This window comes from Chrysemys picta, chromosome 2, assembly GCF_011386835.1.
Source record: "Chrysemys picta bellii isolate R12L10 chromosome 2, ASM1138683v2, whole genome shotgun sequence".
In the NCBI taxonomy this organism is placed as follows: Eukaryota; Metazoa; Chordata; order Testudines; family Emydidae; genus Chrysemys; species Chrysemys picta.
In genome coordinates this window covers 234,020,413-234,164,591 of record NC_088792.1, presented here as the reverse complement: position 1 = coordinate 234,164,591, position 144,179 = coordinate 234,020,413, and the positions used below count along the sequence as shown (strand labels likewise).

Here is a 144,179-nt window from a genome sequence, read left to right as displayed (position 1 = left end):
TGCATTATCAGAATTTTTTTGCTTTTAAATGTTTGCAAACCGTGTGCTGAGACACAGGTACAAGCTCCTGTGTTTACTTTGGGTTATTAAAATAATACATCACAGGCTGGAGCTGTGGCTTTCTCTACGTTTTAAAAACAGATAAGACTAATTAAGCTATCCAGTGATCCATACACTATAGTCTGCCTTAGCAATGCTCCAGGTGTCACCCCTTCAGGTTGCTTGTTTTTTTACACAGACTTCTTTCCTAACTTTTTAAACGCTGTTAAAGTTTTAACAAACGGTGAGATTGCATTGAAAGACACTTCGTGAAAGTTATAACAAGTATTTTATTCCATTTACTGATTGTAAAAGACAAAAACCATCGCTTTGTGAGTGCATGAAGCTCACGGATAGCCTATCTGAAGAACACCCCACCACTTGACTTTCCCCCATACTTTTAACACTTGCTAAAAGTGCAGTGTTTCATTATATAAAGTTTTTTTTTAACATTTAACATGAAAATACAGCATTGACTGAGATGCAACATAACATGACCTTTAATAAGGATATTCTGTATGCAGTGAGGCCTATTTGAAGCATTATGAGTTTTGTTTGTTTGTTTGTTTTTTAAAGTTTAACATGAAAAAGCAATATTGACTGAGCTGAAACAAAACAAGGCCACTCTTAGGGATCTTTTGTAGAAGTTTAGTGAACTAAAAAGGCTTAAGATACTAGCCTGTCCTTTTAAAAATAGGGTTTTTAAAGTACCAAAACAGCAACTGGGTAAAAATATGAAAACTGGCAATTGAGAGGAATTTACATATGTGTTTTAATAAAAAAACAAAATTAACAAAAAATTACACAGGATTGCTTTTTAAAGTTTGGATTTATACAAAAAACACAAGAAAAAATTAGCGTATGTAAAAAAAGTTAGCTGTTTTTTACCAGAGATACAGAGTCTGCCCCCTCCCCCCCAACTTCCTATTCATTCCCTACCCTCCGCCCCACTTTATTCTTTTCTAATGTTTTTTAAAATCTAAACTGAGGACAAACAAATTTAAAAAAAATCCACAGCTGTAGAGATCAGGCCATGGGGGTAAGAAAGTTGTCCTGAGTTTTAGGGGGAATGTTGATAACTCTTTCAGTGAATCAGTTTTGTAGGTAGCCATTCTACGTTAGTTGTTATGCTTTAGCACGGTCAAGTGTTGGTCAGTTGGAAACACTTTCCCACTTTATGAGGTATTATCTCCCCCATCCTATGACCTATCAGAAATATTAACAAAAACAGACTTAAAGATACTTTGTAGCAGTGCCTGGAAATCAACAATTACAATTTTGTTTATCAGTATCTTATCTAAGCCCCTAGGAAATATTTTTTTGTTTTGTTTTTATAAAACACTTTTCTGCAAACTGTAGCCCTAGATGCAGTACAGCATTTAATAATATGAACCAGTAGATGAGAGACCTGAGACATTGTTGAAATCAGAGGGGTTATGATTAAGCCCTAATGCAGAGGGCCCGGGATGGGGGCGGGGGGGAATAAAAAGGACTAGCCAAAGCGGAAGACAGTATGATTTAAGAGGGGTTCTGGGACTGCTTTGCAATGGTCCAGATGCCCCAACCGCCTCTATCCCTCATGCACAGGCGCCAGGGCTGGATAGAGTGGGTGGGTCTTTGTTAGAGGAACAAGCCACTTATATACCTCTTGTTGTTGACAAACTGTAACCTAACTGCATGTATACTACGGGGGCAATCTACTTCCCTTTTGACATATCCCACACCCCTTGAACTCCATAAAAACATGCTTCACACTGTTATTTTCAACTGACATTTTATTTTACAACATGCCCTGTTTTGTTCCCTAAATATCCTCTAACTTTTAGTGTTTTTTCTTAGTAAGATTTTGTAATTTGCTGAACGAAGTAGACGTTCAACATTTCGCATTAATCATTTATCTGTCGGTTTGATGATTACATCTAAAACGCTGTTTGAGTCCTCGGCCTCTGTCACTTTGTCCACCAATTCTGCCCCTAGAGCTAAAAGTTCCTGGGTTAAACAGAGGCACTGCAGTGCATATCCCAATGTGATGATGATATTTAACACACTCTCCATACACAAACTAATTTCTTTAATTTTACTGTTCACATCATCTAAAGACCAGTACACGCAGTTGTGATGCCTCTGACCAGGGGCATCTATGACACACTCAGGGCAATCCTCATTTTGTTTCTCTCTCAGGGAGTGCTTGATGATTCTGTGCACAGCTGCTTGCACAATTGCACACATCATGATTTTACAGGTATGAACTTGCACAGGCTTAATACCGAATTTCTCCCTCAACTTTAGACAGTACAGGCCTATGGAATAAACATCCCCCTCTGTTTTAGCATTCTGTTGAGCATCTGGTTTTGGGTCTGGGCAAAAGCAGATCGGGCCTAATCCGCTCGGCCCTTTGGAGCTGTCGGTGTCCAGAACCTCCAAGTCCTCTGAAGAACCATCGCTCAGCTGCTGAAAAATTTACAGTAAGAAATACATGTCAGGCATCTTTGTATTTTTTCATAACAGGATTTTAAAACCTTTTACACTGTGTGTCAAGAGACCCGTTCTGCGTGCAGCTTTTAAAAACAGCAAACAACAACAAATGCAATATGTCTCTGTGCAGGCTCGATCCAAAAGGCTCTAGCCAACCGAGCACCGGTGAATGGGTCCCTGCCAAACCATCCCTTGAACATTCTTACATACAACGTACCTGTGCCTATGACATTTAGGAATAATATTTTTTTCATAATATATTAAGACATCTAGTATGATGCGATGTTATGGTAAGGCCAGATTGTGACACTGCCAGAACCGTGCACTGGAGACCTTGTAGAGGGTGACCTGTCTCAGCAATAGTTCTATGAAGCATCATACCAGACTCAGGCACAATGCCTGTTAGAGTCCAGGGAGCCCAACCATTGGGTCACTCCTGGAAAAGGTGATGTATCTGCCCTTCTCTGTGCTCAGTCAGTTCTGCAGACTGATACCGGGGTGGAAAAGGGGCTGCACTAACAGTGTCACTAGCTCTGTGGAGTCCTTGTAGTCCCTGAGAACATGGACAGCTGCTGTGTCTGGCCCCTATATGCAGGGTTCAAGGGAAGGATGGTCCTTGCACTGTCAAGTGCACCAGAGCATGCGGAAACAACATTATTCCCTTAACATTTTGAAATCTAGGATCTTGTATTATGTATTTGTGAAAAAAATCTCAGCAGTAGTGGCAATGGTATGGGAAAAACTCTGGATGGGACATAATATAGTTAATTCCTACTTCTGTTCTGCCTTCTTGCCTTGAACTCAAGCAGAGAGTGATGGCCAAGGTAAGAGATAGAAATTTAAAAATACGCCAGACATATTTGGAAGAATACCAGGCCAAGTAAAAGAGATGCATTGTTTACATGTTGCCACTTGTTTCCTTTACATTGGTAAAGGGCAATATTCTGAACAAAGGGGTACCTTTTTCTATTCTAACTGGACAAGTACATCAGCGTGCACAGATCACGGAGCTTCACTGTGGAGTCTGGAATAGCATAGAAACTGTAAATTCAGGGACAAGACAAGAAGAACATTTCACACTAATTGTTCATGATAATATATCTTGTAGAAGTATTGCATGCTTGCTTGTGGTATTCTTTATTTTGGAAGTAGTTGAAAGAACAAATATCATAGTATTAACCAAAGATCACCCAAGAGCTAGAGAACATAACCACAATGCGTAAATGAAAAAATACGGATTGGTAGTTAACAAATTCCTACATCAATCACATCAGTATTTACTGATGATAAACTGTTCTATCATCTGCTAAGTATTTAGTTGGCAGAGGATGAAAAAGGAGTCTGCTGCTGATTTTGGCACAGATATTTAATGTTACACAGCAAAATCGCTATGAGCATTGTAGAAGCCGCATATGGAAAAATCTGCAAACAGCTCTTTGGGTGTGTAAGTGATTAAAATTCCATGTACTGCATTGTCTAATGTCATCTGTAAACAGAGTTAATACACTCATTATACTTGAGTCTGTGTTCATATATCTCAGTGGCTTAGTTCTTGCTTCTTCTCTTAATGTTTCATCTGCAATAGATTACGCCTCAAAACGAAGAACTTTAAAACATTACTGTGGTTACTCTTTGGTTATGGTTGAATACAGATTCCAACATCTTCATGCTCTGCTGGCTTATAGAGATGATAACAGTACAACCTTAAACATGAAACAGAATGAATTATTAGCTGTCAAAAAGTTATGCCAAGAATGGCAAATCAATATCTCCATCAGGTCGGTATCCTTATGTGGTATGTATCTCCCTGGACATATTTTTAAAAACATAATCTGCCACACAGTGATTAGTCTCTATATGTGAAAGGGTTAAATTCCAGTTGCTTTACCTGTTTGAAGAGTAATTAGGTAAATTGCGACAGATAAGATATGTACCTTGGGTGAAATCCTGGACCCATTGAAGTCAACGGGAAAACTCTCATTGACATTGGTTGGACTAGGATTTCACCCTTTATTTATTTCTAAGGTGTCCATCAGCTTTGAGCCAAATTCTTTGCTAGTGTAAATGGGTGCAGCTTCACTGAGTTCAATGGAGTTTTACCCACTTATGCTAACAGAGAGTTTTGTCCCCTGGTTTCTAAGCATTGGTAGCTGTTTGCAGTCTACAGTATTGTTTTCATCAAGGCATTCCTGAGTGGACTGAATTATTGCTGTACTTATACACACGCTGATCAAAAATTGTGCATAAGTGAGAGAAATTTGTGTTTATTCTCCCCATGTATACTAGGTAGGAGAGCTGTGTCCAACACTGAACCCTGCCCCCTCGCCCCAGAAAAACCCAGACTTCAGTAAGTATAAGACAATACCATGTCTGTCTTTTGGTTCAGAATGAATACATGTCTTTACAAACAAAGACTTGCTCTGAGAGGTGTAAAAGCCTATCCCTGCTCCCCACTGGAGACCCAATGACTTCACTAGGGCTCCATACAGGCACAGGTGTCCACTCTCACACATCTCATGGCAGGTCAGTCCCTAAAGGCTCAGTCCTACTCCTACTGACTTCAGTAGAGCTACAGATCCTCAATAGCTCTGAAAATCAGGAACAATGTGTGGCAAGTTAGGCACCTAAAGATTGAGGCCCACTAAATTAGTGGCCACTTCTGAAAATGTTGCTGGGGCATGAATGAAGGATATATTCCTAATGTGCATGTTAAGCTGTGATTATATCTTTTAGTGATAGTATGATCTGAGCTAATATTTTATTTATAGTATGCATATTTTGAATGGGCACTTGGGTTGAAATGAGAAAGGGGAAAAGTGGAAAGAAGATGGGATTGTGGGAGTTAATTATTATTATGTGTATTCCAGTAGCTGCTGCGCTAGGCACTGTACACATATAGAATAGAAGAGAGTCCCTGCCCCAAAGAGTTTACAATCTAAGTAGACAAGAGACAAACAAAGATATATAAACAATAAAAAGCCACTTGCTAAACATACAGAACAATAAGAATGGCGAGAGTGAAGTAGGTAAGTGTGGGGGTGAAGACAGGGGGGCAGGAGCAAAGTAACTGGTTAAAAGATAGGAAACAAAGGGTAGGGCTAAATGGTCAGTTTTCAGGATGAAGAGAGGTAAATAGTGGTGTCCCCCAGCGGTCTATGCTGGGGCCAGTCCTATTTAGCATATTCATAAATGATCTGGAAAAAGAGGGAAATGGTGAGGTGGCAAAATTTGCAGATGATACAAAACTACTCAAGATAGTAAAGTCCCAGGCCAACTACAAAGAGCTACAAAAGGATCTCTCACAACTGGGTGACTGGGCAACAAAATGCACATTGGAAAACATAATCTCAATGATACGTATAAAATTATGGGATCTAAATTAGCTGTTACCGCTCAAGAAAGATCTTTGAGTCATTGTGGATAGTTCTCTGAAAAGATCCACTCAATGTGCAGCGGCTATCAAAAAAGCGAACAGAATGTTGGAAATCATTAAGAAAAATAGATAATAAGACAGAAAATCTCCTATTGCCTCTATATAATTCCATAGTATGCCCACATCTTGAATACTGCATGCAGATGTGGTCGCCCCATCTCAAAAAAGATATATTGGACTTGGAAAAGGTTCAGAAAAGGGCAACAAAATGATTAGGGGTATGGAATGCTGCCGTATGAGGAGAGATCAATAAGACTGGGACTTTTCAGCTTGGAAAAGAGACAACTAAGGGGGGATATGATAGAGGTCTATAAAATTATGACTGGTGTGGAGAAAGTAAATAAGGAATTGTTATTTACTCCTTCTCATAACACAAGAACTAGGGGTCACCAAATGAAATTAATAGGCAGCAGGTTTAAAACAAACAAAAGGAAGTATTTCTTCACACAATGTACAGTCAACCTGTGGACCTCTTTGCCAGAGGGTGTTGTGAAGGTCAAGACTATAACAGAGTTCAAAAAAGAACTAGATAAGTTCATGGAGGATAGGTCCATCAATGGCTATTAGCCAGGATGGGCAGGGATGGTGCTCCTAGCCTCTGTTTGCCAGAAGCTGGGAATGGGCACCATGGGATGGATCACTTGATGATTACCTGTTCCGTTCATTCCCTATGTGGCACCTTGCATTGGTCACTGTCGGAAGACAGGATATTGGGCTAGATGGACCCTTGGTCTGACCCAGTGTGGCCATTTTTATGTTCTTAAAACAGAGAGAGGGGTGGAATTGGACAAATGAGGGATTTCATTGGTAGAAAAAAGGAAGTGATGAAGCTGGATCAACAACTGATAGCATTAGAACAATTTTTAAAAAATGCCTATACTCTAAGGGCACACCGAAAATAAAAGACCTGCAGCATGGCCCTAGTTGGCTAACCTGGGCTTGTGGGGCTTGGTCTGTGGAGCTATAAAATAACAGTATAGACTTTTAGATTCAGACTGGAACCCAGGTTTTGAGATCTTGCGAGGGGGGTGGGTCTCCAAGCCTGGGCTCCAGGCCAAGCCCAAATGTCCACACTGCTATTTTTAGCCCTGCAGCCAGAGCCCAAGTCAGCTGTCCTGGGCTGTGAGACTGGTGCTGTGGGTTTTTCTTTCTGTAGACATACCCAAGGCTTCAGAGCTGAGTATCACATCATGTAGCAATATAATAAACTAACCACTACAGGCCCAGTTTTGTGATTGTACCACACTCAAAACTCCTGTTACAGTCAGTGAAAGTTTTGAATGTGCAGCAAGTATATTGTCAGGCCTTATAGAATACCCTCTAGAGGTGCTCCTCCTTCCTTCCACAGGTGTCCTGGCTGTAGCTGAATAAAGGAAGCAGAGCTAGAAACTCAGCTCTCCACAGACTACTGAGAAGTACTCAGAGAATCATGGTTTTGGCATTGTTTGGTGCAACATGTCTCCACTAACAAGGACAGGAGGGGGGCAGACAAAAGCTGTCACTCAAGGAAAGTATTTCTACTGAAGCTTCAACCGCCTTCAATCTTTTTTGCCTCCTTGTTCTGGAAGTATAGAACCTATGTCTCAGTGCTCTTTTTCTTTTTCCTTGCCCTTTTCTATTTGCATGGCTTAGATGCCTCTGCGGCAATTTGATTTTTAACTGCCTTAAGCCATGTGAGCAGTCACAACTTCTATCCTATCATTGCTTATTTGATACACTTACTATAAATGCTATATCAAACCTGGGGATTCATTTCTTTTTGATTATAAAACTAATAGTAGTGTGTTTATAGGCAAAAGAACAGAAATTTCATTTTGATTGAATGTATGAGTCAGTTCCCTGTCCTTTTTAAAATAAAACAAGTTTTATTCCCCAATGTGAGGAAGGATGGGCTGGTGGTTAGGGTGCCAGTCCTTGCCTAGGAGATGAGGGTTCAATTCCATGGGATCCCACAGACATTCTGTGAGGCCTAGTATTGTCATTTAGTGTGTCTGTGCCTCAATTCCCTGTGTCTGTAATGAGAATAATAGCACTGCCCTACCTCAGAGGGGTATTGTGAGGATGAATAAATGGAAGATCATGAGGTACTCAGATGCTATGGTAAGAGGGGCATACAGGTACCCAAGATAGATACATAGATAATAGATGGAAGCAGAGAGCAGCAGTCACTTTGATACATAGACCGGCCAACTTTCCACTACCATAGGATTAATGTTAATTTTAGCCGAGTTTGTTTAATTTAAATAAATAAATACATTTATTAGCATTCTTGTTTAAATTGTAGTTGCTGTTGTTTAAATAATGTTTGTAGTTGTAATTGTCATTTTATGTTGGCTAAAATGATTCCATAGCATTTGGAATCCACAATTTTTGTTTTCTGGAGACGGAGAGGGTGAGTGAATTTAGTTACATGTATGCAGTATATGTGGAAGAGGATTGGACACTGGTTTGCTTTTTAAAAGTTAGTCAATTCACTGATGAGGGAATTAAGTTTGTTTTGAGGAGTCAGTTGGGAACGGCAATTCTCAGGAAAGTATGACTTGCCATATTTAATCAGAAAAATCGTTTATCCAGTACAACATCCTGTCCCTGACAATGGCCTGTACTAATTGCTTCAGAGGAAAAACCCTGCAGTAGGCAGTTATGGAATAACCTGTCTCCAGGGAAAATTTCCTCAAAAATAATTAGATGTTGGCTTATATGTTGAAGCTGGAGGATTTATAGTCTGATTTTTTAATATTTAGTATTATAACAGTGTTATACTAATTTTTTCTAGTACTATTATACACTATGCTATTGTAGTGCTGTTTTAATTAACATTTATGAGTTAGTTGATAGTGCTTCCACTATGACAATACATGACATCATATGCAGCCGTATTTAATTTAATTTCCCATTGAGTTCAATGGATGTTAGGAGCCTACATACATTGGAGGATCTGGGAGTAGGCTTCCCTTCCTCACATCACCCCACCCCACCCCATATATTCTTCCATTGCCCCTGTCCAATGCATGCCCCACCCAAGCCAATACTGACCATTCAGAACCCACCACGTCCAATCCTTTTATGGGGATAGGTGTCTAACCCCTGCTACACATGTCCTCGCCACAGGTGACAAAGGATCTCTCGTCTAATCTGGACTCCTCACCCCCATCAGGAACCCCTCCAGCTGGGCAGAGGAGCGGTACAACTGTGCCCATGCCACCACCTGGTAGGTGATAAAGAGATCCTTCAGCATCTCCCATACCTCCTGTGGGACACTATAGTACAATCCCAGACGGATCTTCCTGGCATGCTGCATTTTGTATAACATTGCTAAGTAGTGGGGGATTCCTGTTCTGAGGGGCCACACTCACAGAGAAGAAGGAGCTGGAGGAGGAGGAGTAACCTCTTGCGGCTGCCAAGGTTGGGCAACACCAGCATCCATGATGGGTCATGTGCATGAAGCCCACTGTCCGTGGTTGACAGAGGAAGGAGAATATGGGAGCAAGAGCTGTTCTTAGCAATCTTAGGGGAAAAAAAGGGATGGTCCAGGAAGAGGGAAAGAGAAAGTCAAGGTTAGGGGTGGAATAGCTTCTTCTGTGGGGGAACAGGGTGGGGAGAAAGAGGAGGGAGGCCCCCAGACAGGGAGAGACAGGGAATGGTGTGGGTCAGGAAGCAGGTGAGGAGCTGGGGAGGAGAGGCAGGAGAGAAAGATCAGGAGGAGAGGACCACATTGGGAGCTGGAGGGGGAACAGCTGAACATAAAAGTAAAAAATCCACCAGTGGGTAGCACTGCACTCTGAGGAACAAGCCATTTGTCAAGAGCTGACCAAAGTGGGTAACAGAGAAAAGAGATGGGGTGCTTGACAAATGAAACTGAGAGACAAGCAGAGATTGATGAGGGGCCTGGACAGGATGAGAGTGCTCAATGGAGGAACATGGATGGGGCTCCAGGATTCAGAGGAGAATATGAAGAGGGGAGGGAAGTGAGAAGGAATAGAAAGAAGATACTAGAGAGCAGAGAGAAAAGGTCAGAGGTGGACAGGGATTAGGGGAGCAAGAAGGAATAGGAGGTGAGTGAGGAGGGAGTAGATATGAGACAACAGGAGGAGAATGGACAGAAGAGATAGGACAGAGAGCAGGAGGAGAGAGAAGAGGAGGGCCAGAAGAGAAGGGATGGGGAGAAGGACAGTAGAGCAAGGAGAAAGAAAGTAGAGAGAGAAGGTTGGGGGGAAGGAGGAGGGTAAGAGGGCAATCTGCAGCATGGCCATGCCCCATGTGATGACAGTGAACATCTGGGGGTGCTGGGGTGGGGCTGGTCTCCAGCAGTGTCAATGCTGAGACCCTGCTAGTGTGGGTTGAACGTGAACCTCCTGGTTATGGGTGACCATAAGCATAAATGTATCAGCTATGCTAGGGTTACCATATTTTGAGTGTCCAAAAAGAGGACACTCCACAGGGCCCCGCCCCGCCCCCGCCCCAACTCCACCCCTTCCCCAAAGTCCCTGCCCCAACTCCACCCCCTCCCCTGCTTCCCGCGAACATTTGATTCGCGGGAAGCCTGAAGCAGGAAGCAGGGGAGTGGGGGGGGAGGAGGCACGGCCCAGTCTACCCCCCCCGCAACCGAGCGGCTCCCTCCGGTGGCCGGCCCCGGCCCCAGCCCCAGCGTCTCCAGCCTGGCTCGGCTCGGGCCCTGGGGTGCCGGCCCAGCACCGCCGGCCCAGCACCCCGGCCCCCGGCCCAGCACCGCCGGCCCCCGGCCCGGCCCCCCGGCCCAGCACCGCCAGTCCCCGGCCCAGCACCGCTGGGCCCCGGCCCCCGGCCCAGCATGCCCAGCCCCGCATGTCCCTATTTTCCCGGACATGTTCGGCTTTTTGGGATTTCCCCCCGGACGGGGATTTGAGGCCCAAAAAGCCGGACATGTCCGGGAAAATCCGGACGTATGGTAACCCTAAGCTATGCCATTAACCACTGCAATCTGGATGTCCAGCTCCTGATTCTGCAATGAAATGGCCTTGTAAACCCAGCCTTGGTGGACATTGTTCACATGTGCCTCTTTGAGCTGTCCATCCCAGCATTTGATCGAGGCCTTTAGCATGCCCAGCCTCATTCTGGTTGATAGGGAGGCAGGAACAATCTTGTGCCAGTGGGGCAGGGCTTCCTTCATCACCAGAACTGGGACCATGTGTGGGACTTAGTGGATTCCCAGATCCTGGTGGTGTCTTTTCTGAGTGTGTCCTTGCAATCCATGTAAGATATGTACTTCACAGATCATTTGTGTGTCCCTGTGCTGTCCAATGTGGGGAACTTATTAGAGCAGAGTTTCACTGGAGCCATTGTCCTGCATGACCATCTGAGTGTGGGGTCAGGCTTGTGCCTGTCTGAGTCACGGCTGCTGTCTGGAGGCCTGGCTGGACTATGTGGCTACCCACTTAGCATGCTAGCTCGGTGGAGTGTTGTTCCTGTTTTCTTGGTGGATCTGAGCAGGGGGTCCCCACATCCCAGGTGGCTATCCTAACCACTGGGCTATAGAGAGTCTCTCTCTCTCTCTGTCTCTTTTTGGCCCAATGACTTTTTCATTATTTATCTACAGAGGACCAGTCATTGGGTGAGAGAAAGAGAGAGTGGGGATGACTGTGTAGTGCCATGGTTAGGGCATGCACCCAGGAGGTGGGAGATCCTGTATCCGGTCCCTCTATTCCAGTTACTCATTCATTATTTATCCACAGGGGAACAGTTTCAACAGGAGAGACTGAGGAAGACTGACATCAGACTATCTCATGGCTCAGTGATCAGACTGTTCTCCTGAGAGATGGGAGACTCCTGTTTAACTCCTTTCTCCCCATCAGATAGAGGAGGGAACTGAACCCAGGTGAGTGCTGTAACCACTGAGCTAAAAGTTTTCTAAGGCTGGGGTGCAGTTTTGTGTGATGCAAGGCAGGCACCTAATTCATTCCTGCAGGAAATATCTTATATTCTGAAGCTGCCTGACTCCAATTGGTGGGTTCGCATTCGTGCATCTCAAGCACAGATAGGTGCCTCTCTGCAGCCTAGACTTAGGCAACTATCTCTGATAGAGGGGTGGGGCTTAGTACACACCCTTCTCATTGGAGTCTCCCATTGGCTGGTGTAGGTGGCTTCCTGCTAATTTACTGGCTTGGTGGATTGCATTCCTAGGCACCTATCTCTTCCCATTAACTCTCTGGAGGTCTTGGGGGCCTAACTTAGCTTGGTGGATCACAGTGTTGTTCCTATGATTTTTCTAGGGGCCTAAACATTAGGCACTGTGATGCTGAGTGTTGCAAGGCCTAAGTCCCTTTGTGCATCTCAGGGTTGGTCTTCCAGGTTGCGCAATAAGAACATCCCTGTTCTGAACTGCTCCTTTGACACTGCTCCTTCTTTGCTTCTCTTCAAGAGGCTCCTTGTGCCCTTTCTTGTTCCTATGCACCTGGGCTAGTCAAAGCACCACTTGCTCCTTAATGTTTATTTCCCAAAGTGACACTTTTGTAATTACATAAGCTGAAATGGAGGACAATAAGCATTACAGGATAAGTCGGAGGAGCTATTAATAACCTAAGAACTGCTGTCTTCATTAAGTAAGGTACTGCAGGGAATACAAAGGATCACATGTGAATAAATGCAGATCATGGGAAAATTGGCACAAAAACAGCAATTTTTTTATAGGTAGTACCATCTCATAATATAATGGGCAACAAACAAACAAGCACTTCTCAGTAACATACCCTTATTGCTCGACTACATTGGGGAAATGCTGCCATCAGCTGGTTGATTGAAAAATGTTAGATCTAGATTGCTTTTTTTAGTTACTATTGTTATATTTGAGAAAGTAACAGACCGCAATCCCACACAAATGGGCATCTTCATGAATTGCTGTTGTGAATACACATTGCCTCTTGAAACTAGTTGTTTAGCATTCTTAGTTGATAAAGGTACAAAGCTAGGCTCTGAATCTAAACTTTTTCTAAAGTGTGTTTGAATTTGAAGTCCCACTGTAACAGGGCGCAGGGCCTCTTTATCTTCAGCCACTTCTGCGCCCACAAACCAGCCAGAGATCTCTGTGTTAGCACAATCACCCGTGCTCTTTATTTATAGTACATGTTCCCATCACCTTGTAGCTACAGACAGCATGAGGCTTACAGCCTCAGGAACTGCTAGGTTCTTCACCCACCAAGGGAGAGCAGCCTCTAACTCCCTGGCTCCTCCCTTTCCTCTCCCCCTGGCTTCCTTCTTGCAAGCCTTTATGTAGCCCCTGGCTAACAGGGCCAGCAGCTGTTCCCCATATGCCACTTAGGCCTGGGCTTACTCAGCCAGCTCCAATTCCCCTTTCCTGATTGGAGCTGGCATGACAGAGGTCTGGCTCAGGGCTTCCTAGCCAGCACCCTGTCACATACCTCCCCCCTTATGAACCACCAGGTTCGTCCTTCCTCGGCCTCTCCTCCCCCTTCCGGTGGGGTTTGTCTGGGGAAGTCTCTCCCACTCTTTCGGGCGATCACCTGCATAATCTCCTAGAATCATAGAACATCAGGGTTGGAAGGGACCTCAGGAGGTCATCTAGTCCAACCCCCTGCTCAAAGCAGGACCAATCCCCAACTAAATCATCCCAGCCAGGAATCCTGTGGGTTCCTTCATCCCCCACCCGCAAAAAGTACACTGGTTGGGGGGTAGACGTCTCCATAGCTCTGCTGCCACCCACAGGTCCTCACACCAATCGCACCCTTGAGGGCGTCCCTTCTCCTTTATCCCCTTTTCTTATGGTAGGGAGTCAGGGCCAATCCTGATCTCCTGCTGGACACATCAGACCTCAGGTTCTCCCAAGCCATCAAGCGGGGTCCCCGTTTCTTTTCCTGGGAGCTGCACTGTGGGGAGCTCCAGTTGCCCCTTTTCTCCCTTTAAGGGGCTTGGGCTGGCCATCTTCCCTGCATCTCCTTCTCCTCTGTCTACCCTATCCGGGCTCTGTTGTCTAGGGTTTTCATGGTTGCTACCCTGAGGACCTTGCACCTCTTCCTTCCCAGGGCTTCTCAGTGTAGGGGTCCCCACCCCTTCTTCAGGGAACCTTTCCTTCTCCCTCCTGGGGAGGGCCCCAGTCCGTACCTAACACAACGGGGTATGGTAACCCCTCTACTACCCCGACCCACTTCCATTTAAAGCTGCCCCGCAATTCTAGGGGCACCTGGGCCACCAGGCAGTATGTCCTGTTCCCGTGGATACACTCTAGGGCCATCCATGCACCTCGAATTATCCGGTGTGGTTTTACCAGCCCCCTCTGGACAAGCAAGCAGATTGAAGCTGTATCCACCAGGCCCCTATGGGGTTTCCTCCCCACCCTCACTGGGATGGTGGACAGCATCTGCCCCTTTGTCTGCCTTCCAGCATTAGTCCAGCCACAAAATTCAGCCCACCCACATTCCATATCTGGGCAGTCCCCCTTTTTATGTCCCGGCCACCTGCACTGCCAGCAAACAATCACACCGGCTCTACTGGGAGCTCCTCGGGGTTCCTCCTTCCTCTCGGGGCCTTTCCCAGGAAAGAGTTCCCTCAGCTTCTTCCCCAACTCTCTGTCTTTATAGGGTCGGCCCTCTGTTTGGGGAACATCTGCCTCCGTGTACTCCTCAGTTAGCTTGACTGCCACATCGACTGTACTTGGCTGATTGGCTGATGTTGCCTGACCCAGACTCAGATATTCTCAGGGAGGCCCTGTAGCAATTGTTCTAGGACAAGGGCATCCATTATCTCCATTTGCGTCTTGGGCCTCAGCCAACAGGTGGACCAGTCCATCAGTCTCTGAGTGAATGCCCAGGGCCACATAGCCCCCGTCCATCTGGCCGACTGAAACGTTTGGTGGTATTTCTCCACCGACAGGCCCACCTGGTCTAGGATGGCTGCCCTCACTGTCTCATAATTCCAGGTCTGTTCCTTGCTCAAAGCCATGTAGGCCGCTTGAGCTTCTCCCGTCAGGTAGGGAGCCAGCCGGAGGACCCAGGTTGCCCTATCCCATCCAGTGCCCATGGCTACCCTCTCGAACGTACTGAGGAAGGCATCCAGATAATCTGCTGGGCACATTTTACAGAGTCCCTAGCCCGGCGGCTGGGTGCCATCCCCTACTCAGCTTTCATTGCAGGAGTTGCTGCTGCATGCTGGCCTGCTCTCTTATAAAGTCCTGTAGGCTTTTCTGCTCTTCTACCTGCCAGGTTAGCAAGGCCTGTCTCTTGGCCTGGTGGGACTGCTGGAAGCCCTGCAGGGCCTTCTGCATCTGCTCCTGCTGTTTGACCAGCCATTGTAGGGACTCCTCCATCTCCCAGCCACCAACCCCGTCCGTTGGCTCAGAGTCCTTCTCTCAGGGACTTCGCACTTCTGCAGCCACCATGGGAGAGCCACCTCTATCTCCCTGGCTCCTCCCTTAGCATGCAGCAAAAATGGCAAATATTAACATTTTGTGATATATGAAAATGAAAGCTTTTCACATTGCATATTTTTAATTGTCAACGTATCTCACAAGTGATTATAATACTTTTCCATATTTTCAATTGAAATTTGCTGACCAGATCAGCCTCAAACTGAGGGCTATGCACCAGTGTAAGTAGATTGTGTGCCTACAGTTTGTACTGCAGAGTGGGTAGCTATAAATGTACCTGAATTCCTAAAGCACTGCTTCTCTATTTGTAAGCTTTTGTACATACAACGTAGCATCTAGTCTGCCTGGTAGAAGATTGCCTATGCATGCAGCACTAGCCTTTGAAACATTCTAGAAACTAGTTTTTAAATTCAGTGACATTTATGCACAAGTCAATGTTAGCCATAGACATGACATTACACAGCTTTGTATTGTGCTTTAATCAAAGTGCTCACTCGACAAAAATGGCAATTCTGATAATAACATATGGATCTAATTTATATCTAATTTAGCACTGATCTATACATTTGTACAAAATGAAAAATGGCGGTCGTAATGCTAACAATATACTTTGGGAATTTTACCTCTACAGGGAAGTTATAGTCTATGAAGACATGGAGGATACAAGCCCCTCTAAGCTTGCATAAAAGAGAAAAAGATTCGCCACAAACTTTGAAAAATGTGTTATTTGTCAAGAAAATCAAAAGAATGCAAAATTGTCAAAAGCCACCAGTGCTGGGTGGAATTCTGTGGTGCTGGCACCAGAAGCCAGGAGAGATTAATTGTATTGGTGGCTAGTGGATGAGTTTGCTGATTTAGATGATGTGCCACCAATACTTTCATAGGCATTGCTTTCAGAAATACTCAAGTAAGTCAAATTTGGCACATCTCAGAGTTGGATTGAACTCGGGGGGGGGGGGGGGGGGGGAAGCAGACTCTTACTCTTATCAGAGAACATCATATTCACCTGCTTCTACAGTCACCAGAACAAGCATACCCTCCAGCCGTTGGTCCTCTCACATTATTTGCTTGAGAAATACTCACAAGAAAGACAAGAAACTTCATAAAAATAAACATTTGAAATATCAACCTATCTAAGCAGCACTTCAACGAGAAGATGATGACATGTTGCTCGTAAGATCTGTGGAAGATTTGATTGCTAAGAATGCTGTTTATCACTCAATGTGCCTTTCTTCCTATTTAAGTAAAAAGACTCTTAAAGCAAAACCATCTAGTTACACTGCAACAATACAGTCACCTTACAACTTTGCCTTGTATCAGCTGATTGGAGAGATAGCCAACAATCTTATGAACAGCAAGAAGGCTCTTCTCCTGCCCAAGCTGCAACAAAGACATAAAGCCCTACTTCCCTCAGATGCAGAAACCGCAAGCTATTTCAGTATCAAATTACAGGCAACATAAGGAAAACACTATGGTTCATTGGCACCTTAAAGACTAACAGATTTATTTGGGCATAAGCTTTTGTGGGTAAAACCCCTCACTTCTTCAGATGCAACATGTTGCATCTGAAGAAGTGGGGTTGAAGAAGTGGGTTTGTTTACCCACGAAAGCTTATGCCCAAATTAATCTGTTAGTCTTTAAGGTGCCACCGGACTCCTCGTTGTTTTTGTGGATGCAGACTAACACGGCTACCACTCTGATATTTGGCACTATGGTTCAGCAATTTCATACCATGCACAACATGGACAAGGCAAATCTACCATTGTTCTATGCAGCGCAATAACATTAGCTAATGTTATCCAAGTTGTTAGCAATCCAGAGCAGAAACTTCAATTTTCCAAAGGGATGTTCTTCCGGTAAGTGAGCCCGATGAACAGCTTTCAAATGAAGAAGTGGTTTTGTAAAATGTCACTTCAATCCTTTGGTCTGAAATAGCCAAAATGAAAACCTCAGAATATTATCCAAAGCCAGAGGATTGTGGCTTACAGAGGTCAACCAATTTTGAGCCCTAATTGGTGCAGGAGTTTTACCTTTGGTTGATAGATAAAGTGGAAAATAATTCAGATAGCAATGAGTATCATCCTTCAGAAGACATTCAGAGAAGATATCTCTCAATTACAGAGTACACAGAAATTCCAAAATTATCTCACCACTGCACATAAGCCTTGCTGCACAGCTACATCGTGACGTTCGGTCTCCCAATTTAATTGATATGCTACACCTTCATGGATTGTGCATGAATTATGATAAGCTGATGCAGTTCATCACTAATGCTGCAAAAATTGAAGTAGAAAGACTTCATGGAGCTGTGTTCATTCCAAATAGAGTTGTACCACTTCTTGCTGGTGGAAATCTCGTCCATCAAAGAGATGATGGGCATAGACATCAGCATAAAATTATACCAATCTTTAACCCCTGTGTAGACAGCACTATGTCGGCGGGAGAGCTTCTCCCGCTGACATAGCTACCGCCTCTCAGGGGAGCTCTCTCCCATCAACTTAGAGCATCTTCACCAGCAGCGCTACAGTGGCACAGCTGCATCAGTGCAAGTTTGTAGTGTAAACCTACCCTTAGAGTGTGACAGCTAAATACAAGGTGGAACAGATTGTTTAGCAAAAGTAGTTAACTTTTAACATATTTCAAGGGAAATTTCAATGTGAAGAGACTCGTTAACACCCCTCCAGTCACGGGGGGAGAGGGGGAGAGGAAGGAGAGGATGTTAGTGGGTTATAGATTGCTAAATCTATTCACTGTCTCTATTCAATCCATGATTTTTAGTGTGTAGCAAAGTTATGAATTTAAGCTTCCAGGCTTGTTTTTTGAAGGTATTGCACAGGTTTCCTTTCAGGATAAGGACTAAGAGGTCAGATTTAGATGTGAAGTGTTCACCCACAGGTGATGTGGTGTTTTTGTCTTTCATCATTTTCCTGTGTGAGTTCATTTGAGAGTGTGGTGATTGTCTGGTTTCCCCCACATAGTTGTTGTTGTGCTATTTAGTGCATTGGATGAGGTCCGCCACGTGTTGTGACAGGAATGTGCAGGATCCATAGATCTGGTTCTGTTGATCACTGTAGCAGTGTATAGGGTTCAATAGATATACAGCACCCTGTGATTTATCCTGTAATTTGTTCCCTGTGTATTTCTAATAGGAAACTGACATTTGAAATTGTTTTAGTTTATAAAACCCTTAAATTGGATCTGAAAGGCAATTTATTTAAATACCTCACAGTAAGGACGCCCCAAATGGAATTCTTGAGCACCAAAATATGCTTGTCCCTGCAGGATTTTCCTTGCTCGTGAAGTCAGATAACTATTTCTGGAAGCTGTCTAAACTAATAGTCAGTATTAACAGGGACTACCCAGAGATAGGACAATTGCTTTTGTACAGCTAAGAAAACTCGTGCTGCCTAGGTAAAATGGAAAGTTATACTTATAGGGTATGTTCCCAGTAGAAGCAGGTCACTGCACTGGCAAAAAATAATAAAGGTATAAAAAAGCCCTATTATTTTAATTGTTGGCTATGCATAATATTAAACTATTTTTTAGATTTAGTTTTTATGAGGCATCATAAGTACATTTCAGTTTTCTCTCTCTCTGTGGTTGTGCTAAGTGTAGTTGGAAGGGGATGAATAATGGTGGATATTCTACTGCAACAGGAACTATATGTCTGTGGAGGTCCAGGCCGTTCAAATGATGAGATGCTGCTTTTCACCTTCCCTGTTTTGTTATTGCTTCTGGCGCTTTGGTAAGCCTTGCCATGTATACACCAAGTCAGAGTGATGCTTTTTTGTCCCAACGGAAGATTATTCATCGAGGATTATCTTCATCTTATTGCAACAGGATATCTCATGTAAATTGTGGTTGAAATTCTTGAGTGATTAGGAGCTCCAGGAATCTAAATGCAGAACTGAGAAGAATGTTTAGATTAGCCTTATTTGACTTTGTTGCAGTGACTTGCATTAATAGTGGAATTTATTCTTTTACCCTAGTTATAGATAGTATTTTTTTTTCCATTTTCAGTAGTGCTTCATTTCTGTTAGAGGCAAAGTTTAAAGTAGTTTCAAGAAGTACTAGATCTGCCATTGCGCTGGGATGGAATTGCTTTTGTTCATAAGGAAATCACAGGACTCAAAAAGCTTGTTTAAATATGTTTATAAGGCAGTCCTTGCCAGAAACTGAATAATCCCTATTGCTTCACAGGGTTGATTTTTGGGGCCTGTGAAGTCTGAAGACACAGTGGGGCTTTATGTGGGGGTAGGGGAGCCAAAATACAAGCTTGATGACTGTCCCCTAAATCCAAAGGTTGATTTGTCCTAAAGGAAATGGGGAGGAGGGGAAGTGGATACAAAAGGGAGTGGGACAGGGGTTGCCAGGGGAAGGTAGGCACCATTTAGAGGGAAAGGAGAAAAGGCTGGTGTTATAACGGAAACCACCAGGGGATGAGGGAAAGGGGCACCTAGACCCCAAGCCATCAAAGCACTTAAGCATGTGTTTAACTTTAAGAATGTACTTAAATCCCACTGAGCAATAATTAGTTCTTTGAAGACAGAGTTAGAGGGATTCCACCAAGAATGTTACCCCTCTGATACTTGACACCAAGGATGTGATACTCCCAGATTTTCCTATAACAAGGCAAGAGCTGTGCATTCAGGTTTTACAGGAACCTGAATACAGAAGAAAATTGGCACTCATGATCCCTGGCTGTGTAGAAGAATCCTTTTGAGGTTCTCACAGGGAACAGACACTCAAAATGCTTGCTCAAAACAGAGGGAAAACTGCTGTACCTGCTTTATATCTCAAATGGAGCAAAGAGCCTCTAATCTCTTAATTTCTCCCTATAACTGCCACTTACTCAGTAAAGCCCTGATTCAGCAAAGCATGTAAGCATGTGCTTAACTTTCAGCATGTGCTTAAGTCCCTTTGTCTTCCATGATCCTTGAAAGATAAAAATTTCAGTGGGAACTGGGCACCTGACTCCGTTAGCCTCCTTTGAAAATTCCAGCAATAATTTTGCACCTCAGATTGGGATGACTTTGCTGGGACCATCTGTTTTTTTCTATTTTTTCCATCAAAACTATTCCAATATCTGGCATCCTTCCTAAATGTTTTAGTCAATGTTGACATTTGAGAAGGATTGGCTGATTCATAATAAGCAAATAGATCCACATGATATTGATACTTAACCTTTGCATCTGCACCTATTGCAGAAAAATAAACATTTGGAATGATGAGCCAATCAGCATATGGTTTTCAAGGTCAATTTTACTCTAAGACTTGAAAATTATCAGGTAAAAATCTACCTGAATATAGTGAGAACATATATATTTTTAGTGAGGAACCTTATCAAAGGCTTGTTGCAAAGCTGAATGTATTATAGTGTCACTTCTTTATCCACTAGTTTATTGACTTCCTCAAAGAATTCTAGCAAGCTGGTGAAATAGGATTTTATTTTACAGAGCTGTGCTGGTTTGCCATGCCTGTCAATCTCTTGTATCATTTTAGTTCTTTCAGCTAATTTACTCGGTAGTGGAGTGAAGTAAGGGTTATTGTTTTTTTAGCTCCCAGGATTGTCCCATGCTCTTTTGTTGAAGACAGGTTCAAATTGACTATGGGCTAGGCAGAGACAAACACAATCACCTGATCTTGGCTAAGATTTGGTTATTTCAAACTAAACATGCCACTTCAAACAAAAGGTATCTGAAAGCTGAATAAATTACAAGTTTTGGTATATGGACTTGGGCTATAGTCTCAAAACAAGCCATGATCATACACACAGTATGTGATTATTTACAGGTTCTGGCTTTTATTTTATACATGAGAGAATTAACAAATCTATAACAGTTACCAAATGCCATAGAATATTAAAATGGAAAGAAAATTAAAGAAATACTATTTACTTTTCACTGTATATGCCATGTATTTACTTTTTGCTATTCTCTCAGTTTTGAGAGTGAACACACAGATCTCCAACTGTCCAAGGAATTGTTGTTGGAGATTCACAACTAAGAAGAATCAAAAGAAGATTATACAAGCAACAGGCAGACACCATAAGGGTGTATTGTTTTCCCAGAGCCAAGAACCAAGACATCACTCTGAGATTGGGTAGACTTCAGAAGTCAACTGGCAAGGATCCATTGGTCATATCACCACTAATGACACTGTGTCATGAGATATCTCACAGATGATAGATGACTTCAGGGAACTTGGAAGCATGCTGAAGAAGAAGAATGTCCAAGATTCTGCCTGTCCCATGAGAGAAGGAAGACAGAAGGCAGAATTTCTGTAAGTGAACCACTGGCTAGATACGTGGTGAAGAGGGCAAGGGAGATTGGTTTGGTGGAACATTGGTCCATCCTCTATGGGGAGAGAGGGCTGTATAGTTTGGATGGCCTCCACCCCAGCAGAAGGGGAACCAATCTCTTCTAGGACTGACTGCTAGAGTAGTAAGGAGAGCTTTAAACAAACCAGAGAAGGTGAGGGTAAAAAGGGGGAAGATATGAGACAAAAGGCCAATGGCTGGAAGTTGAAGCTAGACAAATTCAGACTGGATATAATTACAGTGAGGCTAATTAACCACTGGAACAATTTACCTAGATCGTGGTGGATTTTCCATCACTGGCCATTTTAAAATCAAGATTGAACTTTCTTTTAAAGGATCTGCCCCCAAAAGGAATTATTTTGGGGGCAGTTCTATGGCCTGTACTATACAGGAGGTCAGACTAGATGATCACAGTGGTTCCTTCTGACCTTGCACTCTATGAATCTGTGAAACTTAATGGTGTCAGTTTCATTTTCAAATTCTTAATTCTGCAATGCTTGAATTACACATATTGAAGGTGTGTGTTTTGTTTTAAAAGAGCTAAGCAGTAAAAAAAAGCTATACCTTTCCTCATCATGTACATTTCCATGCCTCTTTTCTGCTTTAGGTCCCATCCTAGGTCTCATTTTTTGACATGAGCATTTTTTCTAAATGGCCAATAGAGCTAAAAGGTTTTTTAAATATTTTATATGCAATTAGTATATTTCTAAATAAAGTCATTAAAACAATTGTACAAAGTCTCAATGATAGAGGAATAAAGGAGAAGTATTCATATAGAGAGAAGAGTGCATTTTCAGAAAAAAATAATCGTATGCAGGTAGTACATTTCTAAATAAAGCTGATGAAACAATTGCACAAAGGTCACAAAATATTAATGATAAAGAGCAAAATTATAACCAGAGGATTAGTTGCATACTACAAGGGACAGGCACCTTTCAGAGATGACCAAGAAAGTTTCAGAACATCCAGAAAGGGTAAAAGTCAGAGAGAAGAGAAAAGCATCTCAACCCACAGATTATTACTGGTCAAATGGCAGAAACCCCTGTCCTGAGAGCTTGTGACAAACCATGCCCTTCGAACCCTCTGATGCTATGCCTGCTTGGCTGAGTCAATCAAAAGGTAGTCTTTAACCACGGGGCCTCTTTTAAAATGCATCAAATTTTTCTGTGTTATTCTGAACACAGCACGTTATGGTTTATCCACTGATATTTAATTACTGCATATTTTTTCAGTCACTGTGAACACACTGCTTTATTTATTGCATCATATTAAAATGTAAATTGGAGCTAAAATACCAAACAAAAGGAATGTGCATGTTGATTTCTTTATCAGCCTTTTAACAAAATCTATGCAAATGTTGCAGACAGCCTTATTTGTTTTTAATCCTGTACCAGGAACCAAACTTCTTCTTTCTACATAATGGCTTTAGCATTTGTCTATAACAGGGGTGGCCAACCTGTGGCTCTGGTGTCACATGCGGCTCTTCAGAAGTTAATATGCGGCTCCTTGTATAGGCACCAACTCTGGGGCTGGAGCTACAGGCTCCAACTTTCCAGTGTGCCTGGGGGTGCTCACTGCTCACCCCTGGCTCTGCCACAGACTCTGCCACCACTCCACCCCTTCCCATGCCCTCCCCTGAGTCTGCCGTGCCCTCATTCCTCCCCATCTCCCCCAGAGCCTCCTGCATGCCACAAAACAGCTGATTGGGAAGTGCGGGGAGGGAGGAGGAGGCACTGGTGGGTGGGCTGCTGGTGGGTGGGAGAAGCTGGGAGTGGGGGAGCTGCTGGGGGGCTGTTGACATATTACTGCAGCTCTTTGGCAATGTACATTGGTAAATTCTGGCTCCTTCTCAGGCTCAGGTTGGCCACACCAGTCTATAAAAAATGATAGACAGACCCTAATGAAAAACGTGCCTAATCTTTATACCAATTTCCCTTATTCTGTTTACTTAAAGTAATATATTTCTTCATAGCCTTTTATATTTATTGGAAATAGGTGCCTTTTGACTTCAGCTGTGTGCAGGCCTCTGAATTTAAATTCTGTAGCACCAGTTTACAGGACACCATTTGTAAATTGTAAAGATTTTTTGAGATCCGCATAACATCTCCACAATTTACAAAGGAGTTTTACAATTAAAAAAAAAAGTTAAAAAAGACAAGCTATATTTTTGTAACTGTGTGAAGGAGATAGATAAAGACTACCCCCTCTGATGCTCTTTCCTGAGGCCTGGTCTACAGGACACTACAGAGTTGGATCAATGTAAGGCAGCTTACGTCAACCTAGCTCTGTAAGCAGCTGCACTAAAATGTAGCTCCCACCAATGTAACTCACTCACTACACTGACTTAATAACTCTACCTCTGCAAGAGGCGAAGCGCTTAAGTCAATGTAGTGAGGTCGATGCGGTGTCAGTGTAGATACTGCGTTACTTACATCGACTATTGCGGCCTTTTAGAAACCATCCCACAATGCCCAACTTTGGCAGTTAAATAGGTGCAAGTGCTCCTGGTGAGGACGTGCACCACCAACAAAAGGAGGGTAGTACGGACCCATAAAATTGATTCAATTAATGCGGTGGCTGTACTTCAATGTAACTTAGTTCGACTTAATTTTGTAGTGTAGACTTGCCCTGAGAAACATGTCCCCCACAACCCCTCATCCTTTTTCCTAAGAAAACCATCTTTTGCAGTGTATTCAGCAAAATATTTTTTTAATCATAGGATTAAAATTAAATAAAATGAGACTTGAAATAAAATGTTTAAAAGCTATACTAGTCCATCCTTTTAAACATAACATGCGTCTGTTTTTAGATAGGATCTATACATTACATCCTAGAAAGGCCAAGAACAGGAAATTGCTAAGTTTACATAATTTCCATAATTAAATAATTATCATTCTGCACCAGAGAGTCAGGTCCCTGTTACATCTCAAGTTTAGCAAAGCTTTGCCTAAACAAAGTGTGTAATATGCAAAATCTCCTGTAAAAATAGTTTATACAGATATAGTTTGTAATTTGGGAAGAAACAGGTGTCTTGGCAATAGCAGTATCCCCATTTACAAATGTGTGTTTGTAAGTTTAAAATTGTCTAAAGTACAGACATAAATACAAGGGAATGTCAATATTTATTATACCTACTTTTACATCTGTGTTTCCATAAAAAAATAAAATTCAAGTCTTGGATTTCTAAATTCTTGAGCTAAAACCAAGGGATTTTATGTGGGGTTTATGGGGTCATGTAGGCCATTCTTTCAATATCCCTTTGCTAAAGAAATTGTTTTTAATAAAGGACTAAATAAAATGGGAATGAAAATTAATTTTTAAAATGTAATCTATACCACCTTTAAAAAATGAAAAACCCATGTTAGTGTGTTTTACAATGCTATTATGTATTAGTTAGTAAAAAAAAGACGTCAATACCAGGATATTTCTAAATTTAAAAATGTGTTATTTGGGGCTGGATGTGGGTTCTTTGTATGGATTAATTCTAAATACCCTTTCTTTGAGCCATTACAAGGGTTGTTCCCTTTTGAGATGTGTTTTTCTATACAGCGAACTGGACACTGGGTGAAAAACTTTAAGCTTGATATTAACCTGTTAGTTAATTTTAGTCTCTAGAAAGTGTGTTATGATTTTGTTTTATACATACATGTTTTGTTTCCAATATCCTTACTCACTATCACTTGAATCTTGAATCTTTTTTTAGTAAACTTATTCTATTTTCACTATAAATATATCTAAGAGCTGTGATATTGAGCAACCTTCTGGACCAGAGCTGAATCTTACAAGCTGGTATATATACTGGTCCTTTGGGGATAGCAGACCTAGTATTTCTGTGAGTAGCCATGACAAGGCCTGGATATCATAGGGGAATGCCTCAAAGGGACTTGGGGACTGGGGTGCACCTATTATTAACCCACAAGTCAAAGTAAGGGCTGGCATAGCCCACAGGAGAGTGCTTGAGTGGCTAGAAGGCTGTTGGTGTTTGGAAGCTGACACCCAGCTAAGTACAGGGAAGACTGCCTCATGTTAGAGGCAGGAGGATAACAAGGTGACTCTCAGTCCTAGGTACGTATCAAAAACAAAACAACAAAGAAAAGAGAGCCTGTTTTAGACTCTTAATTGTGATAGGTTTTCAGAGACAGAGGGATAGTAAAAAAAGTCAGCGGCATTACTGTAATGACATTGTCATCTATCGCTGGATCGTCAAATACTGACTTGCTCTTGCTGTCCTCCAATGGCCCCCCCAGCTACTGTGCTCATATATATGGGCTATTCCTCCTACCTCTATCAAGAAATACATGAATACATTTAGCTTCTTATAATTTTACAGCAACTTCTTATAAAATTCTGTAGAATGCCTTACCTCATACCTTGACTCTGTCTGCTCTGAAGCAGGCAAGAGGGCTCCTGGCACCCTCTCCTCAAGCATGTATGGTACAGTTATGTCTTTTCCCCCACTTACAGGCATGGATATCTCCTTGGGATCTCCCTGCCTCTTTGGATCAATTTCTAGATGGAAAACAGCATTCAGTATCAGTGCTGCCAGTTCAGTGAAATAAATGTACGTAGGTCATCTTTCCTGATCACGAGCAGATGCACCCAAAGGCAGTTCAAGCTTCTTGGAGCCTGTAGGTGTCTTCCAAAATGCCATAATCCAACCTTTCGGCTCCCTGTCAAAGATCTCTTGCAAAAAAGCCTGGTTTTATTCACAAAGGTCAAACAGGTTTTGGTTAGTGTTTTTCTAGTGCCCCAATCAGTAGGAGACCATTTATGACAGGCTCTGCAAAAAAGATGCATTTTTCAAACCATCCAACAGCCAGTAGCCACACCCCAACCATGCTGCAGATATATTCTGGTTGGTTCAGGGAAAGGGGGAGGTATGTTTGCGCTAATGGTCATGTGGTTAAAGATTGTCTTCTAGTTGGCTCAGCAGGTGAGGTGGGGTTGCTTGCAAGCCCCCAGAACTGAAGTTCTGCCATTTGGCTGCTAGTAGCTAACGGGGTATCCTGCTTTTGTTTTCTCTTTTTTTCCATTATGGATTTTTAAAAACTTTCTTGGACAGCTCTGAATGAAGACTGTAAAACAACAAGGTAAATACCACTAAAGTTAGGTTTTCACTCTCTATCACTAATATTTTGTGGCCTTTCTGGAATTGTTTAATCAGCTTTATTTAAAAAGTGTACTATGTAAATGCATAAAAACATTTTTCTTTGAAAATGTGTGATTCTGTGTATGTTTTAATACTACTTTAGTCCTCTGACCTTAAGACTTTATTTAGAAATAAACTAACTTCGTAAAAAAAATCCTCTTAAAATGGGGATGAGGCATAAAATCTCTATTTACTCTGTTATTTATAATGCTTCAAATAATGATAAATTAAATAATATGTAAAAAAAATTTTTCATAATGTCCTCTGGGTCCAAAAAGAAACCTAAAGACTCCGGGAAAGGGATGAAAGGGTAGGAGGAACTTCCAGAATTATGCAGCCTGCTCAATGGACCAAAAAAAAAAAAAAGAGGGTGGGAAAAAAAGGGGCCATGCAGTGTAAAGATGTGCATTTATTGGCACAGTATCATGGAAGAGTGTCAAAATGTATATAATGAGTAAAGGTACAGCTTTTTAAAAAAAATACTGAACTGTTTTCATTAGATTTTTTTTTTAAATGCCATGAGCACATCTCTCTTGGTTCTACAATTTGTAAATCCTTCCTTTTGGAAAGTCAGAATTGTGGGTTAAATGTGAGCTGACAGTATCCTTGTAGGACCTGATTTATGACAGACTATGACCCAGTAATTTTTGTGTCCTCAAATAACGGTGCCTGCATTTTTGCATCTAAAATTCATTGCAGAAACAAACATTACTAGTTAGAACCTAATGACCTGACTTATAGGGTACAAAGAACTAGTTAAGAACCAACTTCTCTTTTCTGATGCAGTTCCAATGAAGTCAATAGAACTGTGCTAGCTTGCACCAGCAGACAACTCGACGCTACATGTCTAACTGCTATTATTTGTGCCGATGATTCACTAGGAGAAACATTTTTAAAATAAAGTAATAATTGAATATGCAAACACACAGGCCATCTCTGACAATCCATTTTTAGTGTTATTTTGACATTTGTTTTTAATGAACATTATTTTAAAGAAGATCAATAAAGGGATAAAGTGCATTTCACATCTAGAGTGAATTTGGCTTCAAATCCAGACCAGATAAGTAGTGAAAAAAAGTCATAATTTTATGGTTGTTCAGTATCAGGTGAAATGATTTGTTGGACCCCTTTCCATATCTGCTGGACAGGTATCCTCATTGTAAAAACCATCAACAAAACAGGCACTAGCTGGCAGCTTAGTTAAGTTTTTTTGAAAGCCCAAATACTCACTGGACATGGAGACATATTGTCCTTCCAGATCGGTGTGAAGGCATATTGTCAGTCCAGAGGATGGATCCTACATTGCTGCTGACTTCATTTTAACTGTTGGGCAGCTAAATATTGGCATTCACTCTCCAAGACAAGTTTTACCAACATTAACAATATTTTGAAAGCTTATTGGTTAATTTATAAATATTATCTTAAAAAAATACGCTATTCGGATAATACTTGGCCATCAATGTCAACAAAGACAGAGGGCAAGAAAAGCTATATTCCAGCTTATTAGAGAGAGCCTTATTACAAGGAAGAAAAGGGATTTAAATGTGTACTTAATGATTTTGCTCATTCTGCTTCTCTAAGAGTTTATTAGCAATACATATTTTCTGCTGATTACATGAGTTATGAGGAATTCCCTAGTCTGGGAAATAACAAAACATAAAGTGAAAAAATAAACCTAAGGAGGAAGCAAATGTATTGTGAAAAAATCAGACAAGTTAATTAAACCAATCCAGAATCATAGAATATCAGGGTTGAAAGGGACCTCAGAAGGTCATCTAGTCCAACCCCCTGCTCAAAACAGGACCAATCCCCAGACAGATTTTTGCCCCAGATCCCTAAATGGACCCCTCAAGGATTAAACTCACAACCCTGGGTTTAGCAGGCCAGTGCCTAAACCACTGAGCTATGCAAAAAATAGAGCCCAAAAATACAGCACCAACATTAAGAGCAAATCATGAATATATTACTCAGCGTGGAAATGGGTTGAAATGGTTTAAAGACATTAGACTACTTCCAAACATCAGAATGATACAGTCATTATGAAGGTACTTTGCTTACAGTGCACCAATACATGAAACTGCAGAGTCGCACAGTGAAATCTACAATTCACTCTTAAAATTCCCAATAAATTGAGTGACATTATCACTTCAAACTTACTCTGTACTACCCCTCTCCTCATTGTTCTCTTATATGGCCTATTTGATATTTTTTAAAAAAAACTGAATAGTATATTATTACCCCCTTTTAATCCCAGCAGTTAGCTAAAATTCAGGGTCCTGAGGATTGTTTCTGTCATGAGGAAAAAATTGATGACGGAGTCAGGTTTTTTTTTTATACAATCCTATTTATTTACAAAGAATGTACGAAGTCCTTTTCTCCTGAACACATAGGTATTAAACAGCAGGGGACAGTTTCTTTGCTCATGGTTCACAGCCCCTTTCCAGCCTGCACTTTGCACTAAAGCTCTCTCTCTCTAGGCTTTTCTCAGGGCCACATTCCTAATATTCTGGCCATGTCCTTGGATTTCTGCTGCTTCTCTCTCTGATTCTTCAGTATTTCTTCTGCTTTTCTCTCTCTTGCACACACACACACACACACACACACACACACTCTCTCAATATCCAGTGTATCAATATCAATATCCAATATCCAAAAAAAAACCTGCTCCATGCCCCAGTTCAGATTCCTGAGCAGCCTCCATTTCTGCCTGTGTTTTGTGTGGAGCTGCCCGTTCGGTGAAGTGTAAACCAACCTATAACAAAATATTGCCGCATACATCCAGTATTTTGTTATGGGTTGGTTTAAACTTCACTGAGCAGGCAGCTCCACAAAAGAGAGAAAACATACAACCTATATGGACTATGAACCTCAGGTTAAAGGTAATCTGTATCTATGTTTATTGAGAAAGATTTTCAAAGACACAAAGAACAGTTAAGCACCAAAGTCACAAGGAATGTCAATTGGAGTTGGGAACTCAAGTCCGATTCATAACTTTGAAAATGACCCCTATTTGTCTAATATTTAAATATATATGGAGTAAGTGTGTTTCAACAGTGAACTAAAGCATGGACACTATCTATGTAGTTCATATTTTTACTGTTCTGGCATATTTACTTGCAAGTTTAGAAACCACTTCTCTCTATACAGAAAAAAACATTTTGCTGCTCTTATTTGCCCTCAGATTTAAAGTCATTTTTTGCCATGTGAATGTGGTCTGTTGCTTGTGGTAAGAATTACATTTTGAAGTGGTCAGTAATGCTTTTTCTTTGCTAAACTTCGAGTCTACTATTCTCAATCATTTTCAAGATGTTTCATTTTAAAATGTTTTTTTTTAAGTGAAGCAAAGTTCTATAGCTAGTAGTCTGCATTATAAGCAGTCTGCTGGCAATAAAAGCTTTAAAGTGACATTTTGATCTCACAAACTAAAGGGAAACTTATCTCAATATTACTGTCTTCAGAGGACTGAGGTTTTGTTTAATGGTATTGTTCAAGGGTTTCAGCCACAATTAGAAGTGGCTTCCTGACTTCCATGACAATTAAAAACTACTTTAGGAAATAATTTGCTTTATTGAATGGGTTGGGGAAAGGGGTTAGAAACACATTCTACCCTCTGGGTCGATACTCAGTACCAGCAGAATGTTGTCTATTAGCAAAGCGAAAAGAGCCAATACACAGGAAAGGAGGTGAAGAAAGGTGCTATATAAACCAAAAGTTTAATCTTAATTATCAGTTAGACCTCGTCGAATTTTTTCAGATTACAAAATTGTGATGACATTTTTGGTCACCATTTTAAATTTCAATGAGAAAACAAGAAACATTTCCCCCAAATGTTCTCAATTTTCCCTCTTCCCCTCTATATTTTATTTGTTAAATATTTGTAGGCATCTAAATAAGTTGCCTATTCGGGTCTAATGGGAATGTAATGGGAATTGTTGGTGTTCAGATCCACTTGAAATTAGGCTCTTCTTGAGGGGGAGGGTCCAGCGCCAAGGCTCCAGCCCACACCCGAACGTCTACACTGTCATTTTACAGTCCTGGTGCCTGAGCCCGAGTCACCTGACACGGGTCAGCTGTGAGTGTTAAATTGCAGTGTAGACATACTCTGAGTCTACTGCTGCTAGCTAATGGAGATACTTCTTTACTTCAAGTGGTTAGAGGCTCATGCTTTTAATGCTAAATATCAAACCCTGTAGACAGTCCAACTGAGGTCAATTATGCCTGGTTTTAGCCATTGTGGGGTTTGCTTGGCAGTGGACCATCCAAAATAACATATCAGAAAGGCAATCATATGTCAGGAATAGAGAGGAAGATTTGTGAATCTTCCATGCAGGTACGATCACTGAATCTCTAAGAATGGCCAGGGTTACCCCAGGATAAGGTGTAGAGACAGAGGAATAGGGTGTAAGTGCCCTAAAGTCAGTGAAAAGACTCCCATTGATTTCAGAGAACTTTGGATCAAGCATTACGTTCCAACTGAAGAATTTTTATTACTGATGATGAAGTGCAAGACAAAAGCAGCCCAGCTTGATTTGCTGAAGCCATCTTGAGTTTGAATGGGTAGCAATTAAAAAAAAAAGCTCCTTTTAACTTGTAAACAGAACGAATTAGAGTGGATTTCACTGTTACAATAATCATGGAACTCCAGGCTGCTATTTCTGCAAACTCCCTTCTCTGAATAGAACACTTTAACAGGGTTGTGAAATAATCCTGCAAGCCCTCTGGGAGAAACTGACTCCTTAGCATAGGTTCTATGTACCAGGTAAGTCCACTTAAGCTTTGAGAACTTAAGTGGGACATAAGTGGTGCCTAGAGCTAGTGTTGGTGCACCGCCCAGAGGTCAGTTTCACTAACTGACTGCAGAGCTCACATTAACTTCAGTGGGAGTTCTGCATGGAGGGGGTTTATAGGATCAGGCACTATGGGCCTGATTCTCTTCTCACTTTCTCTGTTGTAAATCAAGAATAACACTAGTGAGGTGAACAAAGCTATCAGGATGTAAAACTAGTGTCAGTGAATGGAGAATTAGGCCCCGTGTCATTAAAAAACATAAAATACTTACGGCCAGTCTTTCAAAAGAGCTCAGTATGTTCAAGCCATAAGTGTTGCAATGGGAGCTGCTAAAGGCTGAGCACTTTGGAAAATCTGGCCTTTGGAGGCTAAGACAGCTTCAGTGGAGTCTGAGTCACTCTCTCAAACTGAAACCAATCATTTACAAATGAATAGAGACCAATGTTTGAAGCACTGGTTTGGGCCAAAACAAAAATAAATTAAAAGGCGGAAGGAAGGAATAATCTTTCCCGTTCCCTTCGGAAGCACACAAGCTACTCTACAAGATAATATATCTGCACTTAAGCACGTCAGCTCATCTATTGGTTTTCAGTTATGGAATCTGCTAACCTTTCTCTGGTACATTGTAAACCATTCTGTAATCACAGTCCAATGGAGGTAATCCATCAGAACAAAGCTATAGATAATCTGTCTAACTCAGCATGTTAAAAATAAGGAGTGTTTGAAGTGGCACATTTCATGAGTACATATTAGTATTGTATTATCCACTCCCCCTCTTCCCCCCCAAAAAGTATAAGAACTAGAGAAGTTGAAAACATGGGGAATGCTGACCATTGGGGATGAAAACACTGGGAATCACTGAATCACTTAGGACTGAGGTCATCTAAAATGTTATCTAGAGGCACCTGTAAACTGAAATCTTTGTGTTTAACACATATTTGATGCTGACACCATGCATTCATCATCAACGGGGCTGAAGATAACTTTGAAAAGACCTTTCTCCTGACCTGTAGTCTCAAGTCCTGGGAGAAGGCAGGTCTATCCAAAGTAATTGGGTGGCATCAAAGAAGAGTGTAGATTGACACATGGGGAATTTGTAAGAATGAAATATAAAACAAGACTAAAAGTGTTGAATCAGCCATTTTGTGGTATAGGCAGATTTTTCCATTTGCCTGTTACATCATTCACCCAGCTAATACTTTCAACTCAAATATTTAAAATAGGCCTGAAATGAGATGAACAATATCAAAACTCTGTGTGGTAAAATGAAGTCAAGAACATTTCGTCTCTTTCTTTTTCTACCGCAGTCCATTAGTGCTCTACACCTGGCGCTTGGGTAAATATCTTAGTCTGGTGGTAAATTGAAATTTTAAATATTCTATTATATGATTGAAAAGAGAGAATGTGTATACCAGATGAGTAGATGAGAGTAGGATCCATGAGTTATTTTCACATGCCGGGGATGGCTCCCAAGTGGTGGAATGAAGCAAGTCCAGTCATTTTAGTTTTCATAGTTACTTTTTCTAAAAAAGTGAATGTGGTGGGGTGGCTGCCCCACCCCCATGCGAGAGGGGGCTAGAGTAGGCCAGAGTGGCTGTGCAGGCTGGCAGCCAATCAGGGAAGGGCCTACTGAGAGCCAATCAGGGGGAGAGAAGGAGGGCAGGAAGGCTGCCACCAAAGGGTCCCTGGGTCGGGACCCAGTGTGGAGGGCGGGCCTGGGTCCCCCCCTTCCCCCTTGCACATACACTCAGCCATTGGATGTGGCAGTAGCGGACTGCACCAGACCCCTGACACAAGGGGTTAGACTTTGGGATGTGGTTAACCACTATGGCGGGGGCACAGAGAAAGACTGATGTTTAACCCCCCTATTCTCCCCCTGGAAGGGCATGAGGATGGACTAGGGGGTATTGCCGGAGGGCAGTGGCCTGAAATGGACATCGCCGAGCAGGGAGCAACACTGGTCCGGACACCAGCAGAGAACAGACGATGGACGGGACACCATCAGCAGAGGGCGCTCCCCATGGACTGAGCTAATTCCTGGAGCGACCAGCAGGAGGTGCCACGGTGGTGAATCCCAACCCAGTCACAAGTGGTGGAGAATGTGGGCACTGCGGTCCACCCCGACACAAGGGGCAAGTGCGAGGACTAGCCAGATTGTGCCACATTGAGAGACTGAGACAAAATGGTGGAGAAAAGAGACTTGTATTGGAGGGCCTGGGTGGCTCGGCTTGCCGAGGGAGTTGTTCTGGCTGCTGCGAGGGTGGGCACCCAGACCAAGCAAGAGATCCGGCACCAAAGGCGAGATGCCGGGGTTGGGATCTCTGAACTGTTTCGCCTATGGGCGAAGGGGCCACTACAAGAGGGAGTGCCCCTACTGGGAGGGGGCGGAGGGGCCCCACCCGGAAAAGGTGCCCCTGTGAGAGTAACAGGAGGGCCCCCAGCTTGTTGGATCTGTGGGCAGTAGCGTAGCTAGTGGGGTGCAGGGGAAGCAGCCGCTTCCCCCGCCTTTCCAAAAGCGGCTGGAGGAGCGAGGGGGGGCAGAGGCTGGTGGCCCGCAGCGCGGCCAGCAGCCATGTGGGGGTGGCGGGCACGGCCGGAGGAGCGGGGGGGCGCGCGGCCGGAGGAGCGGGGAGCACAGCATGCGGGCCGAAGGAACGGGGGAGGGCGCAGGCTGATGGCCCGCAGCGCAGCCGGCAGCCATGGGGAGGTGGCGGGCACGGCTGGAGAAGTGAGGGGGGGTGGCACGGGGGTGGCATGGCAGGGCCGGAGGAGCCATGGGTGGGGAGGGGTGGTGTGGTCAGAGGAAGAGCCAAGGGGGGCGTGGCCAAAGGAGGAGATAAGGCGGTGCGCCTTTTTTATGTTTGCTCCCCCTCCTCTTAGAAGCTGGCTACGCCACTGTCTGTGGGGAACCAGGACGCCTGAAGAGAGAGTGCCCCTACAGGGCTCCCAAGGCCCGGGTGAGCCCAGAAGGAAGAGCTAGGGCCCAAACAAGCAGGAGTACAGCTGTGGCAGGGGGAAGACCCAAAAAGTGCTTCCACTGCCACGAAAGGGGTCATTTAAAGAGGCACTGCCCCCAGAGGTGGAAAGGGGGAGTGTCCGAGACCAGGGCTCCGTCAGAGACCAGCCCCAGGGAAGGAATGGTGAAGACCGAGGCCCCTAGGAAGAAAGGTGCTGTGGGAGAGAGGCCCCACATAAAAGAGGGAACCCATATAGGGGCTGCGAGGGCTGATGTGGGAACCCAAACAGAAGTGGGAACCCACGTAGGACCAGGGAGTCTACGGTGGGGACTCAAACCCTAGAAATAGGAAGCAGGCTGCTCCAGATGGTGGAGGGCCTGCGAGAGGAAAGGGATGCCTTGCGAGCACAGCTGCAAGGAAGCTGGGGCGATAGGATGCCTTTCCTTCCCCCCCGTGAGGATTTTTAAGGGGGAGGGTGTGTGGTGGGGCAGCTGCCCCACCCCCATGCGGGAGGGGGCTAGAGTAGGTCAGAGCAGTTGCGCAGTCTGGCAGCCAATCAGGGAAGGGCCTACTGAGAGCCAACCAGGGCCGAGATTAGAGCCAGCCAATCAGGGCTAGGCTAGGCCCTATATAAAGGCTGCCTAGGAGCGGAGCAGGCAGTCTCTCCCAGGCCTTTAAAGGGTGAAGGTCTGTCTCCTGCGTGAGGAGACTAGCACCTGGGACAGTGCAGTGCAGTGCAGTGCAGTGCAGTGCAGTGCTGGGCAGGCTTGGGGGAGCTGAAGGGAACTCCAGCCTGATACCTGCCAGGCTGCGGGCCCTGAGGGAAGGGCCTAACTGGTGCAAAGGGGCTGAAGGGGAAGCAGCCCAGGGAGAATGATGCACAAGGGGATAAAAGGTTGGGACGCAGTGTGGAGGGCGGGCCTGGGTCCCTCCCTTCCCCCTTGCATGTACACCCAGCCATTGGACGTGGCAGTAGTGGACTGCACCAGACCTCTGACACAAGGGGTTAGACTTTGGGATGTGGTTGACCACTGTGGCTGTGGTGCAGAGAAAGACTGCTGTTAACCCTTCTTCCCCCCCTCCCTGCCAGAAGGGGATGAGGATGGACTAGGGAGCACTGCCGGAGGGCAGTGGCCTGAAATGGACGTTGCCGAGCGGGGAGTAATGCAGGTCTGGACACCAGCAGAGAACAGATGATGGATGGGACACCACCAGCAGAGGGCGCTTCCCATGGACTGAGCTAATTCCTGGAGCAGCCAGTGGGAGGCGCCACGGTGGTGAGTGCCAACCCTGTCACAGTGTAATTAACCTCACAGAAGGAATGGTCTAAGCTGAGAGCCATATGCTCCAGAGTGTAAGGATCTGTGGACTAGAGGGCTGGTCTCAGGGCCGGCTCTGGTCTCTGACCCTGGCCTGATTCTGACCCCAGCTCTAGCAATTCCTCTGACTCCTGCTCACTGACTACTGTCTCTGACTTGTGGACTCCAGCCCATCTGTGACTGCTAGGCCAAACTTCCCACATCCTTACACTGAGTTGTAAAATTTGTTGTGAAACAGATTCCCCCTGTGGCCTTGGGAAAGTCACTTAACCTCAGTGTCTCAGATAAGCAGTCTGTAAAATAGGCCTTTGGACAGGGATGGCAATTTCTTGAAATAACATGGACAAACCATATGGAATTGTGTTAAACTTTACTGAATTAAGTCTCTTAGGAGCTCATTGTATTAAAAATGCAAATGTGTATGTGTTATTGTAGGATTGCATGTAACTTGTCTAGGAGATGTGAATAATGTAAACCTTAGGAAGTGTTATGCAATTCAAAGGACTCTCTTTTAAACAATCGGGTAAGATCAGAATGAAACTCTTAGTTGAGTAGTGTGGTGTTGCTAGATCCAGTATGGCATACTGGGAATTGTAGTCTTTGAGTTAGTAAAAACTAGCAAGAAAAGTGTGTGTGTGCGTGTGAGAGAGAGAGGGCTGTGTTCAGGGACTACTGATGCAACTGCTTCTGGATCTGCATGTGGTTCTAAATAAATCTTAGCTGGATTTCACCCTTTCTGTCTTGACTCCCACCACGCAACACACTGGCAATGAGGAGGGCTTTCCTGACCCTGAATGATATAGAATTCTGCCAGTATGCAGTATGTATTAGAAGTCAGTTATAGATAAGCAACCAATGACAGGAATGGGGCTCATCAAGTAGCACACTAAGTCTAAGCTTCGTTCACTAAGTGGCCCATGGCCAAACTATTGCAAGTAAATAGATTCAGGCTGTATAGAAACTGCTGAACTGATGTCCAACATTAATTCTACTGCCCTAAGGCTTCCCTCCTCCTTCCAGTCACACTCAAAACAATAACATCAGGCACAGATTTGTTTGCTGCACTGAACATGCAGTTAGTCAATGGGCACATTGCCTCTACCCCATCTGGCACCGCTATAACACATACTCCAGGCTCCACCTTTAACAAGGATGGTACAGAGGAGGCCCTTGGCCGTGCATTTGGATTTATTCACAAAATTAAACTTTCACCTAATGTGACCCTTGTATGACAGAAGTTGCACCATCTACCACTCTGTTAGGGATGCTGTATTGCAAGAACTTAAAAAAAAATTTAGTACAGAATAGTGGTATTGAAGAGATTGCATTATCTGAATGGGTCCCACTGATAGTAGTGAAGGAGTGGTGACCCTAACAGCATCCTAATGCAAAAGGGCAAGGGGTTAATTGACATGCGGTAGTGCTTTAAGTGAATTTAAGGACCGTATAGCCAACAAGGGGAGGAGATAACCACTCCGCATCACAGCAGGGGGAGGAGACTGGAGGAAATGGAACAATTTGCATTTTAGCAAACACCAGCAGGGGAAGAAACCAGCATAGCACTTTCTTCACCACCAAACTCCATGTCACCTTCCTCACAGCTTGAATAAACTTTACTTTGAGGGGTAATCTTCAGAAAAATCTATCACAAAGGTGCACTGGATTATAACTTGGGGGGGTTTTGCCCTTATTTTATCTTTTACCTAAGAAGGTAAAGGAACCAAGCACTTTGGACTTCGTGGGCAATCTTGACCAGGGGGTGGTCAGCCATCTTGCTGGAAACTACCTTGAACAAAATCTATAGCTTGTTTTGTTAATTCTTAGGTTCTATAAAGCACTTTTCACTTTTATTTGCTTGTAACCATTTCTAACTCTATTCTTTGTACTTTAATTCACTTACAATCCTTTCCATTTTTGTTAATACATTTGTTTTACTTTTAATCAGAACTAACCCAGTGCTGTGTTTGACTTAAAGTGAATGTTAACTCCAGTTAATGTGGCAAGCTGCTGGGTATTGCATCTTTTTTTAAAGAAACAAATCTTAATACTCTCTGAATGGCCCAGGAGAGGGCTGGACATTGCTGACTGTATGGTTTTGGGAAAATTTGGGACTGGGAAATATTGGGGTTATCTTGCCAAGTGTAATCAAGACTGGTAGAAGCCAGAATGTGGCAGTGGTGTAACAAGCAGGCTGCTGGAATCAGAATTTCTAAGCCAGAGCTGGTTAACACAGACATGTTTGTATGCCGTTCATGCTTGTCTGATGGCTGGGAGCATCCAGGCAAAAGAGCTACAGCAGCAGATCATTTTGAGGCAATCAGGATTACAGGGCAGGCAGCGAAACCCTTCACTGGTCTGGATTGCACCCCAAAATGTGACAGGGACTTACTTCCATACTACATACAGATCACAACCCTTTTATGACATTGTTAGCATCTAAAGGACTCGAATGAGTGGGAAGCCAAATTGTTAGATGGCCAGCAGGACTACTGTCTTTCACGTATGCAAAAGTATAGGCAGGGAATTAAAAACGTGACAGCTGACTGCTTGTCCCACCTGTCCTTGCCTTCACCTCACATACAGATAGATGACAATAAAGAAGTAGTAACACTTATAAAGTAACATTTATATTACATGTAATGCAGGCATTACACAAGAACAATTCAAAACTGTTTGCTTTAGCATACCAGATTCAACAAAGATTGTGGGAACTGCTGATGGTAAAATGGCCACAGAACCCCAAATGCTTTAATTTGGTACCTTACTTTATAGGTACACTATGAATTTTTTCTACAAGATGGATGCGTGATATGAGGTACTTGTCAGTTAATTGTGCCAGATGAACAGCAGCCAAAATTCTTACATCTTGTGTGAGACACACATCAAGGAATTGTCAGAATGAAACAGTGTTTACAGGGTGTGAATAGGTGGTCCGGAATGGATGTTTAAGCTATAAAAACATGAGTTACTTGCCAATTACATGATAAGATGGTGGTGATGCATGTGCCACCCTTACAACCTATTCTTCCTGAAGATGCGGCATGGGAAAAGGTTGACATTGATACTGTAGGTCCAGTTGACAATGCACCCAGTGATTGTCGCTACACTATCACCCTACTTCAGTAAATGGAAGGAAGTGGTGTTTGTTACAGGTTGCCTCTGCTACAATGATCAAGTTTTTTTTCAGCCTTTAGCAGGAAAGGGAGCCCCAAAGGATTAGCATCTGACAGTGCAATATACCTCATTGGAATTTGAAACTTTCTGGCACAGAGGAATATTAGACATAGATGATCATCCAAGTATTACCCTTATGCTAATGGAGAAATTGAACAATTCAAAAGAAGTTTGGAAGATAGTCTGCAGACAGCTATGTTGGAAAGAAAAGTGTGGACAACCTTCACTACTGATTTCTTACAGATTGACAGGGCTATGTGCCATGCCACCACACAAGTCACTTGCTGCATTGTTGCATGGTAGAGACTAAATTAAATATTGCTGGATTACACGGGCCTACATCTGATATATCCATGCAGCCAGATAAGACCGATGGTTAAACAGAAACACCAAAAATATAAGATGTCTACAGCTAAACACCAAGGCACTGAAATTCAAATGTGGTTTGTTTATATGAGTACAAAAACTTGGCATCTTACAAAAAGGAACACCCAGGTTCACATCTCTATTGAAAATTGTTATAAAAAAGGACCATACACTTAAAAACTGTCAGATGGTTGTGTATGAAATGCTATTCATCTTGCACTTGCTTACCATGAACAAAGCAGATATGTTTCAGATAAACTAACTGGTTTAGATGATTTTATTTTGCCACTGACAGTATAGGATAACCGACAGGACATTGACAGCATGTCTGTCAGGCCCAGAGTCAGACAGCCACCTGTATGGACTAGAGACTGTTATGTAATTAACCAAAAAATATTAGTTTTTGTTATAATTAGTGGTTTAATTATAGTTACATAACCATTTCTTCTTAATTATTTGCTAATTACTTCATGGGTGTTTATTAATTTGTAAGATTGGGTTTGTTCCTAAGATAAGGGGAAATATGGTGTTGCTAGATCTGGTGTTGCATGCTGGAAGTTATGGTCTTTGTGTTACACTCACTCCCTGCTTCCTGTTAGTTTTTGTATGTGTGTCACAACTGTGGTCAGGTATGACTGCTGCAACTACTTCTGAAGATGCATGGTAGTTGTCTAAATAAAACTTTGTTGGATTTAATCCTTTTGGTCTCTACTTCCACTACGCAACAAGTAGGGTTGCAAGGAGGAGAATGCAAATGCCCATTTCCAGATCTGATCTCTTGAAGCTTCGCCCTGGGAGGAGACCTTTGTCTACAGATTTATTCCCTGGATGAAAAGGCCCAAATGCCATAAAAGAGGAACTCACAGATTCATGGGTGTTCTTGTTCTGAGCAAGGCAAAAGGAGTTGTGAACTTGTAAACACAGGAAAACCCCTCTTTAGGGTTTGAAGGACCGTTTACCTGCTGGAGTTGGGGGTGATCTCAGTTTATTAAAATTCATTTAGGTTCTTTATTGTTTTTTAATGTTTTCTCTGTAATGCTTTTACATTAAGAATAAATCATAGAATCACAGAATATCAGGGTTGGAAGGGACCTCAGGAGATCATCTAGTCCAACCCCCTGCTCAAAGCAGGACCAATCCCCAACTAAATCATCCCAGCCAGGGCTTTGTCAAGCCTGACCTTAAACCTCTAAGGAAGGAGATTCCACCACCTCCCTAGGTAACCCATTCCAGTGCTCTACCACCCTCCTAGTGAAAAAGTTTTTCCTAATATCCAACCTAATCCTCCCCCACTGCACTAAGAATGTATGGTGACAACTGTGGGTAATTAGGCGGTTGTGACATACTGTACCTTAAAATAGCACCCTGTAACCCCCATATTCATCATTTGTATCTGGTTGTGATATTTCATACAAAGCATGCCTTGCAAGGTATCTGCTAAAACTTATTGTTCTGTCAAAATGTGTACCATCATAGTGTATGGAATTATGATATGTGTGATATAGTAGTTCCTGAAATATTGGGTGCCCTGGAGACTGTCATTGCTAGCTCTCTAGTGGCAACAATGGAAGTGACCCACACCCAAATGGGACTATCATGAGCCATTGACTACCAGGGGAATTGTAAACAAGAGATTTACAATTCTGTAAGAGACAGTTGCGCAAGCACCACATGTTGGGGATTGCACAACTCTGTAACTCAGCAAGGCCCACCAGGACATGTCTGGGTATCTTCCTGGGACATGAATTGAGAATATAAAATAAGGGAAAGTGTCATAATGAGACCACCTCTCTCCTGCTCCCACCTACTGTGAAGGCAACAAGAACTCTGGGAAGACAAAGACTTAGAACTGAGGAGATTGGTCCCAGGCTGAGAAGGAAATTCTGCCTGTGTATTAAGAAGTGTAATCTGCCTGTAACATCCACTGGGGTTAAAGGTATTTGATTCAAATCCTGCTTAGTCTGAAAGTTTAGGATTTAGAATGTGTTGACTTTTTTTTTTCTTAAGTAACTATCTCTGACTTTTATGTCTACCACTTGTAATCATTTAAAATCTATCTTTCTGTAGTTAATAAATTTATTTTAACGTTTTATCCTTAAAACGTTATCCAGTGAATTTGTCAAAATTGCTTGGGGAACCTGCTCAGATTACAAAGGCTGGTGCATGTCCACTATCCTTTGACAAAGTGGCAAACTAATGAGCTTGCATTGTTCAAGAGACGGTCTTGAGCAATGTAAGATGGTACATTTCTGGGGGTACAAGGCTGGGGGCTGGAAGGATTTGCTGGTGTCTCCCTCTCTATAGTTAATAAATGGCTTGGAGAGCGTTCATGCCACTTAGCTGGGTGAGTCTCTGCATACCGGTGGCTGAGTGATAACAGTGCCTGGAGGGGTTTACTGCTTTTCAGTGGCAAAAAATTGTGAGAGATAGCCCAGGCACAGTGGTCCCACAGTTCCAGGTTCTATCCTGGTGATCCTGTCACAGCAGTTCATAGCTTCTGAGGAGAAGGCAAATCAGGCCTACTGAGGCAGTTTGTGTTGGTGGGGAATTCAAAGTGTAAACAGAGAACTCTGCAGCCTGGGAATATCTGACTCAGGAGGGGAAGAGACATTGGTCTCTGCCCAAGAAATATGACTGCTTGTTGGATATGTGCAGTGGAAAGGCTAACAATTGTTATCTATCTCATAACTGTATGGGAATTACTCAGTGTTTGTAAGGTGCTTCAAAGTTCAAATAAGTTAAGTATTGTAACTCTCTGCACAATATACAGTGTAAATGTGTTGGTAGAAGTTAAATTACTTGCACCCATGCAATTTATTTCTTTTCACTATTTATTGCCCACTTTAATACTACCCGCTTTTCATTACGCCTGTGAATTTTGTATCCAGTTTGCACTCATACCTCTCAACTGATTTTTCCCACCTCATCCTTTGGAGTGGCTGTTTTCTAGTCTCTTCAGTTTTCAGATATTTGCTGTCCCAATCCTACATAGTTCTCATGTAAAATGGCATGCTGGATAGAGCTGAGCAAGTAATCGTTTTGCCATTTCACAAGATCTTGAAGGTTTTTTAAATCATAAATTGGGACGAAAGATTGAAATCTGAAATTTCCATGAACTGATAATCTGAACTTCAAATCGGGTCAATCAAAACATTTTGCTTTGATAATTTTGAAATGCTTCATTTCAACTTTGACTTTTTAAGAACTTTTCTTTCTTATAAGTTCAGTAAAATTTTGAAATGAAGTCATTCTGAACCAGAAAATTAACATTTTTTTTGTTTAATTTTAGGATTGGAAGATTTATCAAAACTGACCCAACAATTCGACCAGCTCTAATGAGGGATTACATTCCTGCCTTATAGAGTTCAGGAGCCTAAAGAATGGACTAGCTTGCAAAATTGTGTTATGATGATATTTCACTCTTTCTGGCTTTTCTACCAGTTTTTTCCACAGAAATATAGCATATTTTGAACACTGGTTAAATTTATCCGTTTTTAAAAACTCTGTAAAATTTAAATTTCTGCATGGTGTGTATGTGGGGGAGAGGGGGAGAATGGCAATGTTTAATGCTTATAACTTGCTTCCGAACTTCACAGGAAGTTCCAAGAGGCTGAACCCAATTAAATTTAGTAGACCCAGGCCAAATAGAAGGACAACCTTCCCGTGTGTCTCACGTTACCAGATAGTTCTTGTCTTGTCCTCCTGGAAGTCCTCCTCAGAACTGTAGGGTTACACGGTATACTATTGGATATGGTCTGCTTAAGAGTCAATAGAATTAGAACTCTTCTTAGCCATTTCAACCTCAGACAAAAATTTTAGGGCAAATGATATGAAGAAACAGCTGAGAAAGACAGAGGTCAAGACTATATAGTTGGGGAAGAACCCTTTCAGAGAGTCAAGAGAATTAAGAACCAAACGTAAGGATACTATTTATTTATAAAACTGAGGGATTTTATTTTTGTTGCACCTTTAAGACTAACAGATGTATTGGAGCATAAGCTTTCGTGGGTGAATACCACTTCGTCAGATACATGTAATGGCATGTCTGATGAAGTGGGCATTCACCCACAAAAGCTTATGCTCCAATTCGTCTGTTAGTCTTAAAGGTGCCACAGGACTCTCTGTTGCTTTTTACAGATCCAGACTAACACGGCTACCCCTCTGATACTTATTTTTGTTGTCACTCTAGAAGTTGTGGTTATAATGTGAAATGACTGGTAAAAATAGAGGTCCAGACAATCAACTTGTGTAAATTGGCTCCACTGGCTTCAATGGTGCTATGCTGAGGAGCTGGCCACCTGTGTAGTTGCCACTTGTGACTTGCTAAAATAAAATTTATATAATAGAACAGAACATATGTAAAATGTCATCACTGACCAGGAGTTACTACAGAGGATCAGCTGGCCACACCAGTTATCGCCTTATACTTTGGCTAGAGATCTATCTCAAACCACTGTGTGGTTGCGTTGGTGAATGCTGACTTTTTAATATGAGTGTGTTAACCAATGACATAACTCTTTCCCCAGACAATCTATTATCCCATTTTATGCTCAGCATGGGAGTGCAGATGTCATGGAGCCAGTTACAGCTCCCTAATTCTCTGGACCACTCTGCCCCAGCCCACGCCACTGTACACCACATGTGGATTGTCAGAGTGCACTATAATCCAATCATACCTACGCCTTCCCTGGTCTTACACCAAATCTGCATTTTGAGGTGGTGCTAGTCCAAGCGTGCTGGCTCTGCACAATCTGAGAGCTTCCCTGTGCTAAGGGAATTCTCAGCTGGCCTGGTCAGCTGCTTTCTAGCCTTTCTGCAGAGGAGTCAGAATGTAGGGGAGAGTCTGGGCCCTTATTGAGTCCTAAAGTGATCACGAGGGAATTGATGACATTTATAATGCAGTTTCCTTTCTCATATAATAATCAGGGAAGATGGCTTACATTTTTAGAAAAGACATACTTGTCAAAAGAGACAAAGTATTATTATAATTGGACAAAGCCAACCAATGTGCAGTGCATGAAATTCTAAAAGACCTTGAGAAGCATAACAAGGAAAAGGAGATGGACTGTAGTTCCTTTTGAATATAACTACATTTTGAATAAAACACAGTCATGCTACCAGTAGAATAAATAGGTATTTTGCCATTAATTTGAATGGATTTAAGGCCCTTATGCAATGAGATATTTAAGCATATCCCTTGTTTTGAAATCAGTGGCATTACTGATGTGCTTAAAATTAAGCACATACTTAAGTGCTTTCCTGAAACTGGGCCAGAAATCAAACCATTAGTGGATAGAGTCATCTATTTTTCACTGGAAACCTTAAATTACTCCCTTGAGACAGGTTTAAACACTTAGAAGTTGGGAAAAGAGCCATCCCTGTGTACAAATTCCCACTTAATTTCTTTTATAAATTGGTTAAAATATTTACCCAGATTGCAAGATTATTTATCCAGCCTAATAAACCCAGATTTAGGTGAGATCTGAAAATGGTCTTTCCCTGCACAACATTATAGTACTTTGCTAAATAGGGGTGGACTTAAACACATGTTTAAAATTTAGCAGATATTTGAATACTTTTTCTAAATTAGGACTTTAGTGAGTGTCAGATGGAGGTGTGACTCCTCCTGGCTGATTTGTGTAATTATAGACTTTGGAGTCTTTTCTAACAGTCTAGATTGCAGCTTCCACTCTATTTTTTTCTTTTGGTTTATTCAACACAGGAGGATTGTCTGCAAATATTTACTTGGCTCCTAAGGGAGCATTTGATTAGTAATGAGCTGATGTGCTGTGTCTCAGTGAAGGTTGGTTGTCACTTAATGCTGTTTTTATGTACTGTGTAATGAAATTTACACTGGAGGGTTATAACAGTTTTTGCTGCTAGAAGCATTACCATTGGATGGAGTTTGGTTTTTACTGTTTAATAAAAATAACTAAGGTATATCTAGTTTGGTATTTTTATCTCTTTTTAGGCTCAGATTGTGAGCAGCCCCTAGCCCACACAAGAGCAAGCATGAAGTTTCCTTCCATCCCCTACCCATTCTATGTCTGTTCAGGTGCCGCCCACATTAGCAGTCCCCGTGCTTCAGACTGTATGGTGTTGATAACCTGTGTGAGTCTGTTATGATGTTCTATGAATTTCCAGGGGAGGGCTGGGTAAAGGCATGGGAAACATGACAGTTTTGGGAGTCTTTTGGGGGGACGTATTGTTAGTTGGAGATCATGTTGAAGAGTTTGCTGTGTTCACAGCAACAATGCTTTGCTGAACCACCACATCAGTCCCACTAACTAATCAGTCATACCACTATTATGCAAACACACCACCAGCTTGAACAAGCAACTTCCCTAATCAATCACCTCCCCCACTGCAGGTATGTGTGCGCTTGTGTGCTTTTTTGTGTCTCAACTGCTTCTATCTTCTATGTGAAAGGTGTCAGATTTGGTAGTTGTAGAAAGTGACATTATCTTATACAGGTACGAGAGGTGATAACTATGGTGTCCTGGTTAATGTCCCCTTTCAATAAAATAAAATAAAATAAAATAGGTTTTAATTGCCAAAGCTTTCCTTTGCTCTTTCTGAAAGCATAGTGGCTGCCCCATTTCTCCACATAAATTCTACAGTACCAGCTTCTAAATGATTGAAGTTGCTTTAGAATATCTTGAGTGGAAGCCGTTTTACCGTAAACCTATTTTCTCTTCTTGTCTAGCCTTTGAAAAAGGCAACTACTTTGAAATGCAGAGATTATTCATCCGAAAGTAAGGGTGATAAGAATGTGTTTTGAATCCACTCATTTTGAGGGTTTGAGTTCTCTGACAATATAAAAACATCAATAAAAAGTTAATAACTAAAGTTCTGTGGCTTCCACTTCTGTTTCCTTAATGGTGCATGTAAGAGACTACAACCACCAGGCTCTCACTGTCTTCATATAGTCAGTTGATTAAAACCTAGGAGATATTTTGAAAGTCTGAAATGTAAAGAGTTTTCATTCATGTCTCTTCTACCATGCATATAATATGTGCAGGTGCACACAGTGCTTCAAATGCCTTCTAGTGGTAGTTTTAAATTACAGTACAGGAAAATTCTGTTTGCTTTTGCTGTCCAGAAAACTGGAAATAGATGTGTCTGTCTTTGGTGTGTGAATTTTTGGAGTGAGTCTTTTTGAATTAGCAGCAAAACTTAAGATATTTTCCCTTTAAAAAAAAGTGTATTCGGGTAAACAAACATACAGTATAATAAAGGAAAAGTTACATATTATAAAAAAATTGAATGATTTGTTACTATGTTCAGACCCCCAAGATTCAAGAAGGGACTTAGTAGTTTGCTAATAACTGTAAAGAAAAACAAAGAAATGTTTGCAGCTTGAAGATATCCTGAGCTTTGGCGCTTGAGTACAACTTGTGGTTGAAGGGATAGGGTGGATACTTCTTATACAGTATAACATGCAAGAAATTAAAACTTTTAAAAATACCTCATTTATTCCACTTCCATTCTGTGTATATACACAAAAGGAAATAACATCACATTTCACTTTTCCAGTTTACAGCTGATCTAAACTGTTTATAGACATACTTGGTGTGGTGTACTCATGGACCGAGGTAAAAAAAGGGGAAAAGAAAGACACGAAATGTCCCTGATCTTATTTCATCACATAGTATTTTTAAACTCATCTCCTTTAACTGATAATATGACTTTGGTAAAGATTTGAATGAAAAGCATTAATTAAAGTGCAATAAAATTGCTTGCTTCTGTTTCATGACTTTCATTTTTCTTAGCAATTCATACTTGCTGCTGCCACACATGCAACAAACATTACGTGATAGCTTCATATATTCTTAGACCTGTAATTTAAAAAAAAAAATCTCTAAAGCACAGTGTGACAAATATGGGAGTGCTCTTTTGTAACCATCAAGACTGTATCTGGATCTGTCACTTGCATGATATTTCTGTACAAATATTTGTTTAAAAGCTTCCCAACAAGGGACTTTCTGGGACAATCCAGGCAGGGCGGAGAAGATGTTTTGAGATGGTCATCTAACAGCTTCCATTTAAGAGTGATTAATGGATAAAACCAGAACTTATGACTTTACCTCATTCCCTCAGACTACCAATGCAACTGGTTTGACCAAGAGAAGTCCAAAGCCACCAATACTTGAAGCCTCCTGGAGAATGAAGAACCCTAGCCTTCAAAAGGTAGGCGAGAACCAGACAGACTCAGACACTAAAACCCATGAGGGTGTTTGAAGAATTATGCCAGGGTAGTCATAATGGGATAGCAGTATTTTAGGTAAGATAAGACAAACTGTGCACACCAGCTGTTTGTTTTAAAATCTGTTTTTTTCCCTAATGCTTTGTTCTGACTGCTAAATTCAAATACTTTGTTTTAAAAAGGCTGTTGCTCAATTCACTGGTCACAGGTTCCAAAGTTGCCCCAAAACCAGTTGACCCATACAGTGATAAGCACTTGGTGTACATGGGGTAGTGTATTCAGGTCCTAAACAGGGTCTGGGACTCCAGGCCAAGGTAGGACTAGTTGAGATCAGGAGCAGGAAGCACCAGCTACTCTTGGCCTGCGTCAGAATCCTCTGAGCCCAAGCCACAACCTTGCCTGGGATCTAATGTGAAATTGGGGTCTGCTTGGGGTGCTGCTAATGACATAGTTGACCTCATGGTAGAATGGGTATGTTCTCAGGGAATTACCAGGGTGGGAGTTTGGTCTTTTGCCTTCTGACAGAGCATCTTAATCTCCTTGTTTTTTTCCCCCCAGCATGGAGGTCCTGTCGGTGGATTCTGTGCTCTGCCAGCTTTTCGGAAATGTTATGTTGCTTGGCATTCTAGTTCTTGTTCCTGTAATCATGGGCTCTGCTTGCCTCCACCAGAGACAATTCAGTACCTCAGTGTTAGCTTCTGGCCAGCTGGCAGCATGCTGAGATGGTGTCTCTTGGCTACCACTCTCAAACACTAGAGCTCTGCACTGAAGGTGGATGACTACAGTTGCTGGTACTGGTCTCTGCCTGCAAATGTAAAATTTTAATGCTATACGGGCCTAATACAAGTGGTACATAATTTCTGGTCTCAAAACATGAAAGAGTAGTTTCAAATTCATATGGCATTCTACTGTGTATAGGATTACTTCTGTGTGCTATTAAACAACTACCATGTTTCAATGCAGAGATGCATGAAGTGATTAGTGTATACATACTGTATTTGTTGTAAAACATATTGGAATCCTTAGAAGAAAAGCCAATCTATAAATGTAAAAGGTAATTATTAATCAGAAAAATACATCAAACAGAGATTAAATCTCCAGAACACAGAACTACACACATTGTCTTGCCATTATGTCAAAGGGAAAACAGGTGCTGCAATAAGAGTCAACATAGTGCCTCTGAATGGATTCTAACTCCTAGCCTGGTGTCTACTAGTCGCAAATGAGGCAGAGGTATGACACTAAAATGATTATTCAGAGAAATCGTTATTTCATTAAGATAAATTCAATATGCCTAAACATTATCTTTGGCTTCCTTCAAATTAGACTCTCTTTGGCAAGGAAAGTAGTCAGGGAAGCATTCAATGTACTCATGTTAAATTCATTAGAATGTAAACGTATCCTTTTCCCCCATTGCAACAGAAAGTGCTGGAGTTACAAATATATAATAATTTTAATGTGGAAAAATGAAGATCTATATAAAACCAAATATAAATAGGGAAAGGATTTGAGAATGGAATATACACATGAAATATGATCAGAATTATGAACACTAAAAAAAATAAGCTACAAATGCTAAATTGCTGGCCTTTAATATACTGTCTTTCATGCTTGAACAGCTATAAAGGAATTAAATCAATACAAAATAATGTTAAAATCTATATTGGGGAATCTCTGTCATTTGCTTTGTGAGTGTAGAGAAAACCCATATTTCTGGAATAACATCTTCAACATGGACATTTCAAAAGTCTGTTTGGTAAATGATTGATCTGAAGTGGGACTTATCACGTCAGGCCATACTCATGAATGTAGCAATAATTGTAGCAAAAAAGTATATAACTTCAAACTGGCACAAGAATAGAGTTCACCTCTCAAAGGAAATAACTTTGGAACATTAGGTTTTGTATCCCTGTAGAAAATATTAGTTATAGGTGGAGGATCCCAGGGAAAACTTATCTGGAGGTAACACAGCCATCCTCCTTTCTTCCAGGTTCAAGCACAGGAAAGATTCAGTTAACACAATATTTTTCATACATTCATCTAACTTTGGAGATCAACAGCTGATCAGATTTGGGCAGCCTGCTATCTATAGGCCTCCAGACAAAAATGAAGAGCCAGCTGATGCATTATCTGACAAAGTATTGAGATTCTTATGACTCATTATCCTGCAGACAATATCTTGGACACAGCAGCACAAAAATCTCTCATTCAGCCTCTGCATCTTTGGTTTCATACAGGTAATCTCTTGAAGAAACACCTTGAAGTGGATTCTAGAGTTCGATGTAGATGTATGGAGCATAAGAACTACCCTTTTCACTAGGACAGGCCACTTCCTCCTACACAGCATAACCTCTCCTATCACAAAATGAGAAGAAGCTATCACCAAGGTTTACCCGCAAATACTTCTGCACTCTGCCAAAGTCTGACATTTCACTAGGGGATATTTCTCTCAATCAAGAGATTATGGAATAGTAGAATTAACAAAGACATTCAATTGCACAATTGGCAAGTGCAATAAGTACTTTGGCACCAAAGCATTTCATCCCAACCCACTGCCTGCACAGATCCTCACGTTTGCCTGCCAACTTGGGGGAAAAAAGGGAAGGAAGCAAAACATTGGAGAAAAACATGGTCTGGCACAGACAGATTTGGACACAAAGAATTCTTCTTAACTTATGTCATTGCTGCAGTGCAGACTAGTATGGCTTACTTGTTGTTGGCTACAAAGGCAGCAAAGTCTCAGCACTTGGCTCTTTTGGAGAACAAATACTTTGTAACAATGCCTTCATGCAACATCAGAACCTGTCAGTGACTGTGTCTGAGCGGTATGGCCTAATGGTTGGAGCAAGAGTCTGGCCTACCAATTAGAGCAAGGCTAGAGGCAGGGACAAGACCAAGCACAGCTGTGGGCTAGGAATGTGTTAAGCAGCAGCTAGTCAGCTTAAGTATCAGCCTGCTGATTCCTGCAACCAGTTTGGTGGTGCAGTCAATCAGACACCTATCAGGACCAGCTGCATTCATTAGGCCACCAGGCTCTGCTGCAGGCTGGTCCCTGGCAGAACCTAGCATCTCTCATTGTGTGGAATTATCCTTATTACTTTTTCTTTTAATCAGAAAAGCTCATTCACATCTAAGACCACCACAAGAGTCTCTGGAAACAGGAAATGAAACCTCAGGTTGGGGCCATAAACTTTCCCTTTCCAAGAATTCAGCCCATTCTGAAAAGAATAAATGATAAAACCACTGACAGCACTTGGGATTGCCACTAGAGACTCTTGACTTTGCCCTTCCTGGTTGAGGAAATACAGTTGAGCACATCCAGGATGGCATCAGCACCTCCTCTGAAGGAGGAATTCTACCTCCGACCCTTAAACATGCCATAACATGTACAATGCTAATTCCACTCTTTCAATTCCTGTAACCTTGCAAACTATCACCCACTTTCCAACCTCCCTTTAAGCAAGCCAATCAATAAGCTATCTAAAAATAGTCTTCAGGATAACCTCTCTTCTACCAAGGCAGCACCGGTTACACTAATGGATAACCTCTTTTGGTCCATTGCCAGGGGAAGTACATCCATATTTCTCCTACTGGGCCTCTGCAGTAGAGCAGAGCAAAAATCAGAATTCCCATCCCCTGGGACATTCTGAAATGTTGATATTTGTTTTCATCACAGTTGCGACAGAAAGCTGAAATATAGAAATTTTTCATGGATTGGAAAGTTCTAAAAAAATTCAGTTAAAAATGGCTAACAGTTTTGTTCTGCACTTTCAGTCCAAACTAAACATTTTGATATTCCCAAATCCAAATGCCATTTCTCATTCTGCATTCTCATGTGACTCCATCAGCGGGGAGACCACAATGCATCGTGGGAGATGTGGCCTGGCTGGAGAGACCACCACATGGGGAAAGACTGGTGCATGAGGTACATGAACTGCACCTACCATGAAGCAATGCAGAAGCATAGGGAGATGCAGTCTAATATTTAACTGACTCAAAATGAAGTGTTTTGTGTCAGTGCAACAAACTGAAATATTTCATGGTTTATTATTTTCTCCTGATATTTCTAGACTAGACTGTATTCCATCCTCCCTTCCAAGATCCCATGGATACTCCATAAAAGGTAGGGAACCTGGTGTAGAAAGTAATTAATATCTCTGAAATGTCTGAGAGGTTAGGAGGCAAGACAGAAAAAAGAAATAATTAGCAGTGAAAGAAGCAAAAGTAGACGGTTAATACAACACCTTGAGCCAGATCCCCAGTTGGTATAAACCAATCTACCTCCATTGACTTCAACTGAGCAATGCCAGTTTACACTAGCTAAGGATCTGTCCTTTATATTTATTACATCATCTTTCCCCGCGGAAAGGGACGATCAAAGGTAGGATCCTTGGCCCCAAAATATAAAAGTGGTGAAATGCTATGGCCTGTGCTATGCAGATGGTCAGTCTAGATGATCATTATGGTCTCTGCTGGCCTTAAATTTTATGACTGTATCAGGCAAAGGCAGAGTAGCAGTCAGGGCTATAGGATGCAGCTAATAGCTGAAGTGCGGCCACCTGCCAAGTGGGACAGAACTGGAGGATGAGTTTTTCTGGGGAGGAGTGAGACTTAAGGTAGGAGGAAAAATTTGTAAGGTGATCCCAAAGTTTTGGTGGATTCAGGTCTTGTTTATTCTTATTCCAACCCTGCCAGGAACATTCCAAACTTATTTGCAAACTATATACAGTTTTTAGGGATTACTCATCAACTATTGAAATCCTCTACGTCAAGGGTAAACACCGCATCTGTTCTATGCCAGTGTGGTGACGACGCAGGAAAGGAAACAGAACACCAGGTCTGTGGTAGCCGAAAAGCCCCTCTACCTCCAGGAACTTTTCCTGGGGCTTTTATTCTTTACACTTCCCTGCTTACAACGCTTCTCATTGGTACAAATCTTGCGCATAGAAAAGCCAGGCAGTATACATGCACATAAGATAACGAACCCATCTTTTGAGCGCGTGAACACCAGCTGCGAGGGTACAATCAAATCAGCCAAATAAGTTTCCCAAACACAAACGCTGGATTGAAGGTCACTCCTGCCTCATAGCCATGGGAGCAGTTTGCTGCGCCTGTGGGCTGACGATTCGGGAGCTATGCATCCCTACATCCCGCCCTGTTTTATTTTATAGATGCGGTGTTTAAACAAAGCACCTTCGCAGGGTAACATACACAATGCCACTAGATTGGGTATACACTAAGCAAAACAGCAAAGCAAAATGTCAATCCCATAAGGCTTGACCAATTGCCAAACACCTCCACAGGGTTTGTAAATAAAACAATTAACTACTTTGGCACAAGTATTATTAGCATAATTTGCTACAAAGGGGGTATAAAGCTATACCTAATCAATACTCTATTATTGCAAATTGAGTGGTTTGCAAACAGGAACAAGGCAGGTACTTAACAGACCTTGCATTTATACTTTTCATTACAGAAATAATGAGGGACAGCTGCATTTTGTTATACATAGGCCATCTTGATATCTTAATTCCTTACTTGTTTTGACTCTTGCCAACATACAATATTTTCTAGACCTTATCTACACAAGGTCGCAACAACTTCTCACACAGTTCTTTCCCACTCGCCTCACACAATCCTCGCTTCTACAAATCTCGCGTTATCAGGGTTACAGTTAGCCTGACTCTTGCTAACAAACTGTCATGCATAGCAGTTCTTTTCTGACAGTTCTTTCTCTGCTTCCACGACCCCTCCCCCCTTTTTTATTTTATTTTTTTTACTTCTAGTACAACAAACATTCTTAAATCTCTATTTGCATTAAGCCCTGGACTTCAAATTCTACATCAGATGCTTCAATCTTAGGGGTTCTGATTGGATGTAATGACAATGCATAATTAGCATAAGCATGAAAAGTATTACTATTATTACGTCTTTTACAACAATAATAACATAATCCTAAGCTAACTAATAGCAACACAAGCAATAACATTCCCATAACAATAATATAATGGGGCTGTTGTACAATCTTAATCATAAAGCACAATACATCCTACTTAGTACATAAAATGGATACTCTATAAGCTGTCTGGAAAGCATACTTTTCAACTTAATATATATTATAAAGCATGTGAATTTGCCCTTGTACTTCAGAGATTTTCGGAATCTCTGGTAACAGTGAAAACAAATTCTGAAATCAGATACTAAACTAGTCCAATTAAAGGGTATCTGGAACCTAAGGGCTACTTGAAAAACTCTATCTGCAGGCCAGTAAATGATATGATTGCCTGCAGTGGTAGTGAGATTAAAATGTATGTCTTGCAATGTGGAGGCTTTAACATACACACAGCTATCATTAGCTTAAAAGAGTAAGTGTCCTGTCAGGGTAGTTCCTTGTCCCCTACCCTCGCAGCAAACGTAGTCATAAACAGTGACAACTTCTCCTGGCTTCAGTTTACATATACACTGAAGCTGTGGGGGTTCTAACGACCAAAATGTCCATTGACTCCCTAACCCCATCCAAATGTCAGATGTAATCTCCGGAGCACTTACTAAAATCAATTGGGCATACCAGGTAGTCTAATTTCCCAGATGTCTTGGTGAATTACCCAATCCCGCATGCATCCTCCCTATGGACCCGGCAGGATTCGGTATGTGGGAGCCCACACCCCCTCAACCGGTCCATATGCTTGGAAGGAGCATTGAGAACGTTTGCACTTTTACCCAGAAAGTCTCTAAGTATGTCTCCATGGCCGCAGATCAGATGGTACTCCTGATGTGTCTGTAAGGGCAGTGGGCCAAGCCTGATGCTCTAGATCATTCCGAATGGCCATTAGCTAGTCATTCAGGAAATCCTGAATTTCTGAACATGCTAGATCCCACTGCAATGCCTTCCCAGCCTCAGTGATATTCAATACCATCTCTGTCAGCAACTTCTGGGTCATTGTCTGTATTTGGATGTGTTACAGGGGTAATAGTGTAATGGAGGAGATGGCAGGGGCAATGGCAACAAGGTGCCTTTGGTACTTATCATTTAAAATCCAACTAGGGAGGGCAATACATGCTGAAGGACTTATCCAAAACACAGGGCGCAGCCTGTAAAATAAACCTTAAAATCTAATCAATACCACGTTCCCAAGCATGGGTCCCACAAGTTTCTTTCTGCTAGGGTATAATTCTTTGTTTCTTCACCAGGGCCAGTTCTTAATGTCTTTTGTAGTCAGGAATTCCTGGACTTTATGGTTTCAATTAAGCAAGTGTTCCTTCTTCTCTTTTCCTGAAACAGTGTGGTTTAGCATCATGTAGGGGAGAGGTTACTAGCACATCACCCTGTAATGGTTTTGCTTCTTCTAGAAAAATTCAAAGCAACAGTAGGTCTGTCAGTGGACAAGGGAGAGGTTACTAGCACTTCACCTTGTTCTCTTTCCCTGCTGTCCAGGAGGCACAGCAGAGCTAGCAGGAGAAATAGGCTGATTAGCAGCTGGAGAATCCTCTCCAGGTGGAGGGGTCTTTTTGCAGTGAGAAGCATGGGTCCAGGTGGGCAGTCCTTGGCACTTCACAGCAGTGTTGGTGGTTAACAGGACTTGGAAAGGGCCTTTCCAGTGTGGAGCCAAAGCAGTCTTTCATTGATGGACTTTACATAGACTCCGTTTCCTTGTTTCAATAAACGGCAGGGCTGCTAGGGTCTTTGGGTAGCACTTCTTATATCTGTGAGAAAAAAACCTAACACATTTCATTAGTGCCTGGCATTGTTTTACAAATCTCAGTTGTTTGGGCACATTCAGGCCCCCCCTTTTTGTGGCTGTCAGCCAGGTCTTATCTTTGGACTGAGCTTGCTAGCTATTTTTTCCTCAGTTAACTCATTCCGTGCTTTTTCCTCTTCTCCCTTTCTCGGCTTCTTTTAACCTACAAAGGAAACTTTCACTCTTCACTTATACACTTTTTTCCAACAATGAACGCATACACATTGCCATTATACAGTACATTAGTCTTATTATTCAATGTATGCCATGTACACTCTTCCAGTAAAATAACTTTATTACAGAGCTTTGGAGCAACAAACCGGGACAAGCACACCCACTTTTGAGGGGTTCACTCGGTACAACCTCAGGTGTCTAATCGCTTTCCTCCCTCCCCAGCCCTCTGGCTAGAAATCTGAGGTAGCCAGAAGGATCCCATGGGCAATATGGGGAGTGGGTTAACCTTCCATGTCCTTGTTTCCAAAGACTGTTGGTATGCAAATTTTAACAACAATTTTGCAATTAAAAATCTGGCCAATGAAGTTTCTTTTTCTTACTTAAGCAAATATATCAGACTTTAGTATATCACATTTTCCTGATTTATCCAAACACTTTGTATTCCAAGATGAATAAAACAAGTATCTGCTTTTTGATTTAACCCTTCTATTTAAATTTGAGCTAGACTGTCCTATGAAAATATTAAATCCAACAATTCTGGCCACAAGACAAACATCACAAGACAGGACAAAGAACACAAAAATAATTCCTATTGTACCAGTAAATGCATGGTACATCGAATGCTATTCAGCTGGCATCCGTTTTCTCTGATGATCTGAAAGACAAAAGAACCGAGGTCTACCCCTTCTGGGCAGTCAGTCATTACTTAAAATATTTCCTTTATATACACATACTTTTGTTGATTTTAGGCAAAACAGAGAAATCACCACATATTTCCTTGTATTTGTTTCATATGCAGCCCAGGTTTCAGTGGCTACTACCTTATTAGTTAGAAAATTGCATTAATACAGATGCTTTCTGGCTTGCTTCCAGATCCAAAGCTATCCATGGCTGAAAGATTCTTACTTAAAAAGGGACACAATTAACTTTCCCGGACTTTTGATTGCCTTTTACTTCTTTACAGTGATCTAAACAAGACAACACAACTTATATTGGTAGGTTTGCATTTCTTATACCTCTACTACAATATATACTGCACGTGTTTTCCACAATTCAATTTCCACAACACTAGCCACATCAATTTCTACACAAGGTGTAACTATTTCTTTTTAAACACCGGGTAAAGGCCATTTACTTAACATATAATTCAAAGAGCTATCCTTAGAGGGTTTTACCAGAGAGTGTCTCCTTATCCTATTAGGACTCACCTTATCGGAGCACGAACCCCAGGGGCTGCGGTGAAGCAGAGAAAAGGGGTGAAACACCCCGTTGGCGCCGTTCCCAGTTCGCCGCAGCCGTCCGGAGTCCAATGTCCGAGCCAGGAGAGTCCCGGCGGAGTCACCAGAAACTGTTACCGAAATATCGGGTCCACCTGGCTGAGAGCCAATGACAGCCAGATAGGGATAAGGAGGAGTTGCTTTATTCTGCAGAATAAAGGAGAGCTTTGCACCTTGGTACAAAAACTCTGTCTCATACACATTTTACCATTCCAGTTATCATCCTGGGGATTTAAAATCCCCATGCCTATAATTACTTACTCCTTTCCTTCCTCTATGCCCTCAAAGTTTCCAACCTGTTTTCCAGTCAAGAAGCCATACCGACCTGCAGTCCGGATACCAGGGGCACTGGCGGTCTATTTCCCTTAGGGGGTCCTCAATATGAGCGACCGGGACAACGATGCATGATCGCTGCCGTGTAATCTTGAACTCTCTTGTGTGCTCCTTCTGGGCACTGGAAAGTTCGACCCCCATACTCACGAATAAGGGGCGGCAAACAGCCGCGGGCGCGCTCGGCATATCCAGCCGGTGAGTATGGGGTCGTCACGTCGGGGTCACCAGCTGTGGTGACGACGCAGGAAAGGAAACAGAACACCAGGTCTGTGGTAGCCGAAAAGCCCCTCTACCTCCAGGAACTTTTCCTGGGGCTTTTATTCTTTACACTTCCCTGCTTACAACGCTTCTCATTGGTACAAATCTTGCGCATAGAAAAGCCAGGCAGTATACATGCACATAAGATAACGAACCCATCTTTTGAGCGCGTGAACACCAGCTGCGAGGGTACAATCAAATCAGCCAAATAAGTTTCCCAAACACAAACGCTGGATTGAAGGTCACTCCTGCCTCATAGCCATGGGAGCAGTTTGCTGCGCCTGTGGGCTGACGATTCGGGAGCTATGCATCCCTACATGCCAGCAGTATTACCCAATTGTTTTTAGCTGTTGGAGGAACTTAAACTAAACCTGTAAGAATCCTGCTGGGATACAAGATTGCTGATCTTTATTAGTGTTTAAAATGTACCCACCTTTTTAACAGATTTAGCACCATCAATTGGTATTCGCAGGTAGCCTCTGGAGGTATAGGTTCTTATTACCCTTACCCTTATCCTCTCTGTCACTGGTTGCATCTTGTCTTGAATGAGATTGTAAGCTCAAAGGCAGAGATCATGTCTTTCTGTGTGTCTGTATTATGCTTGACCCAACAGGGCACCAAACAGGGCCATGACTGGAACTTTATATTTGTACAAAAAAAATAATGATTAGGTCTGGTTACATTACAGAACAATGGATCTGCATGTTGTGCGTGCCTCAATACTAGTTTTTCCTAGTGCCAGTATAGGAACATTATAATAATAGGGTAAGGCTGGCTCCCACAAAGTCTTTTTGTTTTCTCACTTGGACTCTGCATTGATTCTATATTTATAGGCAGGCATTTCTATGGCATTCATCATCAGAGTCTGAGCACCTACAGTAACCTCATTCTTTCAGGCATATTTTAAAATCTATGTTCCAGAAAGTCCTCTAATTTAAGTGGAATAATCTCTTTGGGCAATCTAAAAAGGGGGACATGCTTGCACCTAGACCTATTTTCTAGGACATGTGCTTGTTTGAGCCTCTTAGAATGTTTTTAAAGTTCAGATCTCTCCTCCTCCTATACCTCCCCACCACCCCATCCCAGCCAATTCCTTTTTATATATAACTACCACCATCTTTTTCTTTCACCATTTCTAAGCCAATCCCTCGCTGTTCTCTTCTTCCCAAGTTCATGAGTTTCTACTGCTTCTCTTTTGGTGAGAGCTTTGTTTTGTTTTATCCATTCCTTTCACTTGCTGGGATGTTTCTTCTTCTGCATTTTTGGAGACTTTTACACTTAGCAGTTTGGGTTGGGTTTTTTTGATATGATTGTGTCACTCAGTCATCTAGAACTGCTTCATATTGTGTCTGCTGAGCTGTATAGCAAACTGGATACCTTTTCCCTCTGTTGGTTTTAAAAGCAAAATGTTTCCCACTAGTGTGTAAACATAACTGTTTACTCATGAGACTAGAAGGACCCTGAGCTACTGCATTTTCTTGGGTAAATACATAGGACACCAGATTTTAAACAAAGTACTTAATAACATACTATATCTTAATATACTGAAATGGCTCCTTTGGATTAGACTCTATCAAACAAAGGTTTGTTCTCATCTGTGTTGCATAATGAGTAACACCAACAGAAAAATTATATTCACAGGTTGTATAAACAAAGACAGAATTTATAATGAATTTATAATGGGAGTGCAGACAGCACTTTACCCATGCTAGGGGAAATGGTGCTGTTATAATATTTATTGAGTTCACTTCACGGTTAGGGTTCATTTTTTAGGGAAGCACATTTTTTTTCAAGGTAGTAAGTGTATTGAGGTGGCTTTCATTCCAGGTTGGCTCTTTATAATGGCTCTTGAACATAATAGATGGTCCATTAATAACACCAAACTGTAATTATGAGATTATTTTGTAGGAAGTCTCCAACTCCCTCCTATTTCTTTTCTATAAAGAAGTGTCCCTGTCCAACTTCCTTTCCTTCTTCAGATTGTTAGTCAAGCCTATAAATGTCCAGGCAACATCTACTATGAAAGTGTTTGCTTTTGGTATCTAATGAAAAATTTGACTGAATTCAGCATCTTCTCTTTGGAAAACCTATTTTATTCCCCTAAAGATGACTGTTTGCATGGACCATTTCAATGCAAGTGGCATGCACAGTACAGATTGATAATTTTGCCATGTGCAATAAGATGATATCATTTTATTTTTTGTTAATTACCAAAAGAACACTGAAACAAAGTGCAACTGTATTTCTGATTGTGTAATTGACTGGGGTCTGGTTCACATTGCCTTTTTTCCTGCTATATTTTTAATCTGAACTGAATAGGAAAAGAAAGTTCCATCTCATGATGTTTGCAAGAACATCCTTTATTATATGGATTATGTTAGGATTATAAATATTAAGTTGTTTGCATGGTCTATACTACAAAAGACACTTAGTGCAAATAATTTACCACACTGATATCTCATCTATCTACTGTATGTTCTATTTAGGGTATGTCTGAAATGTAAGCCCAGAGTTAGTAGGACTTGAGTCAGCTGACCTGTGTTAGGGAACCTTGGACTTGAGTATCTACATTGTATTTTAATCCTAGATTCACGCATGTGCTTACATTGCAATGTAGACATACCCTAAGACTACTAATTCTACCCAGAACTCTTCTCCAGCTTTCTGAGTGGTATGTCCAGGAGTCTGATAGACTTACAAGAAACATTTTATAAATGGTCCTGTGGCACCTTTGAGACTAACAGAAGTATTGGGAGCATAAGCTTTCGTGGGTAAGAACCTCACTTCTTCAGATGCAAGTAATGGAAATCTCCAGAGGCAGGTATAAATCAGTATGGAGATAACGAGGTCAGTTCAATCAGGGAGGGTGAGGTGCTCTGCTAGCAGTTGAGGTGTGAACACCAAGGGAGGAGAAACTGCTTCTGTAGTTGGATAGCCATTCACAGTCTTTGTTAATCCTGATCTGATGGTGTCAAATTTGCAAATGAACTGGAGCTCAGCAGTTTCTCTTTGGAGTCTGGTCCTGAAGTTTTTTTGCTGTAAGATGGCTACTTTTACATCTGCTATTGTGTGGCCAGGGAGGTTGAAGTGTTCTCCTACAGGTTTTTGTATATTGCCATTCCTGATATCTGACTTGTGTCCATTTATCCTCTTGCGTAGTGACTGTCCAGTTTGGCCAATGTACATAGCAGAGGGGCATTGCTGGCATATGATGGCATATATAACATTGGTGGACATGCAGGTGAATGAGCCGGTGATGTTGTAGCTGATCTGGTTAGGTCCTGTGATGGTGTTGTTGGTGTAGATATGTGGGCAGAGTTGGCATCGAGGTTTGTTGCATGGGTTGGTTCCTGATCTACAACCCATCCTGGACAATGATCCCTCACTTTCACAGACCTTGGGAGGCAGGCCAGTCCTTGCCCACAGACAACCTGCCAACCTTAAGCATATTCTCACCAGCAACCATGCACCGCACCATAACAACTCTAACTCAGGAACCAACCCATGCTCAATGCTATAATTTATATGTAAAACCTCCAACTCTATTGTCGCTCTGGAAGCATCAGTGGTGCACCTTTTTAATATGAGCCCACCTTCTCTGCAGCTGCTCTACTGGCACAACAATGATACAAAACATTCCTCCTTTGATTGTCTCGTTCATCTGAGGCCTCCTGGCAAAAGCCACCTTCACAGTATTCCCTTCCCTGCCAACTCCCACACACATATTCCAGGCTGCTGCAAAGGCCTGTGCCCTGATGTAACATTCTCCATTGTTTTCTCAAAGGTTGGGGAAAACACACTAGTCATTTTGCAGTCATTTAAGATCATTAGTCATAGAAATGTGGGGCTAGAATGGACCTCGAGAGATCATTTAGTCCCTCCCCTTGCATTAAGACAGGACCAAGTATACCTAACGCTGCACATCAGTAGACATCTCCATTTCCCCTTTAGTCTGTCAGAAGCATATTTCACCAGCATCCTTCTCCTGATAAGAGGAAGGATGATCCAGTGTTCAGGGCTTGGGCGACCTGGGTATGATTCCCTGCTCCACAACAGATTTCCTGTGTGTCCTTGGGCAAATCTCTAAGCTCAGTTCTACTGTTAAAACATAGGTTAACCTAGTTAGGTCACTCAGGCGTGTGAAAAATTCACACTCCTGAGAGATGTAGTTAAGCTTTTAATGTAATAAATGGAGATATCCTATCTCCTAGAACTGGAAGGGACCTGGAAAGGTCATTGAGTCTAGCCCCCTGCCTTCACTAGCAGGACCAAGTACTGATTTTGCCCCAGACCCCTAGGTGGCCCCCTCAAGGATTGAGCTCACAATGCTGGGTTTAGCAGGCCAATGCTCAAACCACTGAGCTATCCCTCCCCATAAGCTGACATAAGCCCTGTTATAGACACTGCTAGGTCAACAGAAGAATTCTTCCATCAACCTAGTTACCACCTCTCGAGGGGTGGATTTACTACTGTGTCACTATTGTAAGGGCTGGTCTATACTGGTGACTTACACTGGCATAACTATGTCTCTTAGGGGTGTGACAAATTCACACCACAGAGACAGGGGCGGCTCTATGTTTTTTGCCATCCCAAGCACGGCAGTCAGGCGGCTTTCAGCGGCGTGCCTGTGGGCCGCCGCTGGTCATGCAGATTCGGCGGCATGCCTGCGGGAGGTCCACCGGTGCCCCACCTTCGGCGTCCCCACCGCTGAATTGCCGCCGAAACCGCGGCACCGTCGGACCTCCCGCAGGCATGCTACCGAAGGCCGCCTGACTGCCGCCCTCCCAGCGACTGGCAGGCCGCCCCCGGTGGCTTGCCGCCCCAGGCACACGCTTGCTGCGCTGGTGCCTGGAGCTGCCCCAGCACAGAGAGACATAGTTATTCTGTCCTCACTCCCCGTTTAGACAGCTTCCGTTAACCTAGCTACCACCTCTTGGGGAGGTGGATTACCTACCTAGTGGGAGAACCCCTTCTGTTGGAAGAGGTATTGTCTACACTGAAGTGTTACAGCACTGCAACTGTGCTGCTGTAGCAGTTTAAGTGTGGAAGTACCTAAGGTCTTCTCTACACTACAAAGTTTTATCGACGTAAGTTATGCCGACATACAGCCACCACTGTAATTAAACTGCTGTTGCATGTCCACAGTATGCTCCTTGTGTTGGCAGAGCACATCCACAACATCAGCTCTTGCATCAACACAGAGCAGTGCACCGTGAGCTGCTATCCCATGCTTAGGGGGGGCATGCAGGGTCAAGTGCCCCCCCAGATTGGCTTGCCAGGGGTGGGAGGGAGAGGGTCTCTGTCCTTCTCTCCCTGCACCTTTTTCTTCTAACACATTTGGTAGCTCTCCCTGGCAGTTGGGCAGGGAGTGGAACGGAGATGCTTCTGCTTGAGAAAGCCAGGCTGGGAGGCAGTGTGGCCTGCTCCCTGCCTGGGCTTGGCTGCAGGGGACAAGGGCTGAATGTGCCAGGAATGAGGGGGGGACTCCTGGAGACCAGTTATGGCAACATAATGAATGCAGTGTCTACAGTAATGCTTTGTCAATCTAACCTTGCCGCAAAAAGCTCTATGCCTCTCAACGAGGTGGTTTTATTTTGCTGGCAAAGCAGGAGAGTTTTGTTGGTGGAAGGAGCATTGTAGTGAGTACGCCTCCATTGTTTTGTCTACAAAAGCTGCCTAAGTGTTTACAGTACAGCAGCATAGATATTGCACTGCAGCCGTGCCATTGTAGTGCTTGTAGTGTAGACATACCCTTTTTTAGTCTCTCAATGCCTCAGTTCCCCAACTGTAAATTGGGGATAATACTTCCCTACCACACAGGGGTGTTTTGAGGATAAATACAATGAAGATTGTGAGGTACTCAGGTAATGGGGAACATGTGCCTTAGATAAATGAGGTGACAGATGAAGATCACTTGTCCATATTGGAGTAGTTGTGGTTTGACTTTAATACCAGAGCAACATCAGGTAGGCTGGATTCCCCAATTTTTTCTGTCTTATGAGAAATTCTGAAATTTTGTCTTTTCATTCAAGTTTGAAATAAAATCAAATTTTGAAATGTCAGAATTCCTATGGAATGGAAATTCCATTTTCTAAGCAGCTCTAATTGACATCAGCTGCCCACACAAATACCAACATTTTCAAGAATTTCAGTGTGTTATGATGGAGGTGAATGGGATTCTTGTACCACATTACATCAGAACATTTACTAATTTCTGACATTTCAAAATTTGATTTTGTTCCAAATTGGAATGAAAAGACAAAATTTCAGAATTTCTTCCAGAACAGAAATTCTGAAAATTTTTGATTTGGAAACACTGAAAGGAGATTCCATTAATAACCTTACTACAACTGTGAGCCCCACTCCCTCTCAAATCCCTTAATTTGTAATGTTAACCACTTTTGGTGTAAGATATTTGTGTATCACTTAGGCAGCAGTTCTCAAACTGTGGGTGTGGACCCCAAAGTGGGTCATGACCCCGTTTTAATGGGGTTGCCAGGGCTGGCATTAGACTTGTGGGGCCTGCAGCTGACGTCAAAGTCTGAGCCCCACTGCCCAGGGCTGCGGGGGGTCAGGCTTCGGCTTCAGCCCTGGGCAAACTCGAACAGCTTAATGGGACTAAATCAGGGAGCCCAGATAATCTTCATCCAAGAATATTAAAGGAATAATTAATATTAATGGAATTGCAAGCCCATTAGCAAGAATTTGTAATGAATCTGTAAACTCAGGGGTTGTACCGTATGACTGGAGAATTGCTAATGTAGTTCCTATTTTTAAGAAAGGAAAAAAAAGTGATCCGGGTAACTACAGGCCTGTTAGTTTGACATCTGTAGTATGTAAGGCCTTGGAAAAAAATTTGAAGGCAAAAGTAGTTAAGGAGATTGAGGTCAATGGTAATTGGGACAAAATACAACATGGTTTTACAAAAGGTAGATCATGCCAAACCAACGTGATCGCCTTCTTTGAGAAGGTAACAGATTTTTTAGACAAAGGAAACAGTGGATCTAATTTACCTCGATTTCAGCAAGGCATTTGATACGGTTCCACGTGGGGAATTATTAGTTAAATTGGAAAAGATGGAGATCAATATGAAAATTGAAAGGCGGATAAGGAACTGGTTAAAGGGGAGACTACAATGGGTCATACTGAAAGGTGAACTGTCAGTCTGGAGGGAGGTTACTAGTGGAGTTCCTCAGGGATCGGTTTTGGGACCAATCTTATTTAATCTTTTTATTACTGACCTTGGCACAAAAAGGGGGAGTGTGCTAATAAAGTTTGCAGATGACACAAAGCTGGGAGGTATTGCCAATACAGAGAAGGACCAGGATATCATACAGGAAGACCTTGTAAACTGGAGTAATAGTAATAGGATGAAATTTAATAGTGAAAAGTCCAAGATCATGCATTTAGGAATTAATAACAAGAATTTTTGTTATAAGCTGGGGACACATCAGTTGGAAGTAACAGAGGTGGAGAAGGACCTTGGAGTATTGGTTGATCACAGGATGACTATGAGCTGCCAATGTGATATGGCTGTGAAAAAAGCTAATGCTGTCTTGGGATGCATCAGGCGGGATATTTCCTGTAGAGATAAGGAGGTGTTAGTACCATTATACAAGGCACTGGTGAGACCTCATCTGAAATACTGTGTGCAGTTCTGGTATCCCATGTTTAAGAAGGATGAATTCAAACTGGAACAGGTACAGAGAAGGGCTACTAGGATGATCCGAGGAATGGAAAACCTGTCTTATGAAAGGATACTCAAAGAGCTTGGCTTGTTTAGCTTACTCAAAAGAAGGCTGAGGGGAGATGTGATTGCTCTCTATAAATATATCTGAGGTATAAATACCAGGGAGGGAGAGGAATTATTTAAGCTCAGTACCAATGTGGACACAAGAACAAATGGATATAAACTGGCCATCAGGAAGTTTAGACTTGAAATTAGATGAAGGTTTCTAACCATCAGAGGAATGAAGTTCTGGAACAGCCTTCCAAGGAGAGCAGTGGGGGCAAAAGACATCTGGCTTCAAGACTAAGCTTGATAAGTTTAGGGGGGGGGATGGTATGATGGGATAGCCTAATTTTGGCAATTAATTGATCTTTGACTATTAGCGGTAAATATGCCCAATGGCCTGTGATGGGATGTTAGATGGTGTGGGATCTGAGTTACTACAGAGAATTCTTTCCTGGGTGTCTGGCTGGTGAGTCTTGCCCACATGCTCAGGGTTTAGCTGATCGCCATATTTGGGGTCAGGAAGGAATTTTCCTCCAGGACAGATTGGCAGAGGCCCTGGGGGTTTTTCGCCTTCTTCTGCAGCGTGAGGGGGGTGTCACTTGCTGGAGGATTCTCTGCACCTTGAAGTCTTTAAACCATGATTTGAGGACTTCAATAGCTCAGACATAGGTTAGGGGTTTGATACAGGAGTGGGTGGGTGAGATTCTGTGGCCTGCATTGTGCAGGAGGTCAGACTAGACAATCATAATGGTCCCTTCTGACATTAAAGTCTATGAGCTAGGCTCAGGTTACAGCCCTGACTTGGGACTGAAAGCCTCAAGCTTCGGCCCCCACCACAGGGCGGTGGGGCTCGGGCTTCAGCTTTGGCCCCCCCGCCTGGGACAGTAAGGCTCAGGCTTTTAGTCCCCCTTCATGGGATCATGTATTGATTTTTGTTGTCAGAAAGGGATTGCAGTGCAATGAAGTTTGAGAAACCTTGACTTAGTATATTCCATAATTATATCAATTCTCATCTCCACAGCGATGGATATTTGCCTATGGATAGAATAGTGCTATAATGTTAGGGCAAGATCCAGACACAGAAATTTTATAGTTGTTTTGATCATTTCAAAGGGGGCCAGCTATTCATTCTCAGTTCGCTTTAGTCACAACCTTATCCCACTAGTGAGTAGAGCTGGACTTGATCAACAGATCAAACACCATTTGGCACAAATCAACAGGCTCAAGAGATGAACTTTTGCATCAGAAGTTGCTTTCTTTTTAGATATTATTTTAGATTACTATGTTTTCAGATTAGATTACTGTGTTTTATACATTTCTGTTTTGTCCTCTTTCTATACAATCAAGTGTGAAAACAGCAAAGCTAGAGAATGCACTACTCTGAACCACCAAACACCCTGGTTTGAAAATGCCCTCTGGAACTGATGGACTCTGAAACCAGAAGATGAGTTAGGAGAAGGAATATTTTGAAAAACTCTCATAATCATTTGATCATTGCACCCAGTAAATTAGGCAGTATAATATACTGTTGCTAGCCAAATTTCTCCAGACTACACAAATACAAATACAGTTGTGCTGTTTGGTATGTGTGACTAGACAACTTGGTTGAAATATGATTGTGCTAGGAAATATTGTTATGTATAGATGCGCTAAACCACTCAAACTGTTCCCATATCAAAAAAGCATATCAGACAGAGGTTATGTGTAGCATGATTCTTTCTGTAGAGCAGATGAGGCCTAAGATGCATTAGAGAATTAGCTCAAATAAACCAAGCAATTTTGTGCAGTTTCAAAGTAAAATAGAGAAAATAAAGTGCAATTTATATTTCAGAAAGGAAGTACATGCAATTCTTTCTACTATTCCATATTGCATTAGGTATTGATCACATTCTGCTACTTTTTATACACTAATTCTGTTTTTTTGAAACATTTATTAGTACATGGATCTCAATAAGTAGCCTACATTCTTGTCCACTGATGTTTGGATTATCCATTAAAAGCAATTAGTTCATTGCAAATAGGTAAACAAATACCCTCTAGTGACCACCTAACAAATCTAAAACTGTTCTGTGATATTGCATTAGAAAAAAATTCTGAAATGACAGGTACATTTATAGGTACATTTGCAGCCCATAATGAAAATGGATGGGTTTAGTCAGATGTTAAAAAAATGTCTTTAAGAGTCACTTCATGAATATTGATACTCCTCCCACTTTGTCCATTACAGGGACACTTTTAGTAAATAAAAGAATTCTCGCAAACAGTGCAAACCACCGTGACATAACTGCAGGATGCATGCTCCACTGGAACTACTGTATAAAAGTATCAGCAAATCAAGATTCAGAGAGTCTTATTTTTGATATCTTTATGTAGGTGTTACCGTCATCAGCTTCTGCAAATCTCTCTGAAGGGTAAGTATAATATTGTTTTTCGGTAGATCAAATAAAATTGCAGCCTAGGCATGTTGCTCTTTTTGTTTGTTTGTTTTAAAATATGCTTCTTTATACTGTAAAATACAAGATGAATTATCTTGCAATTTATTTTAGATATAAATTTAGCCTAATTTTGAACTAATGAAGAATCTGTACCCTAAGGGCCATAATGAACTTTAATAAAATCCACTTTCTCCTAATGGAAAAATGAGATTAATATGAAATGTCAGTTCTTTAATACATCTTTTCATCATGTAAACTTGTTCACTGAGTAGCTTTTTATTTTTACCATAAGAAATATATTGTTTCTTTCCTTAAATAGATCCTAGTAAGCATTGCTGCCATAGGAAAAAAAGTATATCTAAACAAGGCACTTCAGTTACTAGTAGATGTTACATTAATTATATTTATACTAAGTATTGTTTGAAACATAGAATTAATTATATTTGCTTCTGGAGAGATTATGCAGTTATTAGATAAGAATAATGTAGCTGTGGTAATGATCAGTTCATTTCTACTAAACACACTATGCAGTATATATATTTCAAATAGGTCCCCAATTCAGTGTTGTTGTACTCTACTAAGCATGCAGGACTTTCCCCTGTAAGGTTTTAAGTGCTTAGGCCCTGAACTGGTGAAGCACTTATTGAACTTCAAGCAAATGAGTAGTCCCATTGACTTCAATGAGACTCCTCATCTGCTTAGGTTGGGGGGAAAGTGCTTCAGTGCCTTGCTGCACTGAGCCCACAGGACATATTTTACAAACTGCCCCACTACCAGAGTGCTGGATTAAATCCATTTTATGCAGATGAAGGATTTGTTTGTTTTTTAAAATGTGTTTAATTACTGATTACCTTCTTGGTTCAACTGACATGTCAGAACGAAAGCTGACACATCACTTGGAGTTTCCTGAATTCTGCTCGTTTAAACAGCATAACTAATTTTAAAAGGAAATATATATAATTTCCATTTTATATTTCCAGATTAAATCCATAGTAGAATTTCAACCATATATAATTAGGCAAGTCTAAAGCAAAACTATAACCCAATTTTAAATTTATTTTTCTTTGTATTTTTTTTTAAGAAAGCAGAGATTTCATTTGATAGATTTGCAATATTTTGCAAGAATCCTTTTGACTACATATTCTACATTTTTAGCAAGTTTCTCCCATCCCACCCAGAAGAATCACTTAATGGACCAAGTTCAGCTCAGTGGGGTATCAGTGGAGTTGCATGAACATAACTGAAAGCAGAATTATTATTATTATTATTTGTTATTTATATTACAATAGCACCTACGAGCCCTAGTCATGGCTTAGGACCCCATTGTGCTAAGATCAATATATACATTTTTACTGCCATCTTGAATGTCAAATGATCAGATATTCTTGGGAAGTAGGTGCCGGCAGCGTACCCTGCCATTGCCAGTGTGCCCCATAATTGTACTCTGAAAAATGTATGTCCTATTTGAGCTATTCCCACCTGTGGTTTACAGACTTCTGGTGACTTACGGGTGACCTGCAGAGAGCTAGCTTCTGCTAGGATGCGGGTTCTGTTCTTTGCTTTCAGCTGCTTCTACAAGTGCCCAGGTTAATTACTGTAAAAGGACACAGAGACCTATAAAAGCTGTTAGAAACAAAGAGGAGCAGCCATTCCACCTGATGGCCATTGATACACTGGAAAGTTGGAGCAATTGGTATCTGAGGGTGGGAGTGGGTATTGTGGGGCAGAATGGGAATGGGATTAAAAAAATAGTCCCACGCAGGGCTCTTTCTAACTCATTATACTGCTAGATAGAGTAAGATCTACTTAACCAAGGTATCTCTGTAGATGGCCTTTTCTCCTGAGCAAACAGAATTCCTGGTTAATGAAAAATATTATTGCAGTAGTGATATTGTTGTCTGGGAAGCTAGTGAGGTTGTCACACATACGGCGTGGCCGTTGCTTCTCACAGCTCCCATTGGCTGGAAATGGTGAACTGCGGTCACTGGAAGCTGCAGGCGGTCATGCAAATGTAAACAAACAGTCTGGCGCCCTGCCAGCAGCTTACCCTGACGGGCCACTGGTCTAGCATATGTAGTTGATGTGGAAGGGTCAAGCTAAGAACAGGCAGTAGCATTCAAAAAATCTGAACAGAATTGTCAGAGGAGTAAACATACAGACCCAGCAGGAGATAAAACATAGCCAGAATTAAGCATCAATTTGTCACAAGAACACATATCCATTAAGCAGAATCTGTCTCCTTTAAGCAACAACCACTGCAATTGGCTTAATTATTTGTCAGGCTTCAATTGACTCCCTGTGAGAGATCCTGATTAGGGATATATTTATTAGGTGGAGGGGCCTATATTCAATGTGAATACCTATTAACTTGAGGCACTCATGTTTCATATTTCCATCTCATCAGCTTTGGACAGTGCACACAAAATCTCAGTCTATTCCTATTTTTTTTCATTTCTCCACATTCATGTTACAATATTCTAGGGCAATACTACAGTTCAAGATCTTGTTTTGTATTCCTACTCTACATTTTAAAAAGATTTTCAGCATTTCAGGATGTAGTGGTAATATCCATTCTTGTTTTCCAGTCCCCATTTTGATTTTATGAGGCACATTACACATTTGTTACAGCAAGTTAAGCCACTTTCTTGAAAGCAATCAGTGTAGTCCTTAGTAAAATCCCATTAAGAGATAATGCAGTAAAATGATTCATGAGATTTGTGTAAAGTTTTAAATTAAATTCATAGTTAAAAGAAACAGGATTATGCAAAGGAAAAGACAAGTATATAAAGACAATATTGTTGTTCTTTACAATCAAGGCATACCAGTGTGCTTATTAAAAGCTACTATGGGACCATAATTTTGTAAATCTAGACAGTGGATCAAATTAATCTCTGGGTAACTCCATTGACTTCAGTAGAGTTATACCAGGGATTAATATGGTTTATTCAATTAAGTTAAACAATGTAAAACTCTAAATAAGATTATTTTACATATCAATATTTTACAATATTCCTATCTGACAATGCTGCCAAACGGGATCACCTTCATAGTAAAAATGATAGTGTAATCTTTCCGTTTATTTATGCAGGGCTGATTTTGCAGTGACTATGCCTATGAAACTTGACTTCATTTGAAGTTTTGCCTGCCTTGGGCACTTGTATATTTACTGTACATGCAATTCAGTTACTAAACAGTCATATTTTCAATGAAAATTCTCTCTGTGGAATTTTGCTGTACTAATGGATCCATTGTTTTACCATTAGTGAGCTCATATCTAAAAGAAAATAGTATAAATTTGTTTTCAGTCCACTCTAGGGAAAACGATTCTAAGAAGAGTTACTTTTTGACTGCTTATTTGAATTAGTTTCTTATGTCAAGTCATTATGTAGAAATCTGAATCTGTGGTCAGTAGGCTTATGATTCCATTTGATTCCTCTTGGGAACTAAAAATGTGCATATTCTTTTTTCGCACTCTCAACATTTCCTCTACTCATCACTGTAAAGACTTCTGAGAGTGATTGAAAAAGAAAACAGTCTCAAGACTATCACTAAAACCAGTGTAACAGCCTAATGATGGCACTTTATTTGGGGACATAGCCTGCCATTGTTCCACACAAGGAATTCTGGCTGAAGTCCATGGGAATTTTATGTAAAAGGGGATGGCTGATATGATCCTAACAAATATTAGTTAAATACAAACTACAGATTAGTTCTTTGGTACATTATGCTCTTCATAACAAAGTAAACATCCCTGCAGAAAATGACATTTATTTTTTTCTTAGTGTAGTTAGAATGTCAGATGTTATGTTGTATTTCTAATAAAAAATAAGAGTACATATTAAAACAAAGGGCCCCCATTGCCAAAGCCACTCTAGGGCTAGGTCTATACTACCCGCCTGAATCGGCGGGTAGAAATTGACCTCTCGGGGATCGATTTATCGCGTCCCGTTGGGACGCGACAATCAATCCCCGAATCGGCGCTCTTACTCCACCAGCGGAGGTGGTAGTAAGCGCCGCCGACAGAAAGCCGCAGAAGTCGATTTTGCCGCCGTCCTCACAACGGGGTAAGTCGGCTGCGATACGTCGAATTCAGCTACGCTATTCACGTAGCTGAATTTGCGTATCTTAAATCGACTCCCCCCTGTAGTGTAGATGTACCCTAGGTATCGAAAATTGGTTCATAGTGGATAGATGCACCTGTGAGCTGTGAGCGTTATTGCCTGCTCTTGATGGAATTACTGGGGAAGTGCTCAGAGATGGGGATGCAAGTATGCTGTGAGGATCATTCATCAATGGCTATTTCTACACCTTTGCAGAATAGATCTCATGTATGGAACAAGGCCACCCCTTCAAGCTATCTGAACATGCCTATTTTGAGTTAGAGTGCTGCCAGCAGTGCTAATATCCACCCATGTCCTTTGTCCCCTGTGCTCAGGAAAGTTAGACAGCCTTTTAGGTGGCTCCTGAACATGCAGTAAGCTCTGGTGGAAAGAGGCACCTGTTCTCCTTTATTACTCTCATCTGGGGAAGCCATTATTTGACTTAAAGTGTGTATTTACATGGTATAGATCTTCTGACACTTTATTGTGAGCACTATAACAATTTTCCTATGCTCTGCTTGTCAGTTTGGTGACCCAGCTATTGAACTATTTTGTTTTTAGCAGTATACAGTTGTGCTACTGGGTACATGATTAGATGACAATGGGAAACTGTGGGCTATATACTGTCCTTGATCCATACATAGAAGTTCCAGTGATGTCACTTGGAGATCCATACATGAATTGAAAGCAAAATGTAACACTGTATTTCCCTTTAGTATTACATTTTTGCACTTATTTATAGTTGCTGAAGTCTCAGTAACCTCTGCGTATGCTAAAAACTGCATAAATTGTTCCATAATTCATTTCGGTATTCCACTCTTGGTATACTTAAACCCAAAGTTTAAACGTTTTAACGTAAATCCACTGGGCTAAATCTTGCTCTCGGTTATAATGCTGAAATATCAGGGTAACTCAGCTGACTCCCATTAGATTCACATTGGTGTAAATAGGAATGGAATTTGGTCCATCTATTACAAGAACTACTGTACAGTATAAGCCAAAGGTTTTCCAACCTGGATGACTTCAGTGAGGGGCTGCTGGGCTGCCAGCACATTTGAATATCACTCTACTTATTCAGTATCAGAGGGGTAGCCGTGTTAGTCTGAAAAATGTATCTGTAAAAAGCAACAGAGGGTCCTGTGGCACCTTTGAGACTAACAGAAGTACTGGGAGCATAAGCTTTCGTGGGCAAGACTTGCATCTGAAGAAGTGAGGTTCTTACCCACGAAAGCTTATGCTCTCAGTACTTCTGTTAGTCTCAAAGGTGCCACAGGACCCTCTGTTGCTTTCTACTTATTCAGGTGCCTACATATAGATTAGGAACCTAACTTTTTTTATTTTTGAAAAGCCTGGCCATGTTTTCCACACTAACCCCTTTTACTCGTTGACCATAATTTTCTTAAAAAAACAAACAAACCAAATTTTAGTCTGAAACGTTCCATGATTGATTTCAGCCTGAATGTGATTTTTGTGTAATGTTTAACCACATATGATTGAAAGAAGGCTAAATCAAGTCAGTATGAAAATAAAATCACTTTTTTTCTAGTGCTGTCAAAATTAATTGCAATTAATCGCGTGATTAATCGTGCCGTTAAACAATACTAGAATACCATTTATTTAAATATTAATTTTTAAAATCATGATTAATTTTTTTAGTTAATCGCGTGAGTTAACTGCGATTAATAAAAAGCCCTACGTTTTTCACATTCCAATAAAAATTGTGGAGTTGTATAACTTGAAGGAAGCTTAAGCAAGGCACTTCTAAATTAGAATGATTATATTCGTTTTCACTGAGGAAAGAAAAACAATCCAAATCGGATGAAGATCAGCAGCGTCACTGTGAATTCTAAGTTACCTAAGAGAACAATCAAACAAGAAAGAGTAAGGCTATGTCTACACTCCAAACTTAAATTGACCTATGTTAGGTCGATTTACAGCCATCACAGTGCCTGCCCCTCTAATGGTGACCAGACAGCAAATGTGAAAAATCAGGACAGGGGGTAGGGGGTAATAGGAGCCTATATAAGAAAAAGACCCAAAATTCAGGCTATCCCTATAAAATCGGGACATCTGGTCACCCTAGTTGTGGTGGTGAATCTCCCTCACAGTCACCCCCTTCCTTCCCCGCTGAACACTCAGCTCACTCCTGGGCAAAGGGCTTCGCTCGTGGCGGGGCGGGGAAAGACCCCGGCTGAGCGCCCCTCGTGCAGCTCAGGAAAACGTTCCCTGAGCCTGGGGCTCCAGGCTGGTGGAAAGGGGGCGGGCAAGGGCTGGTTTCCTTGGCCCCGGTGAAGGAGGCGGGGAGACGTTTCCTAAGTGCCCCCAGCGCTTCGCTTCCCTAGCGGGTCTTCCAGCTGCGGGTCCCCCAGCCTCGCCGGGCTGCGGGGCTGCAGGCGGGGGCCGCCCGTGGGGAAGCGGAGGGGGAGCTGAGGTGCGTGGCATGAGGCGTGTCCCTGGCTGGCTGGCCGCGCTCCGCGCCCCGCCACAGGCGCTCCCCCGGTGCGGGACTCACTCGCTGCTCTCGCTGCCTTCCAGGTGGCTGGAGCGGGCGGCGGACAGAGCCATGAAGCGCGCCCTGCTGAAGATGTTCCAGCCGCGGGAGAAGGCGGCGTGCGGCGGCTCCTACCACGGGGTCGTGTGCGAAGCCGATGCCGCCTCCCTCGCCTCGCAGGACGTGTTTAAGGTCGGTGCGGAGAGAAGCGGGGCAGGGAGGGCAGACGGGCTGGCGAATGGGGCAGGGGCAGGCGCTGAGGGCGCAGGGAAGGCTCTGCCGGGGGAGATGGGGGAGGTGAGCTGTCTAAGGTGGGGGCATGGGAGAGGCTGGAGACTGCAGGGGGCACAGAGGGCGTGGGGCAGGAGGAGGCCTGGAAGGGTTGGATTTTTATTGGTCAATATCAGCAACCCTCCATTTCCCCCTACACCCACTAACACCCCCCCCCCCACACACACACACTGTATTTCCATGGGTAACAGTCCAAATGTACAGCCCGGGGAAGGAAGAAAAATGCCGCTTGAGAACTTGCCTGTAGTGATGGTGCAGCCCTGTTGGTCCCCAGAAATTAGCTACTATGATTTTGGATATTCCTAGATTAGTATTAGCTATCATGACATGAAGAAGAGCTCTGTGTGGCTTGAAGGCTTGTCTCTCTCACCCACAGAAGTTGGCCCAATACAAGATGTTGCCTCACCTACCTTGTGTCCCTTGAGAACTTACCAGAGTTTGATCTAAGATTACTTGGTATATTTGGGGATGGGATATTGACAATTTAGATTTTAATGGTACTATAGCTTGAACGTTTTGAATCTCAGTGTCTACTCTCATTAAATAATGATTGTCTGACCCCTTCTATTGTCTGACATGCAGGGCCGGCTCCGGGCACCAGCCCACCAAGCATGTGCTTGGGGCGGCACCTGGAGGGGGGCGGCGCGGCCCTAGGGCCCGAGAGCGGGGCCGGGACTGGGATCGCCGCCCTCCCGCGGTGCTCCAGCCACCGGGGAGAGCGGAACCGCGGCGGGCTCACCGCCGGGGAGACCAGAGCCCCGGCCGGGCTCTCCACCCTCCTCCTGGCGCTCTGGCAGCCGGGGAGAGCGGAGTCGCAGCGGGCTCGCTGCCCTCCCCTTGGCGCTCCGGCCGGTTGGGGAGAGCGGGCCCGCGGCCGGGCTTGGCGCCCTCCCCTGCTGTGCTCCCCACCGGGAGCGGGAGTGGGGGGGCGGCGGGAGGCTTTTTTGCCTCGGGCGGCAAAAAAGCCAGAGCCGGCCCTGCTGACATGCAGCTGCATAATTTCCTGCAACTGTGAACATTTTAATGGATTTTTTTCTCCAGAGCAGCTCAAAATCCTGAGGGCACAAGCCCCCTCTCTTTGAAGTGTGACTTGAAGGCACAGCCCAGAATCATTCTCAATCTCAGTGTAAAGTTCTCTTCAGGGAAATGGACAAGATTATTTATTTTCCTTCATGGTTAAACTCTTTCCCCTGGACACAGGGGAACAGAATAGAGGCTGGTGGGTAGGAAGATCTCTGACCTTATGCAGAAGGGAAAACAGTTGAGTCTAGATTACTTTCATTTTTGTTAATTTCATTTTGCTGCTTGTTTTGGGCTTGATTCTGCACTCATTGAAGTCAATGAGAGTTTTACCATTGGCTTCAATGAAGCAGGATTTGATTCCTTCGGCATGGAGCTGTGCAGTTGATGAGCTATGGAGGTTTCTGGTTGTACCAACTGCAAAGAGCACATACTCATTTCAGTATTTGAATACAGCTACTTATATGCATTATCAGGCTGTAAAACAGGAGCAATAATATGCAAATTATACAGCAATTCATGTGGTATTTTCTGATTCTTATTCTTTGCCATTCTTTTTAGCAAAAGGGAAAATTAGAAGCTGGAGTAAGGATGTTGAATTACATTTATACTTTTAAATATTGTATTTCACGTTTGGATTGGTGTGAAAGTGCCTGTTTTTTAATTTTCTGTTGCCAGCTGGTTTATATATTAGTTGGTTGATCCATTTAGTTTGTCTTTGATATATTGAAAGCTCAAATCAATTATAAGATTTATTATGATAAATCAATGAAAAAGTTGAACATTTTCAGAAATAACGTCTTTTCCTTTTAGAAACTAATTGAATGGTAAGGCCAGGAACAAATCACACCTTTATATTTCACATAATGAAAAATGTGTGCAAGGTCCTTAGCAAAAATAAAAGTAATATATGTAGTCCAACTGCTTCTGAAACTGATAGGCAAATAAGACAGAGAGAAATTTTATTCTGATCTACTTTTTAGCATATGGTGTCACTAAAGTCTAGTTTACTAGAAAAAAAGAAAGAAATTTACAATATTTGCACCCAAAATTAGGTGATTTCAGATGGAAGTGCTTGCAGATTACGGAGTTTCATTAAGAAAAATCGTTCCGGGCTTAGCAAATTGGATGAACTGAATGCCACACCATTGCATCATGCTGCAGGAGGAGGTCAAATAGAATTAATGGAGATGATTTTAGATGATTCTTCCAATGAAGGTAATACATTATTAAATTATCTTCTGTATCATTAAATAAAAATAGTTAAATAAAAGCATTCATTACTTCAATGGTGTAGACTGGTGTTTGGATTTATTACTGCCATTTTCACAGAGGAATCATGATTTTCTTAACATTGTTTTGGTACCTTTGCTACATGTTCATCCTTACTCTCCTCTGTTGTAGTATGTTGACATTTCTAATTAATAAATTATGTAACATTTCCTCTCAATAATAATATTGTGGATTCAGCATAGGATGTAATTAATTACCTGAAATTCATTTATAATGTAACTGGCAGCTTAGTAATATCAGCAAGAGTCTTTCACAGTTGATGATTTATTTAAACAAACCTACAAACAAACAAACAAACAAACAAACAAACCCAATGACAGAGAGCCTCTACTGAAAATATGGTATTTCACAGGAAAATCAGTTGTCTATTAACTACATCAGAACATTTGCCAGCTACATGTTTATTGTAGTATTTACTTTTTTTTTTTTTTACCTTTTGACCTAGTGCTAAATGTGATGGACTCCTCTGGAAACACCCCACTGCACTGGGCCACAAAAAAAAACCAGGTTGAAAGTGTTAAATTACTTCTCAGCAGAGGCGCTAACCCAAACATTCTAAACTCCAGTATGATGGCACCTCTTCATCTAGCTGTGCAGTGCCTTCACAATGAAATAGTTAAGGTAAGATTATAGTCCAAGTAAATATACATGCATAAAGGGCTCAAGAGCCACCTGGACACACAATTTCACTAGTTGTATGCAAAATTCCAAGTGTAGAAATTCACACACAAGAGGCTTATATCCACTGAAAATATATCCCTTTAAGTTCTTCAAATGGCAGGAATGCTGTTTAGCATGTGGCACTCACAAAAGAGATAATCTGTACTCAGAAGTTGATAAGAAAAAGTGACTTATCAACAAAGTTTTCCATTAAGATTTGTTCTGACAATGATTTTTAGTAAGAAAATTTGGTTTTTAGTAAACAAAACATTTTATAACCATGTTGAAAACAATTTCAATATACATATTGATAAAGCTGAAATTAAAATGTTGATAAAATATTATGAAAAATTTAGCAGCAAATGGGACTATTCCAAATCCTGTGAAACAGAAACAACTTTGAAATTTTTAGCAAAACTATTTCCCCATTTTTGACTAGGCATATGTTGTATGGGTAGAATTCTGGAAGTTACTAGCTCGTGCCTTTGTTATAACATCAGCAGAAAAGCACTTTTCTAAATTGAATCCAAACTCTTCTAATAGTTTTCTCAAACACAAAAAGGAAGAAAACACCACTGTGTTCCATAGTTTAAATAAAGTTCTGTAAAATGTCAGAGATTCCCCTAAACAGCTACCAAACCTCCAGCTTCCCCCTCATAGCTTTTGCAATGCACATATGCACTATCTGTTAAAAACAAATCTGGAACACGTTGGAATTTGAAAATTGAATTCTGGATTTAGGTCTAAATTCATCTTCAAGACTCTGCACAAGTCTGCTCATGCTTACGTATATGCTCTCATGTCTTCCCCCTCACTTTCCTCTATTCAACCTAACTCTCCCTTTGTTTCCCTTTCCAAAAGCTAGTTAATATGCCAAATTCTCCAGTGCAGACAAGGCATATGGGAGCTATTAGAAAGGGAAATAAAGTAAAGTTTATTTAGCAAGAGAAAACACAGAAAGAGAAATATAGATAATATCTAGAGACATTTAATTTTTCTCAGATCTCCCAGAATCCATTGCTTCTTAGACCTGTGCTGGTAACTTTGATAGATATCCAGACAAAAGTAGAAATTCAGTGGTATATAGTTCAGTGCCAGTGTAAACACAGGGCGAAACTGAATCAGAACTTGACCCAAAATAGTATAGCTAGTGTGGAGTCACTTTACTGTTGGTGCTTACAGCAGTCTTGACCCACTAGCTCAATTACTAGTGATTCTCTACTGCAGGGCTGGTTCTAGGTTTTTTGCTGCTCCAAGCAAAAAAAAAAAAAAAACACACTCCGAGAGCGCAACTGCCGAAGCAAAAAAAAAAAAAAAAACCACCCGGAATGCCACCCCTGGAATTGTGCCACCCCAAGCACATGCTTGGTTTGCTGGTGCCTAGAGCCAGTCCTGCTCTACTGTAAACATAAGCTTTGTTTCCCTGATCTACTCTCACCTGCACCTTCTTACACTGTGGTACATACATCTGGAACTCCTTTCCTCTCCTTCCATTACTCCTTTATTCTGCGTGCTGTTGCTCCTCAAATAGAACACTAATAATAAGAAAAGATTCATGATAAGCAATTAAATTAGTGGAAAATTTTAAAGGTTCTCTTTTGTGGCTATTAGCCAGGATGGGCAAGAATGGTGTCCCTAGCCTCTGTTTGCCAGAAGCTGGGAATGGGTGACGGGAGGATCACTTGATGATTACCTATTCTGTTCCTTCCCTCTGAAGCACGTGGTTTTGGCCACTGTCGGAAAACAGGGTAATAGGCTAGATGGACCATTGGTCTGACCCACTATGGCCGTTCTTATGTTTACTGTCTAGGTGTTGGTCCAACACAGCAGTACAGATGTTAATCTGGAAGGAGAAACTGGCAACACACCTATAATACTAGCATGTTACAAAGAAAACCCTGAGGCACTGACACTTCTGGTACGTAGAATTATTTGATTTTCCCTAATGTTCTTCCGCTTATCTTAATACAATGTGTTGTCTGTTTTTCTACTTTGTATATCTCTGCTTAACCAAAGAAGCGTAAACATAAATTAAAGCCCCAGTACAGGGCTATCCCTAGACATTTTGGTGACCTACGCAGCCCCCTGTGGGGGGGTGTGGCCCCAGGCCTCTGCGAGGGAGTGGGGGGTCCCAGACCTCCATGGGGAGGCAGGAGCAGGCTTGGGGGGCAAGAGGGAAACCACCCCCCAGCATGAGCCGGTGGAGCGGGTTGGGGCTGTGTTGCTCCACTTCCTGCTGTCCGATGATTGCAGCGAGGGCCTAACCCTGCACTCATGGGGCGGCTGGAAGTGGAGTGACATGGCCCCAGCCTGCTCCGCTCTGCTCCCCTGGCTCCCAGCCCTGGGACTTGGAGGGCAAGGGGGAACTGCCCCACAGCATTCACCGGCGCTGCAGAGTGGGCTGGGGCCGGGTCGCTCCACTTCCTACCGCCTGGTGAGTGCAGGGTGCACCCGACCCCTGTTGCAGTCCCCCAGGACGTTGCTCAGAGGAAGGGGTGTAGTGGGGGCGGGGCTGGAGCGGAGCAGGGACGGGAAGAGGCGGGGTGGGGGTGCAGCAGGGGTGGGGGCTTTGGGGAAAGGATGGTGTGGAGGCGGGGCTGGGATGGAGCAGGGGCAGGGGCCATGGGGAAAAGGCAGAGCCGGGCAGAGGCAGCTTTCCTGGACAGCTCAGCCAGCCAGGGGATTGGGCTGGCTGCTGGAGCAGCATGCAGCTGCATAGGGCACCAGGAAATTTGGGGCAATTTGGTGCCCCAAATTTCCTGGTGCCCTACGCAGCTGCTTACTTTGCGTATGGGTAAGGACAGCCCTGCCCCAGTACTGCAAGTTGCATGTGCCTGAGTGGAGCCCCGTTCACTTCAATGGATCCCTATAATACTGCAAATAAATGTGTCACATCCTTGTGCTCTCATATAGTTCCATTACATGTAAGGATGCATCTATTTGCAAAATTGGTGTCTTAAGCTAGAAAAAAGACATTTTAGCATCTTGCATGAGGTACATTTTTTTCCTTTTTTCTGAAAAGCAGTGTGTTTTATCTGCCAGCATGTGCCTGTCCTTCCTTGAGAATCTTTTAAATCTGTTTGTACTTACAGCAACACTATGAAAAAAAGTGTTAACAGGATTCTTGAGTGCATTAGGTGAAAACAATGCCCATTCCTGAGAAAAATATCTTGTCCTGGCCAAGCTGGAGGAAAGAAAAGAGGTTATGGATGTAGTTTAATTAGGCTGCAACTTTATTCTCTTAAAATATCTGGGAATACCCAGCAATAAATCATACAGCGTGGGTCATTATTATTTTCTTAATTGTTTTCTCCTATTTGGGAGAACTGCTGTCTGCCCTCCCCCTTCCCAACCTGGTCCCAGTCTGTCACTGGGACCCCAGCACCATTGAATGAGGGTTGTGGGGGGCTGAAAAAAGGGGACCAGTGTCCCCACTGCACTAGACATTAGGAGCCCCAGCCCCATTTCCCCAGTGTCTTCCCCTAAATTCTTTTCCAAATTGAGTTTATCAGGGAACTGTATTCCCCCTGTACCGTGTGCCTGCACTGGACAGCTGCTACACCTACTATCTACTAAGCTCCTGCACTGGGTCTGGGATCTGCTGTGAGGAAGGTGAAAAAACTCACCCCACTTTGGTCAAGTATATTTAAAAAAACCCAGAAAACCCCAAATGAAACGTGATTTTGGAAATGTGAATTTTAGAAAACGGAGGGGTAAACTTCAAGCATGCTCCTTGAGGAATTACACTTCACTGTTTATTGGATTTATATGTATAAGTCTAGCCTGCTATTCTATTTTTTTTTCAAATAAATCATGTACTTTAAAGATCATCAAAACATAGACTAAAGACAGACATTACAAGTGAGAAAGTACATCTATGATAATGTGTTATTTGGTCATAATGTTCAGCATGCCATTTAACTATATGTGAACACTATTTTTCAGCTTGAAAATGGAGGAAAGTTATGTAAATCAAACAAAACTGGATGTATGCCTGTCCATGCAGCTGCCTTTTCAGGTGCAAAAGCATGTATGGAAATTATTTTAAAAAAAGGTAAATAAATGTTCCAAATCTCTTTTGTTTCATCCTTATTAGTTACAGGGTACTGTAAATGAGCAGCCTCCTCCCAGCTGCCCTCTCGTGGTCTCAAGGCAGCCCTTCAATTGGCCCCTCACCTCAGTTTCCCTTTTGAGTCCCCAGTATCTCTGTGGAAGCTTATCTTCTAATCCACACACAGTTGATTAATAAAACATAGTGCAAATAGACCATAGTAAAAGTTCCAAAACATAGTCCATATTACCCCAGTGCAAGTAGTCCTTAAAAATCACATATCCTTTTGGCCACTGACATAACATGGACCACATTCTGGCATCTTCTGCTACACCTGGACTCTTTGTCAGTCCTTTGTTTCTCAGCTTTAACAGCTAGCCCAGGCCTTCCTTTTGGGGGGCAACCCCGCTCTCCTCATGGGAACTCCCAAAGCCTCTCTTCTGGGAGTATCCTCCTTTCATTCTTTCTCTGGATCCAGCTCTCCAGCAAGGAGACATCAGTTGGTAAGCCCTCTGCTGCTGCCCCTTCCTTCAGCCTTTTCTGGCTGTTGGCTCTGGCTTAGAGCCAACAGGAATCTCTCTCTCTCTGCTACTGCTGCTGCTCCTTCTCCTCCTATTATTATTATCTTTAGCCGTCTCCAGCCCTGGCTTTCTGACTTGAGGATGCCAGCCAGCCAGCAAGACCTTCTTGCTGCTCTCCTGCCTTCAGACTTCTCCCAGGGACTGCCTTCTTTCTATGGCATCTTTCCTCTCCCTTCTCCTGTCTGACTCCTGACTGACTGACCCAGCTCTGACTTTTAACTGACCTTTTATAGGCCCCCAGGTGCTGCCCCATCCTCTTAATTAGCCCAACTGGGAGTACCTAGACTGGGACAGGAGAGCTGAGCCCAGTTTCATTTAATGGGCCAGTTATCCTGTTACGGTACAGCTAATAGTTGAGCTGGGAGGCTTGTATAGAGGTACATCCATGAGTTCTGCTTGTGCTAGTGCCTAAAAAAGTAGTGTGTCCGTGGTGGCACAGGCGGTGTCTCAGGCTAGCTGCCTGAGTATGTGCCCAGGGATCAGGTGGGATTATACTTGCGCCGGCTAGCCCATGTGGCCGCCTGTGCTGCTGAGACACACTGCCATTTTTAGACACTAGCTCGAGCAGAGCTAATGCGGGTATGCCTAAGCGAGCTGGGAATCGCATCTCCCAAACATACCTGTAGTAACACTTAGTGCGTATTTAGTACTTTGCTTCTCAAAGGACTGTGCAAACAAAGGTTTTGATCCTGCAAACATTTACACACTATAACTCTCTACAAGTTCAATGAGAATGCTCCAATGAGTAAAGTTACACATATGAGTAAGTGCTTGTACAATAAGGGCCATAACTTATATGCTCCCTTCAATGAACTCCATGAGTGTTAACAGGAGTTACATGTTGGTATTGTGGGGGAAAATATATCCCTATATTTGTTTGTTTTTTAAATCTTGATTTCTTGTGTTATCTTTATTTAATATGTTTGTACTTTGTTTTCTTTCTCAGGTGAAGAGTTAGGCCATTCTACTGAAAGTCACATCAATTTTACCAATAATGGAAAGTGCAGTCCTCTTCATCTGGCAGTTCAGAGTGGAGACTTGGAAATGATTAAAATGTGCATTGAATTTGGAGCACAGATAGATCTGAAACAGGTAACTGTTAATATAATACAATACATAATCCCCTTCGTTTTCCGTTTAAACTGATTTTACCGAAAAAATCCCGGGTTTTACAGAAGGTATTTGTTTTTTTCCAATTTTGTATTATTCAAATATATAAAAATAACTTGTTTTATTAGGAAAATACAATGTATTGCATGAGATATATGTATTACAATAAAACATCAGTCTGTGTGTACATGAAAAGCTGCCTGTTAAAGTAAGGCTTTGTATTAGTCTAGAAGATATGCACAATAAGCGAACAGGCACACACTCAAGCTCTGAAGTGCATGCCCATCTGAACCTACTGATGAATCTCATGCCCATCACATACACATTTCAAGCTGCTAGCAGATAATGGTTTAAAGACCTGATATACTAAAATGGGAAGAAAATAAAAATCTGTATCAGAATAAGTTTCAGAACATAAGGAAGTATTTGAAAGTTTAAAAAAAACAAAAACAGGAGAAAAGGATGAAATTGAGTGTATGTGCTGGAAATGATGTGGCCCAATTATTTAATGTAAACATTTATAGGCTGATAGTTCTAAGTCTACAAGAGTAAACTGTTTATTCAAATGAAAAGTTTTATTTGGGGATTAGAGATATATTGTTTTCTTAAACTCAGAGGTGGCATTATGTTTTGAGTTCTGTTTTAATTCTGCAGCAAAGCACATTGAGTTCCATTCATCAAAGCATTAATCTATTGAATACTTTTTTCCCGTCCTTCAGTCCACCAAAATAAACCTCAATATTTACCCAGAAAAATGTTTTTTTCCACCTATTTCACCTGTTTTTGTTGTTGTAGAAATAAACACTGATAAATTCCTGGGAAAAATAAAATACAAACAAAAAATGAAGGGCCTTAGCAATATACTTGTGTCTGTTAGAAATAGTGTAAGTAGCTTTTTTCCCTTACAAACTGTATTCTGAAAAGTTTTACACAGAGAAATAATGCAATTCCACAGATAGTTAAGGGAAATTAAGAGGAATAAGCAAATGAGCCAAAATAAGGTTTCAGGTGAAATTTGTGAATAAATGGAGAATCAGAGATAAAGAAATAAAAGAAGACTTTTCCAGATGGCAGGAACTGCAGAAGAGAAGACCCTCCCTCCACCACTGGTTAGATTGCATAGCTCAGCAGAGAGTAAACTAAGTGCTAGATAAGTGGTGTCATCCAGGAGAGTAGAATGAGAAAAGGTTTCTGAGGGAGATTGGAGCAAATCCAAAGACAAGAAAACTCCTACAAACAAAGCATGAAATCCTGGCCCCCTTGAAGTCAATGGCAAAATTCCTGTTGGCTTAAATGGAGCCAGTATTTCACCACAAGAGAAGGTAGTTGTGAACTAGATTTTGAAATAAATGTTGTGATAGCAGAGCTGTTGGAAGGTAATGTGGTTGTGAGAAGATGAGGAGCAACATGCTGAAGTCAGGAGAAATCCTCAATTGGCTAAGGCAGTTTTAAGGCCCCTTTGTACCAGATGAAGCAGTGTCAGAAGCTGCTCCTCAATTCTGAAAGACAATTGTGAACCAGAGAAACACTGTGGAATATGAGGATAAGCTTGAAAGCGGAAATATTACTGGCATGGATTTGTGTTCTGAAGTGCACTTCCAGTTATACAGTGCTTAACAGCACTTTGCTGGAAGTTGGGACATTTAAAACAATGTATTTCTGTTAGAAAAGCTAAATGAAAAGCATGTGGTATTTACAAATAGTTATTTCAGTGGTAAACTTTGCAGAGAAGGCCTGCAGTGACAAACGGGTTGTTGAATGACTCAGGAGAACAAATTATTGACCAGACCCTGTTTGTCTTTCTCATGCAAGCTATCTTATTGACTTCCACAGGACTCCTTGTGTGAGTAAGGACTTCTTACATTAGTAAGGATATGCTGGATCAAGCAACATTTACTCACCGAAAGATTGTAGTACTTTTTATATCTAAAAAGTCAAATCCTGCTCACCTCGCTCTGACCACTAGTCTGGTTGTAATAAGTAGGACTACTGGTGTAAGTAAAACAAGAAATCCTACTGATTACAATCAGACTAGTGGACCCGTGGAAGCTGGAGAGGAAGAGGGTGTGCTACAGAATTTCTATTAATGCAGCTAAATGTGGAACAGTCTTATGTTCTTCATTCAGTTTTCTAACAAATACATATTTCTGATGAGAGCCCAGACCTTAATCAGATTACTTGTGTGAGTAAATTCTACTCATGTGAATATGGAAGACTCATGTGAGTAAGGATTTGCATGACTTGACAAAAAGGAGTGTCTTTCCTTTATGACAGATTTCAGAGTAGCAGCATGTTAGTCTGTATTCGCAAAAAGAACAGGAGTACTTGTGGCACCTTAGAGACTATTTCCCCATGTTAAGTATCCTCACACCCCGTGTCAACTGTCTGCAATGGCCCATCTTGATTATCACTACAAAAGTTTTTTTCTCCTACTGATTATAGCTCATCTTAATTAATTAGCCTCTTAGAGTTGATATGGCTACTTCCACCTTTTCATGTTCTGTATGTATATATATCTCCTTACTATATGTTCCATTCTGTACATCTGATGATGTGGGCTGTAGCCCATGAAAGCTTATGCTCAAATAAATGTGTTAGTCTCTAGAGTGCCACAAGTACTCCCGTTCTTTCCTTTATGTATTTGTTGTTTGGATATGTAGTATCTAAATGAGATCATCTGGTGGTGAAACTGTTAATACAACACTTGTGCTTTTCCTTTTTGGTGAGTGGATGGTGCAGGGAGTATTTAAGCATGGATATGGCACCATGAAAAATACTATTTCAATTAAATGAGACTTTCTGGTCATTAAAAGTTATACATGTGTAGCCAAAAGGAAAAACACAAGGCTGCTCAGACATCTGTCAAGGGTGTATATGATTCACCCAGTCAAACAGATCACATATTAACATGGATAATAAGGGCTAACAAGCAAACAATTACTTTTTATAAAATGAAGAAATTGGAAAATATATCTCAGGAAATAAATTAAACATAATAATTAACATGACAAAAAATGACTATTTTTTCCTGTGAGAATTGTTGTACCTACCTACCTACAGATGATTTCCTCTGCTTTAGCCTCCAATCTTCAAGGCTACTCAGTGTGGCCATTATTATTCAAGCTACAAAGGACAGCTTGGACTTTTTCACAGTCCATCTATGGGCAGGTCTACACTAACCCCCCAATTCGAACTCAGGTACGCAACTTCAGCTACGTGAATAATGTAGCTGAAGTTCGAAGTACCTTAGTTTGAACCTACCTCGGTCCAGACGCGGCAGGCAGGCTCCCCCGTCGACTTCGCGGTACTCCGCTCGCCGAGCTGGAGTACCACAGTCGATGGCGAGCACTTCCGGGTTCGACTTATCTCGTCCAGACAAGACACGATAAGTCGAACCCAGAAGTTCGATTTGTTTGCCGCCGAACTACCGGGTAGTGTAGACCTACTCTATGTCATTCAGCTCAAGGGGCTGATGTTCAATGACTAAGAGTATTAGGTAGGCCTTAAAAATGATCTAATTAATACTGCATTATTCCTAGACTTCTGTAGCCTAATATGTAAGAGTCAAAGTGTACAAACTGAAGTGTGGTCTCCTGCATGGCAGTTCATGTCACTGAAGTCAGGCTACCAGGCTATGACTGATCTTTTAAGCAGATTGAATTGATTGAAAATTAATTTGATTTTAAATTGTGCCTTATAATCCTGTTTGCAGAATGAAAAATGCACAGCTCTTCATTTTGCTGCCACCCAAGGAGCAACTGAGATTGTTAAATTAATGATGTCATCCTATGCTGGTGATGAATCTATTATTGACGCACTAGATGGGAATAAGGAAACACTGCTTCACAGGTAAGAGAATCCTCTAACATCATATTCATAATCACTGTTTCAGTTCCAACAATAGCCAACAATATAACTTCAACTAATTAGAGAAAACAGGGGATGTGCATCCACATCTGGAGGGATTCTTACTGATATGTGGATTCAGGAGGTAGGTGATCTCAGTAGGACACAGTGTAATTGGTTGATTGATCAAGCTGCTGGATGCTTGGAGTCCTGTGCCTAGGGTCAAGACCAAAGAGAGATCGAGATTCTGGCATCTGACATAGTACATTCAGCAACTTACACTGCCTCTTTGAACTGGAAAACTACTCTAGTGTAGGATCAGAGGGCAGACCAGCTGAAAGAAATTGCAGTACTGGAAAAGGGATACTCATGGGAAGATAGAAGAAGATGATGTTTTGGAACTATCAAACATGTTTTGGAACTCTTGAGGCACCAGGCCCAAATAAATGCTAAACTTGTTTTAATAGGATTCATTGGACCGTCCCAAACAAATGAATGAAGAAGGAATATCAAAAGCGCACTGGAGTCTATTACACTGTTCTGTAACAAAACCATTTAGTGCCTGATTTTCAAAAAAATCAGGGTACAACTGCACATCCATGTACAGTTACTATGACTGCTTATGCAAATCAAGAATTTGTAAATGGCCATTTATACATATAACTGCATCTCAGCCCGGAGTAAATTAAAGCAACAGCAGTAGCAAGATCAGGATTTTGCTGGTGAAGAAAGGCAGGAAAATAGGAAAGCAGGCCATTTGCTCAACAGCAGATGATTTTTCTCACCACCCAATGAATTTTGGATGAGGAATGTGCCACCAGGCATCACAAGAAGAGTTCATTGTTAACAGGATTCCTCAGAAGACTCCATAAAGTAGATAGGGGCCCTGATCTGTTAAGGGCAGCAAGGGTGTGTGGGATGAGACCCAGTTAGAGTTCTGGTTTCAGGCTTCAGTTTGAATATTTTACAAAGCCTATGTCCTATCATCTTGGAGTTTCTTTTGTCCATATGCTAAATATTTGATCTTCCTGGCAGGAAATATTTCCTGTATCTAGTAGAAGTCTCTCCACACACTTGAATCACTGATATTATTTTAAAAATCACCCTTTTAATATCATCAGTTCTAAGTATAATGTTCCGCAGTCTATAAAATAACTCCACCAATGTGTCAGGTGGTATCTCTGAGAAATTTTATTACCTTGGCGCTGGAATTGTGTATAACTACATTACACTGAGATCACCTGTTGTAAAATTTAGTGTTAAGCCTTAATGGAACAGAGAAGATAACAATTCTTTAATATAGTTGATCAGAAATGCAGCAAAGTCCCAATTTCTCAAAACATTTTAAATTTCTAACTTCATCATTTTTCTGAAAGTGCTTGGTTCATTTTATTTTTTCCCTACAATATTACATTTTAATATCCTACTGCAGCATAAAACTTTAGATTTGTACAATATACAAATATTTAAAAAATATCTTTTGTTAAGTTAATAACATGCCCCACCCTCCCCTTGCCCTGAGGTATGTTTTAATTCGTTCTCTAGTTTTGGTATGGAATTGATTACCACAATCAGAATATTCCCTGAGCAGAGTCAAGCAATTACACGGCCTGATCTGGCATTCTGTATACATCTAAAGCTTCTAGTAAGGTCAGTGGGAGTTCCGGGTGCCATATCCCATTGAAATCATTTGGAGTTTCAGGTGTACACAGAATAAGTCGAGCCCCTGGTGCATAATACTTTGTATCAACATTTTATGGTATTATAAAAGGTACTAATTTCTGGCTGTATTGGAGTCAATAGGAGTTTTACCATTGACTTTAGCGGGGCCCAGGATTTCACTCAATGAGTTTTTAGCATATCTGTAGAATTGAATATGGTTAAAAATCCAAGGTCCACAATACAGGGAGTCCACAAGGTCCACAATAATTTATTCTATGAGCTATTATGAAGGAAGCATTTTTAGTCTCTCTTTCTCTCTGTTTATATAAAGAAAATTATTTGAAAGCACTAAAAGAAGCAGCAGATGTAGAAAAGCATTGGCCTTTACTTTTAAAGTTCATTGACCTTTCTAAAATAACTATATGTTTTTCCCCCACAGGACTGCATTATTTGATCACTATGAACTGGCAGAGTATTTAATTTCAATGGTAAATATTTAATCAAGGCATATATTAACAAAGATTGTTGCTAGGTACTAATGCAGGTTGTATAGAAACATCTATTAAAGACTTTTACTTAAAAAATAATTTCCTGTTTAGCAAGTACAGGAAATTACAAAAGAGGGATGTTTCTTCAGGAACAGGTTTTTTTGTTTAAATATATTTCATAATACACAGCTGCAAATTACAGTACTGCTATAGTTATGATTCCACTGTAGAATTCTGTAGGGGTTCATAATGATGCTGCAAAACTGAATCTGTATTTGTATTTGAATTATTTAGACAGAGTTTTAACATTCAGAAGTGTTTATAGAATATGCCAGAATGACTCAGCTGACCTCACTTTTAAAGTAATTCACAAGGAAAGGAAATAAAATTTAAATATACATTTTTTCAAAAGTGAAATCTCACACCCGTCGTGTGTGTGTGTGTGTTACAGGCATCACAAAGACATTTCTAGGTGTGGAAGAGGGTTCATGTGTGGTCCAGCAATATCTTGTACACACACACACATCCCACAGGAGATTTATTGGGTTTGTTCATGGAATAATTGGGAAAGAAAAAGATTTTTATATTCGCTGTATGCTCTACTATATCCTCTGTGTTAGTACAGTGCTGAGCAAATTGTCGGGAGTCAGTAGAGCTATGCCAGTTTATATTAGCTGAAGATTTTGCCTTTAATGTTATGTCAACAGACAATAAATGCTGACACTTGGTATTAGACTACTTAAACTTATCCTTGGGTAGTAACAGGCACATTACATCTCCCCCTTTAAGTTCTACATTCCTACGATTTACAGTATTTACACCAGGGGTTCTCAGACTGGGGGTTGGGACTCCTCAGGGGATCACGAGGTTATTACATGGGGGGGTCGTGAGCTGTCAGCCTCCACACCAAGCCCCACTTTGCCTCCATCATTTATAATGGTGTTAAATATATAAAAAGGTGTTTTTAATTTATAAGGAGGGTCACACTCAGAGGCTTGCTATGTGAAAGGGGTCATCAGTACAAAAGTTTAAAACCACCAATTTACACTATCATGCTGACTTAGAAATTGAATATGTATCAATCTGCTAAGTGTCTCTGAATCATACTGGCTTTCTAATTACACTACCCAAATGTAACAACTTGATCATCTGGCTGTCCATTACTTGCAACAACTGGCTGTAGTCAGTGCAGAATCCTTGAGTTGTCTTCTTCGTGTTCCACATCCGACATCCGTAGAGTTTGCTCTGTTGATTGTTCTCTATTGAGGAACAAACTCTATATGGCAACAGTTTCTGTTGAACTTTCCACTGTCGCTCTTGATTACATATGATCTGAGTGCTGAATTCTTTTTCTTTATGACAGGTTCATCCCTTTTCTCCATCCAATTTGACATGAACATGGCCACCAAATTCTAGACCTGGCAGTTCTCTAAATGAGCGACTGTGACATTCTGGGCCGTACAATCCAGACCACTGAGGGGCTGTATCATCCCTGCCCTGCAAACTTGGGTGCCTCACAATGCTTTGCTGCTATAGCTCCAACCTGGGCTGCTCACAAACAGCCTTCTAGCGTGCCCTGAGTGTCTGTGTATAGCTGCAGCCCGCCAGCCATACATCAGTCACACTCTGGCTTCCACCAGCCTTGGTTACCACTTTCAGGGTGACCCCAAACACACTCCCAGTCCCAGATTTTCCCCCAAAACCTGTGTTCTGCACTGTCTGGCCCTCTCCTGGTATCCAGATATATTAGGCCCATTGCCCCTCTAAGGGGATCAATATACAAGAGTTTACTACCATAAATGGAATTACCCCATACAGTTCAGTTTAAAGACAACACTGGATTAGTTTTAATTAAAGAATAAAACAAGTTTATTTAACTACAAAGAGATAGATTTTACATGAGTACAAGTATAAGGTATTAAAGTTAGAAATGGTTAAAAGAGAAATAAAGATAAAATGCTTTCTAGTGCTAAAACTTAACGTGGCTCAAGATAAAATTCTTACCACATACTCCCAGCAACAGGGCTGACCAAATTTCAGGTCAGGATCTCTCCCAAAGGTAAATGGGATGGTTTATTTTGTCTTCTTAGGTGAAAGAGCAAGAGATGGATAGGGAGAGATATATTGAGGTGTTTTTGCCTCTCCTTTATTGTCCAGTCCTCCTCTGCAATGTATTTTCCTGAGGGTTACCTCTATAAGAACATAAGAACGGCCATACTGGGTCAGACCAAAGGTCCATTAAGCCCAGTATCCTGTCCTCTGACAGTGGCCAATGGCAGGTGCCCCAAAGGGAATGAACAGACAGGTTATCATCAAGTGATCCATGCCCTGTCACCCAATCCCAGCTTCTGGCAAACAGAGGCTAGGGACACCATTCCTGCCCATCCTGGCTAATAGCCATTGATGGACCTATCTTCCATGAATGTATCTAGCTCCCTTTTGAACCCTGTTATAGTATTGGCCTTCACAACACCCTCTGGCAAGGAGTTCCAGAGGTTGACAGTGCGTTGTGTGAAAAAATACTTTCTTGTGTTTGTTTTAAACCTACTACCTATTAATTTCATTTGGTGGCTCCTTGTTCTTGTATTATGAGAAGCAGTAAATAATACCTCCTTGTTTACTTTCTCTATACCACTCATGATTTTATAGACCTCTATCATATAACCCCTTAGTCGCCTCTTTTCCAAGCTGAAAAGTCCCAGTCTTATTAATCTCGCCTCATACGGAAGCCATTCTATACCCCTAATCATTTTTGTTGCCCTTTTCTGAACCTTTTCCAATTCCAATATATCTTTTTTGAGATGGGGCGACCACATCTGCATGCAGTATTCAAGGTGTGGGCGTGCCATGGATTTATATAGAGGCAATATGATATTTTCTGTCTTATTATCTATCCTTTCTTGATGATTTCCAACATTCTGTTTGCATTTTTGACTGCCACTGCACATTGAGTGGATGATTTCAGAGAACTATCAACAATGACTCCAAAATCTCTTTCTTGAGTGGTAACAGCTAATTTAGACCCTATCTTTATAGATGTATAGTTAGGATTATGTTTTCCAATGTGCATTACTTTGCATTTATCAACATTAAATTTCATCTGCCATTTTGTTACCCAGTCACCCAGTTTTGTGAGATCCTTTTGTAGCTCTTCACAGTCTGCCTGGGACTTAACTATCTTGTGTAGTTTTGTATCATCTGCAAATTTGCCACCTCACTGTTTACCCCTTTTTCCAGATCGTTTATGAACATGTTAAATAGGACTGGGCCCAGTACAGATTCCTGGGGGACACCACTATTTACCTATCTCCATTCTGAAAACTGACCATTTATTCCTACTCTTTGTTTCCTATCTTTTAACCAGTTACCAATCCATGAGAGAACCTTCCCTCTCATCCCATGACTGCTTATTTTGCTTAAGAGCCTTTGGTGAGGGACCTTGTCAAAGACTTTCTGAAAATCTAAATACACTATATCCACTGGATAAAGTTTATTCCCACTCTGAGGACATTTCATGGTGAAAGAGGTTTCATGCTGTTGTTTGCTACAGTGCAGATCTGTTTGTTCCTGCCCCCCTTCCTTGCCAAAGAATGGCTACTTAATGGGTGATTGCCCATCAACTTTGATGACACCTGGCTAGTGGTGTCAGCTTGTCCTTTATCTTAGAGAAACTGATTTACCCAGATCTGTCTGGTAATCACATTTTAGACGTGATTTCATCGTATGTTTATAACTTTACATATAATTTTACTACACACATTTCATCATGATATTATTGACCATGAGTTGTTTTCAAAAGATATCTTACAAGGCATATTTCATACAAAGATTATTACAGTAGTGTGTAGGGTGTGAATATTGGGGTGCATTCCATCAGAGTGATGTCTGTTGTAAAAGTGTTCATAAGATCTTTTAGCCTTTTTATCCAATTTGGCAACTCTCTTCATGTCTGGCCACTTTGGAAATAGATTCTTTCCCAAAGTTGGAAGAGTAGGTCTGTGTTGCTTTCCCATCAGGAGTTGTGCAGGACAGCATCAAGTAATCACTATTGGTGTTGATCTGTAACTCAGAAGAGCAAGGAATGGATCTTCATGCTGTCAGATTTTCCTGGCTATCTGTATAGCTAGTAATATGATCAAAATCATATTTCATTTGTAATGACTTAAATTCTGGTGCAATGAATTGTGGTACATTGTACATCACTAATTGTTCCGGAATACCAAAGTAAGCAAAAGTGCTCTTCAGTTTCTTGATAACACTGCAACATGTTATGTCTTCCAAGTACATTATTTCTATATACCTGAAAAAATAGTCCAAAATGACCAGGTAACGATATTCTCTGAATTTGCATAAATCTGCCACTAGCCTCTTCCAAGGTCTTTCTGGTACAGGTGTTTGTATACTGTTGTTCAGCATTATCTCTTAAATTGATTTGTGCTCAATCTCCTCTCAAAAGTTTGATATCATCAGCTTCCTCCACATTTCTCACTAGGCCCATCATGGGTGCCATACTGCTGCTGAAAAGGTTGTTGATCTTTGATCCTCTGATCACATGCACTCTGAATGCAAAGCTTTTGTCTTTGTAAGTTGTTTCTGTGGTGAACTGGCCTATGCATTTCAGAGTATCTCCAGGGCTAGTCAGAGCTATGTCAGGTGTCTTCAGCTCTGGGAGGGGTTGAAGGTGATCGTAAGTGCTGTCTGGGGTGACTGAGACATCAGCTCCTGAGTCAATTTTTAAGTCAATAGTCATGCCATGAATATTCAGTTTCACTGTCCAGGCAGGTTCTATATCAGAGGTCGGCAACCTATGGCAGGCGAACCTATGGACCCCGGCAGGCAGCAGCGTGCCATTAAAAATCCTGCCTGAACCAGCCTGCTCTTCTCCGCCCTCCGCCTACCGCTCTCTCTGGCGGGGGCAGGGGGCAGAAGCAAGCTTGGTCCTGCCGGCTGCTGCTGTACAGCAGGCTCCACCAGCAACCAAGCTTCCCCATCTGGGACCCTGATTTTGAACCTTTGACCGTCACTCCACTCCCTGTTTTTTCATTAGTGGTCCCAAGAGATTATTTGGTTCCTGGGTCCAGTGGTCCCTTCCGCTAGGCTGGGGGAGGGCCCTTTAGAAGTGGGTGGGCTTGTGCCCGCCCACCTCCCCGTTGTTTCCAATAAGGAAACCAAGCTTCCCCCTCCCCCGCCTCTTCCCCCAGCGTGCTGTGTCGAGCCCTGCCTCCTCTCCCTCCCTGCCGCCGATGGCCCTTGCGAGGGAGGGGAGAAAAGCAGCCCCAGTGCCCTCGCTGCTCAGACCGGTAAGGAGGCGGAGAAGAGGCAGGGGGAAGGAGGGTAGGAGTGGGGCGTATCCCTCCAGCCCCCTGCCGTGAGCTGCTCAGGGGGCTGGGAGCACCCCCTGATCCCAGCCCCCCCCAAGCCCTATGCTCTGACCCCTGCACCCCCCTTGAACCTCAGCCTCCTGCATCCTCCCCATAACCCCATCCCTGATTCCTGCACCCTCCACACATACCCAGCCCTCCCACACCCCATGCCCTGACTCCTGCACCCCCTCACATGCCCCCAGCCCTCTGCCCTGACTCCTGCACCCTCCAGACATACCCAGCCCCTCCACACACCCCTGCCCTGACTCCTGCACTCCCCACACATACCCAGCCCCCCCACACTTCATGCCCTGACTCTTGCACCCCCCACATCCCCACCCCCACCCTGAATACCAGGCCAGCAGCAGGCTGAGCGGGGCCGGCGGCTGGGACCCCAGCTGGCAAGGGGCCGGCAGCCAGAACCCCGGGCCGGCAGCCAGAACCCCAGACCGGCAGCGGGCTGAGCAGGGCCGGCAGCCAGGACCCTGGATGGCAGGAACCAGTGGACGGAATCCCAGACTGGCAGCGGGCTGAGCTGCTCGGCCCGCCGCTGGTCTGGGGTCCCGGCCCCTGGCCCCGCTCAGCCCGCCGCTGGTCTGGGGTTCCGGCCGCAGACCCTGCTCAGCCTGCTGCCGGCCTAGGTGAACGGAACCCCAGGCTGGCAGCAGGCTGAGCAGGTCGGCGGCTTACGATCAGCATTTTGATTTAATTTTAAATTAAGCTTCTTAAACATTTTGAAAACCTTGTTTACTTTACATACAACAGTAGTTTAGTTATATTATACATAGACTTATAGAGAGAGACCTCTAAAAAACGTGAACATGTATTACCGGCACGCGAAACCTTAAATTAAAGTGAATAAATGAAAACTTGGCACACCACTTCTGAAAGGTTGCCGACCCCTGTTCCATATCATTGTAAGTGATAGGTCCCCAAAACAAGGGCTCTTGATTGTTTGTAATATGAGTTAACTCCCAGCTGTAAAATGTCCATATTTCATGCTTTTATTACAACCTGTGCCTCTAACTGGACATTCATCATCTCTTGGGATATGACTTTTTCCACTCCTTGTGCATGAAGGCTGGAATGTGTCCTTCTTAGCCTAGGAGTTCTCTCTTCTTGCATCAGGGGTTTTATGATAGTGACTTTTAAGACTCAAGTGTCTGCAGTTGCTAAGCTAGTTTCGGGTTTTTAAATTTGTCAAGTTTCTCTAGGTTTCCTGTTTCACCAGTTCAGACTATTTTGCTATTTGAGTAGCTATGGCTAGAATTAAATCTGTCTTGAGTTGTAGCTGCTGTGAAAGGTTTTTATCTGTTAACCCAATAACCAATGTGTCTCTGATATATTCATGTTTTGCATTCCCCAAATCAGTTTTCAGCCAATATATGTAGAACTCTTATAAAACATTCAACATTTTTCCTTGGTTCTGAGTTCTCTGGTAAAAACATGCTCTTTCATAAACCACGTTTCTTTGAGGTGTAAAGTATGCATCAAACATAGCCAAAACCCTTTAATAGTCATCTTTGTGACTGTCTTCAGTAATGTCAAAGGATTGAAAGATATGACCTGCTTGCTTCCCCACAGCATAAATTAAAGACGATACCTGTATATCTTCAGGTTCTTTGTGCAGCTTGGTAGCAATGCAAAATTTTGCACAATATTGTTCCAGTCTGTCCATTCTGAAGGTTTATCCAAACTGAAGTTCTTTGGAGCATTGAAGAGTGGCATGTTGATAAGATCCTGCAACCTTTGTTGCTGTGTCCCTTCTGTCTGCAACCTTTATAGCTGTTTTCCTTCTGTTTCTGTTCTTATCTTACTCCTGACACCATGTAATGTTTCTGTATCTGGTATGGACAGGGCTCAGAGCTTGCTTATACACACCAGATATGTTCATCATAAGATCCTTCAATGATCTTCCAGGTATGGCTGAGGGTCATTTACATAAGGTATTTATACACTCATTGCTGGCTAGTGGCTGAACAGTATAGTACAGTTTAGCATTCTATTACAGTGACTATGTGCTGTCTTTGCACTCCTTGCTCCCCGGTGCAATTTGGAGCAGGTTTAGACCTCTACATTAATTAAGACCACCTCAAGACTGCTGTCATTTGCAGTGGCTTCTAATAAGCCCCAAAGTACCAGCTAAGATCAACAAAATACTGCACATTTCAGCTGTTACCTCTGTTTCCTCTCTCCTGGCATGCTTCTGTGGCATCTTCTACACTGGGTATGAGCAGGGTTAAGTGGGAAAGGGTGGTATAGAACTGATTGTGTCAGACAGCGATTTCACTGCTCTATGGGACTCATGAGCTCCCAGTTTAGTGCAGCTTTCCTGCCACAACATGGCTCAGGATCCTGCCTATTGTCTCCAGAGTAAAAAGAGAGAAATATTGACTTTGGGTTTGGTTATCACTTGTATCCTTTAATAATCCGCATCTTATTTCAGACATGTTAGCTTGTATAAACATTTATCTTATTGTAAGTGCTTTTTCTACTTGGAAATAAAAATGGCAGCTGTCAACAACATTCTTAACAGGTATAAAGTTATATGTCATGTTTTAGACAATGAGAGCCTGATCATCCCCACAAAAGCAGAATTCTCCTGTAGCATTATACACCCACTTTGTACTCATTGTGCCCAATGTGAATGACTGCACAAGATGCAAAGCAGTGGAGAATCAAGCCCTGCAGCTAAAAATTGAACTAATGGTTTGTTTTGTCATCCTCATGTAGGCCCTGGTTCATCTAACATTTCAGCAGGTGCTTTAACTTGGGTGGGACTTAAGCATCTGATGTTATTTCTTGTACAGAAATTGATATGCTTAAGTGTTTTGCTAAATCAGGGCCTTAAGAAGCAAAACAAATTAAGCTTGAAAAAGAAAATCTAGGTCATTATTTTAAATGTTTTGAACTTTATGAATCTAATTTTAAAAAGTGTATTTGCAAATTGTGTTCAATTGTGTATCCAATGCTTGTGCAATTATATTCACAACTATAATATTTGCATATACACATAGACAGTTCTTTGTCTCTACTGTATTGGCAAGCATCTGATTTGTGCACACAAATGATGTAATTGCATACACATATTAGGTATTCAGTTGTGAGTAATTTAAAAAAATCAGAACAGCAAAGTCAAAATGTTCACAAATGTGCTTTAGAATTGGTTGCATCATATTTCATTAGGACTTTAGGCTATAATGATTTAGAATTCGGTGTGTATACTGGACAAGTTAGCTTTGAGATCTCTTTACATGCTCAAGACTTCCTGAGTTAAGGATCAAGCAACAGAGGGTCCTGTGGCACCTTTGAGACTAACAGAAGTATTGGGAGCATAAGCTTTCGTGGGTAAGAACCTCACTTCTTCAGATGCAAGTAATGGAAATCTCTAGAAGCAGGTATATATCAGTGTGGAGATAACGAGGTTAGTTCAATCAGGGAGGGTGAGGTGCTCTGCTAGCAGTTGAGGTGTGAACACCAAGGGAGGAGAAACTGTTTCTGTAGTTGGATAGCCATTCACAGTCTTTGTTTAATCCTGATCTGATGGTGTCAAATTTGCAAATGAACTGGAGCTCAGCAGTTTCTCTTTGGAGTCTGGTCCTGAAGTTTTTTTGCTGTAAGATGGCAACCTTTACATCTGCTATTGTGTGGCCAGGGAGGTTGAAGTGTTCTCCTACAGGTTTTTGTATATTGCCATTCCTGATATCTGACTTGTGTCCATTTATCCTCTTGCATAGTGACTGTCCAGTTTGGCCAATGTACATAGCAGAGGGGCATTGCTGGCATATGATGGCATATATAACATTAGTGGACGTGCAGGTGAATGAGCCGGTGATGTTGTAGCTGATCTGGTTAGGTCCAGTGATGGTGTTGCTGGTGTAGATATGTGGTCAGAGTAGGCATCGAGGTTTGTTGCATGGGTTGGTTCCTGAGTTAGAGTTGTTATGGTGCGGTGCGTGGTTGCTGGTGAGAATATGCTTAAGGTTGGCAGGTTGTCTGTGGGCGAGAACTGGCCTGCCTCCCAAGGTCTGTGAAAGTGAGGGATCATTGTCCAGGATGGGTTGTAGATCACTGATGATGCGTTGGAGAGGTTTAAGCTGAGGACTGTAGGTGATGGCCAGTGGAGTTCTGTTGGTTTCTCTTCTGGGCCTGTCTTGTAGCAGGAGGCTTCTGGGTACACGTCTGGCTCTGTTGATTTGTTTCTTTATTTCCTTGTGTGGGTATCGTAGTTTTGAGAATGCTTGGTGAAGATCTTGTAGGTGTTGGTCTCTGTCTGAGGGGTTGGAGCAGATGCGATTGTACCTCAGTGCTTGGCTGTAGACGATGGATCGTGTGGTGTGACCGGGGTGGAAGCTGGAGGCATGAAGGTAGGCGTAGCGGTCGGTTGGTTTTTGGTATAGGGTGGTGTTAATGTGGCCATCGCTTATTTGTACGGTGGTGTCCAGGAAGTGGACCTCCTGTGTAGATTGGTCCAGGCTGAGGTTGATGGTGGGGTGGAAGCTGTTGAAAGCATGGTGGAATTCTTCCAGGGCCTCCTTCCCATGGGTCCAGATGATGAAGATGTCATCAATATAGCGTAGGTAGAGAAGGGGCATGAGTGGACAGGAGCTGAGGAAGCGTTGTTCCAGGTCAGCCATAAAAATGTTGGCATATTGTGGGGCCATGCGGGTGCCCATAGCGGTGCCACTGGTCTGGAGGTATATATTGTCACCAAATTTGAAATAATTGTGCGTGAGGATAAAGTCACAGAGCTCAGCAATAAGTTGTGCTGTGTCATCATCAGGGATACTGTTCCTGACAGCTTGTATTCCATCTGTATGTGGGATGTTAGTGTAGAGAGCCTCTACATCCATGGTGGCTAGGATGTTGTTTTCTGGGAGGTCACCAATGCATTGTAGTTTCCTCAGGAAATCTGTGGTGTCACGGAGATAGCTGGGAGTGCTGGTGGCGTAGGGTCTGAGTAGGGAGTCCACATATCCAGACAGTCCTTCAGTGAGAGTGCCAATGCCCGAGATTATGGGGCGTCCGGGATTTCCAGGTTTGTGGATCTTAGGTAGTAGATAGAATAACCCCGGTCGGGGCTCTAAGGGTATGTTGATTTGTTCCTGTGTTAGTGTAGGGAGTGTCCTGAGTAGATGGTGAGTTAAGGATGTCTCTCTTAAGGACTGCCTCAGTTAAGGCATCTTGAGTTAAGAACATTTTAATGAAAGGTTCTCTCCCTGAAGTGATTTTATATCACTAAGGGGCTTCTAAAGCACTTTATTAGCTCTTTATTCTTTTTTTCTTCTTCTTTCCTTTTATATTTTCGTTGTCTCCTGTTTCAATTAAAAACAACTATATTAAATGCAGGAATAACATTAAAGTAACTTTCAGGATAACTAAATTACACAAGTCAGAAAATTCAAGAAGTTAAGGTTTGTAGAGCACCAATAACTTGAGCATGTTATAAATATACATTATCTTCTATTCCTGATGTCCTTGTTAAATATATATATAATATACTGGTCTTAATCTTGTTAAATACATTAAAACATATAGGATGTACAATATTGTTGAATTCATGTTCCTGAGAGGTCAACAACAGTAATGTCTGGAGTAAAGGTAACTACTCAGAATGTTTATGTAAATGACTATTTGTGACTTGCTGCAGCTGTATCGTGTGAAATTATATTTAAACTCTGATAGCCAATCAGATAGGAAAATCTCTGTTTGATTGGCTCATCAGAAATGAACATCCCCTCTCCCCCCAGTTGGCCTCTTAAGTTACAGAATGAATGGTAACTGAGAGACGGGGGCAGGGAATTATTTGTTATCCTTAAGCAATTCGTGGCCTTGCTAGATAACTTTCTGGTGTTTCTGGTGAAAACAGTCATTATGTATATAACAATCAATATAACTTATCACGTTTCTATGAACAACAAGATTTATTGTTCCTCAAGTTAAATATTGATAGTGGCTTTGGTTAATAATTGTCTCATGATTTAGGGCCTGATCCAAAGACAGTTGAAATTAATGGAAAGACTCCCATTCACTTCAATTGTTTTGGGTCAGACTTTCATTAGATGTAACCTAGTCTTAATTCCATGATCTGAGTTCGTCTCTCAGCTCTAGAAATATCCACATCACAAAATCCACCATCGAAGCTGCCACGTATTGGCCCTTTACTTGCACTCCCTGGCAGCCTGAGCAGAGAAGACAAGGATTTATTGGGCATAGAGGCATTGGGCAAATGACATTAATTTCTGGATGTCATTCCTCCAGAACAGGGGTAAACTGCAGTGATATGCTAGTTTGGAAGAGGCTTGCACTATTGCTGCCTATTATGTGGATAAGTAGGGAACCTCATTCATCAGGGCTGTAATTTTGGTACATTTCCAGACCACTAAGTCTATTGTTTTCAAACTTGGGTCCATTAAAATAGGCACCTAACTCCAGGGCTGACCCTAGAGCAAATGGCACCCCAGGTGAGGAGTGTCTTTTCTGCCCTCCCCCCTTATTTTTTATTACATTTCTAGCCCATTTCATGACTTTGATGCACAATTTGCATGCATGATTTATCCCTGTCATATAAGTTGATAAATTTGCACACTAGGATCTGTAAATCTGTATGCCACATGTACGCAAATCAAAAAAATTGTTTTCTCTAAGCTTATAGAAACTTTTTAATTTTAAGAATAACTGAAACGTACTAACATCAAAATATTGAACTGTGCACCAACATTGGGTGAACCAGTATTCAATAGTATTATAGTAGGTGACAGTCTTAAAATGTTAACCCTAGTCCTTGAGTTCAAAATGTCACTTTTCTCGCCTTTGCCCTCATGGACTGAAGCACAGTGTCAGAGAGATCCAAAGACTGGCCAATGCCACTTTCAAACAATAAAATAACAAGTGATGTCAGACTCACGTCAGCCATTATCAATCAAAGGTATGTTTTAACAAGCCCAAACTTCAAAAAACTGCGCTCACCACTCGCGACTATCACCGCAGCATGAGCAGAATCTTCCAAGCTATCCACACATTAAGAAAAGTGTCCTTCAGCTCTGCATCAGAAATGAATTGGAGAACTTGTGGTGGACATTGCTTCTCATGTTGCAAAATATGATGGATGTTGTCCAATTCACCATAGAGGGTTTTATCATTGACGTCCGAACATTCCCCACATGTCAGTGTCCGGTGAAGGTCTGTACAATTGTTCAAGAGTGGTTTCCTGTCCACTGGTAGCTTACTAAGGTCATACAGAAAACCCCAGGTCTTTTCATGGTGTTTCATTTATCCAAACTTTTCTTCGATGGACATCCAAACAGTGTCAATGAGCGAGCAAAAAAATACTCTCTTGAATTTTTCTTCCGAGCTTTCCATCACCTCATCTCTGCCCTCAGAACCAAACCGTCTCTTCTTCCAATGAATACAAGTTTCCTTGAAGACAGGCTCAACTCCAAAGTTTTCTGCCATTTTTTTGGCAGTAATGATGGCATTTTCAAATCCGTTGTCTCTATAGATCACAATGAAATCAAGGCAGCTTCTCATCAAAATAGTAGTGGTCGTGATGTCCATCAACTGAGTTTGTAACGCCTTGGTTACAGTGTTTACCTGGAACAGGGTATAGTGCCAAACCACAATTGAGACCAGAAATTTTAAGTCAGTGATCTGGTTTGCCAGGCTTTGAGCCTCGTGTTGCATTCCAGCCTCGGCTTTACTCGACTGTGCAAATGCCATCAGCGCATCAGTCACTTAGTGTCTTCATGGTCTGATTTGTAACGTTGTCTGTGAGGATCTTCCACCTGATAGTTGATGTTGAAAATAGGACGTATATTATTTGCAGTACTCTGAAGACAGATACTGAATCTAAAGAAGATGCTGCTGCATCTGACACAACCAGGTTGAGGAAATGGCAGCCACAAGTCATGAAGAAAGTTCTTGGATTCAATATCCTTGCTTGGGCACCACTGTTTCTTCCCTTCATGTTCATGCTGTTGTCATAGCCTTGGCCACAGCAGTCCTGAAGCTTTATTTTATTCTCATTCAAAACGTTCATAAACAGTTCTGTTAGGCCTTTTCCAGGAAAGTCATCCACAGATTGCAAACAGATACAGTGTCCCTTTCCTTGGATACAGCCATCCTTGTCGTCAACAAATCTTACTGTAAATGACATCTTTTCACTGTGAGTGCAGTCTATTATTAAGGCTGTGACAGACCCAGACCAGTGGGGTACAGGAGTCTGGTAGAGGGCAAATATACTGGTCACTGGATGAGTAGTTTTCTGTTCCCTGAGTGACCAGAGAAGGGGCTGCACTAAAGTAATAAGGAACCTGCTAGAACCAGTTAAGGCAGGCAGGCTAATTAGGACACCTGGAGCCAATTAAGAAGAAGAAGCTAGAATCAATTAAGGCAGGCTAATCAGGGCACCTGGGTTTTAAAAGGAGCTCACTTCAGTTTGTGGTGTGAGTGTGAGGAGCTGGGAGCAAGAGGCGCAAGGAGCTGAGAGTGAGAGGGTGTGCTGCTGGAGGACTAAGGAGCACAAGCGTTATCAGACACTAGGAGGAAGGTCCTGTGGTGAGACTAAGGAAGGTGTTTGGAGGAGGCCATGGGGAAGTAGCCCAGGGAGTTGTAGCTGTCATGCAGCTGTTACAGGAGGCACTATAGACAGCTGCAGTCCACAGGGCCCTGGGCTGGAACCCGGAGTAGAGGGCGGGCACAGGTTCCCCCCAAACCTCCCAATTAACCTGGAGTGTGGGTTCTTCCAGAGGGGAAGGTCTCTGGGCTGTTCTCCAACCCACATGGTGAATCTCTGAGGCAAGAAAATCTGCCAATAAGCACAGGACCCACCAAGATATCTGCTGGGAGAGGAATACAGCGGTGCACAGACAATCCAGGAAGTTTTTGGAAAGTGTAGGGGACAATTTCCTGGTGCAAGTGCTGGAGGAACCAACTAGGGGCAGAGCTTTTCTTGACCTGCTGCTTACAAACAGGGAAGAATTAGTAGGGGAAGCGAAAGTGGATGGGAACCTGGGAGGCAGTGATCATGAGATGGTCGAGTTCAGGATCCTGACACAAGGAAGAAAGGAGAGCAGCAGAATACGGAACCTGGACTTCAGAAAAACAGACTTTGACTCCCTCAGGGAACAGATGGGCAGGATCCCCTGGGAGAATAACATGAAGGGCAAAGGGGTCCAGGAGAGCTGGCTGTATTTTAAAGAATCCTTATTGCGGTTGCAGGAAGAAACCATCCCGATTTGTAGAAAGAATAGTAAATATGGCAGGCGACCAGCTTGGCTTAACAGTGAAATTCTTGCTGACCTTAAACACAAAAAAGAAGCTTACAAGAAGTGAAAGATTGGACAAATGACCAGGGAGGAGTATAAAAATATCGCTCAGGCATGCAAGAGTGAAATCAGGAAGGCAAAATCTCACATGGAGTTGCAGCTAGCAAGAGATGTTAAGAGTAACAAGAAGGGTTTCTTCAGGTATGTTAGCAACAAGAAGAAAGTCAAGGAAAGTGTGGGCCCCTTACTGAATGAGGGAGGCAACCTAGTGACAGAGGATGTGGAAAAAGCTAATGTACTCAATGCTTTTTTTGCCTCTGTCTTCACAAACAAGGTCAGCTCCCAGACTGCTGGACTGGGCAGCACAGTATGGGGAGGAGGTGACCAGCTCTCCGTGGAGAAAGAAGTGGTTCGGGACTATTTAGAAAAACTGGATGAGCACAAATCCATGGGGCCGGATGCGCTGCATCCGAGGGTGCTAAAGGAGTTGGCGGATGTGATTGCGGAGCCATTGGCCATCATCTTTGAAAACTCATGGTGATCGAGGGAGGTCCCGGATGACTGGAAAAAACGCTAATGTAGTGCCCATCTTTAATAAAGGGAAGAAGGAGGATCCGGGGAACTACAGGGAGGCAGCCTCACCTCAGTCCCTGGAAAAATCATGGAGCAGGTCCTCAAGGAATCAATTATGAAACACTTAGAGGAGAGGAAAGTGATCAGGAACAGTCAGCATGGATTCACCAAGGACAAGTTGTGCCTGACTAACCTAATTGCCTTCTATGATGAGATAACTGGCTCTGTGGATGGGGGGAAAGCAGTGGATGTGTTATTCCTTGACTTTAGCAAAGCTTTTGATACGGTCTCCCACAGTATTCTTGCCACCAAGTTAAAGAAGTATGGGCTGGATGAATGGACTGTAAGGTGGATAGAAAGCTGGCTAGATGGTCGGGCTCAACGGGTAGTGATCAACGGCTCCATGTCTAGTTGGCAGTTGGTTTCAAGCGGAGTGCCCCAAGGGTCGGTCCTGGGGCCAGTTTTGTTTAATATCTTTATTAATGATCTGGAGGATGGTGTGGAGTGCACTCTCAGCAAGTTTGCAGATGACACTAAACTGGGAGGCATGGTAGATATGCTGGAGGGTGAGGATCGGATACAGAGGGACCTAGACAAATTAGAGGATTGGGCCAAAAAAAACCTGATGAGGTTCAACAAGGACAAGTGCAGAGTCCTGCACTTAGGATGGAAGAATCCTATGCACTGCTACAGACTAGGGACCGAATGGCTAGGTGGCAGTTCTGCAGAAAAGGACCTAGGGGTCACAGTGGACGAGAAGCTGGATACGAGTCAACAGTGTGCTCATGTTGCCAAGAAGGCTAACGGCATTTTGGGCTGTATAAGTAGGGGCATTGCCAGCAGATCGAGGAAACTGATCGTTCCCCTTTATTCGACATTGGTGAGGCCTCATCTGGAGTACTGTGTCCAGTTTTGGGCCCCACACTACAAGAAGGATGTGGAAATATTGGAAAGAGTCCAGCGGAGGGCAACAAAAATGATTAGGGGTCTGAAGCACGTGACTTATGAGGAGAGGCTGAGGGAACTGGGATTGTTTAGTCTCCAGAAGAGAAGAATGAGGGGGGATTTGATAGCAGCCTTCAACTACCTGAAGGGGGGTTCCAAAGAGGATGGTGCTCGGCTGTTCTCAGTGGTGGCAGATGACAGAACAAGGAGTAATGGTCTCAAGTTGCAGTGGGGGAGGTCTAGATTGGATATTAGGAAACACTATTTCACTAGGAGGGTGGTGAATCACTGGAATGCATTACCTAGGGTGGTGGTGGAATCTCCTTCCTTGGAGGTTTTTAAGGCCCGGCTTGACAAAGCCCTGGCTGGGATGATTTAGTTGGGAATTGGTCCTGCTTTGAGCAGGGGGTTGGACTAGATGACCTCCTGAGGTCCCTTCCAACCCTGATATTCTATGATTCTATGATTCTAAGATAGAGGAGGAACTTTGTCACAAGGCATAGTACTTTGCTTTGCTGAGTTGCATCAATATGTTGTCAAGCAACTTCCTTGCCATGTCAGTCAATTCATTTTGAATTGTTTTGCTGCAGGAATGGGTCATAGATTCTTTACGAACTACTCGATGTAGGTGTTCATGAGTGACAGTGTCGTATTTCCCAAGGAGCGCTACCAAACCAAGGAAATTACCATTATGTTTAGTGAACAATGTATCAGAAGAGCCCAGAAGAGCCAAATTATTCTTTGCAAGGAAGAGGGCAATTGAGATCAGACACTTGAACACATTTCTCCAATGATGGGTTTCTACATTATTAATGCATTGGTTTTCTGCATCTATGCATTTATTCAGCTTGAGCCTGGACTCGACCTCCATCCATTTGGAGTAGGCCATAAAATGGCTGGGTTACTTTTCATGTTGCTTCAGAGCATCAGCTAAGTTATGCCAGTAATTTTACGAGGAAAGTGCAAGCAATGATTTGACATTCTTGTCAAATATTTTGCAACAAAACCAGAGCACTTTGTCAGTTGATTTTGAATAAGCTAGCCAATGTCAATTCAGTTTCTCACCATTCTCGAGCACTCTTTCGCAGGGTGACTTTGAGAAGTGTCGCTTCTACTCATTTACTGGAAACGACATATCCTCAGTTTCGCCCGGCCCGTTCAAAATTTTACAATCAATATCAGCAGAGTTTAGGATCGCCGGGCATAAAGCAGGATCTGATGTATCGATTTGTGGTGTGCAATTTTTCTCACTGCTGTTTCTGTCACCATGTGAGGTTGATTCTTCTTTATATTTTCTCTCCTTTTCATGTAAACCAGATTTTTCTTTGTCATTACTCTCCTTTTCATGTGAGCCACATTCTTCTTTATCATTACTCTCCTTTAGCTTGCCAGGAAAACTGGACAATTCTCCGTAACTTTCCTCACATTTCCATTACTTATCTTCATGTAAATCTGCTAATTCCTTAGTAATAGGACTTCCATCATTTATGCTTCACTCCTCAATTTCTTCTGCACTGGGATGATCACTACTGTCTAAAGCCCAGTCTATGTTGTTCTGTTTCAGATATTTTCCCATCAAATTTGCCCCTTGCTGCAAACTACATTGCAATTGAGCTTTTCGCTTCCTATACTGACCTTTTGAAGGCTTCTTTGGGGGGATCTTTTATTTTCTATAGGATCTTTTATTTTCTATGGGGGGAAAAGAGACAGTATTAGGGAGAGCAAAAGTTTATGATCCACAGTCTTAGAAAGTCTTCATGTCCTTTATTAGTTGCTACTTATACTCTTCAAATCTCAAAACACAAGTACACATCCACAATTACACAATAAAACAAGGTTCACAGTATTGCAGCTGGGCTTTCACTTCACTTCATGCTTATATCTCACTAATTTACTGACTGGCGATGCCCCGCCCGTTATGTACAGTGAGGGCATGGCTGACAAGATTCTAGGAGGTTCAAGGAAAATGTAGTTCTCAAAAAGTCCTTGAAGGTTCCACGAGATTCTACAAAGGACCAGAACTTTCTAGGATGTTAATGAAAAATGAATCCAGATACAGAATACCTGAAACATTTTACTTCAAACATTATATTTTCCCTTTTGTCACTAACAACAAAAACAGCACCCTGAGCCTGGCACCCCCGAAGCCCAGCAACCCAGGTGGTCGCCTGGCTCTAAATCCGGCCTTGCCTAACTCCACATAAAGGACCTGATGTTCCCCAGCTCAGCACGTCTTAAAATCAAGATGCTGTTATTTAGATGACTAAATATGGGTTTAGATACCTAACCTTAGGCACTCGAGTTTGAAAACTTTGACCTAAATTTATTTAAATTAAGAAAGAATTTTTTTATTGAACTTACATAATTTAAAGCAAGTGAAAGTGACTAACTATGCCTGTAATTCTGCTCTGTTTACAACTCATTGCTAAATAGTATTTGTTCATGAATCCGTGATAAACCTGGTTTTTTTTCATTGCAGGGAGCAAATATTGATAGACTTGACATTGAGGGTCGGTCACCACTTCTACTGGCTACTTCCTGTGGATCATGGAAAATTGTGAATTTACTACTCTCTAAAGGTACAAAGGAACAAACAAGTATTCTGTGGTTTTTTTTTTCTGAGAAGGGTCCATACAAGTTAAGATTCTCTCTCAAGGGACTCCTCTTCAAGCCTCCTACGTAGATGGCAGGCACAAGTGAACACCTGAACTGCTCCAGGCTAGCACCCTCTGGAGTGCTAAATCCTCAGGAAGGGAAAGGAGGAAGCAGAGCCATGTCCCTGCCCCTCCACATCAACCTACAGAGTGTGTGGGCTGTGGAAGGAAAGCACATGCTGCACCCTCCTAAGGGTTGGTGTGCATTCCCCTTACACTCTCCACAAGCTCAAGGCAGCTCTGCACTATTGAGTACACAGAGAGGGAATAGTATTATTGAACACGAAGATGCCACTTTGACATGGTCAAGTTTCTGACCATTAATGGATTTTAAGTATTAAACCTAAGCTGTAGTAAGTGGTCACAGTTTAGTGTCACCTGAAACTTTACTAACTAAACCAAACCCTTAATGAAGTTTCATCTTTAATTGTCAGTTGCCACATTTTTAAGAGTAAGCTACTGTAAATATTCTTGTGAGTATTTCTCTCAATATTTATAACATTAATTTTTATTAACAAACCATTCTTTTTTTTAAATAGAAAGCTTACAGTAAAACTGTTATGGACTTAGCAAGGCACTCTCTTGCTTCCAATAAGAAAGACACTCCATTTCCATGTTGCCCAACTATTATAATGTTATCATAGATTATTCATATAACAGCACTGAAGTAAACTGATATTGAAACATAGAATTCCAGTTGAAACAATATGACTACGGCAGCAGTACACTATGAGCCTGATATATTTAGAGGTGTTGATCATGCAGCCTCCATTCATACCAGCAGTTGTGGAGGCTCAACATTTCCGAATATCACACCCCTATAAATCTGAGTGCTACAGTGGAACAAATGAAATTCATACATTACTGTAAATTGAAAGCTTAGAGTCAGTAGAAGTCTTGGTGTGATATTTGTTGTTGCATTGGCTGAAATAATTGTATTTTTAATTTCATTTTAGCTTGTGTATTTTAATCAAACATGATTAGTTATCAGAATTGCTAGTATTTATCTCCATATTTATTTAGGAGCAAATGTATCTTTAAAGGATCAGCTTGGTCGGAATTTCTTGCATTTGACAGTACTGCAGCCTGGAGGATTACAACATCTAGATGAGAAATTTCTGCAGGTACAGTGAGGATCTATTTGTATCTTTCTCTGATGAATTCAATCTCTTTGTCCAAGGATTTTCTTTTCTTCCAGAACATTTATGGAAATTCATTTTATTTGTAAACTCACCTCACTGTCCCCACAGGGTAATTTAAATAGCTACAAATATAAAAATAAATACGATCAAGCCAATAATATGGATCTCTCTGGAAGGCAAAGGAATAAAGTTATTTGCTGCCGGGGAATTGAATGGCTCAGGAGATTAGCAATATATTATAGAACCTTTTCTTCTACTTTGCCAGTTAATAGGCAATCAAACCCTGGGATATGCTGCACGCTGCAGCAAATTCTTTAGGAAGTCTCCATTGCCTGGGTTTCAATAAATCCCTAGCCATATTTTAAAACAGGAGTATCAAACATAATTCTGCATTTGGCCTGTTTGATGTATTTATATGGGCCACTTGAAATATTCAGATTCTCTGAATCTAAGCTTTCATTTAAAGTAAATATTGTAAGTTTCTAGCCATCGTAGCTGCAGAGATAACATTTCAGATGTGAGCCAAGTATAACGGCTGCAGTTATGTCTGCCTGAATCTGCAGACAGCTTGAAACCATGAGTCAGAGGTGTGAACTCCCCATATTAATCTGATTGGAGAATCAACTTCAAAGAACAATGATGACTCTTGCATGTCACTTTGTCAACTTTTAAAATTATTTAATCACTGATCATTTCAGTGGGTGGAATGGGCTTAGAGGCTGGGAGTGAAGTACACTGGAGTGGGAATTGGAAGTTGCTGCAGGAAGGGAAATGCAGAGAAAAGAGGAGACTCACAAAATTAGAGGAGGGAAAGAGAAAGGATGGGGAAGGAAGAGAAACACAAAGCAGAAATAGTGATGCCTCGAGGGAAGCATATTCTCTCACTGAGTAGTGAATGTGACAATGAGGCACTGAATAAATAACTAAATGTTTCATTACTACCTAAAGGCTCTATTCTCCTATTGCGCTCTGTGCAAACCTGACATCAGAGGGCATTCCATTGTATACTCTGGGGAATATATACTCCTAAATTTATATCCCAGCCCATGGAACACAATTAAACATAATTCATTCCACTTGACACTTCTGCTTTAAAGGCCTTCACTTCCATTTGAACCCCCAAGAGGAGAGTGTTGGCAAATGCTGTCTCCCAGCCCCTGAGATTGAATCTCTGCTGTAGTGCAGCTGCTCCCACTTGCACAAGAGTTCAGTTTCTGCCTCTCTCTACTACTGTGGGCAAATTTAGCCTCAGGTAATTTGTGACCAAATTTTTTCACCTTCTGATGGCTTTGCAGGTGTCCACACTGTAAAATTACCGCCATCCTCACTGGCCACCTTCTGAATAGCCCCACAGAGAGACCAAATATTCAGCAGGCATGTAGGCTGACATGCCTTCATTTTCCTCCCTGATGTGGTTGAGGTGCATGGTGTGGCAGAGTAAGAGAATCTTGTACTTCCTGTATTGTACCTGTTCTGTGGATAAATAGAGAGCTTGAGGGCCCAATACTGCAAGTTGCTGAGTTCTTCTTGTGAAGTGTAAATTCACTGAAAACCATCAATCAGCGTACATATTTGTAAAAGGCTCTCTTGTTTTTGTTGCTTTTGTTTTTAATTTTACCTTTCTTAAAGTTCCATAAAAATGTATTTTTAAATGTAGCTTCAAAAATTACTGCTAACTAACTAGGACCCACAGTTGCATTGGTAATATGTATACAGCCATTTATTTTTGCCAACAGATGAAACATATTAAAGATCTTGTAGTGGAAGAAGATGACGAGGGGTGCACTCCACTACATTATGCGTGCAGACAAGGAGTGCCCTTCTCTGTAAATAGCTTGCTCGACTTGAATGTTTCTGTCTATTCTAAAAATAGAGACAAGAAGTCTCCCTTGCATTTTGCAGCCAGGTAAGTGGTGCAGTCTATACAATGTATCAATGCCATTTTATACATTCAGATTTTCTCAGTATTATCCTGTACATTAATCTTTTAAAGCTATGGGCGCATCAACACCTGTCAGCGACTTCTCAGAGGCATGAATGACACAAGACTTTTGAATGAAGGTGATAAGAAGGGAATGACTCCCCTTCACTTGGCAGCCCAAAATGGTCATGAAAAGGTTGTGCAATTTCTACTGAAGAAGGGTGCCCTCTTCCTGTGGTAAGTGTATGGGTTTCCTTTCTTTAAAATAATTAGTGTTACTGAGTTACTTTATTACTGACATTTTGTACTCATCTCTAAAGTTGTGCTGGATTGTCCACACAAGTTTGCATTAAAGCTAAGGTATGAATTATCACATGTACACTAACATTGTATATAACACTTTTGTTTAAGTCATTAAGAATATTCTACAATGAACATGATTCAGGGGGCTTTTCATATAATGTGTTATTAGTCCGGGACAATTCACTAACACATAGGATGTCACAATATTAACATGAAATAATGTTAATATAAATAAAATTGTGTGCTTTTAATGCTTGTCGGTTGCCTTAAATGTACAATTCAACAGTACTACAGTGTTGTATGCAACATCAGCTGTTATGTGATAATACCAGGGTCTGGTAAGTTTCTCACTTATTTCAGAGGCGAATCCCGTGAAACAGGCAAGATCCCACAAGATCACATAACTGCCTTTATGAGACCCAATTACTTCTACACAGTTGAGATTACCCTTACATGGCTGAGTTTAGTACTAGTAGGAGACTATTGTACTTTACTCAGCAAAAAGACATTGACATTGATGGAGAACAACAGTGGGGAAACTATTGTGAGGGAGAGGAGAATCAGGCCCATGAGCTCAAGGTTGTAGGTTATACTTGTAAGAATATGTGAATAACATCATATCTACTGTTTCAAAAGTGATTATAAAGGCTGGACAGCCCTACATCATGCTGCCTTCGGAGGATACACTCGCACAATGCAAATCATTTTGGACACTAATGTGAAATCTACAGACAGAGTGGATGAAGACGGGGTACGTATATGTATAATTTTTGTTTGTTTCCACTCTGTTGTCTCATTGCAATCAAATATGTAATCCCTGTTAGCAAACTTGTTTCACTGTTGAAGATTATGAGAGACTGTGTTTATGATAATATATTTATTCTGGCAGTTATAAAACTCTTACTATTTTGTTCTTGTTAACATATATTGTTTAGGTTTATTTATAATTAGTGAAATGCCCATCCAAGTTCTAGGAGCTGTACAAACAGAAGATCAACATCATTAACACAAAATGTAAAGTACAAAGCACTTTAGACTTTACTAACTATACCACATGACCCACATAACAGTGCAACAGTATATAATAACATAATAAACTCACAATATGAAGAGCTCATAACAATGAAAGGAAACCCACCATAAATAATGACTCATCAACAAACCTCTTCAAACTTCTCAGTCTATTCCCCCTGGAAAAGCCTAGTAGCTATGCTTGCAGCTTGTTCTGAAGTTTGTCAAAACCAAGATCTTTTGGCCAGGAGAGGAATCCAGTTCCAGAGCTGAAGACCTTTTGTGGGAAATGATGCATCAACAATCCCCTCTCAGAAACCAGGGGATGTTCAGATCAAGCAACTGTTGTTTTACCAAAATGGGAGAGAGACAATCTTTTAAGTAATCAGGGCTCAAAGCATTTAGGACCTGCTAGATTAAAAACAGCACTTCAGCTTTCACTAGAAGCTAATCAGAAGCCATTGTGTAGTCCTTCTTTGTACATTGCTCAGAGAAGACTGCCAAAGAGATCTAGAAGCACTTGTCTTCCTGCCCACTAACTTGCAATTGGGCTTGTGCTTCTAAGGCCTTTTAGTGCTTTTGAAAATCACAACCATTTACCTCAGTTTTATGCAAGTCACTGAGGGCAAAATCCTCCTCTCAGAGAGCTGCTTGCAAATAATTCCCTGCAGACCTATGCGTAGTACCACACTGGTGGAAACTAATTTCAGATTCTTCTCTTCCTGACACTCAAATATAGATTCTGTGAATCTGTTGACACAGGACAGTTTTATTTTTAACATCTTGCTTTCATTAATTGCAAAACTATGAGACGTTAATAATTAGTATCCCTTGTATACGCTTTGCCCTTTCCTATATGCAGTTTGTTTTTTCTGTAATGGTACAAGCATATATAATTAAGCACTTGGGACAAAATTCTGTTCTTTTATACCACCACTGAAGTGATTCAGATGGTCTAGATAATACTTAGTCTTGCCATTAGTGCAGGGGACTGGCTTAGATGACCTCTCAAGGTCCCTTACAGTCCTATGGTTCTATGAATCGAGAGCAGAATCTTACCCTTGAGGAGTGGGAGGGGAGGGGGAAAGGGTTGTACATTTCTTTTAAGCATAGTGATTCCTAGTAATGTTTTGGTATGTTGTCTTTCTGAAAAGAACACAGCTCTTCATCTTGCTGCAAAAGAAGGACATGCGAAAGCGGTGAGACTGCTTCTTGATGGTGGTGCCAAAATAATCTTGAATAAAGCATCAGCCTCTTTTTTCCATGAAGCAATACACAAGAGGCGTAAAGATGTAGTGTCTGCTGTCATTCTGAATAAAAGGTGAGATGCCTATACAACACTTTTTAATAGTTTCAGGTGTTTAGTGTCCATTTTCTTCTCTTTTTTCACTGGCAGTTAAAGTACTGAGCATGCAATATACCACGGTTGATCAGATATGTATTTTCCATATTCAAAAAATTAATACTGATATAATATGTATAATGAGAATCGGGAGGAAATGGTAAAATAAATAACAATCAGCTATTGGAAGGAAATCCTCTGCATGTCAGAGCAATTGTTCAAGGACTGCAAGAAACATGGCAAGAAACCAAGAGAATGAGTACTTCTTGCTCTAGAATATGGTACTGTAATGGTACAAAGATGCAAAATTTTTATCAAAACCTGAGCACAAGTCTCATAATTCCAGGGATTTAATTTAAAATTGCTGGGTAAAACTGTTGCAAATGTTTAAGTACATGGGGAAGACTCAAGGAAGAAAAGGCTGTTGCAGAGAAGCTAAATGAATTCTTTGCATTGATCTTCACTGCAGAGGATGTGAGGGAGAATCCCACACCTGAGCCATTCTTTTTTGGTGACAAATCCGAGGAACTATCCCAGTCTGGGGTGTCATTAGAGAAGGATTTGGATCAAATTGATAAATTAAACAGTGACAAATCACCAGGACCAGATGGTATTCATCCAAGAGTTCTGAAGGAACTCAGATATGAACTTGCAGAACTACTAATTGTGGTATGTAATTTATCACTTAAATCAGCCTCTGTACCAGATGACTGGTGGATAGCTAATGTAATACTCCAGAGACAAGCCTGGCAATTACAGGCCAATAAACCTAATCTTAGTACCAGGCAGATTGTTTGAAATTATAGTAAAGAACAGAATGATCATAGATGAAAAAGGTTTGTTGGGAAAGAGTCAACATGGCTTTTCTAAAGGGAAATCATCTCTCACCAATCTATTAGAATTTTTTGAGGGAGTCAACAAACATGTGGACAAGGGTAATTCAGTGGATATAGTGTACTTGGACTTTCAGAAAGCCTTTGAGAAGGTCCCTCACCAAAGGCTTAAACAAAAAAGACAACTAAGGGGGGATATGATAGATTTCTAGAAAATTATGAATGGTGTGGAGAAAGTGAATAAGGAAGTGTAATTTTCCCCCTTCACATAACATGCAAACCAAGGATCACCCAATGAAATCAATAGGCAACAGGTTTAAAACAAACATAAGGACATGCTTCTTCACAAAATGCACAGTCAACCTGTGGAACTAGTTGCCAGGGATGTTGTGAAGGCCAAAAGTATAACTGGGTTCAAAACAGAATTAGATAAATTCATGGAGGACAGGTCCATCAGTGGCTATTAGCCAAGATGGTCAGGGACACAACTCCTGGGTGTCCCTAAACCTCTGAATGCCATTCAAGAATTGTCTAATGTGGGTTCCAGGACTAGCTGCTCTAAGATGCAATCATTTAAGCTGTCAAGAAACTTTATTTCTGCATCCTATCCTGAGGTGACATTGTACCCAGTCAATACGGGGATAGTTGAAATCCCCCATTATTATTGAGGTTTTTTATTTTTATAGCCTCTCTAATCTTCCTGAGCATTTCACAGTCACTATCACCATCCTGGTCAGGTGGTCTGTAATATATCCCTACTTCTATATTCTTATTATTAGAGCATGGAATTACTATCTATAGAAATTCTATGGTACCGTTTGGTTCATTTAAGATTTTGACTTCATTTGATTCTACGCTTTTTTTTCACATATAGTGCCATTCCTTCACCAGCATGAGCTATTCTGTCCTTCTGATATATTTTGTACCCTGGTATTACTGTGTGCCATTGATTATCCTCATTCCACCAAGTTTCTGTGATGCCAGTTATATCAATATCCTCATTTAATACAAGGCACTCTAGTTCACCCATCTTATTATTTAGATTTCTAGCATTTGTATTTAAGCACTTTAAAAACTTTTCACTTTTTAGCTGTCTGACATTACATAATATAGTTGAATGATACTCTTTTTCATTTGACTATTTCTCATCAGATCCTACCTATATTTTATCATCTTTCATCCTCTCCTCCTTACTAGGACATAGAGACTCTCCATTGATAGATTGTACCAGGCAAGCAAATCACCATGCGGTTCTCCCGGTCATCGCAAACCCTGCTATTTATGTTTCTAATGATCGAATCCCTCATAACTTTTACCTGTCTCTTCCTAATAACTGGAGTTCCCACCCCTGGAGAGGTATCCTCAGTATGAGAGGATACCATGACATCATCTGGAAGGAGGGTCCCAAATATGGGATCATTTCCCTCTGCTCCAGTTGGATGTTCTCCTTCCCTGAGACTTTCAGTCTCCTCAACATGGGGTGTTTTTGGCTTTAAGTTTAAAGAATGTTAAGTTTATTTAGTCCCCACTCCCTCTCTAAACTCCCTTGCAAAACTCCCATTAGCCACTCCTGTTCACTAGCTCCTCAGGTTGCTTAGGAGCTGGCTTTTTAAAGCCGTGGTCTTCCTGAGTAGCTCAACCCCCTGATTAAGGGTTGATGGGCTAGGCTCAGAACACAGTCCCCCAAATAAACAGACCACATGGTATATTTCAGTAAAGCAGCAAGCACACCACAAACACAAACACACACACTACAGACAACAATCTTACCCCCAGGGTCACATAAATGCTCCTCCTTCATCCAGAGAACTCCCTCACAAAATCCGCTGTTAACTAGCTCCAATACTGCATGCAGATGTGGTTGCCCCATCTCAAAAAAGATATATTGGAATTGGAAAAGGTTCAGAAAAGGGCAACAAAAATGATTAGGGGTATGGAACGGCTTCCATATGAGGAGAGATTAGTAAGTCTGGGACTTTTCAACTTGGAAAAAAGACGACTAAGGCCGATATGATTGAGGTCTATAAAATCATGACTGGTGTGGAGAAAGTAAATAAGGACGTGTTATTTACTCCTCCTAACACAAGAACTAGAGGACACCAAATAAAATCAATAGGCAGCAGGTTTAAAACAAACAAAAGGAAGTATTTTTCAGACAATGCACAGTCAACCCGTGGAACTCCTTGCCAGAGAATATTGTGAAGGCCAAGATTACAACAGGGTTCAAAAGAGAACTAGATAAGTTCATGGAGGATAGGTCCATCAATAGCTATTAGCCAGAATGGGCAGGGATGGTGTCCCTAACCTGTTTGCCAGAAGCTGGGAATGGGCAATAGGAGATGGATCTCTTAATTATTACCTGTTCCATTCATTCCCTTTGTGGCATCTGGCATTGGCCACTGTCAAAAGACAGGATACTGGGCTAGATGGACCTTTGGTCTGACCCAGTATGACTGTTCTTATGTTCATTCTTATGTTCTTATGAGAGTTTGTTGAAGTTTAGATGGGACATGTTATATATGCCATCAGTTTGCTAAACCTGTTGGGTCCATTTCAGGAGTGGCGGAATTGTACCATGAGTGATCACCACTCATGCTAAGAGTGGCAGTATTTTTTTATTACCTTCAGAATTTCGTGAGCCCAAGATATAGACTTCCAGTATCAGTTTAGGGTTCATAATGAGTCCAAGGTTTTAAGAAGAGCTCGGTATATCCTGTGATTTGCAAAACATCACTGCTTATCTGAAAACAGGATTAAACATGAATCATTCTTAGGGAAACATATAGGGATATTATTCAATTATGGCTTCAACAGCTGATTTTCACTTCATGGCATATAAATTCGTTACACATTGTAATTTGCAGAATAATTTCTGAAATAACAGCTCATCTGGTCTAAAAATAATTAGATTTCAAAATAACATAATCCATTTTTCTTTCATTATAAAGTTGAAGTTTAACTTCTTATCCTTTGCCGAGAAGCATAGAATTAATTCTCCACTATTTCAACTTATTCTTGCAGATGGGAAGAAGCTGTGACAACATTTTCTCACTCTTCTACTGCCAATAAGTGTCCTTTGTTGGAAATGGTTGAATATGTTCCTGAATCTTTAAAGGTAAGATTGTTTAGTCTACACATTAAGAATTTACCTCATTCTAAAAATTCTGTGAAATTTGCAAGTAAATCTGCAAGTGTGAGTATTTATAAAGATTTGGCATGTGCAAGTGCATATTGTCATATACCCAGGTAAACAAGGTAAAATTTCCCATTTGTTAACATATATGTACAAATATAGGTTGTGCACATCACTATGTATGCTGTAAATGTGGATTGAATAATTATTTTTGTTAGAAGGGCTGCTGTATTGTTGAAGACCGTGGAAACTTTTTTTTCTAAAGTATGGAAATCTTCCTTTTTTTCTGAACAGTCCTAATTTTCAGCAATCATGATCATTAATTTATGCAAATTAATTATTTTTCTTTACACGCTGAAAGTTGGTTTTGGACAACTGTATGATTGAGTCTTCAGAGGAAAAGACAAGTCGAGACTTCTATGTAAGTGGAAGAAAAAAAGTAATTAAAACTAGTACCTTTTAATTATTAAAACTCTTCTTACAGTAAGATATGTCATAATGTACCTGCAATATATTAGTAGTGATAAATCATTTGCTAAAAATTTGGATTGTAGTAAATTGAGTGAACTTGGCACTTTCTGAACCTTAGCAAATCATCAGTGTAGTTTATATCTGCTTAAACTTGCTTACTCTGTAAAGTTTAATCCCTTTTTAACATGTTTTAGATAGTTTATATCTGGATCATTGTGCAACTGAAATTCACCAAAGGTAAGCTGAGTAAACTCGTGGGTCTGTGCTCCCGGTAGGTGATTGGCAAGAATCCCTTTAGTTTAGAATAAATAATTTAAATCACCTCATCAGTTGGTAGCATGAATTTACCTAGTAAATTCAGTGGTACCAACTGCCTCTAATTGTCTGGCTATACCAGAAGGAGGATAAGAGACACTGGATATGGTTTAATTAGACTGCAACTGTCTGGTAGTACCTGACAGATAAAAGTGTACAGTGCAGGTAAATCCATGGTCATTTCAATATCTACCCAGGGGGCTTCCATTAGCCCTACCCCTTTTCCATCCTGGTTCCCAGCCAATCCGCTGCTGGGTCCTTACCATCCCCCAACCCTCGAATTAGGGTTAAGGGGGCTCTAAAGGGGGGGGGGAGGGTAGCTCCCTGCTGTTCTAGTCATGGCAGCCCCGAACCCCCCTATTTCCATTCGTTTAACAAACACCTCCTTTAAATCCTTTACCAATCCATTTATCTAATCACTCTATCCCTTTCCTATGGAGTACTTGCATAGGACATCTGCCCCATGCTTACATAATGAGTTGTGACATCAAAGCCTAACTCCTGTTCCTGTTTGCCCTACCTATGCCCTACCCTACCTACCTGCTGTGAGGAAGACAAAAAATCCCCCACCTTGCCTTGGTCCAGGTGAGAGAGGGTTTTTCCCACCTGGCTTACTCTATATACTTTCCCCTCCCTTCTGGACTGGTCACCTGGAAGTATGATTCAGCGTTCCCACATTGAGCTGCTCTTCGGCTGCACCAACATTAGTGCTTCTCTGCCTCTTAAAGAGGTATACTCCTTCCCCCAGCAATCCAGACAATCATCTTAAGATGCAGTGCCGTCATTATCAGTCCCTTTTTCATTGCAGCCTGTAATGGTGTTCCTTTTACTCCCTGCTTTTATAGGTCTGCTGAAACAGACTTTACAGAAACACTACCACGCCATAAATTGTTCCTTCATCTATTGTAAATACAAGCTGGGAGGACCCTCTTTGGCTTCAAAGCAGTAGGTTTTGAAAAATCCTTTTCTAGGAGAACTCAACTGAAAATGAGTGTCCTATAAAGCTCAGGTTAAGGCTACACTGTGGTGATCTTTTGTTACCACAGATCCTTGGCTGCTTTTGATGTCTGTTTCAAACTCCTTGAGAACTCTGATCATTCAAATCCTCAGGGTCTTTCTTAGTACTCCAGTATCTAAGCCACAGCCAGACATGTTAAATAGCCTGGTGAATACTTGTTATCACTTGACTTCACCTCTGTCAATCTGTGTACGTGTATCAACTGGTTTAAGCAGTTTCCCAGTACTTCCCCCTACCAAACTGATTCAATGTCCTCCAATTAAACTTAATGGCAACTTTCATTCACTTCAAGAGTTTCATGGTTAGACCTTAGGTGGTTTTGGTGCTAAAATCATGATGTGTATATTTAACATCCCTGTTTGTTCTCTAACCTTTGAAGCTGTCATCACACAATTTCATAACATGCTTCAGTACAGTCAGCATCCTTGGCTCCAGCAACTTCAGCACAAGTTGTGCTGATGTCATGCCTAAAGTGTTGATGCATGTTCCTCCCCAGATGGTTCAGTAACATGAGCCAAACTGGGATAAGAAGAAAAAGAAAGAGGATTCATGAAATCAGAATTGCCATTTAAAGGCAATAGAAGAATCTCCTTAAAATCTACACATCTATCTGGAGACAAGAGGAAGAGACAGCTTCACACTTTGCTTTTTGGAGGAGAGCACTGCTAAAGCCATTCTATTTAATCAGGAACCCACAAAAGGCTATAGTCTTCATATTATGTAGTTCCTTGAACTGAAGGCCCTTTCAAATCTGATAGCAAAGTAATCTATTCAGTATATGGACCAGTTGGTGAAATATGTATGCAATTGATGCTGTCACCTTTTTATATTTACAAGGGAAGAAATATCTTGTTCCAAGGGATGCCCCTGGTATCCCCTTTCCACCTTCTGCATGAAATTAAAACATAAGAACATAATAGCTGCCATACCAAGTCAGACTATGATCCATCTGCTTAGTAGTTGTCTCTGACCATGCCAAAGCTTCAGGGGGAGTGGACAGAATAGAGTGATTATGGAGTGATCCATCCAGTCTTCTTTTCTCAGCTTCTGGTAGTCAGAGGTTTAGAGTTGCCCCAAGCATGGGGTTGCATTCCTATCCTTCATGAACTCATCCAGTTCTTTTTTGAACATAGTATGCTTTTGGCCATCACAACATCCCATGGCAATGAGTTCCACAGGTTAGTTGTGCATTGTGTGAAAAAATATTTCCTCTTGTTTGTATTAAGCCTGAGGTTTATTAAGTTCATTTGATGCCTCCTCGTTTTTGTATTGGGTAATGGGTGAATAACACTTCTCTATTCACTTTTTCCACACCATTCATGATTTTATAGACCTCTATCAGATCCCCCTTAGTCATTTCTTTTTTTTTAAGCTAAATAGCTTAATCTTTTAAGTCTCTCCTTGTATGGAAGATGTTCTATACCCTTGATCATTTTTGTTTATAGTAGTTGAGATTGAAATGGACACATTCACAATTGGCTTAGCAGTTCAGTAGGTGTATATAATTTTGCGTGCGTGTGTGTGTGTGTGTGTGTGTGTATATATATATACACACACACAGATAGATAACATACACATAACGTAAATACATGCTTCCAGGTATGTTGTCTTATTTTGCTCTTTGTCCTGTTTTGAAGGTCAGTTGCTGTAATTTTCATGTTTAGAAATTGTTATAACTATAATTTAAACTTTAGCAATTTATAGGTCTTCAACTCTGCTAAAATACCTCTTGAAATGAATCTGGAATCAAAGGTTATAAATTTTCCAGAATATACCCTATTTTCTTAACGATGAGTACATCGTTGACTCATTTTCTGAGTCAAACACACACCTGGTTTAAGTGGTGCAGCTATCTTCAGTGTTCATAGATTTACATATAGACTCCAAGGCCTGAAGGGACCATTATGATCATCTAGTGTGACCTCCTGTATAATACAGGCCACAGAACTTCCTCAAAATAATTCCTAGAACAGATCTTTTAGAAGAACATCCTGTCTTGATTTTAAAATTGTCAGTGATGGAAAATCCATCATGACCCTTGGTAAATTGTTCCCATGGTTAATTACTCTCACTGTTAAAAATTACACCATATTTCCAATCTGAATTTGTCTAGCTGCTACTTCCAGTCTTTGGATCATGTTGAACCTTTTTCTGCTAGATTGATGAGTCCATTATCAAATATTTGTTCCCCATGTAGCTACTTATAGACTAAGCAAGTCACCCCCTAAACTTCTCTTTTGAACTCAATAGATTGAGCTCTTTGAGTCTCGCTATAAGGCATGTTTTCTAATCCTTTAATCATTCTGTGGCTCTTCATGAAACCCTCTCCAATTTATCAACATCTTTCTTGAATTGTGGGCACCACAACTGGACACAGTATTCCAGCAGCAGTCGCACCAGTGCCAAATACAAAGTTAAAATAATCTCTCTACTATTACTTGAGATCCCTCTGTTTATGCATCCTCGGATCCATTAGCTCTTTTGGCCACAGAGAGCTTATGTTCAGCTGATTATCCACCATGACCCCCAAATCTTTTTCAGAATCACTGTTTCCTAGGATAGACCCCTCCATCCTATAAGCATGGCTTCCATTCTTTGTTCCGATATGTATATATTTCTATTTAGCCATATTAAAACATATTGTTTGCTTGCACTCCTTTTACCAAGGTACCCAGATCACTCTGAATCAGTGACCTGTCCTCTTCATTATTTATCACTCCCTCAATTTTTGTGTCACCGGCATACTATATCAGTGATGATTTTATGTTTTCTTCAAGATCATTGATAAAAAAAATGGTTAATAGCGTAGGGCCAAGAACTGATCCCTCCAGGACACCACTGGAAAAACACCCGCTTTATGATGATTCCCCATTTACAGTAACATTTTGAGATATAGCAGTTAGCCAGTTTTTCATCCATTTAAGGTATACCATATTAATTTTATATCATTCTAGTTTTTAATCAGCATGCCATATGATACCAAGTGCAATGCCTTAGAGAAGGCTAAAGTAAATAGATTACGTCAACAATATTACCTTTATCAACCAAACTTGTAATCTCATCAAAAAAATATATCAAGTTAGTTTGATAGGATCTATTTTCCATAAACCCATGTTGATATGCATTAATTACTGTACCCTCCTTTAATTCTTTATTACTTGGGTCCCATATCAGCCACTCCATTATCTTGCTTGGGATTGATGTAAGACCTATAATTAACAAGGTCATCCCGTTTATCCTTTCTAAATATTGGCACAACAGCATTAGCTTTCTTCCAGTCTTTAGGAACTTTTCCAGAGCTCCAAGACTGATTGAAAATCAGTATTAATGGTCCAGTGAGCTCCTCAGCTAACTCTTTTAAATGTCTTGGATGCAAGTTATCTGGACCTGCTGATTTTAAAATGTCTAACCTTAATAGCTGCTGTTTAACATCCTTTAGTGATACTAGTGGAATGGAAGAAGTGTTATCATCACCATATTATGAGACTATATCATCTGTTTTTCCCTCAAAGGCAGAACAGAAATATTTATTGAACACTTCTGCCTTTTCTCTGTTGTTATTGATAATTCTACCATTTCCATCTTGTAATGGACCAATGCAATTGTCAGGATTCTTTTTGTTCCTAGTATATTTTAAAAACTCCTTATTGTCTTTCATTCTGCTGGCCATAGCTTTCTTCTTATGTCCCTCAGCTTCCCATATCAATTTTCTACAATTCATAACATCTGATTAATATTCATTACTATCAATTTCCCCTTTCTTCCATTTGTTAGATATTAATTTTTATAACTGCCTTCACGTCCCCTCTAAACCAGGTTGTCTTTTTAACCAGGATGTGCTTATTCCAAACCTGAATATGGCTTCTGTATGTAAATTGGCACATCATCTTATCACTTCCAAAATCTAAAACAGTCACCTTACAGATATCCAAGGAAGCAGGATATATTTTTAAGTCTTAGTTGCTTTTACAATTGCACTAATTTGGGATTTATATTAAAACATCTCAAGTAGATTTTCACATTGGATTGTGTCCACAACATTAACAGATTGTTTGGAAAATTAATATAATACTATGTGGTTTCTTTCTTATATTACCTATATAACGTTTACCTTGTAGCTGATGCTAAAATATTTAAAAAAAATCTAGAACAATTATTTAAAATTATAATATTTTAGGGGAAATACTCTTTTAGAGTATTTTAAGATCCCATTTATTTTACTGATAGTGATGAAAATCCATAATAATCATAGCTGGTTATATAGATTGCATAGTTTTACTGAGTGATTGATAAGTACAGAGTGTCCATGTTGATAGTTATTCTGCCACAACAGTCATATTTTTTCTGAAGAATATTTAATTGTTTTTTGTTTTGTTTGCTCTGATGCACCAAGACTGAACTGCTACATCAATATTGTCATAAACACACACTAATATATGTATTTACTGTACAGATTGAATATAACTTCAGGTATCTTCAGTGTCCACTAATACTTAACAAAAAAGTAAAGGCAGATGAAGAAATTGTCTATGAACCGCTTACCACTCTAAATGTAAGTTCTGTTTTTTAACTATCAAAATATTGTACATTGGTATTGCTGGAGCTAAAGGTAAATTTTTTTTCATTGTAAACCCTCTTTTCCAGGGGTTGTAACTCAGCAGTTTTAAAGCACATTGGGTTGAAATTTGGGCATTAATTTGCCATCTGAAGTTCTTATAGTTGATATAATAAATATTTTAACCAGTTATTAGATATAGATAGAAGTTATGAACTTATTTATACACTTCAGATATTTTGAAAGGGTACAGTGTGTGTGGATGTGCATATATCTAAGCAAACTCATCCTTCATCACTTGCGACCACATCCTGAAATGTAAACAGAATTGCAGAAAAAACATTTCTAAGGGAGGGATCTGGCCAGGGTACAAGTGGTCATGATGTATTCACTATTTCCTTTCTTCACATGCAGATTGCAAAATGTTTTATTGATCTAAAACAAATTCCAATGTTCTCACACAACATTAGCCTCAAAGAATATTCTGTCCTTTCCAATTCAATCATAATAAAATTAGATAAATAAGATCACTTCAAATGTACTGTACCTTTCAATAGGCTAGAATTCATGTAAAGTACAGTGGGATCCTGATTATCTGATCTATCTGGGACCTGAGCCAAATGGGATAATAAAAATCCGGATAAACTGGAGAATGGGCAGTGGGACTCCCTGCTGTCAGCCCCTGGCAGTTGGTGGTTTGGTTGATACGGAGAGCCAGATAATGGAGGCTCAAATAAAGGGGGTTCTAGTGTACTGAAATAGGTAGTCTAAACAATTGGTTTGTAGCTGGGTCACTCAACTGAAGTGGATATACTGTATGTTTGATACATTTGCTTACACATTTTGTAGGCTATGGTACGTCATAATCGCATGGAGCTTCTCAATCATCCTGTATGTAAAGAATATTTGCTCATGAAGTGGTATGTATCTGTTAATTGGACCTCTAAAACAGATTTTAGAGTAAATTGTGTTTTTTAATCTCTTAATCAGGTTTTCAATAAAATGGAATATACAAAGAAACACATTACTATAAAAATGTTTATATGTCCTATGGAAAAGATTTGTTACAAAGAAAGATAATTTTAACTGTAGAATTTAAGTCAGTTTCACTCCCATCCAGTCACCCTGATAAGAATATTTAAATATCTCAACCATTAGCAGATAAAATAAAAAGGTTGCTTGAATGTCAGCAAAGATTCTTGCAGATTCTTTTGAACTTACAAGAGGCAGAAACTCACCCCAATCTATATTGGCACAAGTTTTATTTTCATTTCCATCATAGAAAATCTGGTGTCACTTCATTAACTTCAAAGGAAACAAGAGCAGAGTTTGGCCCAGAGACCCTAAAGACAGCCATTAAGCCTTTGTTCACCTTGAACTCCCGGGGCAAGGCCAGTCACTAAGAATATTTATACAGTTGTATTTGCATGATTGCAACCTTAATGTGCATTTCTCCATTATCACAAAAGGACCATTGGAAATACAACCTTCCAAATATAACCTTTTTTCATTTTTCATCTTCCAGGATGGCCTATGGGTTCCGAGCACATATTATGAACCTCGGTGTGTATTCTCTTGGTCTCATTCCTCTGACTCTTCTGATCACCCGCATACGACCAGGAATATCTTCCAATGCAACAGAAACCCATCAAACAGGACCATTAGACTATGAGGTACTATTTTTAATTAGTTACAATATATCATTTAAAAACAAGATGATATGATAATTGAAATGGTTTTCTAGAATTATTAGTCACTTTGCAACAATAAGGCATATAATTATAAAACATATACATGCAAACAATCTATTCTCATTCTGCAATTGTCCTGGAATTGGAAGTGGTAACTCCTGTAGTTTGAATTCCACTGTATTTTTCCCTATTTATACTTACTTTCTGAAAATTTTACCTTTTGGGCACATTTTTTTTTCAGTTTCCATCTCAGTCTTAAGGCAGAGTGTGAACAAAATGGATTAAGCTGTTTTTTAGTATGAAGTGACTGAAAACAATACGCTTTCTCCCTTTTTCTTAAAAATAAAAAGCAGCAAAATGGGTGATGTCCAAAGTTGCAAGTTTGAAATCTGGCATGGATATATTCATGATGAAAGAGAAGTGCTTTTGAGTATTCCGGTGAACATTGGGTTTTACTTGGCCATGTTTTGTGACTTTGACATTCACAGGCCACACAAGCACAGTACATTTTGCACTAAGCTCAAAAAATATTCAGCTAAGAAGGGTTGTACTGTGCATGGCTAACTTAGCTGTAGCTATAGTGAAAAATGTAGTATAGGAATACTGCTAAGCCATTACCTCAGCCTGTGTTCATCGTGTAAGGGGTTAAAGAAATCCTCCTGCGTATATTTCAAGGGCACTTTGTAAATTGTAAAAGTGTTGAAGAAGGGCTGCTGTGCAACAATATGTATGATACCCTACTTGGGAAATAGAATGCTGTTGCATAACAAGACTTAATCAAAACCCATTGTAAAGGTTGTGTACGCAGCCTTAACTTTGTCATCTGCTTACTTTTGAATGCTTAACTCGGTATCCTCAATATTCTGTTGCTATAGATAGCTGGGAATTCATTATTTATACAGCATCCTCAGTCAGCATTGTGCTTTACACACAAATGAAAAGCAACAAGCTAATGGGCAGAGGAAACTAAAGAGAAGGATAGATGTTGATATACTGCAGTGAGATAAGAACCTGAAAACTAAAAGATAGAGTTGAAGGTTACAATAATAATATCAAATATATGCAACTTTAATGTTTGGCGTGGTGGTGGTATTGATTCTTTTCCTTTTCAGGTTTCCAAGAACACTCAAACAATGATTTTAAAATACTGCATGTTTGTTTTATTTTGTGATGTCATGGTTCCAAAATGAATATTAAGGTAAATATAAATCAACTCACGGAACAGAAAAAAAGGGGAGAGGAAATCTAAATTATATTGCAATATCTCCTCCCCACAAAAAGCCCAAAACATTGAAAATAATGTTAATTTCAGAGTATCAGTTATATACACATGGTTAATATAATTATAAATGATTAAATGTGCCTAGGAGGAAAATCCACAACATGCAGTTTGCTGGCAAGATCAGTGACAAAAACATCCAGAAACAAGACATACAGTAGCTCTGTGTGTGACTTTGCAGCCAAGGCTTATGCATCTTGTGGAAGTTGCTGGAATACGTGGCCAAGTTTTGCCCTTGCTTAAAACCATGCTGCAACTCTGAAGTCAAGATATGACCAGATGTAAGCCAAGTACTTGAGGCAGCACGGTGTATGTGAGGCAGAATTTGGCCCATGGTGTAGATTTAAAACTCATTTGTTCCTGTCAGGTAATTGTTGATACACTGGCAAGGAAGTGAGAGCAGCTCTGCTGCTGGCATGTGAATGTGTCTGAGAAAAGATATGACTAAGACGCAGTCTGAATTTATTTAGTGATTATGAAATTCACCAGTGGTGTGGGGGTGAGTGTGAGGCACTCCATGTCACTAAGGTTCTTCATAGTGGCTGCATTGGGAGACATCAAGGGAGAGTAGCCAGTTAGGGGTGCCTGCACACCCTTTAAGTACCATGGAAAGGATCCTTTTGCTAGCCCTGAATACTGGCCAGCATGGGAGATCATAATAGTGCAGAGATGATGGGCCACAGGTTCAGTGATTACACACATCCAGTGGCCCCAACACTCTGTGCAAGTGGTATAGATGGGCAGTGGCTACCATTTCAGCTCAGAGGTTTGAATAGCAGCTCTACGGGGGGCTGCACACGAGTCCTGGTCACTGACTCTGAGTTGTAGGGCTGGATTTCACCTCTACAACCCCTCCAGTATAGTGCTTCATTATCAGTATAGAGCCTCATTGTCTGAACTCAATGCAGATGGAGTGGATTTCACCATAAATGTTGTTAGAACATTTTTATTACTATTTTAATGATATTCTTTTTTGTTCTGTGAAGAGTTAGCAGACTTGTCAATGCAACGTGAGAGTCCTAATTAGAACTTCAGCCAAAGTTTCTATTATATTTACCATTTTGTTGTCCTTTCTGGTTTCTGTTTCAGGATTCATACTTCATAAGAGTATGTATGTGTTTAGTTTTTACCATGAGTTTATTTGGAATCTGCAAAGAGATATTTCAGCTCTTTCAACAGGTATATATATATATATATATATAATTTATCATACTCAATTTGTCTAAATAATTTGTTTGATATTAAAAACACTGCTGGATTTTTCTTTTATTATAAGGAAAATCCTAACTTAGGGTTATACTCAAGATACAATAAAACTTAAGAGGACAGAAAAATAATATATAATGTATTATTTTTAATGGTTTCATACTTGTCAGTATGCTAATTTTTTCTCTCTTTCAAATTCTAGAAATTGAAGTACCTGTTGGATTATTCTAATCTATTAGACTGGACAATTTATACTTCAAGCATAATTTTTGTGTCTTCCTTATTTGTTAATATCCCAGTTCGCCTGCAGTGGGAATGTGGAGCAATTTCTGTATATTTATCTTGGATGAACTTCTTGCTTTATCTTCAAAGGTAAAATTTAGGTCCTGATTCTCCAAACACTTAATACAATACATTACAAACATTAATTCGGTAGGAATAATTCCATGTGTAAAATTATAACACATGTATGGATTAGGCCTTTACTCTGTTTCTGTTTTCCCTAAGGAATTTTGAATTGTGATTCATTGTTTTTCATAATGAAAACTCCAAAGTACATAACACCAATTGAAGAAATAATAGATAATGTGATTAACACTCTCCATATCACTTTGTAAGAAAAGAAAGGATCTTTAGTTTTTTTTAGTGGCCTGAATACAAATTTTTTAAAATGTTATGTCTTATATCCTTTCAGCTTCAGAAAGCAGGATTTTTTTTGCTATCATTTGAAAAATCATAAGAGAAAAAAATTCTGAAGAGAAAGATTAGTTACTCCTAATAAAAGGAAATGTTTCTTGTTTTGGGTTATATCCAGAAGAAAGCAGCCTTCACTAGCCTACGGCAGCCTGCCCTTTAGTTTTTAGCTATTGAGACTGCTCCTCACCTGAGGAAAAGGTGTTTTGTTTTGTTTTGTTTTGTTTTTTTACTCCAGAGCAGCTGTGTAGTATCATTTTATGGAGTAAATGATTTTTTTCCCCCCACCCTCCTATTTTAACAGGGAGCTGGGGTGGGTAAGATTTTTCCATGGCTGACTGATTGTCTATCAAGTACTTATATGGTCCCCATTACCATAGTGTCGGGACACCTAATAATCTGTAGAATAGTTATCCTCACAACACCCCTGTGAGCTATGGAAGAAGTTATATCTATTTAACAAATTGGGAACCCAAGACACGGAGCTATTAAGGGTATGTCTACACTGCTTTGTAAACCTGGGTCTGTGGGACATTGGCTTGTGAAAACTCGGTGTTTCCAAGTCTGTGTTTGAACATCTACACTGCATTGTAAACCTGGGTTTACAATTGCTCAACCTGGGTCTCTCAGCTGTGCTAACATGACCATACTGCTCTGTGCAGACCTTCTGACTCAGGTCTACAGCTTGAGCTCTGTCCACACTGCAAAATGACAGAGCTTGGGGACCTGAGTCACAGGGGGACTTGGGCTCTGACCCATGCCCCCCAACCAAGATCCTAGGAGCCTGGTCCTGAGTGCTTGCTGACCCAAATCAGAATGATTTGTTTGTGGACGGAAGGGGAGCTTGGGCTCCAACCTGAGTCAGAGCCTGGGTGTGCAGTGTACCCCCTTAGGATACCTCTACACTTTGAGCTGGCGGTACAAATTCAAGCTTGAGAAGATGTACCTGGGTTAGCACTGATCAAGTTAGCATGTTAAAAATAAAACATAACTATAGTGGTGGAAAGGACTAGCAGCCCTAAGTACATAACCCATGTACTCAGGGCAACTAGCCCTCCTATTGCTGCAGCTACACTCTATTTTTAGCATGCTAGCTCAATAAGAGCTAATGCAGGTATATTGCCTCCAACTGGAATTGATACCTTTAGTTTGAAGTGTAGACATACTCTAAGGGTCTACACTACAGCTGCTGCAGCAACACAACTATGGCACTGCAGCACCATAGCATAGATGCTTCCTACATCAACAGAAGGGTTTTTTTTCCCATCTATGTAGTTAGTCCAGCTCTTTGAGAAGCAGTAGCCAGGTAGACAGAAGAATTCTTCTGTCAACTTAGCTGCATCTACACAGGGGTTAACTCAATCTAACTATCCTGCACAGCTTACAAAATTTTTCACAGCACTGAGCAACATAGCTAGATCAATCTAATTTTTAATTATGGACCAGGCCTAAATAGCTGGCCCAGAATCATACAAAAAGTCTGTGGTAAAGCAGGGACTTGAACCAGGGTCTCCTAAGTTTAAGTCTAAGGCTGGTACCATAACTGCTCAACCATCCTTCTTCTCCCTGGTGAAATGCTTCCTCTCCCCAAAGCACTTTTGATTTTGTATACCAGCAGAAACTTTTAGGTACCATTTACATCAGTTGCCTAATACAATAGGATTGACTCTTTTCTCAGTTACATCATTTTACACCAGTATGACTCCTTTGCCTTCAATGGAGTTACTCCTGATATACACAATGTAAAACAGAAAAAGATTAGGTCCACTATTCCCAAAACTGCTCCTCTGAACTAACGCATAATATATCATTGGAGAAACACAAAGCTGGGATTTTTCCATCTGGTATGGCCCTTTTAGGTAGGGTTACCATATTTCAGCAAGAAAAAAAGAGGACGGGAGGAGCCCCGCCCTAGCCCCGCCCCTGCCCCTCCCACTTCCCGCCCCCCCAGAACCCCCAACCCTCCCCCCGTTCCTTGTCCCCTGACTGCCCCCTCCTGGGACCCCTGCCCCTAACTGCCCCCCAGGACTCCACTCCCTATCTAAGCCTCCCTGCCTCTTGTCCCCTGACTGCCCCAACCCTTATCCACACCCCCACCCCCAGACAGACCCCTGGGACTCCCACGCCCCATCCAACCACTCCCCACCCCCTGACAGCCCTCCCCAGAACTCCCAACCCATCTAAACCCCTCTGCTCCCTGTCCCCTGACTGCTCCGATCCATCTCCCCACCCCTGCCACCTGACAGCCCCCCCCAGAACTCCCAAACACTCCCCCCCTGCTCCTTGTCCCCTGACTGCCCCCTCCTGGGACCCCTGCTCCTAACTGCCCTCCAGAACCCCACCCCCTACCTAAGACTCCCTGTTCCTTGTCCCCTAACTGCCCCCTCCTAAGACCCCCCCCAACTGCCCCCCAGGACCCTACCCCCTACCTGTACCCTGACTGCCCAAAACTTTCTCCACTCCCCCCAAAAAGCCCCCCCCCCGTTTCTTGACTGCCACCTCCAGAACCTTCCTGCCCCCTGACCTCCTTACCCTGCTGCTCAGAACAGAGTGTTGGGCTCTGTGCAGCCGAGCCGGACACGTGGCTGAGCTCCCCAGCACAACAAAACCCGGTCCCTGGCCCTGCACAACAAAACCCGGTCTGGCCCTGCACAGTGCTGCCGGACTGGGCTGCAAGGGAGCTGCCGGCTCAGAATGCAGGGCGGATCCGGCTCCTCTACAGCTGCTCCTGAGTCCAGCCCGGGACTTCCCTGCAGCCCTCCCAGCCGCTCGCTCTGCCGGGGGAGGGGGAAATCCCGGACATTGTGAGTGCTTTACAAATTCCCCCCGGACGCTATTTTTAGCACAAAAAGGAGGACATGTCCGGGTAAATCCGGACGAATGGTAACCCTATTTTAGGCTGCTGTGGCAGTGTCAAAGAGCTGTGAAAGCCCTGAATCTGGCTAGGGGAGGGAGTGTGGGAATTCACCCAGTGCAAGCTTTCTGTAAGGCATCTCTAGTGCCCTATGAGAACCCCTCTGTAAGCTCTGGTGTAGGGGCAGCTTTGGGGGTGAAGCAAAGAGTGGGAGGGGAATATCACAGTTAGGAGGGGGCGTTGACATGGGACATAATGCTGCAGGGATTGTGGGTAGCACTTCTGTGCATAGGCCAGCTTGAAAAACTGTTACATAGGCAGCCCTCTGTAGCACAATATCAGGAGGCTACAAAGGTGTCTTAAAGCCATGGTAGCCTGCCCCTTGACCTCAACTGTGAGCTTTTTGCTGCAGCTTTTAAAGGCATAGCACATTTTACCCCTTATTGCAAAAGAAGGAAGATATTCTAAATTGGAGAGCTGGCTTATCTCATGGTACCAGCTCTCCTGGTTTCTAGTGGCTAAGTCACATTAAAAGACAGCTATAAAGATGGACTGGGTTTCTAATATTACTTTTCCTGTAATCAGTTGGTGTACATGATATGGGGGGTTAGGCATTCTTAGATGGAAGAGGAGGTGGGATCATGAATGGGAGAGAAGCCAGCCATGAGACAATCATCTTTCAATTAAAATGTGATCCACCATATTAAAAAATCTGAGAACCCCTGTTCTAAACTTGTGACAAACTGGACTTTTTCCACTTTTGCGTGCATGAAATTAGAAAAATGTACTGACCATTTAAAAATCTTTCCTAGAAGCAAAATGTCAACTGGGCTGCATGTATTAGGATTGTGCTCTGCTTTATAGATATGGCACGAAAAGTAACCTGTTATAGTATTTGATGGTGGTTAATTTTTACCTACAAACATTTCCTTAGATTTGAAAACTATGGAATCTACATTGTAATGTTCTGGGAAATTCTGAGGACTTTGATTCGGATTGCTGTTGTGTTCTTTTTCCTGATATTGGCCTTTGGACTCAGCTTCTTTGTCCTTCTGTGTTCACAGGTTAGATTAATGGCATAGTTATTTGTTGTCATTGTTAATAATACTGTTTGTATGTTTCCTAGGGTGACCAGACGTCCCGATTTTATCGGGACCGTCCCGATATTTCCTTGTTTGTCCCGCGTCCCGACCGACGTGCGGTCGGGACAACCGGACAAACAAGGAAATGCCCCGAGCCTTGAGCCCGGAAGTGCTCGCGCCCCCCCCCCTGCCCCGACTCCGCCCCCTCCTCCCCCGATTGGCTCCCTCCCCGAATCCCCGCCTCTTCCCCGGGCTCACCATTCCCCCTCCCTCCGCAAGTGCTGGAGGGAGGCCCGGGAGACGCAGGGGAAGCGCGGGGCCGGGGTGAGTAACAGTCCGGCCTGGCCCAGTGCAGGCAGGACTCAGTCGGGTGGTTGGGAGAGGAAGGGGGCGACCCGCGGGGCCAGGCGACGGGGGAGGAAGCGGCCACGGCGCTCGGCGGCTCTGGCGCCCCCGAACCCCCCGAGCCGGGGCCTGCAGCAGCGCGTACGCTGGGCCCAGCCCCTGGCTAGGCACGTCTGGGCTGCCCAGCTGGTGCTATCGCGCGGTGGCCCCGGGGCGGAGGCACGGGGGGGCTGGGGCCTGCTGCCCCCACTACGGGGCCGCCGCGCGATAGCACCAGCTGGGCAGCAGCCCAGACGCTGGCCAGGGGCTGGGCGCAGCGTGTGCGCTGCTGGGTCCCCGCAGCAGGCCCTGGCTCGGGGGGTTTGGGGGCGCCAGAGCCGCCGAGCGCCATGACCGCTTCCTCCCCCGCGGCAGTGGGAGCTGCAGCAGCGGCTGCTCCCGAGTCCCGCTGCCCGGGGGGACAACAACAGCTGCCGCCTGGCCCCGCGGGCCGCCCCCCTCCTCTCCCTACCACCCGACTGAGTCCTGCCTGCTCGGGGCCAGGCCGGACTCTTACTCACCCCGGCCCCGCGCTTCCCCTGAGTCTCCCGGGCCTCCCTCCAGCACTTGCGGAGGAAGGTGTTTTTTTTTTGTTTTTTTTTTTTTTGCCCCGCCCCCCGCCACGTCACCCCCCCCGCCACGCCCCCCCACGTCACCCCCCCCCCCCGCGTCCCGATATTTGTCTTTGGTGATCTGGTCACCCTAATGTTTCCTGAATTCAGATATTTGATAGATACAATTGATGAGGTACTTTAAAATTAGGACAATTTATAATGTAGGGAAAAATAATTTCTATCTTTGAAAAAATAACATATTTATAATAATTCAGAAACCGATCCAAAAAGTGCTACTGTTGTTTTTCCCTATAAAAGAAAATATAGAAGGATAAATTGCCCCATAATAACCCCAGTGTTGTTGGAGCCCTTCTTGCACAGATCTTCCCCAAGATGAAAAAAAAAATTGGACAAGAAGTTCTCTGGACTGTTGATATTAATTTTTTAATATATCTTGGAATGCTGGGGAAGTTCCAGAGGACTGGAAGGGTACTAACAGGTGTCAGTATTAAAAAAGGAAAAAAACCCTAGATAACCTAGGTTATTGTATCTAGATAATTGTACCTTGACATTGCTCTCAGGTAAAATAATGGAAAGGCTGACACTTGACTCAGTCAATTAAGAATTGAAGAATGGTAACATGATTAATACCAGTCAACCAGGTTGTATGGAAAATACTATAGGTCTTGTTAAAGGAACTTGAAATCATTTTTGTATGAGATTATGTTTGGTTGATAAAGGGGTATGTGTTGATATAATGTACTTAGACTTCTGTAAGGTATTTGAACTTAGTGCCATGTGCAGCAGAGAAACTCTCAAGTTCAACTGTCAGAAGTCCTTTTACACTAGCACAGATGGGAGCCCAATTTGTCCCTATGTGAACATTGTAAATAAAAATAGAATAGGAGAGAATATCCTGATTCTGTGTCCCCTCATTTCTCTCTAGTCAGAAATTAATCCACTCCAGAAGTGCATCGCTCCAGTTTGAATCTTTCGGTATGGTATTTAGGATAATAGTTTTTGCAAGGCTGAATAGTCAATGGAGTTGCACCAGTTTACACCAGCAGAAGATCTGGCCCACTCTATCTTGTATTTGTAAATTTTACAGATCTATGTGCAAGTTTTAAATACACCACAACCAATATTCATGAATTGAGAATCTGAAAAAAAAAAGAGGTGACATTACAGATTTAAAAAATGTGCCTGTTTACATTGCCTGCATTATTTCTTTTTTCAGCAACATTACAAGACTCCGCTCCTTTCTGTAATGCAGACATTTGCTATGATGCTGGGAGATATTAATTATCATGAGGCTTTCCTTGATCCACTGCTAAGTGATAATTTGCCCTATCCGTTCTTGAGTTATGCAGTTCTCATCGTCTTCACCTTGCTTATTCCAATTCTTCTTATGAACTTGCTGGTAAGTATTTCATATAGTAAAATATGGAGATTTGGGAACATAGCTGTGTATACACATCATTATTGGATAGGATAATTTGTGTATGTGCACGCTGATTTGCAGCAAACTTTGTTCATTAGTTAGTAACATGACTTTTTTTTTTTAAGAAGACATTGAGGTGTTTCCTTTTGCCTTTCTCTGGTTCTCTTTTCTCCAATCTTCCTTCGTTTTACTACCTAAAACAAGTGTTTTTCTGTCATTTTTGCAGAACAAGTTTGAGTATTTATGTATTTAGAGCCAGATTGTGATGGGCCTTGTGCAACTGCAAAGTATAAGGTGGCCATGCAAGAAGCCAGCCCCTTATGTTGCTCTTCCTCACTATTAGCCCCTATGCTCCATGGAGTCTAGAGACTACCAGTTCCTCCCCCTTCCTTAGGAAGCAATGAACCCAAAAAGGCTCAAGGAAGGAAGCAAGATCATGGCCCCACACCAGCTGACAGAGGCAGGGTGGCACACCATGGAGAGCAGCCTTGTACCAGCCAGTTTGTGCCCCCTACCCATGTCCATGGACAAGCCCGAGCAGAGACTGTGCCTGTCTGAGGCATAGTTTCTCCAGTGCTCCTCCTGAACTAATGTGGCTTCAGAGTGACCCCATCCAGGGCATAAAAGCCAATATCTAGTCCTAACTGTAGTAATTTACAGCTTGATGTTCTTAGAGTCATATTTAAACAAATTGCTTAAGCAAATCTCAGTGGGTTGTATTAAATAAATGAATTACTTATCCCACCGGAAGTATTGTTGAACACTAAATGGTAGGACTGATGTAAATAAAAAGAATAAGCAGACTGGAACTGTAGCAAAGAGAGCGCGCGCGAGAAAATATTTAATGTATCATCTTTGCCTATGCCTCATTAAACAACATGTTTGATAAGAAATGATACAAAGATTTTTACTTTACAGGATGTTGGCCTGATCCTGCTTCAATTGAAGTCAATGAAAGCAATAAAGGGCCTTAAAGAAAGTGTATTCGTTTTTGAACAGTTCTTAGAAGTAGTTAAAAAGAGCATCAGTGATAAGCAAATATAATTTGCTAAGAAAATGAAAATAGCATTAAACAAACAATTAACTTTCTTGATTATGGATTTTAAGTATGGCCAAATCTTCTGTGTTTAGTGGGGAAGTGTTCTGCTGATACAATATGATTTAGCAAAAGGCTTTTCAGATCATAATACCAGTGAGGAATATAATTTAAACCACCCAATGTAAAATATCAGGTAATTAAAAATACTTGTTTGATTCTATGTTGTATTTTTAGATTGGTTTGGCTGTTGGAGACATTGCTGAGGTGCAAAAATATGCGGCACTGAAAAGGATTGCAATGCAGGTTCGTAGTGTATGTTCGGCTTGTAGGGTGTAAGTAGCAGCTGTAATTGCTTCAATATCACCTTGAAAGAACTGGTTTATTTAGCATTAATATTATTGGTCTGTAGTGTCATTTTTAGTATCATTTTTATCACTATGGTAAAATTATATTCCAACATCTCTGTAAGCTAGGTAGGTTGACAAGTGCATTCCATCCTAAATCCCAGCTTTTGGTCATTTGTATAACTATACAAAAGTTCCTTATAGAATGAAATTTTTCATGCTTTTAGCTAAAAATAAATTGTTCAAGTAAGTTTGAACAGTCAATTCAGCCAATTTTATTTATGTGAGCATGAAAGCCAAAAGTAGTATGTGTCATTTGGGGGATTTATTGCTTTCTCTTTGAAGGGGAGAATCTATTTAGCCTAAAAATAATCAAGATTCATGAAAATGTGAAGGACACCAGATCCCCTGCAACATATCAGAGGCTATGTATTGAGACATATTATATGGTAGCCAATGACAGTAATGAAGGGACTTAATTCAAAGGTATTTAGGTGCCTAAAGATGCAGTTGGTGAGGTTTTCAAAAGTACATGAGCACCTAATTCATTTATCAACAAAGAGTCCTGTGGCACCTTATAGACTAACAGATGTATTGGAGCATAAGCTTTCGTGGGTGAATACCCACTTTGTCAGACCCACGAAGTGGGTATTCACCCACGAAAGCTTATGTTCCAATACATCTGTTAGTCTAACAGGACTCTTTGTTGCTTTTTACAGATCCAGACTAACACGGCTACCCCTCTCATAGTTAACTCATTTATGCACTTCTGGAAACCTCACTGTGTACCTATCTGCATCTTTAGGTGCCTAAAATCCTTTAAAAATCTAGGACTTGGGGCTTGCTTACTGGAGTAAGGCAGCTTAGGTGACATGACTTTGTAACGTTTTCACTTAAGAAATCTGCAGGTCTGCTGCTTGGAGTTCTGTACACACATTTATTTAGAACTCAGCCCACCTACTTGTAGGTTGTATGATCACTAGACTTCCACAAGTGGAAACATGAAGACTATGCAATTGTCTTAGAATGTATTGCTTCTGCAGCCTCACACTACCTTGGAGTTCTACTTCTCTAGAGCTCCAAAGTTTGGTGGAAGGAACTGAGGTGATTGGGAGTGTACAGCTGTTTTGTAGTTTCAGCTTTGAACATTCAGGAACTCACTGTCAAGAGGGGGTGCACATGTGGCGCTGGTTTGCACTGCTTTCTAGAAAGTTCCCAGAGCTTCACAGTGCTGCAGCATATATCCCAGAAGTGTGCAGAGGCAATACACTCAAAGAACTACACTTACTGGTGAGTAACCTTTTCTTTTGATGCTCACAAAATTCACAATTAGCTGAACTGACTATGTTCAAACGTATTTTAAAAATTTGTTTTTAGCTTACAGCATGAGAAATTTCATCCCAAAAGGAATTTCTTTTGCTAGAGATACAAATGACTGAAAGCAGGGGTTTGGGATGGAATACAGAGGCAATTCTTGAAGAAGAAATGCATGTTTTGCACTTATTTATTTATTGGTTGGTGTGATGGGGTTTTCACCCCACACCAGCTCTGATAGGGATAATGAGGGTCTAAGAGGCCAATTAGTTCACTTTGCATCACCTGAAAAAAGGAGGGCCAAGGTTAATTGAGAGTGAAGCCCAGATGGGAAAGGGCAGGGCCAGCACTATAAAACCAAGAGGCTGAAAGCAGAAGAGGGCTGCAGAGGAAGGAGTCTGCAGTTGTTCCCTGGGAGGAAGGCGGCCTCCAGGAACAAAGAGGAAGTCCACTGGGAGAGCAAGCCCTGGCATCCTGTACTGGAGTAAGAAGTCTGGTAAGAGGCCAGGAGGGGTGAAGTAGCCATGGGAGTTGAGTAGGCTGCAGTGGTAAATCCAGAACCAGGAAAGAGAAGATAAGGAGTAATCTGACTCCAAAGAGAGTGAGACCACGGACGAAAAACTGAAGGATGGGGCGTCAGATGCGTCGAATGCTATTCCCCAGGCATGGTCATTAGAAGTCACCTAGTGATGTGTAGAGCACAGTTAGTTATCAGAAAACTCAAATATCTGTGTTTTGAAACTTCAAATGACCTATGTGACCTTTTCCATGTTTGACAAAAACATGAAATACCAATGCTATGAATAACTGAAATGAGCTGATATAGTATTTCATGTTTAAAGAAATAAGTATACATGTTCAGTATTTCCTTAATAGTTTAAATGGATGGGAGGGTGTAGTAGAGTCCTCAAAGGGCCAGGACCCAGTTTCCAGTCTCTCACCTCCCAGCAGCAAGGACTTTCCATCCAGTTCCTAACTCTTGTATGTGGCTTATCCTCGCCTCAGGATTTTCAACATCTTTAGTCTCTCCTTACTTGGGGGGAAGTGGGGGGAGGGAATGAGGTTTATGCCCTCCTGCAACAAGAGCAGTTGGCAGGGGATCCTGGGCCCTCCCACTGCACCAGGTTCTGACCCAGGGACCTATAAAGTGTTGGACAATTTGGAGTGCCCTAGAGCTTGCCTCCCTGGGTCACTTCCTGCCATCCGTCTGGCCCAAGGTCTCCAAGTTAAATATAAGATAGCAAAAGAAAAGACAACTAAACCTTCAGCCCTAGTTGGCCTCAGCAGATAGTCCTCTTGCTCAGAGTGAGGCTTCTTCAGTTCCCTTGTTCAGGAGCCCTCAGGGTAGGTCTGTCTTCTTCCCAGCCTCTTCCCTTCTGAGCTGAGTGGCTCCCTTTTAAGCTTCCTCTCAAGCTGGAGCATGCGCTGCCGGCAGGCTCCCTGGGTCCAGTATTGTCTGATAACCCCTGCAGGCACAGGATGGAGTTTGTACACCCCATCACAGAGGGATTCATCACGCAGCAGCAACAGTATAAAAAGGCCCAGGGGAGCCCTGAATTAAGCCAGGGGAGAATTCCTACAGGTACCAGTTTTACACAAGGCAGCTTAGGCTACTCTACAGCGGCCCTACCATAGGCCCATGCCCCCTGCATGTCAGGGCTTCATAATACCCACTCCAACTGCTGAATGGTCTCAGATCCTACCACTGTGTCAAGTACCCAATCACCATCCTATTGCAGAATCTCTCCTAATACCTGTTATTACTAATCCTATTAATAGTCCTGCAAACCCAGCTTCTTCAAGTGATGGAAATCCTCTCTGATCTAACCTTTTGACAACTGCACGATCCTCCCTGAATCCCACTGAAACCCTCAATACCAGTCTCTCTATCTTAGCTGCTTACATAGCCCTCATCAGCAGAGTATCTGAGAGCCTCTTACAATACATCAATAAAAAGCAGGGAATTACTAGTATTCCTATTCTGCTGATGGAGAGCTGAGGCACAGAAACAGTAAGTGACTGGCCAGGGTCACACATTATGTCTGTGGTAGAGCAAGAGATCCAAGTCTCTGAAGACTGCATCCACGGCCTTAAGCACAAAGCCATCCATCCTGAGCTCTGAGACTGAGATTTACAAACTATGCTGGACGCCAGATGTTTCCCTGCCCACCCAGCATCCACTAAAGAAGTGTCTCCAGTGACTTTTTGCATTCTTTCTCTATAAATATTTTACATTTGCATTATTTTACTATGACTAACACATGACTTTTCCTCTTTTTGGCCATAACAACCAGCTTTACATATTATACATTGGATGAAGGTCTAAATTTCAAAACAATGAAGCAAATGTTTTTTTTTTTTTTAAACCTATTACCAGAATGAGTAGGACATTTACATCATCCGAATCATGTATTTTGATCTAAAGAGAATTGTGTTATGCTATGTTAATTACTACTCTAAATGCAAAAATATGTTTAGGTTAATCTTCACACAAATTTAGAGAAGAAGCTGCCATATTGGTTCCTAAGTCGGGTGGACCAGGAATCAATCACCGTGTATCCTAATAGGCCAAGATACTGTGGATTTATGGTAAGTTGATGTATCCTAGAGTAAAATGTTGACACACACTTGGGGCTCTTTTTTCATGGACTGAAGTCAATAGGAATGTTGTCATTAATGTTGCTGTGTGCAGGATTGGAACCAGAGGATACAATGTTGTCCTCATTAAAGTTAATGGCAAAATCTTCCATTGACATCACTGGGCACAGGATTAGGCCTCAAACTATCCACAACAAAAATAACATAACTTTGAAGAAACTAAGTTGTGATTAAGCAACTATAGTTGGTCATGAGTTTTCAAGGAAGTGTAACCATGCGGGAAGCTTGGCAGAGAGAGACGAAATATGAGATAAACTAATATAATTCAAACAAGGGTAATAGTTTAATGACCTGCAGCACAGAATATTTTTTTCCAACTTTGAGAGAACTTGTTATTTTGCTGGCAAAGTGAAACTAGCTGTTTTCAGGCCAAATACATTTTCTAAGCCAAAGTTATAAGGGTGCTAAAATATAGCTTTATGATAGAAGCTGCAACTTTCACTCTGGGGAGGAGAAATTGCTGCATTTATCTCTCTAGGGTTTTGTGTATCACTGTAATGTCTGAATTGTAATGTCTAAACAATTTCCTGTTTAGAGCGTGTTCAACTATTGCTTTGGTTATGAAGACTCTGTCACAGATGCTCAGAATGCTGATACAACTTTAGAACTGGAAATTTTGAAACAGAAATACAGGTATTTATTTTTGTTGTTTTATTTCTGCACTAATAAGCAGAATCAGCATTGCGAATATATTTTCAGTTAATGCCAGTGTCATAGCACTTAGTGTTGTACTCATAAAGTGAAATTAAATCTATCTAAGGTACTCAGATGGCCCTCATATCTGAATACGTAATATCTGAATATTTCACAATATTTAATGTATTAGATGCACAACAGCCTTGTGAGGTAGTGAAGTCTTATTGTCCTCATTTTACAGATGGAGAACTATGGCACAGAGACACTAAGGTCAAGATTTTAAAAGATATTTAGGCATTGCTGTATTCAGGGTTGTAACCCCTAACTGATTTAGGAGCCTAAATTTCATTAAAAAAATGTGGACCTAAATGACTTGCCAAAGATCACACAGGACATCTGTGACAGAGCAGGGAGTTGATCGCAGGTCTTCCATGTTCTAGGCCAGTGACAGATCTCAGTGGTTCAGGAGCCAAATTCATGATCAGCATTACCCAAAAGAGTTACAGTAGTGTGAATTCATTGTTTCAGTTACTATATACTTGATCAGTCATTTTGCTGTGTGTATATATATATATATATATAGATAGATAGATATTTTAATTCTCACAGCAAAATGACTGACCAAGTATTCTAGAATTGGTTAATAATTTAGTAAAAGGATCCAGATTGGTTAATAATTAAATCTCCCAATATTTTAATATTATGTGCCGCAAAAAGCCACAGGAAACACATTAAAGATCCCCTTGCAGTTCCCGAGCCTCACTGCTCTACCATTGGACCACCACTGGAGTTTTCAACACACTCATTCAGTAACCCATGGAGATGGATTCCATTTTTGTAATTAATTGCTTTTGTAAAATATAACAAAAAGACGTATATGTCAAATTGCATTCTATAGGGCTAATACTAAATCCTCAGTAATCCCTTTGGGCCAGATTTAGTTAGGCAGGTGCCAAAGCACTTTTGAAAATCCTCTAGACACCAATCTGCCTCTTTAGGCACCTAAATACCTTTAAAAATCTGGCCTTTTTTACCTCGGTGGGACTACACAAATGAGTAACTATTGTGGATAGAAAGGGCTTTGCAGGATCATGCCCTGCAAGTGATAATTCTGCTTCAGGATAGGACAGATCTCTGCTCTTATATTTAAAATGTACAGTTATATATCACTTTTCTCAAGGACCATGCAGCTCATTTTCCAACCCAATATTCCTGAAATGGGGGAAGCACCATGGCATGAGATATTAAATATACTCTAGGGAACTTTTTTTTCTTGGCAGAGGAGTGAACTTGATGATCTAATAGGTCTTTTGCATCTTTAATGTTTATGATTCTATGAAATCTGCTGTAAAACTACATTATAAAATTTACTCTGTGTATATACTTCTTTTGTTTTAGGCTTAAGGATATGTCAACACTCTTGGAAAAACAGCATGAGCTCATTAAACTGATCATACAAAAAATGGAGATAGTATCAGAGGCTGATGATGAAGACAGTAATGATTTATTTCAGCATAGGTTTAGGAAACAGCAGTTAGAACACATGAACAGTAAATGGGATACTGTGTTAAAAGCTGTAAAATCAAAATGCCCCTAGCTCTAACACAGCTGAAAACAACAACTCTTTCTGAACATGAATATCACATCATATATTACTTGTAAAATTGCTTCACTTTAGGTTCTCCTCTCCTATGCTCATGTGTAATGTTAATGGTACTCACATCATGTACACAAGTATAGAACAGGTTCCCAGATAGGGTTTACAAGAAATACAATAAACCTCTTAGCTCTGTATTTACTGACCTGTTTTGCTGTTATGAACATCTTTTTTGATGCATTCAAAGTATACTAATTCCTATAATAACCTGACTTTTTGGGACAGATGGGTAAAGGAATCACTTTATGTAAAAAATCATTTAATGTAAAACAAGAAACTGAGCCAGACTGATTTCATTGGGAGTTTTGACTGAGTAAGGACTGCAGGATCAGGCCCTGAAAGGTACAAAATAAATGTAAGATTGTGAACCTATTGTGCAACTGAAAGGCCAGATTCTGCCATCAGATAAGTACAGCCTAAAATACAAATAGCAGAATGCAGAATTTAATTCTGTCAGTCACTTTGAACTATTGTCCCTTGTACATAGTACGTTTAAGGTTTGTCTACACTGAAACTGTCATGGTGCTTTCCAGCACAGGTGAACAGACACACACTACTGCTGCTCCAGCTAGTGTGCTAGAAATAGCAGTGTGGCCGTGGCACCATGAGTGGTGGTTCAGGATGGCCAACCGAGTCCAAACCTGCCCAACCCACTGGATACCTAGCCTAAGCCTCACAGAGCTAGCCTGTATGTGTTTACCTGGGCTGGGAAGCATGGACCCAGCTGCATAGCAGACATACCTTTTCTCTTGGTTCTACCATCACAACTCATCTTGTTAGCTTAATCTGCACTTTGGGTCCTGTTATTTATTCACAGAATATAAAATGCATTATGTGGAATACAGTAATATACATGTAGGTATACCATAAACATGAATTAAACTGTACTGTTGAAATGCTGTACTGTATTTTCAGTTTCAGAAATGGTAACAATAAACTGCTTATGTCTGTATTTGGTTGTCACCATCAGTGCTCTGCCTTTGTGTTCAGACATATTTTACTTTTAGCCTTTGCACATCATTTTACTCAGTCTCTAAAGAATACCTTATTATTCAGGTAATGGTAAACTAAGTACTGGGAATGATGTCATACAATGTGGAACCTCACTAATCCACACAAAAGGCAGGGCGCCTCAATGCAAATTAATGGCATTTGTGCTTTAAAACTGCCTAGAGTGAGGTAGCATAGATAACATCACACTATGATTTCAGTGAGGATATCACCTCACTCAACATCTCTAACTCAAAACTGGCTATAGTCCAGAGCTGGAGCTAGTTAGTATCTGCTCATCTTCATACTCCCTGATGCTGCTGTTGAATGAGAATAGGGAAAGAAACAGGTTCTCTCTGTTCTCACAGCTATTCTGCTGGGACTACCA

The 144,179-nt window shown here is 41.7% G+C and overlaps 1 protein-coding gene across 2 annotated transcripts; it reads left to right on the top strand.

Annotated features, from left to right (window-relative positions):
• Positions 1-73,872: 73,872 nt before the first annotated feature.
• TRPA1 (transient receptor potential cation channel subfamily A member 1) lies at positions 73,873-143,753 on the top strand. Of its 2 annotated transcripts, XM_042845041.2 has the most exons (28): positions 73,926-74,062; positions 74,167-74,314; positions 76,489-76,651; positions 77,172-77,347; positions 79,197-79,304; positions 81,332-81,440; positions 82,965-83,110; positions 86,841-86,977; positions 89,076-89,124; positions 107,751-107,850; positions 108,949-109,049; positions 110,804-110,973; positions 111,061-111,225; positions 111,928-112,042; positions 113,457-113,623; positions 117,499-117,592; positions 117,972-118,031; positions 123,868-123,966; positions 124,819-124,889; positions 125,495-125,642; positions 128,029-128,118; positions 128,348-128,517; positions 132,627-132,756; positions 134,950-135,132; positions 136,427-136,495; positions 140,329-140,439; positions 141,044-141,141; positions 142,543-143,753. In XM_042845041.2, the coding sequence occupies exons 2-28, from the start codon at positions 74,195-74,197 to the stop codon at positions 142,739-142,741; spliced, it is 3,348 nt and encodes a 1,115-aa protein (XP_042700975.2). In that variant the 5' UTR covers positions 73,926-74,062; positions 74,167-74,194; the 3' UTR covers positions 142,742-143,753. The 2 variants fall into 2 exon arrangements, with proteins under 2 accessions (XP_005309341.3, XP_042700975.2); XM_005309284.4 differs by having other exon boundaries at positions 73,873-74,314.
• Positions 143,754-144,179: the final 426 nt, after the last annotated feature.

Excerpts from the sequence above, each read along its gene's own strand:
- TRPA1 (XM_005309284.4), top strand. The coding sequence starts at position 74,072 with ATGAGGCGTGTCCCTGGCTGGCTGGCCGCGCTCCGCGCCCCGCCACAG. Across the intron at positions 77,348-79,196 it reads TTCACAATGAAATAGTTAAG|GTGTTGGTCCAACACAGCAG; the intron begins GTAAGATTATAG and ends TTTACTGTCTAG. Across the intron at positions 109,050-110,803 it reads TAGATGAGAAATTTCTGCAG|ATGAAACATATTAAAGATCT; the intron begins GTACAGTGAGGA and ends TTTTGCCAACAG.